This window comes from Ochotona princeps, chromosome 1 (genome assembly GCF_030435755.1).
Source record: "Ochotona princeps isolate mOchPri1 chromosome 1, mOchPri1.hap1, whole genome shotgun sequence".
In the NCBI taxonomy this organism is placed as follows: domain Eukaryota; kingdom Metazoa; phylum Chordata; class Mammalia; order Lagomorpha; family Ochotonidae; genus Ochotona; species Ochotona princeps.
Window position 1 is genome coordinate 149,075,468 of NC_080832.1, and position 144,179 is coordinate 149,219,646.

Sequence of the window (144,179 nt, forward strand, 5' to 3'; positions counted from 1 at the left end):
CACATACCATCAGCTGTCCTGGCAGCTATCTAGGAAACCCTGTTGGGTCACTTCCGGTCCCATGCCCATTGAGCCCAGTGGGATGGAATCAAGCAGCTTGAGCACCCACACAAAACGAACATGGAGCTCCTCACTCAAGGCGCTAAAAATTCCACGGCCAAAGACAAGTTCAGTGCCTAAGCCATTTCCCACTGCCATGGAAACCAAGTGCTCTGGCAGCACCTATGTCCGAAAGTGGATATGACACCTAGGGAAGGGAGTGTGGTGATGAATGGCAACTGCCCGAAGCAGCAGCACAGCTCTTCCACTGCCAAAACAACTCCACCTGCCTCATGAACTTCACATACCATCAGCTGTCCTGGCAGCTATCTAGGAAACCCTGTTGGGTCACTTCCGGTCCCATGCCCATTGAGCCCAGTGGGATGGAATCAAGCAGCTTCAGCACCCACACAAAACGAACATGGAGCTCCTCACTCAAGGCGCTCAAAGCTACACGGCCAAAGACAAGTTCAGTGTCCAAGCCATTTCCCGCTGCCATGGAAACCAAGTGCTCTGGCAGCACATATGTCTGAAAGTGGATATGACACCTAGGGAAGGGAGTGTGCTGGTGAATGGCAACTGCCAGAAGCAGCAGCACAGCTCTTCCACTGCCAAACAACTCCACCTGCCTCATGAACTTCACATACCATTAGCTGTCCTGGCAGCTATCTAGGAAACCCTGTTGGGTCACTTCCGGTCCCATGCCCATTGAGCCCAGTGGGATGGAATCAAGCAGCTTGAGCACCCACACAAAACGAACATGGAGCTCCTCACTCAAGGCGCTCAAAACTACATGGCGAAAGACAAGTTCAGTGCCCAAGCCATTTCCCTCTGCCATGGAAACCAAGTGCTCTGGCAGCACATATGTCTGAAAGTGGATATGAAACCTAGGGAAGGGAGTGTGCTGGTGAATGGCAACTGCCCTAAGCAGCAGCACAGCTCTTCCACTGCCAAAACAACTCCACCTGCCTCATGAACTTCACATACCATCAGCTGTCCTGGCAGCTATCTAGGAAAACCTGTTGGGTCACTTCCGGTCCCATGCCCATTGAGCCCAGTGGGATGGAATCAAGCAGCTTCAGCACCCACACAAAACGAACATGGAGCTCCTCACTCAAGGCGCTCAAAACTCCACAGCCAAAGACAAGTTCAGTGCCCAAGCCATTTCCCGCTGCCATGGAAACCAAGTGGTCTGGCAGCACATATGTCTGAAAGTGGATGTGACACCTAGGGAAGGGAGTGTGCTGATGAATGGCAAGTGCCCAAAGCAGCAGCACAGCTCTTCCAGTGCCAAAACAACTCCACCTGCCTCATGAACTTCACATACCATCAGCTGTCCTGGCAGCTATCTAGGAAACCCTGTTGGCTCACTTCCGGTCCCATGCCCATTGAGCCCAGTGGGATGGAATCAAGCAGCTTGAGCACCCACACAAAACGAACATGGAGCTCCTCACTCAAGGCGCTCAAAACTACATGGCCAAAGACAAGTTCAGTGCCCAAGCCATTTCCCGCTGCCATGGAAACCAAGTGCTCTGGCAGCACATAGGTCTGAAAGTGGATATGACACCTAGGGAAGGGAGCGTGCTGATGAATGGCAACTGCCCGAAGCAGCAGCCCAGCTTTTCCACTGTCAAAACAACTCCACCTGCCTCATGAACTTCACATACCATCAGCTGTCCTGGCAGCTATCTAGGAAACCCTGTTGGGTCACTTCCGGTCCCATGCCCATTGAGCCCAGTGGGATGGAATCAAGCAGCTTGAGCACCCACACAAAACGAACATGGAGCTCCTCACTTAAGGAGCTAAAAACTCCACAGCCAAAGACAAGTTCAGTGCCAAAGCCATTTCCCGCTGCCATGGAAACCAAGTGCTCTGGCAGCACATATGTCTGAAAGTGGATATGACACCTAGGGAAGGGAGTGTGGTGATGAATGGCAACTGCCCAAAGCAGCAACACAGCTCTTCCACTGCCAAAACAACTCACCTGCCTCATGAACTTCACATACCATCAGCTGTCCTGGCAGCTATCTAGGAAAGGCTGTTGGGTCACTTCCGGTCCCATGCCCATTGAGCCCAGTGGGATGGAATCAAGCAGCTTCAGCACCCACACAAAACGAACATGGAGCTCCTCACTCAAGGCGCTCAAAACTACATGGCGAAAGACAAGTTCAGTGCCCAAGCCATTTCCCGCTGCCATGGAAACCAAGTGCTCTGGCAGCACATATGTCTGAAAGTGGATATGACACCTAGCGAAGGGAGTGTGCTGGTGAATGGCAACTGCCCAAAGCAGCAGCCCAGCTCTTCCACTGCCAAAACAACACCACCTGCCTCATGAACTTCACATACCATCAGCTGTCCTGGCAGCTATCTAGGAAACCCTGTTGGGTCACTTCCGGTCCCATGCTCATTGAGCCCAGTGGGATGGAATCAAGCAGCTTGAGCACCCACACAAAACGAACATGGAGCTCCTCACTCAAGGCGCTCAAAATTACATGGCGAAAGACAAGTTCAGTGCCCAAGCCATTTCCTGCTGCCATGGAAACCAAGTGCTCTGGCAGCACATATGTCTGAAAGTGGATATGACACCTAGGGAAGGGAGTGTGCTGGTGAATGGCAACTGCCCGAAGCAGCAGCACAGCTCTTCCACTGCCAAAACAACTCCACCTGCCTCATGAACTTCACATACCATCAGCTGTCCTGGCAGCTATCTAGGAAACCCTGTTGGGTCACTTCCTGTCCAATGCCCATTGAGCCCTGTGGGATGGAATCAAGCAGCTTCAGCACCCACACAAAACGAACATGGAGCTCCTCACTCAAGGCGCTCAAAACTCCACATCAAAGACAAGTTCAGTGCCCAAGCCATTTCCCGCTGCCATGGAAACCAAGTGCTCTGGCAGCACATATGTCTGAAAGTGGATATGACACCTAGGGAAGGGAGTGTGGTGGTGAATGGCAACTGACAGAAGCAGCAGCCCAGCTCTTCCACTGCCAAAACAACTCCACCTGCCTCATGAACTTCACATACCATCAGCTGTCCTGGCAGCTATCTAGGAAACCCTGTTGGGTCACTTCCGGTCCCATGCCCATTGAGCCCAGTGGGATGGAATCAAGCAGCTTCAGCACCCACACAAAACGAACATGGAGCTCCTCACTCAAGGCGCTCAAAATTACATGGCGAAAGACAAGTTCAGTGACGAAGCCATTTCCCGCTGCCATGGAAACCAAGTGCTCTGGCAACACATATGTGTGAAAGTGGATATGACACCTAGGGAAGGGAGTGTGCTGGTGAATGGCAACTGCCCGAAGCAGCAGCACAGCTCTTCCAGTGCCAAAACAACTCCCACTGCCTCATGAATTTCACATACCATCAGCTGTCCTGGCAGCTATCTAGGAAACCCTGTTGGGTCACTTCCGGTCCCATGCCCATTGAGCCCAGTGGGATGGAATCAAGCAGCTTGAGCACCCACACAAAACGAACATGGAGCTCCTCACTCAAGGCGCTCAAAACTCCATGGCCAAAGACAAGTTCAGTGCCCAAGCCATTTCCCGCTGCCATGGAAACCAAGTGCTCTGGCAGCACATATGTCTGAAAGTGGATATGACACCTAGGGAAGGGAGTGTGCTGGTGAATGGCAACTGCCCGAAGCAGCAGCACAGCTCTTCCACTGCCAAAACAACTCCACCTGCCTCATGAACTTCACATACCATCAGCTGTCCTGGCAGCTATCTAGGAAACCCTGTTGGGTCACTTCCGGTCCCATGCCCATTGAGCCCAGTGGGATGGAATCAAGCAGCTTCAGCACCCACACAAAACGAACATGGAGCTCCTCACTCAAGGCGCTCAAAACTCCATGGCCAAAGACAAGTTCAGTGCCCAAGCCATTTCCCGCTGCCATGGAAACCAAGTGCTCTGGCAGCACATATGTCTGAAAGTGGATATGACACCTAGGGAAGGGAGTGTGCTGGTGAATGGCAACTGCCCGAAGCAGCAGCACAGCTCTTCCACTGCCAAAACAACTCCACCTGCCTCATGAACTTCACATGCCATCAGCTGTCCTGGCAGCTATCTAGGAAACCCTGTTGGGTCACTTCCGGTCCCATGCCCATTGAGCCCAGTGGGATGGAATCAAGCAGCTTGAGCACCCACACAAAACGAACATGGAGCTCCTCACTCAAGGCGCTCAAAATTACATGGCGAAAGACAAGTTCAGTGCCCAAGCCATTTCCCGCTGCCATGGAAACCAAGTGCTCTGGCAGCACATATGTCTGAAAGTGGATATGACACCTAGGGAAGGGAGTTTGGTGGTGAATGGCAACTGCCCGAAGCAGCAGCACAGCTCTTCCACTGCCAAAACAACTCCACCTGCCTCATGACCTACAGATACCATCAGCTGTCCTGGCAGCTATCTAGGAAACCCTGTTGGGTCACTTCCGGTCCCATGCCCATTGAGACCAGGGGGATGGAATCAAGCAGCTTCAGCACCCACACAAATCGAACATGGAGCTCCTCACTCAAGGTGCTCAAAACTTCACAGCCAAAGACAAGTTCAGTGCCCAAGCCATTTCCCGCTCCCATTGAAACCAAGTGCTCTGGCAGCACATATGTCTGAAAGTGGATATGACACCTAGGGAAGGGAGTGTGCTGGTGAATGGCAACTGCCCGAAGCAGCAGCACAGCTCTGCCAGTGCCAAAACAACTCCACCTGCCTCATGAACTTCACATACCATTAGCTGTCCTGGCAGCTATCTAGGAAACCCTGTTGGGTCACTTCCGGTCCCATGCCCATTGAGCCCAGTGGGATGGAATCAAGCAGCTTCAGCACCCACACAAATCTAACATGGAGCTCCTCACTCAAGGCGCTCAAAACTCCACAGCCAAAGACAAGTTCAGTGCCCAAGCCATTTCCCGCTGCCATGGAAACCAAGTGCTCTGGCAGCACATATGTCTGAAAGTGGATATGACACCTAGGGAAGGGAGTGTGCTGGTGAATGGCAACTGCCCGAAGCAGCAGCACAGCTCTTCCACTGCCAAAACAACTCCCACTGCCTCATGAATTTCACATACCATCAGCTGTCCTGGCAGCTATCTAGGAAACCCTGTTGGCTCACTTCCGGTCCCATGCCCATTGAGCCCAGTGGGATGGAATCAAGCAGCTTGAGCACCCACACAAAACGAACATGGAGCTCCTCACTCAAGGCGCTCAAAACTCCATGGCCAAAGACAAGTTCAGTGCCTAAGCCATTTCCCGCTGCCATGAAAACCAAGTGCTCTGGCAGCACATATGTCTGAAAGTGGATATGACACCTAGGGAAGGGAGTGTGCTGGTGAATGGCAACTGCCCGAAGCAGCAGCACAGCTCTTCCACTGCCAAAACAACTCCACCTGCCTCATGAACTTCACATACCATCAGCTGTCCTGGCAGCTATCTAGGAAACCCTGTTGGGTCACTTCCGGTGCCAGGCCCATTGAGCCCAGTGGGATGGAATCAAGCAGCTTCAGCACCCACACAAAACGAACATGGAGCTCCTCACTCAAGACGCTAAAAATTCCACGGCCAAAGACAAGTTCAGTGCCTAAGCCATTTCCCACTGCCATGGAAACCAAGTGCTCTGGCAGCACCTATGTCTGAAAGTGGATATGACACCTAGGGAAGGGAGTGTGCTGGTGAATGGCAACTGCCCGAAGCAGCAGCACAGCTCTTCCACTGCCAAAACAACTCCACCTGCCTCATGAACTTCACATACCATCAGCTGTCTTGGCAGCTATCTAGGAAACCCTGTTGGGTCACTTCCGGTCCCATGCCCATTGAGCCCAGTGGGATGGAATCAAGCAGCTTCAGCAAACACAGAAAACGAACATGGAGCTCCTCACTCAAGGCGCACAAAATTGCATGGCGAAAGACAAGTTCAGTGCCCAAGCCATTTCCCACTGCCATGGAAACCAAGTGCTCTGGCAGCACATATGTCTGAAAGTGGATATGACACCTAGGGAAGGGAGTGTGCTGGTGAATGGCAACTGCCCGAAGCAGCAGCACAGCTCTTCCACTGCCAAAACAACTCCACCTGCCTCATGAACTTCACATACAATCAGCTGTCCTGGCAGCTATGTAGGAAACCCTGTTGGGTCACTTCCGGTCCCATGCCCATTGAGCCCAGTGGGATGGAATCAAGCAGCTTCAGCACCCACACAAAACGAACATGGAGCTCCTCACTCAAGGCGCTCAAAGCTACACGGCCAAAGACAAGTTCAGTGCCCAAGCCATTTCCCGCTGCCATGGAAACCAAGTGCTCTGGCAGCACATATGTCTGAAAGTGGATATGAAACCTAGGGAAGGGAGTGTGCTGGTGAATGGCAACTGCCCGAAGCAGCAGCACAGCTCTTCCAGTGCCAAAACAACTCCTCCTGCCTCATGAACTTCACATACCATCAGCTGTCCTGGCAGCTATCTAGGAAACCCTGTTGGGTCACTTCCGGTCCCATGCACATTGAGCTCAGTGGGATGGAAACAAGCAGCTTCAGCACCCACACAAAACGAACATGGAGCTCCTCACTCAAGGCGCTCAAAGCTACACGGCCAAAGACAAGTTCAGTGCCCAAGCCATTTCCCGCTGCCATGGAAACCAAGTGCTCTGGCAGCACATATGTCTCAAAGTGGATATGACACCTAGGGAAGGGAGTGTGCTGGTGAATGGCAACTGCCCGAAGCAGCAGCACAGCTCTTCCACTGCCAAAACAACTCCACCTGCCTCATGAACTTCACATACCATCAGCTGTCCTGGCAGCTATCTAGGAAACCCTGTTGGGTGACTTCCGTTCCCATGCCCATTGAACCCAGTGGGATGGAATCAAGCAGCTTCAGCACCCACACAAAACGAACATGAAGCTCCTCACTCAAGGCGCTCAAAGCTCCACAGCCAAAGACAAGTTCAGAGCCCAAGCCATTTCCCGCTGCCATGGAAACCAAGTGCTCTGGAAGCACATATGTCTGAAAGTAGATATGAAATTTAGGGTGTGTGCTGGTGAATGGCAACTGCCCGAAGCAGCAGCACAGCTCTGCCACTGCCAAAACAACTCCACCTACCTCATGAACTTCACATACCATCAGCTGTCCTGGCAGCTATCTAGGAAACCCTGTTGGGTCACTTCCGGTCCCATGCCCATTGAGCCCAGTGGGATGGAATCAAGCAGCTTCAGCACCCACACAAAACGAACATGGAGCTCCTCAATCAAGGCGCTCAAAACTCCACAGCCAAAGACAAGTTCAGTGCCCAAGCCATTTCCCGCTGCCATGGAAACCAAGTGCTCTGGCAGCACATATGTCTGAAAGTGGATATGACACCTAGGGAAGGGAGTGTGCTGGTGAATGGCAACTGCCCGAAGCAGCAGCACAGCTCTTCCACTGCCAAAACAACTCCACCTGCCTCATGAACTTCACATACCATTAGCTGTCCTGGCAGCTACGTAGAAAACCCTGTTGGCTCACTTCCGGTCCCATGCTCATTGAGCCCAGTGGGATGGAATCAAGCAGCTTCAGCACCCACACAAATCTAACATGGAGCTCCTCACTCAAGGCGATCAAAACTCCACAGCCAAAGACAAGTTCAGTGCCCAAGCCATTTCCCGCTGCCATGGAAACCAAGTGCTCTGGCAGCACATATGTCTGAAAGTAGATATGAAACCTAGGGAAGGGAGTGTGCTGGTGAATGGCAACTGCCCGAAGCAGCAGCACAGCTCTTCCACTGCCAAAACAACTCCTCCTGCCTCATGAACTTCACATACCATCAGCTGTCCTGGCAGCTATCTAGGAAACCCTGTTGGGTCACTTCCGGTCCCATGCACATTGAGCTCAGTGGGATGGAATCAAGCAGCTTCAGCACCCACACAAAACGAACATGGAGCTCCTCACTAAAGGCGCTCAAAGCTACACGGCCAAAGACAAGTTCAGTGCCCAAGCCATTTCCCGCTGCCATGGAAACCAAGTGCTCTGGCAGCACATATGTCTGAAAGTGGATATGACACCTAGGGAAGGGAGTGTGCTGGTGAATGGCAACTGCCCTAAGCAGCAGCACAGCTCTTCCACTGCCAAAACAACTCCACCTGCCTCATGAACTTCACATACCATCAGCTGTCCTGGCAGCTATCTAGGAAACCCTGTTGGGTGACTTCCGTTCCCATGCCCATTGAACCCAGTGGGATGGAATCAAGCAGCTTCAGCACCCACACAAATCTAACATGGAGCTCCTCACTCAAGGCGCTCAAAGCTCCACATAAAAAGACAAATTCAGTGCCCAAGCCATTTCCCGCTGCCATGGAAACCAAGTGCTCTGGCAGCACATATGTCTCAAAGTGGATATGACACCTAGGGAAGGGAGTGTGCTGGTGAATGGCAACTGCCCGAAGCAGCAGCACAGCTCTTCCACTGCCAAAACAACTCCACCTGCCTCATGAACTTCACATACCATCAGCTGTCCTGGCAGCTATCTAGGAAACCCTGTTGGGTCACTTCCGGTCCCATGCCCATTGAGCCCAGTGGGATGGAATCAAGCAGCTTCAGCACCCACACAAATCTAACATGGAGCTCCTCACTCAAGGCGCTCAAAACTCCACAGCCAAAGACAAGTTCAGTGCCCAAGCCATTTCCCGCTGCCATGGAAACCAAGTGCTCTGGCAGCACATATGTCTGAAAGTGGATATGACACCTAGGGAAGGGAGTGTGCTGGTGAATGGCAACTGCCCGAAGCAGCAGCACAGCTCTTCCACTGCCAAAACAACTCCACCTGCCTCATGAACTTCACATACCATCAGCTGTCCTGGCAGCTATCTAGGAAACTCTGTTGGGTGACTTCCGGTCGCATGCCCATTGAGCCCAGTGGGATGGAATCAAGCAGCTTCAGCACCCACACAAAACGAACATGGAGCTCCTCATTCAAGGCGCTCAAAACTCCACAGCCAAAGACAAGTTCAGTGCCCAAGCCATTTCCCGCTGCCATGGAAACCAAGGTCTCTGGCAGCACATATGTCTGAAAGTAGATATGAAATTTAGGGAGTTTGCTGGTGAATGGCAACTGCCCGAAGCAGCAGCACAGCTCTGCCACTGCCAAAACAACTCCACCTACCTCATGAACTTCACATACCATCAGCTGTCCTGGCAGCTATCTAGGAAACCCTGTTGGCTCACTTCCGGTCCCATGCCCATTGAGCCCAGTGGGATGGAATCAAGCAGCTTCAGCACCCACACAAAACGAACATGGAGCTCCTCACTCAAGGCGCTCAAAACTCCACAGCCAAAGACAAGTTCAGTGCCCAAGCCATTTCCCGCTGCCATGGAAACCAAGTGCTCTGGCAGCACATATGTCTGAAAGTGGATATGACACCTAGGGGTGGGAGTGTGCTGGTGAATGGCAACTGCCCGAAGCAGCAGCACAGCTCTTCCACTGCCAAAACAACTCCTCCTGCCTCATGAACTTCACATACCATCAGCTGTCCTGGCAGCTATCTAGGAAACCCTGTTGGGTCACTTCCGGTCCCATGCCCATTGAGCCCAGTGGGATGGAATCAAGCAGCTTCAGCACCCACACAAAACGAACATGGAGCTCCTCACTCAAGGCGCTCAAAACTCCACAGCCAAAGACAAGTTCAGTGCCCAAGCCATTTCCCGCTGCCATGGAAACCAAGTGCTCTGGCAGCACATATGTCTGAAAGTGGATATGACACCTAGGGGTGGGAGTGTGCTGGTGAATGGCAACTGCCCGAAGCAGCAGCACAGCTCTTCCACTGCCAAAACAACTCCACCTGCCTCATGAACTTCACATACCATTAGCTGTCCTGGCAGCTATCTAGGAAACCCTGTTGGGTCACTTCCGGTCCCATGCCCATTGAGCCCAATGGGATGGAATCAAGCAGCTTCAGCACCCACACAAAACGAACATGGAGCTCCTCACTCAAGGCGCTCAAAGCTCCACAGCCAAAGACAAGTTCAGTGCCCAAGCCATTTCCCGCTGCCATGGAAACCAAGTGCTCTGGCAGCACATATGTCTGAAAGTAGATATGAAATTTAGGGTGTGTGCTGGTGAATGGCAACTGCCCGAAGCAGCAGCACAGCTCTGCCACTGCCAAAACAAATCCACCTACCTCATGAACTTCACATACCATCAGCTGTCCTGGCAGCTATCTAGGAAACCCTGTTGGCTCACTTCCGGTCCCATGCCCATTGAGCCCAGTGGGATGGAATCAAGCAGCTTCAGCACCCACACAAAACGAACATGGAGCTCCTCAATCAAGGCGCTCAAAGCTCCACAGCCAAAGACAAGTTCAGTGCCCAAGCCATTTCCCGCTGCCATGGAAACCAAGTGCTCTGGCAGCACATATGTCTGAAAGTAGATATGAAATTTAGGGAGTGTGCTGGTGAATGGCAACTGCCCGAAGCAGCAGCACAGCTCTGCCACTGCCAAAACAACTCCACCTACCTCATGAACTTCACATACCATCAGCTGTCCTGGCAGCTATCTAGGAAACCCTGTTGGCTCACTTCCGGTCCCATGCCCATTGAGCCCAGTGGGATGGAATCAAGCAGCTTCAGCACCCACACAAATCTAACATGGAGCTCCTCACTCAAGGCGCTCAAAACTCCACAGCCAAAGACAAGTTCAGTGCCCAAGCCATTTCCCGCTGCCATGGAAACCAAGTGCTCTGGCAGCACATATGTCTCAAAGTGGATATGACACCTAGGGGTGGGAGTGTGCTGGTGAATGGCAACTGCCCGAAGCAGCAGCACAGCTCTTCCACTGCCAAAACAACTCCACCTGCCTCATGAACTTCACATACCATTAGCTGTCCTGGCAGCTATGTAGAAAACCCTGTTGGGTCACTTGCGGTCCCATGCCCATTGAGCTCAGTGGGATGAAATCAAGCAGCTTCAGCACCCACACAAAACCAACATGGAGCTCCTCACTCAAGGCGCTCAAAACTCCACAGCCAAAGACAAGTTCAGTGCCCAAGCCATTTCCCGCTGCCATGGAAACCAAGTGCTCTGGCAGCACATATGTGTGAAAGTGGATATGACACCTAGGGGTGGGAGTGTGCTGGTGAATGGCAACTGCCCGAAGCAGCAGCACAGCTCTTCCACTGCCAAAACAACTCCACCTGCCTCATGAACTTCACATACCATTAGCTGTCCTGGCAGCTATCTAGGAAACCCTGTTGGGTCACTTCCGGTCCCATGCCCATTGAGCCCAATGGGATGGAATCAATCAGCTTCAGCACCCACACAAAACGAACATGGAGCTCCTCACTCAAGGCGCTCAAAGGTCCACAGCCAAAGACAAGTTCAGTGCACAAGCCATTTCCCGCTGCCATGGAAACCAAGTGCTCTGGCAGCACATATGTCTGAAAGTAGATATGAAATTTAGGGAGTGTGCTGGTGAATGGCAACTGCCCGAAGCAGCAGCACAGCTCTGCCACTGCCAAAACAACTCCACCTACCTCATGAACTTCACATACCATCAGCTGTCCTGGCAGCTATCTAGGAAACCCTGTTGGCTCACTTCCGGTCCCATGCACATTGAGCCCAGTGGGATGGAATCAAGCAGCTTCAGCACCCACACAAAACGAACATGGAGCTCCTCAACCAAGGCGCTCAAAACTCCACAGCCAAAGACAAGTTCAGTGCCCAAGCCATTTCCCGCTGCCATGGAAACCAAGTGCTCTGGCAGCACATATGTCTCAAAGTGGATATGACACCTAGGGGTGGGAGTGTGCTGGTGAATGGCAACTGCCCGAAGCAGCAGCACAGCTCTGCCACTGCCAAAACAACTCCACCTACCTCATGAACTTCACATACCATCAGCTGTCCTGGCAGCTATCTAGGAAACCCTGTTGGGTCACTTCCGGTCCCATGCCCATTGAGCCCAGTGGGATGGAATCAAGCAGCTTCAGCACCCACACAAAACGAACATGGAGCTCCTCACTCAAGGCGCTCAAAACTCCACAGCCAAAGACAAGTTCAGTGCCCAAGCCATTTCCTGCTGCCATGGAAACCAAGTGCTCTGGCAGCACATATGTCTGAAAGTGGATATGACACCTAGGGGTGGGAGTGTGGTGGTGAATGGCAACTGCCCGAAGCAGCAGCACAGCTCTGCCAGTGCCAAAACAACTCCACCTGCCTCATGAACTTCACATACCATTAGCTGTCCTGGCAGCTATGTAGAAAACCCTGTTGGGTCACTTCCGGTCCCATGCCCATTGAGCCCAGTGGGATGGAATCAAGCAGCTTCAGCACCCACACAAATCTAACATGGAGCTCCTCACTCAAGGCGCTCAAAACTCCACAGCCAAAGACAAGTTCAGTGCCCAAGCCATTTCCCGCTGCCATGGAAACCAAGTGCTCTGGCAGCACATATGTCTGAAAGTGGATATGACACCTAGGGAAGGGAGTGTGCTGGTGAATGGCAACTGCCCGAAGCAGCAGCACAGCTCTTCCACTGCAAAAACAACTCCACCTGCCTCATGAACTTCACATACCATCAGCTGTCCTGGCAGCTATCTAGGAAACCCTGTTGGGTCACTTCCGGTCCCATGCCCATTGAACCCAGTGGGATGGAATCAAGCAGCTTCAGCACCCACACAAAACGAACATGGAGCTCCTCACTCAAGGCGCTCAAAGCTCCACATCCAAAGACAAGTTCAGTGCCCAAGCCATTTCCCGCTGCCATGGAAACCAAGTGCTCAGGCAGCACATATGTTTGAAAGTGGATATGACACCTAGGGAAGGGAGTGTGCTGGTGAATGGCAACTGCCCGAAGCAGCAACGCAGCTCTTCCACTGCCAAAACAACTCCACCTGCCTCATCAACTTCACATACCATCAGCTGTCCTGGCAGCTATGTAGAAAACCCTGTTGGGTCACTTCCGGTCCCATGCCCATTGAGCCCAGTGGGATGGAATCAAGCAGCTTCAGCACCCACACAAATCTAACATGGAGCTCCTCACTCAAGGCGCTCAAAACTCCACAGCCAAAGACAAGTTTTGTGCCCAAGCCATTTCCCGCTGCCATGGAAACCAAGTGCTCTGGCAGCACATATGTCTCAAAGTGGATATGACACCTAGGGAAGGGAGTGTGCTGGTGAATGGCAACTGCCCGAAGCAGCAGCACAGCTCTTCCACTGCCAAAACAACTCCACCTGCCTCATGAACTTCACATACCATCAGCTGTCCTGGCAGCTATCTAGGAAACTCTGTTGGGTGACTTCCGGTCCCATGCCCATTGAGCCCAGTGGGATGGAATCAAGCAGCTTCAGCACCCACACAAAACGAACATGGAGCTCCTCACTCAAGGCGCTCAAAGCTCCACAGCCAAAGACAAGTTCAGTGCCCAAGCCATTTCCCGCTGCCATGGAAACCAAGTGCTCTGGCAGCACATATGTCTGAAAGTAGATATGAAATTTAGGGAGTGTGCTGGTGAATGGCAACTGCCCGAAGCAGCAGCACAGCTCTTCCACTGCCAAAACAACTCCACCTACCTCATGAACTTCACATACCATCAGCTGTCCTGGCAGCTATCTAGGAAACCCTGTTGGCTCACTTCCGGTCCCATGCCCATTGAGCCCAGTGGGATGGAATCAAGCAGCTTGAGCACCCACACAAAACGAACATGGAGCTCCTCACTCAAGGCGCTCAAAACTCCACAGCCAAAGACAAGTTCAGTGCCCAAGCCATTTCCCTCTGCCATGGAAACCAAGTGCTCTGGCAGCACATATGTCTGAAAGTGGATATGACACCTAGGGGTGGGAGTGTGCTGGTGAATGGCAACTGCCCGAAGCAGCAGCACAGCTCTTCCACTGCCAAAACAACTCCACCTGCCTCATGAACTTCACATACCATTAGCTGTCCTGGCAGCTATGTATAAAACCCTGTTGGGTCACTTCCGGTCCCATGCCCATTGAGCCCAGTGGGATGGAATCAAGCAGCTTCAGCACCCACACAAAACGAACATGGAGCTCCTCACTCAAGGCGCTCAAAACTACATGGCAAAAGACAAGTTCAGTGCCCAAGCCATTTCCCGCTGCCATGGAAACCAAGTGCTCTGGCAGCACATATGTCTGAAAGTGGATATGGCACCTAGGGAAGGGAGTGTGCTGGTGAATGGCAACTGCCCGAAGCAGCAGCACAGCTCTTCCACTGCCAAAACAACTCCACCTGCCTCATGAACTTCACATACCATCAGCTGTCCTGGCAGCTATCTAGGAAACCCTGTTGGCTCACTTCCGGTCCCATGCCCATTGAGCCCAGTGGGATGGAATCAAGCAGCTTCAGCACCCACACAAAACGAACATGGAGCTCCTCACTCAAGGCGCTCAAAGCTCCACAGCCAAAGACAAGTTCAGTGCCCAAGCCATTTCCCGCTGCCATGGAAACCAAGTGCTCTGGCAGCACATATGTCTGAAAGTGGATATGACACCTAGGGAAGGGAGTGTGCTGGTGAATGGCAACTGCCCGAAGCAGCAGCACAGCTCTTCCACTGCCAAAACAACTCCACCTGCCTCATGAACTTCACATACCATCAGCTGTCCTGGCAGCTATCTAGGAAACTCTGTTGGGTGACTTCCGGTCCCATGCCCATTGAACCCAGTGGGATGGAATCAAGCAGCTTCAGCACCCACACAAAACGAACATGGAGCTCCTCATTCAAGGCGCTCAAAACTCCACAGCCAAAGACAAGTTCAGTGCCCAAGCCATTTCCCGCTGCCATGGAAACCAAGTGCTCTGGCAGCACATATGTCTGAAAGTGGATATGACACCTAGGGGTGGGAGTTTGCTGGTGAATGGCAACTGCCCGAAGCAGCAGCACAGCTCTTCCACTGCCAAAACAACTCCACCTGCCTCATGAACTTCACATACCATCAGCTGTCCTGGCAGCTCTCTAGGAAACCCTGTTGGCTCACTTCCGGTCCCATGCCCATTGAACCCAGTGGGATGGAATCAAGCAGCTTCAGCACCCACACAAAACGAACATGGAGCTCCTCATTCAAGGCGCTCAAAACTCCACGGCCAAAGACTAGTTCAGTGCCCAAGCCAATTCCCGCTGCCATGGAAACCAAGTGCTCTGGCAGCACATATGTCTGAAAGTGGATATGACACCTAGGGAAGGGAGTGTGCTGGTGAATGGCAACTGCCCGAAGCAGCAGCACAGCTCTTCCACTGCCAAAACAACTCCACCTACCTCATGAACTTCACATACCATCAGCTGTCCTGGCAGCTATCTAGGAAACCCTGTTGGGTCACTTCCGGTCCCATGCCCATTGAGCCCAGTTGGATGGAATCAAGCAGCTTGAGCACCCACACAAAACGAACATGGAGCTCCTCACTCAAGGCGCTCAAAACTCCACAGCCAAAGACAAGTTCAGTGCCCAAGCCATTTCCCGCTGCCATGGAAACCAAGTGTTCTGGCAGCACATTTGTTTGAAAGTGGATAGGACACCTAGGGAAGGGAGTGTGCTGGTGAATGGCAACTGCCCGAAGCAGCAACGCAGCTCTTCCACTGCCAAAACAACTCCACCTGCCTCATGAACTTCACATACCATCAGCTGTCCTGGCAGCTATCTAGGAAACCCTGTTGGGTCACTTCCGGTCCCTTGCCCATTGATCCCAGTGGGATGGAATCAAGCAGCTTGAGCACCCACACAAAACGAACACGCAGCTCCTCACTCAAGGCGCTCAAAGCTCCACAGCCAAAGACAAATTCAGTGCCCAAGCCATTTCCCGCTGCCATGGAAACCAAGTGCTCTGGCAGCACATATGTCTGAAAATGGATATGAAATTTAGGGAGTGTGCTGGTGAATGGCAACTGCCCGAAGCAGCAGCACAGCTCTTCCACTGCCAAAACAACTCCACGTACCTCATGAACTTCACATACCATCAGCTGTCCTGGCAGCTATCTAGGAAACCCTGTTGGTTCACTTCCGGTCCCATGCCCATTGAGCCCAGTGGGATGGAATCAAGCAGCTTCAGCACCCACACAAAACGAACATGGAGCTCCTCACTCAAGGCGCTCAAAACTCCACAGCCAAAGACAAGTTCAGTGCCCAAGCCATTTCCCGCTGCCATGGAAACCAAGTGCTCTGGCAGCACATATGTCTGAAAGTGGATATGACACCTAGGGGTGGGAGTGTGCTGGTGAATGGCAACTGCCCGAAGCAGCAGCACAGCTCTTCCACTGCCAAAACAACTCCACCTGCCTCATGAACTTCACATACCATTAGCTGTCCTGGCAGCTATGTATAAAACCCTGTTGGGTCACTTCCGGTCCCATACCCATTGAGCCCAGTGGGATGGAATCAAGCATCTTCAGCACCCACACAAAACGAACATGGAGCTCCTCACTCAAGGCGCTCAAAACTACATGGCAAAAGACAAGTTCAGTGCCCAAGCCATTTCCCGCTGCCATGGAAACCAAGTGCTCTGGCAGCACATATGTCTGAAAGTGGATATGGCACCTAGGGAAGGGAGTGTGCTGGTGAATGGCAACTGCCCGAAGCAGCAGCACAGCTCTTCCACTGCCAAAACAACTCCACCTGCCTCATGAACTTCACATACCATCAGCTGTCCTGGCAGCTATCTAGGAAACCCTGTTGGCTCACTTCCGGTCCCATGCCCATTGAGCCCAGTGGGATGGAATCAAGCAGCTTCAGCACCCACACAAAACGAACATGGAGCTCCTCACTCAAGGCGCTCAAAGCTCCACAGCCAAAGACAAGTTCAGTGCCCAAGCCATTTCCCGCTGCCATGGAAACCAAGTGCTCTGGCAGCACATATGTCTGAAAGTGGATATGACACCTAGGGAAGGGAGTGTGCTGGTGAATGGCAACTGCCCGAAGCAGCAGCACAGCTCTTCCACTGCCAAAACAACTCCACCTACCTCATGAACTTCACATACCATCAGCTGTCCTGGCAGCTATCTAGGAAACCCTGTTGGGTCACTTCCGGTCCCATGCCCATTGAGCCCAGTGGGATGGAATCAAGCAGCTTCAGCACCCACACAAAACGAACATGGAGCTCCTCACTCAAGGCGCTCAAAACTACATGGCGAAAGACAAGTTCAGTGCCCAAGCCATTTCCCGCTGCCATGGAAACCAAGTGCTCTGGCAGCACATATGTCTCAAAGTGGATATGACACCTAGGGAAGGGAGTGTGCTGGTGAATGGCAACTGCCCGAAGCAGCAGCACAGCTCTTCCACTGCCAAAACAACTCCACCTGCCTCATGAACTTCACATACCATCAGCTGTCCTGGCAGCTATCTAGGAAACTCTGTTGGGTCACTTCCGGTCCCATGCCCATTGAACCCAGTGGGATGGAATCAAGCAGCTTCAGCACCCACACAAAACGAACATGGAGCTCCTCACTCAAGGCGCTCAAAGCTCCACAGCCAAAGACAAGTTCAGTGCCCAAGCCATTTCCCACTGCCATGGAAACCAAGAGCTCTGGCAGCACATATGTCTGAAAGTGGATATGAAACCTAGGCAAAGGAGTGTGCTGGTGAATGGCAACTGCCCGAAGCAGCAGCACAGCTCTTCCACTGCCAAAACAACTCCACCTACCTCATGAACTTCACATACCATCAGCTGTCCTGGCAGCTCTCTAGGAAACCCTGTTGGCTCACTTCCGGTCCCATGCCCATTGAGCCCAGTGGGATGGAATCAAGCAGCTTGAGCACCCACACAAAACGAACATGGAGCTCCTCACTCAAGGCGCTCAAAACTCCACAGCCAAAGACAAGTTCAGTGCCCAAGCCATTTCCCGCTGCCATGGAAACCAAGTGCTCTGGCAGCACATATGTCTGAAAGTGGATATGACACCTAGGGGTGGGAGTGTGCTGGTGAATGGCAACTGCCCGAAGCAGCAGCACAGCTCTTCCACTGCCAAAACAACTCCACCTGCCTCATGAACTTCACATACCATCAGCTGTCCTGGCAGCTATCTAGGAAACCCTGTTGGGTCACTTCCGGTCCCATGCCCATTGAGCTCAGTGGGATGGAATCAAGCAGCTTCAGCACCCACACAAAACGAACATGAAGATCCTCACTCAAGGCGCTCAAAACTCCACGGCCAAAGACAAGTTCAGTGCCCAAGCCATTTCCCGCTGCCATGGAAACCAAGTGCTCTGGCAGCACATATGTCTGAAAGTGGATATGACACCTAGGGAAGGGAGTGTGCTGGTGAATGGCAACTGCCCGAAGCAGCAGCACAGCTCTTCACTGCCAAACAATTCCACCTGCCTCATGAACTTCACATACCATCAGCTGTCCTGGCAGCTATCTAGGAAACCCTGTTGGGTGACTTCCGGTCCCATGCCCATTGAGCCCAGTGGGATGGAATCAAGCAGCTTGAGCACCCACACAAAACGAACATGGAGCTCCTCACTCAAGGCGCTCAAAACTCCACAGCCAAAGACAAGTTCAGTGCCCAAGCCATTTCCCGCTGCCATGGAAACCAAGTGCTCTGGCAGCACATATGTCTGAAAGTGGATATGACACCTAGGGGTGGGATTGTGCTGGTGAATGGCAACTGCCCGAAGCAGCAGCACAGCTCTTCCACCGCCAAAACAACTCCACCTGCCTCATGAACTTCACATACCATTAGCTGTCCTGGCAGCTATCTAGGAAACCCTGTTGGGTGACTTCCGGTCCCATGCCCATTGAGCCCAGTGGGATGGAATCAAGCAGCTTCAGCACCCACACAAAACGAACATGGAGCTCCTCACTCAAGGCGCTCAAAGCTCCACAGCCAAAGACAAGTTCAGTGCCCAAGCCATTTCCCGCTGCCATGGAAACCAAGAGCTCTGGCAGCACATATGTCTGAAAGTGGATATGACACCTAGGGGTGGGAGTGTGCTGGTGAATGGCAACTGCCCGAAGCAGCAGCACAGCTCTTCCACTGCCAAAACAACTCCACCTACCTCATGAACTTCACATACCATCAGCTGTCCTGGCAGCTATCTAGGAAACCCTGTTGGGTCACTTCCGGTCCCATGCCCATTGAGCCCAGTGGGATGGAATCAAGCAGCTTCAGCACCCACACAAAACGAACATGGAGCTCCTCACTCAAGGCGCTCAAAACTCCACAGCCAAAGACAAGTTCAGTGCCCAAGCCATTTCCCGCTGCCATGGAAACCAAGTGCTCTGGCAGCACATATGTCTGAAAGTGGATATGACACCTAGGGAAGGGAGTGTAGTGGTGAATGGCAACTGCCCGAAGCAGCAGCACAGCTCTTCCACTGCCAAAACAACTCCACCTACCTCATGAACTTCACATAATATCAGCTGTCCTGGCAGCTATCTAGGAAACCCTGTTGGGTCACTTCCGGTCCCATGCTCATTGAGCCCAGTGGGATGGAATCAAGCAGCTTCAGCACCCACACAAAACGAACATGGAGCTCCTCACTCAAGGCGCTCAAAACTCCACAGCCAAAGACAAGTTCAGTGCCCAAGCCATTTCCCGCTGCCATGGAAACCAAGTGCTCTGGCAGCACATATGTCTGAAAGAGGATATGAAACCTAGGGAAAGGAGTGTGCTGGTGAATGGCAACTGCCCGAAGCAGCAGCACAGCTCTTCCACTGCCAAAACAACTCCACCTACCTCATGAACTTCACATACCATCAGCTGTCCTGGCAGCTATCTAGGAAACCCTGTTGGGTCACTTCCGGTCCCATGCCCATTGAGCCCAGTGGGATGGAATCAAGCAGCTTCAGCACCCACACAAAACGAACATGGAGCTCCTCACTCAAGGCGCTCAAAACTCCACAGCCAAAGACAAGTTCAGTGCCCAAGCCATTTCCCGCTGCCATGGAAACCAAGTGCTCTGGCAGCACATATGTCTGAAAGTGGATATGACACCTAGGGAAGGGAGTGTGCTGGTGAATGGCAACTGCCCGAAGCAGCAGCACAGCTCTTCCACTGCCGAAACAACTCCACCTACCTCATGAACTTCACATAACATCAGCTGTCCTGGCAGCTATGTATAAAACCCTGTTGGGTCACTTCCGGTCCCATGCCCATTGAGCCCAGTGGGATGGAATCAAGCAGCTTCAGCACCCACACAAAACGAACATGGAGCTCCTCTCTCAAGGCGCTCAAAACTACATGGCAAAAGACAAGTTCAGTGCCCAAGCCATTTCCCGCTGCCATGGAAACCAAGTGCTCTGGCAGCACATATGTCTGAAAGTGGATATGGCACCTAGGGAAGGGAGTGTGCTGGTGAATGGCAACTGCCCGAAGCAGCAGCACAGCTCTTCCACTGCCAAAACAACTCCACCTGCCTCATGAACTTCACATACCATCAGCTGTCCTGGCAGCTATCTAGGAAACCCTGTTGGCTCACTTCCGGTCCCATGCCCATTGAGCCCAGTGGGATGGAATCAAGCAGCTTCAGCACCCACACAAAACGAACATGGAGCTCCTCACTCAAGGCGCTCAAAACTCCACAGCCAAAGACAAGTTCATTGCCCAAGCCATTTCCCGCTGCCATGGAAACCAAGTGCTCTGGCAGCACATATGTCTGAAAGTGGATATGACACCTAGGGAAGGGAGTGTGCTGGTGAATGGCAACTGTCAGAAGCAGCAGCACAGCTCTTCCAATGCCAAAACAACTCCACCTACCTCATGAACTTCACATACCATCAGCTGTCCTGGCAGCTATATAGGAAACCCTGTTAGGCCACTTCCGGTCCCATGCCCATTGAGCCCAGTGGGATGGAATCAAGCAGCTTCAGCACCCACACAAAACGAACATGAAGCTCCTCACTCAAGGCACTCAAAGCTCCACATCCAAAGACAAGTTCAGTGCCCAAGCCATTTCCCGCTGCCATGGAAACCAAGTGCTCTGGCAGCACATAGGTCTCAAAGTGGATATGACACCTAGGGGTAGGAGTGTGCTGGTGAATGGCAACTGCCCGAAGCAGCAGCACAGCTCTTCCACTGCCAAAACAACTCCACCTACCTCATGAACTTCACATACCATCAGCTGTCCTGGCAGCTATCTAGGAAACCCTGTTGGTTCACTTCCGGTCCCATGCCCATTGAGCCCAGTGGGATGGAATCAAGCAGCTTCAGCACCCACACAAAACGAACATGGAGCTCCTCACTCAAGGCGCTCAAAACTCCACAGCCAAAGACAAGTTCAGTGCCCAAGCCATTTCCCGCTGCCATGGAAACCAAGTGCTCTGGCAGCACATATGTCTGAAAGTGGATATGACACCTAGGGGTGGGAGTGTGCTGGTGAATGGCAACTGCCCGAAGCAGCAGCACAGCTCTTCCACTGCCAAAACAACTCCACCTGCCTCATGAACTTCACATACCATCAGCTGTCCTGGCAGCTATCTAGGAAACCCTGTTGGCTCACTTCCGGTCCCATGCCCATTGAGCTCAGTGGGATGGAATCAAGCAGCTTCAGCACCCACACAAAACGAACATGAAGCTCCTCACTCAAGGCGCTCAAAACTCCACGGCCAAAGACAAGTTCAGTGCCCAAGCCATTTCCCGCTGCCATGGAAACCAAGTGCTCTGGCAGCACATATGTCTGAAAGTGGATATGACACCTAGGGAAGGGAGTGTGCTGGTGAATGGCAACTGCCCGAAGCAGCAGCACAGCTCTTCACTGCCAAACAATTCCACCTGCCTCATGAACTTCACATACCATCAGCTGTCCTGGCAGCTATCTAGGAAACCCTGTTGGGTGACTTCCGGTCCCATGCCCATTGAGCCCAGTGGGATGGAATCAAGCAGCTTGAGCACCCACACAAAACGAACATGGAGCTCCTCACTCAAGGCGCTCAAAACTCCACAGCCAAAGACAAGTTCAGTGCCCAAGCCATTTCCCGCTGCCATGGAAACCAAGTGCTCTGGCAGCACATATGTCTGAAAGTGGATATGACACCTAGGGGTGGGAGTGTGCTGGTGAATGGCAACTGCCCGAAGCAGCAGCACAGCTCTTCCACCGCCAAAACAACTCCACCTGCCTCATGAACTTCACATACCATTAGCTGTCCTGGCAGCTATCTAGGAAACCCTGTTGGGTGACTTCCGGTCCCATGCCCATTGAGCCCAGTGGGATGGAATCAAGCAGCTTCAGCACCCACACAAAACGAACATGGAGCTCCTCACTCAAGGCGCTCAAAGCTCCACAGCCAAAGACAAGTTCAGTGCCCAAGCCATTTCCCGCTGCCATGGAAACCAAGAGCTCTGGCAGCACATATGTCTGAAAGTGGATATGACACCTAGGGGTGGGAGTGTGCTGGTGAATGGCAACTGCCCGAAGCAGCAGCACAGCTCTTCCACTGCCAAAACAACTCCACCTACCTCATGAACTTCACATACCATCAGCTGTCCTGGCAGCTATCTAGGAAACCCTGTTGGGTCACTTCCGGTCCCATGCCCATTGAGCCCAGTGGGATGGAATCAAGCAGCTTCAGCACCCACACAAAACGAACATGGAGCTCCTCACTCAAGGCGCTCAAAACTCCACAGCCAAAGACAAGTTCAGTGCCCAAGCCATTTCCCGCTGCCATGGAAACCAAGTGCTCTGGCAGCACATATGTCTGAAAGTGGATATGACACCTAGGGAAGGGAGTGTAGTGGTGAATGGCAACTGCCCAAAGCAGCAGCACAGCTCTTCCACTGCCAAAACAACTCCACCTACCTCATGAACTTCACATAATATCAGCTGTCCTGGCAGCTATCTAGGAAACCCTGTTGGGTCACTTCCGGTCCCATGCTCATTGAGCCCAGTGGGATGGAATCAAGCAGCTTCAGCACCCACACAAAACGAACATGGAGCTCCTCACTCAAGGCGCTCAAAACTCCACAGCCAAAGACAAGTTCAGTGCCCAAGCCATTTCCCGCTGCCATGGAAACCAAGTGCTCTGGCAGCACATATGTCTGAAAGTGGATATGAAACCTAGGGAAAGGAGTGTGCTGGTGAATGGCAACTGCCCGAAGCAGCAGCACAGCTCATCCACTGCCAAAACAACTCCACCTACCTCATGAACTTCACATACCATCAGCTGTCCTGGCAGCTATCTAGGAAACCCTGTTGGGTCACTTCCGGTCCCATGCCCATTGAGCCCAGTGGGATGGAATCAAGCAGCTTCAGCACCCACACAAATCTAACATGGAGCTCCTCACTCAAGGCGCTCAAAACTCCACAGCCAAAGACAAGTTCAGTGCCCAAGCCATTTCCCGCTGCCATGGAAACCAAGTGCTCTGGCAGCACATATGTCTGAAAGTGGATATGACACCTAGGGAAGGGAGTGTGCTGGTGAATGGCAACTGCCCGAAGCAGCAGCACAGCTCTTCCACTGCCAAAACAACTCCACCTACCTCATGAACTTCACATAACATCAGCTGTCCTGGCAGCTATGTATAAAACCCTGTTGGGTCACTTCCGGTCCCATGCCCATTGAGCCCAGTGGGATGGAATCAAGCAGCTTCAGCACCCACACAAAACGAACATGGAGCTCCTCTCTCAAGGCGCTCAAAACTACATGGCAAAAGACAAGTTCAGTGCCCAAGCCATTTCCCGCTGCCATGGAAACCAAGTGCTCTGGCAGCACATATGTCTGAAAGTGGATATGGCACCTAGGGAAGGGAGTGTGCTGGTGAATGGCAACTGCCCGAAGCAGCAGCACAGCTCTTCCACTGCCAAAACAACTCCACCTGCCTCATGAACTTCACATACCATCAGCTGTCCTGGCAGCTATCTAGGAAACCCTGTTGGCTCACTTCCGGTCCCATGCCCATTGAGCCCAGTGGGATGGAATCAAGCAGCTTCAGCACCCACACAAAACGAACATGGAGCTCCTCACTCAAGGCGCTCAAAACTCCACAGCCAAAGACAAGTTCAGTGCCCAAGCCATTTCCCGCTGCCATGGAAACCAAGTGCTCTGGCAGCACATATGTCTGAAAGTGGATATGACACCTAGGGAAGGGAGTGTGCTGGTGAATGGCAACTGTCAGAAGCAGCAGCACAGCTCTTCCAATGCCAAAACAACTCCACCTACCTCATGAACTTCACATACCATCAGCTGTCCTGGCAGCTATCTAGGAAACCCTGTTAGGCCACTTCCGGTCCCATGCCCATTGAGCCCAGTGGGATGGAATCAAGCAGCTTCAGCACCCACACAAAACGAACAAAAAGCTCCTCACTCAAGGCACTCAAAGCTCCACATCCAAAGACAAGTTCAGTGCCCAAGCCATTTCCCGCTGCCATGGAAACCAAGTGCTCTGGCAGCACATATGTCTCAAAGTGGATATGACACCTAGGGAAGGGAGTGTGCTGGTGAATGGCAACTGCCCGAAGCAGCAACGCAGCTCTTCCACTGCCAAAACAACTCCACCTGCCTCATGAACTTCACATACCATCAGCTGTCCTGGCAGCTATCTAGGAAACCCTGTTGGCTCACTTCCGGTCCCATGCCCATTGAGCCCAGTGGGATGGAATCAAGCAGCTTCAGCACCCACACAAAACGAACATGGAGCTCCTCACTCAAGGCGCTCAAAGCTCCACAGCCAAAGACAAGTTCAGTGCCCAAGCCATTTCCCGCTGCCATGGAAACCAAGTACTCTGGCAGCACATAGGTCTCAAAGTGGATATGACACCTAGGGGTAGGAGTGTGCTGGTGAATGGCAACTGCCCGAAGCAGCAGCACAGCTCTTCCACTGCCAAAACAACTCCACCTACCTCATGAACTTCACATACCATCAGCTGTCCTGGCAGCTATCTAGGAAACCCTGTTGGCTCACTTCCGGTCCCATGCCCATTGAGCCCAGTGGGATGGAATCAAGCAGCTTCAGCACCCACACAAAACGAACATGGAGCTCCTCACTCAAGGCGCTCAAAACTCCACAGCCAAAGACAAGTTCAGTGCCCAAGCCATTTCCCGCTGCCATGGAAACCAAGTGCTCTGGCAGCACATATGTCTGAAAGTGGATATGACACCTAGGGAAGGGAGTGTGCTGGTGAATGGCAACTGCCCGAAGCAGCAGCACAGCTCTTCCACTGCCAAAACAACTCCACCTGCCTCATGAACTTCACATACCATCAGCTGTCCTGGCAGCTATCTAGGAAACCCTGTTGGCTCACTTCCGGTCCCATGCCCATTGAGCCCAGTGGGATGGAATCAAGCAGCTTCAGCACCCACACAAAACGAACATGGAGCTCCTCACTCAAGGAACTCAAAACTACATGGCAAAAGACAAGTTCAGGGTCCAAGCCATTTCCCGCTGCCATGGAAACCAAGTGCTCTGGCAGCACATATGTCTGAAGGTGGATATGACACCTAGGGAAGGGAGTGTGCTGGTGAATGGCAACTGCCCGAAGCAGCAGCACAGCTCTTCCAGTGCCAAAACAACTCCACCTGCCTCATGAACTTCACATACCATCAGCTGTCCTGGCAGCTATCTAGGAAACCCTGTTGGCTCACTTCCGGTCCCATGCCCATTGAGCCCAGTTTGATGGAATCAAGCAGCTTGAGCACCCACACAAAACGAACATGGAGCTCCTCACTCAAGGCGCTCAAAACTCCACAGCCAAAGACAAGTTCAGTGCCCAAGCCATTTCCCGCTGCCATGGAAACCAAGTGCTCTGGCAGCACATATGTCTGAAAGTGGATATGACACCTAGGGAAGGGAGTGTGCTGGTGAATGGCAACTGTCAGAAGCAGCAGCACAGCTCTTCCAATGCCAAAACAACTCCACCTACCTCATGAACTTCACATACCATCAGCTGTCCTGGCAGCTATCTAGGAAACCCTGTTAGGCCACTTCCGGTCCCATGCCCATTGAGCCCAGTGGGATGGAATCAAGCAGCTTCAGCACCCACACAAAACGAACATGAAGCTCCTCACTCAAGGCACTCAAAGCTCCACATCCAAAGACAAGTTCAGTGCCCAAGCCATTTCCCGCTGCCATGGAAACCAAGTGCTCTGGCAGCACATATGTCTCAAAGTGGATATGACACCTAGGGAAGGGAGTGTGCTGGTGAATGGCAACTGCCCGAAGCAGCAACGCAGCTCTTCCACTGCCAAAACAACTCCACCTGCCTCATGAACTTCACATACCATCAGCTGTCCTGGCAGCTATCTAGGAAACCCTGTTGGCTCACTTCCGGTCCCATGCCCATTGAGCCCAGTGGGATGGAATCAAGCAGCTTCAGCACCCACACAAAACGAACATGGAGCTCCTCACTCAAGGCGCTCAAAGCTCCACAGCCAAAGACAAGTTCAGTGCCCAAGCCATTTCCCGCTGCCATGGAAACCAAGTACTCTGGCAGCACATAGGTCTCAAAGTGGATATGACACCTAGGGGTAGGAGTGTGCTGGTGAATGGCAACTGCCCGAAGCAGCAGCACAGCTCTTCCACTGCCAAAACAACTCCACCTACCTCATGAACTTCACATACCATCAGCTGTCCTGGCAGCTATCTAGGAAACCCTGTTGGCTCACTTCCGGTCCCATGCCCATTGAGCTCAGTCGGATGGAATCAAGCAGCTTCAGCACCCACACAAAACGAACATGGAGCTCCTCACTCAAGGCGCTCAAAACTCCACAGCCAAAGACAAGTTCAGTGCCCAAGCCATTTCCCGCTGCCATGGAAACCAAGTGCTCTGGCAGCACATATGTCTGAAAGTGGATATGACACCTAGGGGTGGGAGTGTGCTGGTGAATGGCAACTGCCCGAAGCAGCAGCACAGCTCTTCCACTGCCAAAACAACTCCACCTGCCTCATGAACTTCACATACCATCAGCTGTCCTGGCAGCTATCTAGGAAACCCTGTTGGCTCACTTCCGGTCCCATGCCCAATGAGCCCAGTGGGATGGAATCAAGCAGCTTCAGCACCCACACAAAACGAACATGGAGCTCCTCACTCAAGGCACTCAAAACTACATGGCGAAAGACAAGTTCAGGGTCCAAGCCATTTCCCGCTGCCATGGAAACCAAGTGCTCTGGCAGCACATATGTCTGAAGGTGGATATGACACCTAGGGAAGGGAGTGTGCTGGTGAATGGCAACTGCCCGAAGCAGCAGCACAGCTCTTCCAGTGCCAAAACAACTCCACCTGCCTCATGAACTTCACATACCATCAGCTGTCCTGGCAGCTATCTAGGAAACCCTGTTGGCTCACTTCCGGTCCCTTGCCCATTGAGCCCAGTGGAATGGAATCAAGCAGCTTGAGCACCCACACAAAACGAACATGGAGCTCCTCACTCAAGGCCCTAAAAACTCCACAGCCAAAGACAAGTTCAGTGCCCAAGCCATTTCCCGCTGCCATGGAAACCAAGTGCTCTGGCAGCACATATGTCTGAAAGTGGATATGACACCTAGGGAAGGGAGTGTGCTGGTGAATGGCAACTGCCCGAAGCAGCAGCACAGCTCTTCCAGTGCCAAAACAACTCCACCTACCTCATGAACTTCACATACCATCAGCTGTCCTGGCAGCTATCTAGGAAACCCTGTTGGGTCACTTCCGGTCCCATGCCCATTGAGCTCAGTGGGATGGAATCAAGCAGCTTGAGCACCCACACAAAACGAACATGGAGCTCCTCACTCAAGGCCCTAAAACCTCCACAGCCAAAGACAAGTTCAGTGCCCAAGCCATTTCCCGCTGCCATGGAAACCAAGTGCTCTGGCAGCACATATGTCTGAAAGTGGATATGACACCTAGGGAAGGGAGTGTGGTGGTGAATGGCAACTGCCCGAAGCAGCAGCACAGCTCTTCCACTGCCAAAACAACTCCACCTACCTCATGAACTTCACATACCATCAGCTGTCCTGGCAGCTATCTAGGAAACCCTGTTGGGTCACTTCCGGTCCCATGCCCATTGAGCCCAGTGGGATGGAATCAAGCAGCTTGAGCACCCACACAAATCTAACATGGAGCTCCTCACTCAAGGCGCTCAAAACTATATGACGAAAACAAGTTCAGTGAACAAGCCATTTCCCACTGCCATGGAAACCAAGTGCTCTGGCAGCACATATGTGTGAAAGTGGATATGACACCTAGGGAAGGGAGTGTGCTGGTGAATGGCAACTGCCCGAAGCAGCAGCACAGCTCTTCCACTGCCAAAACAACTCCACCTACCTCATGAACTTCACATACCATCAGCTGTCCTGGCAGCTATCTAGGAAACCCTGTTGGGTCACTTCCGGTCCCATGCCCATTGAACTCAGTGGGATGCAATCAATCAGCTTGAGCACCCACACAAAACGAACATGGAGCTCCTCACTCAAGGCGCTCAAAACTCCACGGCCAAGGACAAGTTCAGTGCCCAAGCCATTTCCCGCTGCCATGGAAACCAAGTGCTCTGGCAGCACATATGTCTGAAAGTGGATATGACACCTAGGGAAGGGAGTGTGCTGGTGAATGGCAACTGCCCGAAGCAGCAGCACAGCTCTTCCACTGCCAAAACAACTCCACCTGCCTCATGAACTTCACATACCATCAGCTGTCCTGGCAGCTATCTAGGAAACCCTGTTGGCTCACTTCCGGTCCCATGCCCATTGAGCCCAGTGGGATGGAATCAAGCAGCTTGAGCACCCACACAAAACGAACATGGAGCTCCTCACTCAAGGCGCTCAAAACTACATGGCAAAAACAAGTTCAGTGCCCAAGCCATTTCCCGCTGCCATGGAAACCAAGTGCTCTGGCAGCACATATGTCTGAAAGTGGATATGACACCTAGGGAAGGGAGTGTGCTGGTGAATGGCAACTGCCCGAAGCAGCAGCACAGCTCTTCCACTGCCAAAACAACTCCACCTACCTCATGAACTTCACATACCATCAGCTGTCCTGGCAGCTATCTAGGAAACCCTGTTTGGTGACTTTCGGTCCCATGCCCATTGAGCCCAGTGGGATGCAATCAAGCAGCTTGAGCACCCACACAAATCTAACATGGAGCTCCTCACTCAAGGTGCTCAAAACTACATGGCGAAAGACAAGTTCAGTGCCGAATCCATTTCCCGCTGCCATGGAAACCAAGTGCTCTGGCAGCACATATGTCTGAAAGTGGATATGGCACCTAGGGAAGGGAGTGTGCTGGTGAATGGCAACTGCCCGAAGCAGCAGCACAGCTCTTCCACTGCCAAAACAACTCCACCTGCCTCATGAACTTCACATACCATCAGCTGTCCTGGCAGCTATCTAGGAAACCCTGTTGGGTCACTTCCGGTCCCATGCCCATTGAGCCCAGTGGGACGGAATCAAGCAGCTTCAGCACCCACACAAATCTAACATGGAGCTCCTCACTCAAGGCGCTCAAAACTCCACAGCCAAAGACAAGTTCAGTGCCCAAGCCATTTCCCGCTGCCATGGAAACCAAGTGCTCTGGCAGCACATATGTCTGAAAGTGGATATGACACCTAGGGAAGGGAGTGTGCTGGTGAATGGCAACTGCCCGAAGCAGCAGCACAGCTCTTCCAGTGCCAAAACAACTCCACCTACCTCATGAACTTCACATACCATCAGCTGTCCTGGCAGCTATCTAGGAAACTCTGTTGGGTCACTTCCGGTCCCATGCCCATTGAGCCCAGTGGGATGGAATCAAGCAGCTTGAGCACCCACACAAAACGAACATGGAGCTCCTCACTCAAGGCGCTCAAAACTCCACAGCCAAAGACAAGTTCAGTGCCGAAGCCATTTCCCGCTGCCATGGAAACCAAGTGCTCTGGCAGCACATATGTCTGAAAGTGGATATGACACCTAGGGAAGGGAGTGTGCTGGTGAATGGCAACTGCCCGAAGCAGCAGCACAGCTCTTCCACTGCCAAAACAACTCCACCTACCTCATGAACTTCACATACCATCAGCTGTCCTGGCAGCTATCTAGGAAAACCTGTTGTGTCACTTCCGGTCCCATGCCCATTGAGCCCAGTGGGATGGAATCAAGCAGCTTCAGCACCCACACAAAACGAACATGGAGCTCCTCACTCAAGGCGCTCAAAACACCACAGCCAAAGACAAGTTCAGTGCCCAAGCCATTTCCCGCTGCCATGGAAACCAAGTGCTCTGGCAGCACATATGTCTGAAAGTGGATATGACACCTAGGGAAGGGAGTGTGCTGGTGAATGGCAACTGCCCGAAGCAGCAGCCCAGCTCTTCCAGTGCCAAAACAACTCCACCTACCTCATGAACTTCACATACCATCAGCTGTCCTGGCAGCTATCTAGGAAACTCTGTTGGGTCACTTCCGGTCCCATGCCCATTGAGCCCAGTGGGATGGAAACAAGCAGCTTGAGCACCCACACAAAACGAACATGGAGCTCCTCACTCAAGGCGCTCAAAACTCCACAGCCAAAGACAAGTTCAGTGCCCAAGCCATTTCCCGCTGCCATGGAAACCAAGTGCTCTGGCAGCACATATGTCTGAAAGTGGATATGACACCTAGGGAAGGGAGTGTGCTGGTGAATGGCAACTGCCCGAAGCAGCAGCACAGCTCTTCCAGTGCCAAAACAACTCCACCTGCCTCATGAACTTCACATACCATCAGCTGTCCTGGCAGCTATCTAGGAAACCCTGTTGGGTCACTTCCGGTCCCATGCACATTGAGCCCAGTGGGATGGAATCAAGCAGCTTGAGCACCCACACAAAACGAACATGGAGCTCCTCACTCAAGGCGCTCAAAACTCCACGGCCAAGGACAAGTTCAGTGCCCAAGCCATTTCCCGCTGCCATGGAAACCAAGTGCTCTGGCAGCACATATGTGTGAAAGTGGATATGACACCTAGGGAAGGGAGTGTGCTGGTGAATGGCAACTGCCCGAAGCAGCAGCACAGCTCTTCCACTGCCAAAACAACTCCACCTACCTCATGAACTTCACATACCATCAGCTGTCCTGGCAGCTATCTAGGAAACCCTGTTGGGTCACTTCCAGTCCCATGCCCATTGAGCCCAGTGGGATGGAATCAAGCAGCTTGAGTACCCACACAAATCTAACATGGAGCCAATCACTCAAGGTGCTCAAAACTCCACGGCCAAAGACAAGTTTAGTGCCGAAATCATTTCCCGCTGCCATGGAAACCAAGTGCTCTGGCAGCACATATGTCTGAAAGTGGATATGGCACCTAGGGAAGTGAGTGTGCTGGTGAATGGCAACTGCCCGAAGCAGCAGCACAGCTCTTCCACTGCCAAAACAACTCCACCTGCCTCATGAACTTCACATAGCATCAGCTGTCCTGGCAGCTATCTAGGAAACCCTGTTGGCTCACTTCCGGTCCCATGCCCATTGAGCCCAGTGGGATGGAATCAAGCAGCTTCAGCACCCACACAAAACGAACATGGAGCTTCTCACTCAAGGCCCTAAAAACTCCACAGCCAAAGACAAGTTCAGTGCCCAAGCCATTTCCCGCTGCCATGGAAACCAAGTGCTCTGGCAGCACATATGTCTGAAAGTGGATATGACACCTAGGGAAGGGAGTGTGGTGGTGAATGGCAACTGCCCGAAGCAGCAGCACAGCTCTTCCAGTGCCAAAACAATTCCACCTACCTCTTGAACTTCACATACCATCAGCTGTCCTGGCAGCTATCTAGGAAACCCTGTTGGGTCACTTCCGGTCCCATGCCCATTGAGCCCAGTGGGACGGAATCATGCAGCTTCAGCACCCACACAAATCTAACATGGAGCCAATGACTCAAGGTGCTCAAAACTCCACGGCCAAAGACAAGTTTAGTGCCGAATCCATTTCCCGCTGCCATGGAAACCAAGTGCTCTGGCAGCACATATGTCTGAAAGTGGATATGGCACCTAGAGAAGGGAGTGTGCTGGTGAATGGCAACTGCCCGAAGCAGCAGCACAGCTCTTCCACTGCCAAAACAACTCCACCTGCCTCATGAACTTCACATACCATCAGCTGTCCTGGCAGCTATCTAGGAAACCCTGTTGGCTCACTTCCGGTCCCATGCCCATTGAGCCCAGTGGGATGGAATCAAGCAGCTTCAGCACCCACACAAAACGAACATGGAGCTCCTCACTCCAGGCGCAAAAAACTCCACGGCCAAAGACAACTTCAGTGCCCAAGCCATTTCCCGCTGCCATGGAAACCAAGTGCTCTGGCAGCACATATGTCTGAAAGTGGATATGACACCTAGGGAAGGGAGTGTGGTGGTGAATGGCAACTGCCCGAAGCAGCAGCACAGCTCTTCCAGTGCCAAAACAACTCCACCTACCTCATGAACTTCACATACCATCAGCTGTCCTGGCAGCTATCTAGGAAACCCTGTTGGGTCACTTCCGGTCCCATGCCCATTGAGCCCAGTGGGATGGAATCAAGCAGCTTCAGCACCCACACAAAACGAACATGGAGCTTCTCACTCAAGGCCCTAAAAACTCCACAGCCAAAGACAAGTTCAGTGCCCAAGCCATTTCCCGCTGCCATGGAAACCAAGTGCTCTGGCAGCACATATGTCTGAAAGTGGATATGACACCTAGGGAAGGGAGTGTGGTGGTGAATGGCAACTGCCCGAAGCAGCAGCACAGCTCTTCCAGTGCCAAAACAACTCCACCTACCTCATGAACTTCACATACCATCAGCTGTCCTGGCAGCTATCTAGGAAACCCTGTTGGGTCACTTCCGGTCCCATGCCCATTGAGCCCAGTGGGACGGAATCATGCAGCTTCAGCACCCACACAAAACGAACATGGAGCTCCTCACTCAAGGCGCTCAAAACTACATGGTGAAAGACAAGTTCAGTTCACAAGCCATTTCCCGCTGCCATGGAAACCAAGTGCTCTGGCAGCACATATGTCTGAAAGTGGATATGACACCTAGGGAAGGGAGTGTGCTGGTGAATGGCAACTGCCCGAAGCAGCAGCACAGCTCTTCCAGTGCCAAAACAACTCCACCTGCCTCATGAACTTCACATACCATCAGCTGTCCTGGCAGCTATCTAGGAAACCCTGTTTGGTGACTTCCGGTCCCATGCCCATTGAGCCCAGTGGGATGGAATCAAGCAGCTTCAGCACCCACACAAAACGAACATGGAGCTCCTCACTCAAGGCGCTCAAAACTCCACAGCCAAAGACAAGTTCAGTCCCAAGCCATTTCCCGCTGCCATGGAAACCAAGTGCTCTGGCAGCACATATGTCTGAAAGTGGATATGGCACCTAGGGAAGGGAGTGTGCTGGTGAATGGCAACTGCCCAAAGCAGCAGCACAGCTCTTCCAGTGCCAAAACAACTCCACCAACCACATGAACTTCACATACCATCAGCTGTCCTGGCAGCTATCTAGGAAACTCTGTTGGGTCACTTCCGGTCCCATGCCCATTGAGCCCAGTGGGATGGAATCAAGCAGCTTGAGCACCCACACAAATCTAACATGGAGCTCCTCACTCAAGGTGCTCAAAACTACATGGCGAAAGACAAGTTCAGTGCCGAATCCATTTCCCGCTGCCATGGAAACCAAGTGCTCTGGCAGCACATATGTCTGAAAGTGGATATGGCACCTAGGGAAGGGAGTGTGCTGGTGAATGGCAACTGCCCGAAGCAGCAGCACAGCTCTTCCACTGCCAAAACAACTCCACCTGCCTCATGAACTTCACATACCATCAGCTGTCCTGGCAGCTATCTAGGAAACCCTGTTGGGTCACTTCCGGTCCCATGCCCATTGAGCCCAGTGGGACGGAATCAAGCAGCTTCAGCACCCACACAAATCTAACATGGAGCTCCTCACTCAAGGCGCTCAAAACTCCACAGCCAAAGACAAGTTCAGTGCCCAAGCCATTTCCCGCTGCCATGGAAACCAAGTGCTCTGGCAGCACATATGTCTGAAAGTGGATATGACACCTAGGGAAGGGAGTGTGCTGGTGAATGGCAACTGCCCGAAGCAGCAGCACAGCTCTTCCACTGCCAAAACAACTCCACCTACCTCATGAACTTCACATACCATCTGCTGTCCTGGCAGCTATCTAGGAAACTCTGTTGGGTCACTTCCGGTCCCATGCCCATTGAGCCCAGTGGGATGGAATCAAGCAGCTTGAGCACCCACACAAAACGAACATGGAGCTCCTCACTCAAGGCGCTCAAAACTCCACTGCCAAAGACAAGTTCAGTGCCGAAGCCATTTCCCGCTGCCATGGAAACCAAGTGCTCTGGCAGCACATATGTCTGAAAGTGGATATGACACCTAGGGAAGGGAGTGTGCTGGTGAATGGCAACTGCCCGAAGCAGCAGCACAGCTCTTCCACTGCCAAAACAACTCCACCTACCTCATGAACTTCACATACCATCAGCTGTCCAGGCAGCTATCTAGGAAAACCTGTTGTGTCACTTCCGGTCCCATGCCCATTGAGCCCAGTGGGATGGAATCAAGCAGCTTCAGCACCCACACAAAACGAACATGGAGCTCCTCACTCAAGGCGCTCAAAACTCCACAGCCAAAGACAAGTTCAGTGCCCAAGCCATTTCCCGCTGCCATGGAAACCAAGTGCTCTGGCAGCACATATGTCTGAAAGTGGATATGACACCTAGGGAAGGGAGTGTGCTGGTGAATGGCAACTGACCGAAGCAGCAGCCCAGCTCTTCCAGTGCCAAAACAACTCCACCTACCTCATGAACTTCACATACCATCAGCTGTCCTGGCAGCTATCTAGGAAACTCTGTTGGGTCACTTCCGGTCCCATGCCCATTGAGCCCAGTGGGATGGAATCAAGCAGCTTGAGCACCCACACAAAACGAACATGGAGCTCCTCACTCAAGGCGCTCAAAACTCCACAGCCAAAGACAAGTTCAGTGCCCAAGCCATTTCCCGCTGCCATGGAAACCAAGTGCTCTGGCAGCACATATGTCTGAAAGTGGATATGACACCTAGGGAAGGGAGTGTGCTGGTGAATGGCAACTGCCCGAAGCAGCAGCACAGCTCTTCCAGTGCCAAAACAACTCCACCTGCCTCATGAACTTCACATACCATCAGCTGTCCTGGCAGCTATCTAGGAAACCCTGTTGGGTCACTTCCGGTCCCATGCACATTGAGCCCAGTGGGATGGAATCAAGCAGCTTGAGCACCCACACAAAACGAACATGGAGCTCCTCACTCAAGGCGCTCAAAACTCCACGGCCAAGGACAAGTTCAGTGCCCAAGCCATTTCCCGCTGCCATGGAAACCAAGTGCTCTGGCAGCACATATGTGTGAAAGTGGATATGACACCTAGGGAAGGGAGTGTGCTGGTGAATGGCAACTGCCCGAAGCAGCAGCACAGCTCTTCCACTGCCAAAACAACTCCACCTACCTCATGAACTTCACATACCATCAGCTGTCCTGGCAGCTATCTAGGAAACCCTGTTGGGTCACTTCCAGTCCCATGCCCATTGAGCCCAGTGGGATGGAATCAAGCAGCTTGAGCACCCACACAAATCTAACATGGAGCCAATCACTCAAGGTGCTCAAAACTCCACGGCCAAAGACAAGTTTAGTGCCGAAACCATTTCCCGCTGCCATGGAAACCAAGTGCTCTGGCAGCACATATGTCTGAAAGTGGATATGGCACCTAGGGAAGTGAGTGTGCTGGTGAATGGCAACTGCCCGAAGCAGCAGCACAGCTCTTCCACTGCCAAAACAACTCCACCTGCCTCATGAACTTCACATAGCATCAGCTGTCCTGGCAGCTATCTAGGAAACCCTGTTGGCTCACTTCCGGTCCCATGCCCATTGAGCCCAGTGGGATGGAATCAAGCAGCTTCAGCACCCACACAAAACGAAGATGGAGCTTCTCACTCAAGGCCCTAAAAACTCCACAGCCAAAGACAAGTTCAGTGCCCAAGCCATTTCCCGCTGCCATGGAAACCAAGTGCTCTGGCAGCACATATGTCTGAAAGTGGATATGACACCTAGGGAAGGGAGTGTGGTGGTGAATGGCAACTGCCCGAAGCAGCAGCACAGCTCTTCCAGTGCCAAAACAATTCCACCTACCTCTTGAACTTCACATACCATCAGCTGTCCTGGCAGCTATCTAGAAAACCCTGTTGTGTCACTTCCGGTCCCATGCCCATTGAGCCCAGTGGGACGGAATCATGCAGCTTCAGCACCCACACAAATCTAACATGGAGCCAATGACTCAAGGTGCTCAAAACTCCACGGCCAAAGACAAGTTTAGTGCCGAAACCATTTCCCGCTGCCATGGAAACCAAGTGCTCTGGCAGCACATATGTCTGAAAGTGGATATGGCACCTAGAGAAGGGAGTGTGCTGGTGAATGGCAACTGCCCGAAGCAGCAGCACAGCTCTTCCACTGCCAAAACAACTCCACCTGCCTCATGAACTTCACATACCATCAGCTGTCCTGGCAGCTATCTAGGAAACCCTGTTGGCTCACTTCCGGTCCCATGCCCATTGAGCCCATTGGGATGGAATCAAGCAGCTTGAGCACCCACACAAAACGAACATGGAGCTCCTCACTCCAGGCGCAAAAAACTCCACGGCCAAAGACAACTTCAGTGCCCAAGCCATTTCCCGCTGCCATGGAAACCAAGTGCTCTGGCAGCACATATGTCTGAAAGTGGATATGACACCTAGGGAAGGGAGTGTGGTGGTGAATGGCAACTGCCCGAAGCAGCAGCACAGCTCTTCCAGTGCCAAAACAACTCCGCCTACCTCATGAACTTCACATACCATCAGCTGTCCTGGCAGCTATCTAGGAAACCCTGTTGGGTCACTTCCGGTCCCATGCCCATTGAGCCCAGTGGGATGGAATCAAGCAGCTTCAGCACCCACACAAAACGAACATGGAACTTCTCACTCAAGGCCCTAAAAACTCCACAGCCAAAGACAAGTTCAGTGCCCAAGCCATTTCCCGCTGCCATGGAAACCAAGTGCTCTGGCAGCACATATGTCTGAAAGTGGATATGACACCTAGGGAAGGGAGTGTGGTGGTGAATGGCAACTGCCCGAAGCAGCAGCACAGCTCTTCCAGTGCCAAAACAACTCCACCTACCTCATGAACTTCACATACCATCAGCTGTCCTGGCAGCTATCTAGGAAACCCTGTTGGGTCACTTCCGGTCCCATGCCCATTGAGCCCAGTGGGACGGAATCATGCAGCTTCAGCACCCACACAAAACGAACATGGAGCTCCTCACTCAAGGCGCTCAAAACTACATGGTGAAAGACAAGTTCAGTTCACAAGCCATTTCCCGCTGCCATGGAAACCAAGTGCTCTGGCAGCACATATGTCTGAAAGTGGATATGACACCTAGGGAAGGGAGTGTGCTGGTGAATGGCAACTGCCCGAAGCAGCAGCACAGCTCTTCCAGTGCCAAAACAACTCCACCTGCCTCATGAACTTCACATACCATCAGCTGTCCTGGCAACTATCTAGGAAACCCTGTTTGGTGACTTCCGGTCCCATGCCCATTGAGCCCAGTGGGATGGAATCAAGCAGCTTCAGCACCCACACAAAACGAACATGGAGCTCCTCACTCAAGGCGCTCAAAACTCCACAGCCAAAGACAAGTTCAGTCCCAAGCCATTTCCCGCTGCCATGGAAACCAAGTGCTCTGGCAGCACATATGTCTGAAAGTGGATATGGCACCTAGGGAAGGGAGTGTGCTGGTGAATGGCAACTGCCCGAAGCAGCAGCACAGCTCTTCCAGTGCCAAAACAACTCCACCAACCACATGAACTTCACATACCATCAGCTGTCCTGGCAGCTATCTAGGAAACTCTGTTGGGTCACTTCCGGTCCCATGCCCATTGAGCCCAGTGGGATGGAATCAAGCAGCTTCAGCACCCACACAAAACGAACATGGAGCTCCTCACTCAAGGTGCTCAAAACTCCACAGCCAAAGACAAGTTCAGTGCCCAAGCCATTTCCCGCTGCCATGGAAACCAAGTGCTCTGGCAGCACATATGTGTGAAAGTGGATATGACACCTAGGGAAGGGAGTGTGCTGGTGAATGGCAACTGCCCGAAGCAGCAGCACAGCTCTTCCAGTGCCAAAACAACACCACCTACCTCATGAACTTCACATACCATCAGCTGTCCTGGCAGCTATCTAGGAAACCCTGTTGGGTCACTTCCGGTCCCATGCCCATTGAGCCCAGTGGGATGGAATCAAGCAGCTTCAGCACCCACACAAAACGAACATGGAGCTCCTCACTCAAGGCGTTCCAAACGTCCACGGCCAAAGACAAGTTCAGTGCCCAAGCCATTTCCCGCTGCCATGGAAACCAAGTGCTCTGGCAGCACATATGTCTGAAAGTGGATATGACACCTAGGGAAGGGAGTGTGCTGGTGAATGGCAACTGCCCGAAGCAGCAGCACAGCTCTTCCACTGCCAGTGCCAAAACAACTCCACCTGCCTCATGCACTTCACATACCATCAGCTGTCCTGGCAGCTATCTAGGAAACCCTGTTGGGTCACTTACAGTCCCATGCCCATTGAGCCCAGTGGGATGGAATCAAGCAGCTTCAGCACCCACACAAAACGAACATGGAGCTCCTCACTCAAGGCGCTCAAAACTCCACAGCCAAAGACAAGTTCAGTGCCCAAGCCATTTCCCGCTGCCATGGAAACCAAGTGCTCTGGCAGCACATATGTCTGAAAGTGGATATGACACCTAGGGAAGGGAGTGTGCTGGTGAATGGCAACTGCCCGAAGCAGCAGCACAGCTCTTCCAGTGCCAAAACAACTCCACCTGCCTCATGAACTTCACATACCATCAGCTGTCCTGGCAGCTATCTAGGAAACCCTGTTGGCTCACTTCCGGTCCCATGCCCATTGAGCCCATTGGGATGGAATCAAGCAGCTTCAGCACCCACACAAAACGAACATGGAGCTCCTCACTCAAGGCGCTCAAAACTCCACGGCCAAAGACAAGTTCAGTGAACAAGCCATTTCCCGCTGCCATGGAAACTAAGAGCTCTGGCAGCACATATGTCTGAAAGTGGATATGACACCTAGGGAAGGGAGTGTGTTGGTGAATGGCAACTGCCCGAAGCAGCAGCACAGCTCTTCCAGTGCCAAAACAACTCCACCTGCCTCATGAACTTCACATACCATCAGCTGTCCTGGCAGCTATCTAGGAAACCCTGTTGGGTCAAATCTGGTCCCATGCCCATTGAGCCCAGTGGGATGGAATCAAGCAGCTTGAGCACCCACACATATCTAATATGGAGCTCCTCACTCAAGGCGCTCCAAACTCCATGGCCAAAGACAAGTTCAGTGCCAAAGCCATTTCCCGCTGCCATGGAAACCAAGTGCTATGGCAGCACATATGTCTGAAAGTGGATATGACACCTAGGGAAGGGAGTGTGTTGGTGAATGGCAACTGCCCGAAGCAGCAGCACAGCTCTTCCAGTGCCAAAACAACTCCACCTGCCTCATGAACTTCACATACCATCAGCTGTCCTGGCAGCTATCTAGGAAACCCTGTTGGGTCACTTCCGGTCCCATGCCCATTGAGCCCAGTGGGATAGAATCAAGCAGCTTCAGCACCCACACATATCTAACATGGAGCTCCTCACTCAAGGCGCTCAAAGCTCCACAGCCAAGACAAGTTCAGTGCCCAAGCCATTTCCCGCTGCCATGGAAACCAAGTGCTCTGGCAGCACATATGTCTGAAATTGGATATGACACCTAGGGAAGGGAGTGTGGTGGTGAATGGCAACTGTCCGAAGCAGCAGCACAGCTCTTCCAGTGCCAAAACAACTCCACCAGCCTCATGAACTTCACATACCATCAGCTGTCCTGGCAGCTATCTAGGAAACCCTGTGTGGTCACTTCCGGTCCCATGCCCATTGAGCCCAGTGGGATGGAATCAAGCAGCTTCAGCACCCACACAAAACGAACATGGAGCTCCTCACTCAAGGCGCTCAAAACTCCACAGCCAAAGACAAGTTCAGTGAACAAGCCATTTCCCACAGCCGTGGAAACCAAGTGCTCTGGCAGCACATATGTCTGAAAGTGGATATGACACCTAGGGAAGGGAGTGTGTTGGTGAATGGCAACTGCCCGAAGCAGCAGCACAGCTCTTCCACTGCCAGTGCCAAAACAACTCCACCTGCCTCATGAACTTCACATACCATCAGCTGTCCTGGCAGCTATCTAGGAAACCCTGTTTGGTCACTTCCGATCCCATGCCCATTGAGCCCAGTGGGATAGAATCAAGCAGCTTCAGCACCCACACAAAACGAACATGGAGCTCCTCACTCAAGGCGCTCCAAACTCCACAGCCAAAGACAAGTTCAGTGCCCAAGCCATTTCCCGCTGCCATGGAAACCAAGTGCTCTGGAAGCACATATGTCTGAAAGTGGATATGACACCTAGGGAAGGGATTGTGTTGGTGAATGGCAACTGCCCGAAGCAGCAGCACAGCTCTTCCACTGCCAGTGCCAAAACAACTCCACCTGCCTCATGAACTTCACATACCATCAGCTGTCCTGGCAGCTATGTAGGAAACCTGTTGGGTCACTTCCGGTCCCATGCCCATTGAGCCCAGTGGGATGGAATCAAGCAGCTTCAGCACCCACACAAAACGAACATGGAGCTCCTCACTCAAGGCGCTCCAAACTCCACGGCCAAAGACAAGTTCAGTGCCCAAGCCATTTCCCGCTGCCATGGAAACCCAGTGCTCTGGCAGCACATATGTCTGAAAGTGGATATGACACCTAGGGAAAGGAGTGTGCTGGTGAATGGCAACTGCCCGAAGCACAGCACAGCTCTTCCAGTGCCAAAACAACTCCACCTGCCTCATGAACTTCACATACCATCAGCTGTCCTGGCAGCTATCTAGGAAACCTGTTGGGTCACTTCCGGTCCCATGCCCATTGAGCCCAGTGGGAGGGAATCAAGCAGCTTCAGCACACACACGAAACGAACATGGAGCTCCTCACTCAAGGAGCTCAAAACTTCACGGCCAAAGACAAGTTCAGTGCCCAAGCCATTTCCCGCTGCCATGGAAACCAAGTGCTTTGGCAGCACATATGTCTGAAAGTGGATATGACACCTAGGGAAGGGAGTGTGTTGGTGAATGGCAACTGCCCGAAGCAGCAGCACAGCTCTTCCACTGCCAAAACAACTCCACCTGCCTCATGAACTTCACATACCATCAGCTGTCCTGGCAGCTATCTAGGAAACCCTGTTGGGGCACTTCCGGTCCCATGCCCATTGAGCCCAGTGGGATGGAATCAATCAGCTTGAGCACCCACACATATCTAATATGGAGCTCATCACTCAAGGTGCTCCAAACTCCACGGCCAAGACAAGTTCAGTGCCCAAGCCATTTCCCGCTGCCATGGAAAAAAAGTGCTCTGGCAGCACATATCTCTGAAAGTGGATATGACACCTAGGGAAGGGAGTGTGTTGGTGAATGGCAACTGCCCGAAGCAGCAGCACAGCTCTTCCACTGCCAAAACAACTCCACCTGCCTCATGAACTTCACATACCATCAGCTGTCCTGGCAGCTATCTAGGAAACCCTGTTGGGTCACTTCCGGTCCCATGTCCATTGAGCATAGAGTAGTGGAATCAAGCAGCTTCAGCACCCACACAAAACGAACATGGAGCTCCTCACTCAAGGCGCTCAAAACTCCACGGCCAAAGACAAGTTCAGTGAACAAGCCATTTCCCGCTGCCATGGAAACCAAGTGCTATGGCAGCACATATGTCTGAAAGTGGATATGACACCTAGGGAAGGGAGTGTGGTGGTGAATGGCAACTGCCCGAAGCAGCAGCACAGCTCCTCCACTGCCAAAACAACTCCACCTGCCTCATGAACTTCACATACCATCAGCTGTCCAGGCAGCTATGTAGGAAACCTGTTGGGTCACTTCCGGTCCCATGCACATTGAGCCCGGTAGGATGGAATCAAGCAGCTTGAGCACCCACACAAAACGAACATGGAGCTCCTCACTCAATTCACTCAAAACTCCACAGCCAAAGACAAGTTCAGTGCCCAAGCCATTTCCCGCTGCCATGGAAACCAAGTGCTCTGGCAGCACATATGTCTGAAAGTGGATATGACACCTAGGGAAGGGAGTGTGCTGGTGAATGGCAACTGCCCGAAGCAGCAGCACAGCTCTTCCACTGCCAAAACAACTCCACCTGCCTCATGAACTTCACATACCATCAGCTGTCCTGGCAGCTATCTAGGAAACCCTGTTGGGTCACTTCCGGTCCCATGCCCATTGAGCCCAGTGGGATGGAATCAAGCAGCTTGAGCACCCACACAAATGAACATGGAGCTCCTCACTCAAGGCGCTAAAAACTCCACGGCCAAAGACAAGTTCAGTGCCCAAGCCATTTCCCGCTGCCATGGAAACCAAGTGCTCTGGCAGCACATATCTCTGAGAGTGGATATGACACATAGGGAAGGGAGTGTGGTGGTGAATGGCAACTGCCCGAAGCAGCAGCACAGCTCTTCCACTGCCAGGGTCAAAACAACTCCACCTGCCTCATGAACTTCACATACCATCAGCTGTCCTGGCAGCTATCTAGGAAACCCTGTTGGGTCACTTCCGGTCCCATGCCCATTGAGCCCAGTGGGATGGAATCAAGCAGCTTGAGCACCCACACAAAACGAACATGGAGCTCCTCACTCAAGGCGCTCCAAACTCCATGGCCAAGACAAGTTCAGTGCCCAAGCCATTTCCCGCTGCCATGGAAACCAAGTGCTCTGGCAGCACATATGTCTGAAAGTGGATATGACACCTAGGGAAGGGAGTGTGGTGGTGAATGGCAACTGCCCGAAGCAGCAGCACAGCTCTTCCACTGCCAAAACAACTCCACCTGCCTCATGAACTTCACATACCATCAGCTGTCCTGGCAGCTATCTAGGAAACCCTGTTGGCTCACTTCCGGTCCCATGCCCATTGAGCCCAGTGGGATGGAATCAAGCAGCTTCAGCACCCACACAAAACGAACATGGAGCTCCTCACTCAAGGCGCTCAAAACTCCACGGCCAAAGACAAGTTCAGTGCCCAAGCCATTTCCCGCTGCCATGGAAACCAAATGCTCTGGCAGCACATATGTCTGAAAGTGGATATGACACCTAGGGAAGGGAGTGTGGTTGGTGAATGGCAACTGCCCGAAGCAGCAGCACAGCTCTTCCACTGCCAAAACAACTCCACCTGCCTCATGAACTTCACATACCATCAGCTGTCCTGGAAGCTATCTAGGAAACCTGTTGGGTCACTTCCGGTCCCATGCCCATTGAGCCCAGTGGCATAGAATCAAGCAGCTTCAGCACCCACACAAAACGAACATGGAGCTCCTCACTCAAGGCGCTCAAAACTCCACAGCCAAGACAAGTTCAGTGCCCAAGCCATTTCCCGCTGCCATGGAAACCAAGTGCTCTGGCAGCACATATGTCTGAAAGTGGATATGACACCTAGGGAAGGGAGTGTGCTGGTGAATGGCAACTGCCCAAAGCAGCAGCACAGCTCTTCCACTGCCAAAACAACTCCACCTGCCTCATGAACTTCACATACCATCAGCTGTCCTGGCAGCTATCTAGGAAACCCTGTTGGGTCACTTCCGGTCCCATGCCCATTGAGCCCAGTGGGATGGAATCAAGCAGCTTGAGCACCCACACAGATCTAATATGGAGCTCCTCACTCAAGGCGCTCAAACCTCCACGGCCAAAGACAAGTTCAGTGCCCAACGCATTTCCCGCTGGCATGGAAACCAAGTGCTCTGGCAGCACATATGTCTGAAAGTGGATATGACACCTAGGGAAGGGAGTGTGGTGGTGAATGGCAACTGCCCGAAGCAGCAGCACAGCTCTTCCACTGCCAAAACAACTCCACCTGCCTCATGAACTTCACATACCATCAGCTGTCCTGGCAGCTATCTAGGAAACCCTGTTGGCTCACTTCCGGTCCCATGCCCATTGAGCCCAGTGGGATAGAATCAACCAGCTTCAACACCCACACAAAACGAACATGCAGCTCCTCACTCAAGGTGCTCAAAATTTCACGGCCAAAGACAAGTTCAGTACCTAAGCCATTTCCCGCTGCCATGGAAACCAAATGCTCTGGCAGCACATATGTCTGAAATTGGATATGACACCTAGGGAAGGGAGTGTGCTGGTGAATGGCAACTGCCCGAAGCAGCAGCACAGCTCTTCCACTGCCAAAACAACTCCACCTGCCTCATGAACTTCACATACCATCAGCTGTCCTGGCAGCTATCTAGGAAACCCTGTTGGGTCACTTCCGGTCCCATGCTCATTGAGCCCAGTGCGATGGATTCAAGCAGCTTCAGCACCCACACAAAACGAACAAGGAGTTCCTCACGCAAGGCGCTCAAAACTCAACGGCCAAAGACAAGTTCAGTGCCCAAGCCATTTCCCGCTGCCATGGAAACCAAGTGCTCTGGCAGCACATATGTCTGAAAGTGGCTATGACACCTAGGGAAGGGAGTGTGTTGGTGAATGGCAACTGCCCGAAGCAGCAGCACAGCTCTTCCACTGCCAAAACAACTCCACCTGCCTCATGAACTTCACATACCATCAGCTGTCCTGGCAGCTATCTAGGAAACCCTGTTTGGTCACTTCCGGTCCCATGCCCATTGAGCCCAGTGGGATGGAAACAAGCAGCTTCAGCACCCACACAAAACGAACATGGAGCTCCTCACTCAGGGCACTCAAAACTCCACAGCCAAAGACAAGTTCAGTGCCGAAGCCATTTCCCGCTGCCATGGAAACCAAGTGCTCTGGCAGCACATATGTCTGAAAGTGGATATGACACCTAGGGAAGGGAGTATGCTGGTGAATGGCAACTGCCCGAAGCAGCAGCACAGCTCTTCCACTGCCAAAACAACTCCACCTGCCTCATGAACTTCACATACCATCAGCTGTCCTGGCAGCTATCTAGGAAACCCTGTTGGGTCACTTCCGGTCCCATGCTTATTGAGCCCAGTGGGATGGAATCAAGCAGCTTGAGCACCCACACAAAACGAACAAGGAGTTCCTCACTCAAGGCGCTCAAACTCCATGGCCAAAGACAAGTTCAGTGCCCAAGCCATTTCCCGCTGCCATGGAAACCAAGTGCTCTGGCAGCACATATGTCTGAAAGTGGATATGACACCTAGGGAAGGCAGTGCGTTGGTGAATGGCAACTGCCCAAAGCAGCAGCAGCACAGCTCTTCCAGTGCCAAAACAACTCCACCTGCCTCATGAACTTCACATACCATCAGCTGTCCTGGCAGCTATCTAGGAAACCCTGTTGGGTCACTTCCGGTCCCATGCCAATTGAGCCCAGTGGGAGGGAATCAAGCAGCTTCAGCACCCACACAAAACGAACATGGAGCTCCTCACTCAAGGCGCTCAAAACTCCACGGCCAAAGACAAGTTCAGTGCCCAAGCCATTTCCCGCTGCCATGGAAACCAAGTGCTCTGGCAGCACATATGTCTGAGTGGATATGACACCTAGGGAAGGGAGTGTGGTTGGTGAATGGCAACTGCCCGAAGCAGCAGCACAGCTCTTCCACTGCCAAAACAACTCCACCTGCCTCATGAACTTCACATACCATCAGCTGTCCTGGCAGCTATCTAGGAAACCCTGTTGGGTCACTTCCGGTCCCATGCCCATTGAGCCCAGTGGCATAGAATCAAGCAGCTTCAGCACCCACACAAAACGAACATGCAGCTCATCACTCAAGGCGCTCCAAACTCCACGGCCAAAGACAAGTTCAGTGCCCAAGCCATTTCCGGCTGCATGGAAACCAAGTGCTCTGGCAGCACATATGTCTGAAAGTGGCTATGATACCTAGGGAAGGGAGTGTGCTGGTGAATGGCAACTGCCCGAAGCAGCAGCACAGCTCTTCCACTGCCAGTGCCAAAACAACTCCACCTGCCTCATGAACTTCACATACCATCAGCTGTCCTGGCAGCTATCTAGGAAACCCTGTTGGCTCACTTCCGGTCCCATGCCCATTGAGTCCAGTGGGATGGAATCAAGCAGCTTCAGCACCCACACAAAACGAACATGGAGCTCCTCACTCAAGGCGCTCAAACTCCATGGCCAAAGACAAGTTCAGTGCCCAAGCCATTTCCCACTGCCATGGAAACCAAGTGCTCTGGCAGCACATATGTCTGAAAGTGTATCCACTGATATGACACCTAGGGAAGGGAGTGTGCTGGTGAATGGCAACTGCCCGAAGCAGCAGCACAGCTCTTCCACTGCCAAAACAACTCCACCTGCCTCATGAACTTCACATACCATCAGCTGTCCTGGCAGCTATCTAGGAAACCCTGTTGGCTCACTTCCGGTCCCATGCCCATTGAGCCCAGTGGGATGGAATCAAGCAGCTTGCGCAACCACACAAAAAGAACATGGAGCTCCTCACTCAAGGCACTCAAAACTCCACGGCCAAAGACAAGTTCAGTGCCCAAGCCATTTCCCGCTGCCATGGAAACCAAGTGCTCTGGCAGCACATATGTCTGAAAGTGGATATAAAACCTAGGGAAGGGAGTGTGCTGGTGAATGGCAACTGCCCGAAGCAGCAGCACAGCTCTTCCACTGCCAAAACAACTCCACCTGCCTCATGAACTTCACATACCATCAGCTGTCCTGGCAGCTATCTAGGAAACCTTGTTGGGGCACTTCCGGTCCCATGCCCATTGAGCCCAGTGGGATGGAATCAAGCAGCTTCAGCACCCACACAAAACGAACATGGAGCTCCTCACTCAAGGCACTCAAAACTCAACGGCCAAAGACAAGTTCAGTGCCCAAGCCATTTCCCGCTGCCATGGAAACCAAGTGCTCTGGCAGCACATATGTCTGAAAGTGGATATGACACCTAGGGAAGGGAGTGTGCTGGTGAATGGCAACTGCCCGAAGCAGCAGCACAGCTCTTCCACTGCCAAAACAACTCCACCTGCCTTATGAACTTCACATACCATCAGCTGTCCTGGTAGCTATCTAGGAAACCCTGTTGGGTCACTTCCGGTCCCATGCCCATTGAGCCCAGTGGGTTGGAATCAAGCAGCTTACGCACCCACACAAAAAGAACATGGAGCTCCTCACTCAGGGCACTCAAAACTCCACGGCCAAAGACAAGTTCAGTGCCCAAGCCATTTCCCGCTGCCATGGAAACCAAGTGCTCTGGCAGCACATATGTCTGAAAGTGGATATGACACCTAGGGAAGGGAGTGTGGTGGTGAATGGCAACTGCCCGAAGCAGCAGCACAGCTCTTCCACTGCCAAAACAACTCCACCTGCCTCATGAACTTCACATACCATCAGCTGTCCTGGCAGCTATCTAGGAAACCCTGTTGAGTCACTTCCGGTCCCATGCCCATTGAGCCCAGTGGGATGGAATCAAGCAGCTTGCGCACCCACACAAAAAGAACATGGAGCTCCTCACTCAAGGCACTCAAAACTCCACGGCCAAAGACAAGTTCAGTGCCCAAGCCATTTCCCGCTGCCATGGAAACCAAGTGCTCTGGCAGCACATATGTCTGAAAGTGGATATGACACCTAGGGAAGGGAGTGTGCTGGTGAATGGCAACTGCCCGAAGCAGCAGCACAGCTCTTCCACTGCCAAAACAACTTCACCTGCCTCATAATCTTCACATACCATCAGCTGTCCTGGCAGCTATCTAGGAAACCCTGTTGGGTCACTTCCGGTCCCATGCCCATTGAGCCCAGTGGGATGGAATCAAGCAGCTTCAGCACCCACACATATCTAACATGGAGCTCCTCACTCAAGGCGCTAAAAAGTCCACAGCCAAAGACAAGTTCAGTGCCCAAACCATTTCCCGCTGCCATGGAAACCAAGTGCTCTGGCAGCACATATGTCTGAAAGTGGATATGACACCTAGGGAAGGGAGTGTGCTGGTGAATGGCAACTGCCCAAAGCAGCAGCACAGCTATTCCACTGCTTGTGCCAAAACAACTCCACCTGCCTCATGACCTTCACATACCATCAGCTGTCCTGGCAGCTATCTAGGAAACCCTGTTGGGTCACTTCCGGTCCCATGCCCATTGAGCCCAGTGGGATGGATTCAAGCAGCTTCAGCACCCACACAAAACGAACATGGAGCTCCTCACTCAAGGCGCTCAAAACTCCACGGCCAAAGACAAGTTCAGTGCCCAAGCAATTTCCCGCTGCCATGGAATCCAAGTGCTCTGGCAGCACATATGTCTGAAAGTGGATATGACACCTAGGGAAGGGAGTGTGCTGGTGAATGGCAACTGCCCGAAGCAGCAGCACAGCTCTTCCACTGCCAAAACAACTCCACCTGCCTCATGAACTTCACATACCATCAGCTGTCCTGGCAGCTATCTAGGAAACCTTGTTGGGGCACTTCCGGTCCCATGCCCATTGAGCCCAGTGGGATGGAATCAAGCAGCTTCAGCACCCACACAAAACGAACATGGAGCTCCTCACTCAAGGCGCTAAAAAGTCCACGGCCAAAGACAAGTTCAGTGAACAAGCCATTTCCCGCTGCCATGGAAACCAAGTGCTCTGGCAGCACATATGTCTGAAAGTGGATATGACACCTAGGGAAGGGAGTGTGCTGGTGAATGGCAAGTGCCCGAAGCAGCAGCACAGCTCTTCCAGTGCCAAAGCAACTCCACCTGCCTCATGAACTTCACATACCATCAGCTGTCCTGGCAGCTATCTAGGAAACCCTGTTGGGTCACTTCCGGTCTCATGCCCATTGAGCCCAGTGGGATGGAATCAAGCAGCTTCAGCACCCACACAAAACGAACATGGAGCTCCTCAGTCAAGGCGCTCCAAACTTCACGGCCAAAGACAAGTTCAGTGCCCAAGCCATTTCCCGCTGCCATGGAAACCAAGTGCTCTGGCAGCACATATGTCTGAAAGTGGATATGACACCTAGGGAAGGGAATGTGCTGGTGAATGGCAACTGCCCGAAGCAGCAGCACAGCTCTTCCAGTGCCAAAACAACTCCACCTGCCTCATGACCTTCCCATACCATCAGCTGTCCTGGCAGCTATCTAGGAAACCCTGTTGGGTCACTTCTGCTCCCATGCCCATTGAGCCCAGTGGGATGGAATCAAGCAGCTTGCGCACCCACACAAAAAGAACATGGAGCTCCTCACTCAAGGCGCTCAAAACTCACAGCCAAAGACAAGTTCAGTGCCCAAGCCATTTCCCGCAGCCATGGAAACCAAGTGCTCTGGCAGCACATATGTCTGAAAGTGGATATGACACCTAGGGAAGGGAGTGTGCTGGTGAATGGCAACTGCCCGAAGCAGCAGCACAGCTCTTCCAGTGCCAAAACAACTCCACCTGCCTCATGAACTTCACATACCATCAGCTGTCCTGGCAGCTATCTAGGAAACCCTGTTGGGTCACTTCTGGTCCCATGCCCATTGAGCCCAGTGGGATGGAATCAAGCAGCTTCAGCACCCACACAAAAAGAACATGGAGCTCCTCACTCAAGGTGCTCAAAACTCCTCGGCCAAAGACAAGTTCAGTGCCCAAGCCATTTCCCGCTGCCATGGAAACCAAGTGCTCTGGCAGCACATATGTCTGAAAGTGGATATGACACCTAGGGAAGGGAGTGTGCTGGTGAATGGCAACTGCCCGAAGCAGCAGCACAGCTCTTCCACTGCCAGTGCCAAAACAACTCCACCTGCCTCATGAACTTCACATACCATCAGCTGTCCTGGCAGCTATCTAGGAAACCCTGTTGGGTCACATCCGGTCCCATGCCCATTGAGCCCAGTGGGATGGAATCAAGCAGCTTCAGCACCCACACAAAACGAATATGGAGCTCCTCACTCAAGGCACTCAAAACTTCACGGCCAAAGACAAGTTCAGTGCCCAAGCCATTTCCCGCAGCCATGGAAACCAAGTGCTCTGGCAGCACATATGTCTGAAAGTGGATATGACACCTAGGGAAGGGAGTGTGCTGGTGAATGGCAACTGCCCGAAGCAGCAGCACAGCTCTTCCACTGTCAAAACAACTCCACCTGCCTCATGACCTTCACATACCATCAGCTGTCCTGGCAGCTATCTAGGAAACCCTGTTGGGTCACTTCCGGTCCCATGCCCATTGAGCCCAGTGGGATGGATTCAAGCAGCTTCAGCACCCACACAAAACGAACAAGGAGTTCCTCACTCAAGGCGCTCAAAACTCCATGGCCAAAGACAAGTTCAGTGCCCAAGCCATTTCCCGCTGCCATGGAAACCAAGTGCTCTGGCAGCACATATGTCTGAAAGTGGATATGACACCTAGGCAAGGGAGTGTGCTGGTGAATGGCAACTGCCCGAAGCAGTAGCACAACTCTTCCAGTGCAAAAACAACTCCACCTGCCTCATGAACTTCACATACCATCAGCTGTCCTGGCAGCTATCTAGGAAACCCTGTTGGGTCACTTCCGGTCCCATGCCCATTGAGCATAGAGTAATGGAATCAAGCAGCTTCAGCACCCACACAAAACGAACATGGAGCTCCTCACTCAAGGCGCTCAAATCCCCACAGCCAAAGACAAGTTCAGTGCCCAAGCCATTTCCAGCTGCCATGGAAACCAAGTGCTCTGGCAGCACAAATGTCTGAAAGTGGATATGACACCTAGGGAAGGGAGTGTGTTGGTGAATGGCAACTGCCCGAAGCAGCAGCACAGCTCTTCCACTGCCAAAACAACTCCACCTGCCTCATGAACTTCACATACCATCAGCTGTCCTGGCAGCTATCTAGGAAACCCTGTTGGGTCACTTCCGGTCCCATGCCCATTGAGCTCAGTCGGATGGAATGAAGCAGCTTGCATACCACACAAAAAGAACATGGAGCTCCTCACTCAAGGCGCTCAAAACTTCACAGCCAAAGACAAGTTCAGTGCCCAAGCCATTTCCCGCTGCCATGGAAACCAAGTGCTCTGGCAACACATATGTCTGAAAGTGGTTATGACACCTAGGGAAGGGAGTGTGATGGTGAATGGCAACTGCCCGAAGCAGCAGCACAGCTCTTCCACTGCCAAAACAACTACACCTGCCTCATGAACTTCACATACCATCAGCTGTCCTGGCAGCTATCTAGGAAACCCTGTTGGGTCACTTCCGGTCCCATGCCCATTGAGCCCAGTGGGATGGAATCAAGCAGCTTCAGCACCCACACAAAACGAACATGGAGATCCTCACTCAAGGCGCTCAAAACTCCACAGCCAAAGACAAGTTCAGTGCCCAAGCCATTTCCCGCTGCCATGGAAACCAAGTGATCTGGCAACACATATGTCTGAAAGTGGTTATGACACCTAGGGAAGGGAGTGTGGTGGTGAATGGCAACTGCCCGAAGCAGCAGCACAGGTCTTCCAGTGCCAAAACAACTCCACCTGCCTCATGACCTTCACATACCATCAGCTGTCCTGGCAGCTATCTAGGAAACTCTGTTGGGTCTCTTCCGGTCCCATGCCCATTGAGCCCAGTGGGATGGATTCAAGCAGCTTCAGCACCCACACAAAACGAACATGGAGATCCTCACTCAAGGCGCTCAAAATTCCACAGCCAAAGACAAGTTCAGTGCCCAAGCCATTTCCCGCTGCCATGGAAACCAAGTGCTCTGGCAGCACATATGTCTGAAAGTGGATATGACACCTAGGGAAGGGAGTGTGCTGGTGAATGGCAACTGCCCGAAGCAGCAGCACAACTCTTCCAGTGCAAAAACAACTCCACCTGCCTCATGAACTTCCCATACCATCAGCTGTCCTGGCAGCTATCTAGGAAACCCTGTTGGGTCACTTCCGGTCCCATGCCCATTGAGCCCAGTAGGATGGAAACAAGCAGCTTGAGCACCCACACAAAACGAACATGGAGCTCCTCACTCAAGGCGCTCAAAACTCCATGGCCAAAGACAAGTTTTGTGCCCAAGCCATTTCCCGCTGCCATGGAAACTAAGAGCTCTGGCAGCACATATGTCTGAAAGTGGATATGACACCTAGGGAGGGAGTGTGGTGATGAATGGCAACTGCCCGAAGCAGCAGCACAGCTCTTCCAGTGCCAAAACAACTCCACCTGCCTCATGAACTTCACATACCATCAGCTATCCTGGCAGCTATCTAGGAAACCCTGTTGGGTCACTTCCGGTCCCATGCCCATTGAGCATAGAGTAATGGAATCAAGCAGCTTCAGCACCCACACAAAAAAAACATGGGGCTCCTACTCAAGGCGCTCAAAACTCCACAGCCAAAGACAAGTTCAGTGCCCAAGCAATTTCCCGCTGCCATGGAAACCAAGTGCTCTGGCAGCACATATGTCTGAAAGTGGATATGACACCTAGGGAAGGGAGTGTGCTGGTGAATGGCAACTGCCCGAAGCAGCAGCACAGCTCTTCCAGTGCCAAAACAACTCCACCTGCCTCATGAACTTCACATACCATCAGCTGTCCTGGCAGCTATCTAGGAAACCCTGTTGGGTCACTTCCGGTCCCATGCCCATTGAGCCCAGTGGGATGGAATCAAGCAGCTTCAGCACCCACACAAAACGAACATGGAGATCCTCACTCAAGGCGCTCAAAACTCGACGGCCATAGACAAGTTCAGTGCCCAAGCCATTTCCCGCTGCCATGGAAACCAAGTGCTCTGGCAGCACATATGTCTGAAAGTGGATATGACACCTAGGGAAGGGAGTGTGGTGGTGAATGGCAACTGCCCAAAGCAACAGCACAGCTCTTCCACTGCCAAAACAACTCCACCTGCCTCATGAACTTCACATACCATCAGCTGTCCTGGCAGCTATCTAGGAAACCCTGTTGGGTCACTTCCGGTCCCATGCCCATTGAGCCCAGTGGGATGGAAACAAGCAGCTTGAGCACCCACACAAAACGAACATGGAGCTCCTGACTCAAGGCGCTCAAAATTCCATGGCCAAAGACAAGTTTTGTGCCCAAGCCATTTCCCGCTGCCATGGAAACTAAGAGCTCTGGCAGCACATATGTCTGAAAGTGGATATGACACCTAGGGAAGGGAGTGTGCTGGTGAATGGCAACTGCCCGAAGCAGCAGCACAGCACTTCCACTGCCAAAACAACTCCACCTGCCTCATGAACTTCACATACCATCAGCTGTCCTGGCAGCTATCTAGGAAACCCTGTTGGGTCACTTCCGGTCCCATGCCCATTAAGCATAGAGTAATGGAATCAAGCAGCTTCAGCACCCACACAAAAAAAACATGGAGCTCCTCACTCAAGGTGCTCAAAACTTCACAGCCAAAGACAAGTTCAGTGCCCAAGCCATTTTTCGCTGCCATGGAAACCAAGTGCGCTGGCAGCACATATGTCTGAAAGTGGATATGACACCTAGGGAAGGGAGTGTGCTGGTGAATGGCAACTGCCCGAAGCAGCAGCACAGCACTTCCACTGTCAAAACAACTCCACCTGCCTCATGACCTTCACATACCATCAGCTGTCCTGGCAGCTATCTAGGAAACCCTGTTGGGTCACTTCCGGTCCCATGCCCATTGAGCCCAGTGGGATGGATTCAAGCAGCTTCAGCACCCACACAAAACGAACAAGGAGTTCCTCACTCAAGGCGCTCAAAACTCCATGGCCAAAGACAAGTTCAGTGCCCAAGCCATTTCCCGCTGCCATGGAAACCAAGTGCTCTGGCAGCACATATGTCTGAAAGTGGATATGACACCTAGGGAAGGGAGTGTGGTGGTGAATGGCAACTGCCCGAAGCAGTAGCACAACTCTTCCAGTGCAAAAACAACTCCACCTGCCTCATGAACTTCACATACCATCAGCTGTCCTGGCAGCTATCTAGGAAACCCTGTTGGGTCACTTCCGGTCCCATGCCCATTGAGCATAGAGTAATGGAATCAAGCAGCTTCAGCACCCACACAAAAAAAACATGGAGCTCCTCACTCAAGGCGCTCAAATCCCCACAGCCAAAGACAAGTTCAGTGCCGAAGCCATTTCCCGCTGCCATGGAAACCAAGTGCTCTGGCAGCACATATGTGTGAAAGTGGATATGACACCTAGGGAAGGGAGTGTGCTGGTGAATGGCAACTGCCCGAAGCAGCAGCACAGCTCTTCCACTGCCAAAACAACTCCGCCGGCCTCATGAACTTCACATACCATCAGCTGTCCTGGCAGCTATCTAGGAAACCCTGTTGGGTCACTTCCGGTCCCATGCCCATTGAGCCCAGTGGGATGGAATCAAGCAGCTTCAGCACCCACACAAAACTAACATGGAGCTCCTCACTCAAGGCGCTCAAAACTCCATGGCCAAAGACAAGTTCAGTGCCCAAGCCATTTCCCGCTGCCATGGAAACCAAGTGCTCTGGCAGCACATATGTCTGAAAGTGGATATGACACCTAGGGAAGGGAGTGTGCTGGTGAATGGCAACTGCCCGAAGCAGCAGCACAGCTCTTCCACTGCCAAAACAACTCCACCTGCCTCATGAACTTCACATACCATCAGCTGTCCTGGCAGCTATCTAGGAAACCCTGTTGGGTCACTTCCGGTCCCATGCCCATTGAGCCCAGTGGGATGGAAACAAGCAGCTTCAGCACCCTCACAAAACGAACATGGAGCTCCTCACTCAAGGCGCTCAAAACTCAACGGCCAAAGACAAGTTCAGTGCCCAAGCCATTTCCCGCTGCCATGGAAACTAAGAGCTCTGGCAGCACATATGTCTGAAAGTGGATATGACACCTAGGGAAGGGAGTGTGCTGGTGAATGGCAACTGCCCGAAGCAGCAGCACAGCTCTTCCACTGCCAAAACAACTCCACCTGCCTCATGACCTTCACATAGCATCAGCTGTCCTGGCAGCTATCTAGGAAACCCTGTTGGGTCACTTCCGGTCCCATGCCCATTGAGCCCAGTGGGATGGATTCAAGCAGCTTCAGCACCCACACAATAAAAACATGAAGCTCCTCACTCTTGGCGATAAAAACTTCACAGCCAAAGACAAGTTCAGTGCCCAAGCCATTTCCAGCTGCCATGGAAACCAAGTGCTCTGGCAGCACAAATGTCTGAAAGTGGATATGACACCTAGGGAAGGGAGTGTGTTGGTGAATGGCAACTGCCCGAAGCAGCAGCACAGCTCTTCCAGTGCCAAAACAACTCCACCTGCCTCATGAACTTCACATACCATCAGCTGTCCTGGCAGCTATCTAGGAAACCCTGTTGGGTCACTTCCGGTCCCATGCCCATTGAGCTCAGTCGGATGGAATGAAGCAGCTTGCATACCACACAAAAAGAACATGGAGCTCCTCACTCAAGGCGCTCAAAACTTCACAGCCAAAGACAAGTTCAGTGCCCAAGCCATTTCCCGCTGCCATGGAAACCAAGTGATCTGGCAACACATATGTCTGAAAGTGGTTATGACACCTAGGGAAGGGAGTGTGATGGTGAATGGCAACTGCCCGAAGCAGCAGCACAGCTCTTCCACTGCCAAAACAACTACACCTGCCTCATGAACTTCACATACCATCAGCTGTCCTGGCAGCTATCTAGGAAACCCTGTTGGGTCACTTCCGTTCCCATGCCCATTGAGCCCAGTGGGATGGAATCAAGCAGCTTCAGCACCCACACAAAACGAACATGGAGATCCTCACTCAAGGCGCTCAAAACTCCACAGCCAAAGACAAGTTCAGTGCCCAAGCCATTTCCCGCTGCCATGGAAACCAAGTGATCTGGCAACACATATGTCTGAAAGTGGTTATGACACCTAGGGAAGGGAGTGTGGTGGTGAATGGCAACTGCCCGAAGCAGCAGCACAGCTCTTCCAGTGCCAAAACAACTCCACCTGCCTCATGAACTTCACATACCATCAGCTGTCCTGGCAGCTATCTAGGAAACTCTGTTGGGTCTCTTCCGGTCCCATGCCCATTGAGCCCAGTGGGATGGATTCAAGCAGCATCAGCACCCACACAATACGAACATGGAGCTCCTCACTCAAGGCGCTCAAAATTCCACAGCCAAAGACAAGTTCAGTGCCCAAGCCATTTCCCGCTGCCATGGAAACCAAGTGCTCTGGCAGCACATATGTCTGAAAGTGGATATGACACCTAGGGAAGGGAGTGTGCTGGTGAATGGCAACTGCCCGAAGCAGCAGCACAACTCTTCCAGTGCAAAAACAACTCCACCTGCCTCATGAACTTCACATACCATCAGCTGTCCTGGCAGCTATCTAGGAAACCCTGTTGGGTCACTTCCGGTCCCATGCCCATTGAGCCCAGTAGGATGGAAACAAGCAGCTTGAGCACCCACACAAAACGAACATGGAGCTCCTCACTCAAGGCGCTCAAAACTCCATGGCCAAAGACAAGTTTTGTGCCCAAGCCATTTCCCGCTGCCATGGAAACTAAGAGCTCTGGCAGCACATATGTCTGAAAGTGGATATGACACCTAGGGAAGGGAGTGTGGTGGTGAATGGCAACTGCCCGAAGCAGCAGCACAGCACTTCCACTGCCAAAACAACTCCACCTGCCTCATGAACTTCACATACCATCAGCTGTCCTGGCAGCTATCTAGGAAACCCTGTTGGGTCACTTCCGGTCCCATGCCCATTGAGCCCAGTGGGATGGAATCAAGCAGCTTCAGCACCCACACAAAACGAACATGGAGCTCCTCACTCAAGGCGCTCAAAACTCACAGCCAAAGACAATTTCAGTGCTCAAGCCATTTCCCGCTGCCATGGAAACCAAGTGCTCTGGCAACACATATGTCTGAAAGTGGATATGACACCTAGGGAAGGGAGTGTGCTGGTGAATGGCAACTGCCCGAAGCAGCAGCACAGCTCTTCCACTGCCAAAATAACTCCACCTGCCTCATGAACTTCACATACCATCAGCTGTCCTGGCAGCTATCTAGGAAACCCTGTTGGGTCACTTCTGGTCCCATGCCCATTGAGCCAGTGGGATGGAATCAAGCAGCTTCAGCACCCACACAAAACGAACATGGAGCTCTTCACTCAAGGCGCTCAAAACTCCACGACCAAAGACAAGTTCAGTGAACAAGCCATTCCCGCTGCCATGGAAACCAAGTGCTCTGTCAGCACATATGTCTGAAGGGATATGACACCTAGGGAGGGAGTGTGGTGATGAGTGGCAACTGCCGGAAGCAGCAGCACAGCTCTTCCAGTGCCAAAACAACTCCACCTGCCTCATGAACTTCACATACCATCAGCTATCCTGGCAGCTATCTAGAAACCCTGTTGGGTCACTTCCGGTCCCATGCCATTGAGCATAGAGTAATGGAATCAAGCAGCTTCAGCACCCACACAAAAAAAACATGGGGCTCCTACTCAAGGCGCTCAAACTCCACAGCCAAAGACAAGTTCAGTGCCCAAGCCATTTCCGCTGCCATGGAAACCAAGTGCTCTGGCAGCACATATGTCTGAAAGTGGATATGACACCTAGGGAAGGGAGTGTTGTGGTGAAGGCAACTGCCCGAAGCAGCAGCACAGCTCTTCCACTGCCAAAACAACTCCACCTGCACTCATGAACTTCACATACCATCAGCTGTACTTGTAGCTATCTAGAAACCCTGTTGGGTCACTTCCGGTCCCATGCCCATTGAGTTCAGTCGGATGGAATGAAGCAGCTTGCGTGCCACACAAAAAGAACATGGAGCTCCTCACTCAAGGCGCTAAAAACTTCACAGCCAAAGACAAGTTCAGTGCCCAAGCCATTTCCCGCTGCCATGGAAACCAAGTGCTCTGGCAGCACATATGTCTGAACGTGGATATGACACCTAGGGAAGGGAGTGTGATGGTGAATGGCAACTGCCCGAAGCAGCAGCACAGCTCTTCCACTGCCAAAACAACTCCACCTGCCTCATGAACTTCACATACCATCAGCTGTCCTGGCAGCTATCTAGGAAACCCTGTTGGGTCACTTCCGGTCCCATGCCCATTGAGCCCAGTGGGATGGAATCAAGCAGATTCAGCTCCCACACAAAACGAAGATGGAGCTCCTCACTCAAGGCGCTCCAAACTCCACGGCCCAAGACAAGTTCAGTGTCCAAGCCATTTCCCGCTGCCATGGAAACCAAGTGCTCTGGCAGCACATATGTCTGAAAGTGGATATGACACCTAGGGAAGGGAGTGTGCTGGTGAATGGCAACTGCCCAAAGCAGCAGCACAGCTCTTCCACTGCCAAAACAACTCCACCTGCCTCATGAACTTCACATACCATCAGCTGTCCTGGCAGCTATCTAGGAAACCCTGTTGGGTCTCTTCCGGTCCAATGCCCATTGAGCCCAGTGGGATAGAATCAAGCAGCTTGAGCACCCACACAAAACGAACATGGAGCTCCTCACTCAAGGAACTCAAAACTCCACAGCCAAAGACAAGTTCAGTGCCCAAGCTATTTCCCGCTGCCATGGAAACTAAGAGCTCTGGCAGCACATATGTCTGAAAGTGGATATGACACCTAGTGAAGGGAGTGTGGTGGTGAATGGCAACTGCCCGAAGCAGCAGCACAGCTCTTCCACTGCCAAAACAACTCCACCTGCCTCATGAACTTCACATACCATCAGCTGTCCTGGCAGCTCTGTAGGAAACCCTGTAGGCTCACTTCCGGTCCCATGCCCATTGAGCCCAGTGGGATGGAATCAAGCAGATTCAGCTCCCACAGAAAACGAAGATGGAGCTCCTCACTCAAGGCGCTCAAAACTCCATGGCCAAAGACAAGTTCAGTGTCCAAGCCATTTCCCGCTGCCATGGAAACCAAGTGCTCTGGCAGCACATATGTCTGAAAGTGGATATGACACCTAGGGAAGGGAGTGTGCTGGTGAATGGCAACTGCCCAAAGCAGCAGCACAGCTCTTCCACTGCCAAAACAACTCCACCTGCCTCATGAACTTCACATACCATCAGCTGTCCTGGCAGCTATCTAGGAAACCCTGTTGGGTCTCTTCCGGTCCAATGCCCATTGAGCCCAGTGGGATAGAATCAAGCAGCTTGAGCACCCACACAAAACGAACATGGAGCTCCTCACTCAAGGAACTCAAAACTCCACAGCCAAAGACAAGTTCAGTGCCCAAGCTATTTCCCGCTGCCATGGAAACTAAGAGCTCTGGCAGCACATATGTCTGAAAGTGGATATGACACCAAGGGAAGGGAGTGTGCTGGTGAATGGCAACTGCCCGAAGCAGCAGCACAGCTCTTCCACTGCCAAACAACTCCACCTGCCTCATGAACTTCACATACCATCAGCTGTCCTGGCAGCTCTGTAGGAAACCCTGTAGGCTCACTTACGGTCCCATGCCCATTGAGCCCAATGGGATGGAATCAAGCAGCTTCAGCACCCACACGAAACGAACATGGAGCTCCTCACTCAAGGCGCTCAAAACTCCACAGTCAAACACAAGTTCAGTGCCCAAGCCATTCCCCGCTGCCATGGAAACCAAGTGCTCTGGCAGCACATATGTCTGAAAGTGGATATGACACCTAGGGAAGGGAGTGTGGTGTGTTGGTGAATGGCAACTGCCCGAAGCCGCAGCACAGCTCTTCCACTGCCAAAATAACTCCACCTGCCTCATGACCTTCACATACCATCAGCTGTCCTGGCAGCTATCTAGGAAACCCTGTTGGGTCACTTCTGGTCCCATGCCCTTTGAGCCCAGTGGGATGGAATCAAGCAGCTTCAGCACCCACACAAAACGAACATGGAGCTCCTCACTCAAGGCGCTCAAAACTCCACGACAAAAGACAAGTTCAGTGAACAAGCCATTTCCCACTGCCATGGAAACTAAGAGCTCTGGCAGCACATATGTCTGAAAGTGGATATGACACCTAGGGAAGGGAGTGTGGTGGTGAATGGCAACTGCCCGAAGCAGCAGCACAGCTCTTCCACTGCCAAAACAACCCCACCTGCCTCATGAACTTCACATACCATCAGCTGTCCTGGCAGCTATCTAGGAAACCCTGTTGGGTCACTTCCGGTCCCATGCCCATTGAGCCCAGTGGGATGGAATCAAGCAGCTTCAGCACCCACACAAAACGAACATGGAGCTCCTCACTCAAGGCGCTCAAAACTCCCCACGGCCCAAAGAAAAGTTCAGTGCCCAAGCCATTTCCCGCTGCCATGGAAACAAAGTGCTCTGGCAGCACATATGTCTGAAAGTGGATATGACACCTAGGGAAGGGAGTGTGCTGGTGAATGGCAACTGCCCGAAGCAGCAGCACAGCTCTTCCACTGCCAAAACAACTCCACCTGACTCATGAACTTCACATACCATCAGCTGTCCTGGCAGCTATCTAGGAAACCCTGTTGGGTCACTTCCGGTCCCATGCCCATTGAGCCCAGTGGGATGGAATCATGCAGCTTTAGCACCCACAAAGTAACGAACATGGAGCTCCTCACTCAAGGCGTTTCAAATCCACGGAAAAGACAAGTTCAGTGAACAAGCCATTTCCCGCTGCCATGGAAACTAAGAGCTCTGGCAGCACATATGTCTGAAAGTGGATATGACACCTAGGGAAGGGAGTGTACTGGTGAATGGCAATTGCCCGAAGCAGCAGCACAGCTCTTCCACTGCCAAAACAACTCCACCTGCCTCATGCACTTCACATACCATCAGCTGTCCAGGCAGCTATCTAGGAAACCCTGTTGGGTCACTTCCGGTCCATGCCCATTGAGCCCAGTGGAATGGAATCAAGCAGCTTGAGCACCCACACAAAACGAACATGGAGCTCCTCACTCAAGGCGCTCAAAACTCCACGGCCAAAGACATGTTCAGTGCCCAAGCCATTTCCGGCTGCCATGGAAACCAAGTGCTCTGGCAGCACATATGTCTGAAAGTGGATATGACACCTAGGGAAGGGAGTGTGCTGGTGAATGGCAACTGCCCAAAGCAGCAGCACAGCTCTTCCACTGCCAAAACAACTCCACCTGCCTCATGAACTTCACATACCATCAGCTGTCCTGGCAGCTATCTCGGAAACCTTGTTGGGTCACTTCCGGTCCCATGCCCATTGAGGTCAGTAGGATGAATTCAAGCAGCTTCAGCACCCACACAAAACGAACATCGAGCTCCTCACTCAAGGCGCTCAAAACTCCACGGCCAAAGACAAGTTTTGTGCCCAAGCCATTTCCCGCTGCCATGGAAACCAAGTGCTCTGGCAGCACATATGTCTGAAAGTGGATATGACACCTAGGGAAGGGAGTGTGGTGGTGAATGGCAACTGCCCGAAGCAGCAGCACAGCACTTCCACTGCCAAAACAACTCCACCTGCCTCATGAACTTCACATACCATCAGCTGTCCTGGCAGCTATCTAGGAAACCCTGTTGGGTCACTTCCGGTCCCATGCCCATTGAGCTCAGTCGGATGGAATGAAGCAGCTTGCGTACCACACAAAAAGAACATGGAGCTCCTCACTCAAGGCGCTAAAAACTTCACAGCCAAAGACAAGTTCAGTGCATAAGCCATTTCCCGCTGCCATGGAAATCAAGTGCTCTGGCAGCACATATGTCTGAAAGTGGATATGGCACCTAGGGAAGGGAGTGTGCTGGTGAATGGCAACTGCCCAAAGCAGCAGCACAGCTCTTCCACTGCCAAAACAACTCCACCTGCCTCATGACCTTCACATACCATCAGCTGTCCTGGCAGCTATATAGGAAACCCTGTTGGGTCTCTTCCGGTCCCATGCCCATTGAGCATAGAGTAATGGAATCAAGCAGCTTCAGCATCCACACAAAAAAAAACATCTAGCTCCTCACTCAAGGCGCTCAAAACTTCACAGCCAAAGACAAGTTCAGTGCCCAAGCCATTTCCCGCTGCCATGGAAACCAAGTGCTCTGTCAGCACATATGTCTGAAAGTGGATATGACATCTAGGGAAGGGAGAGTGCTGGTGAATGGCAACTGCCCGAAGCAGCAGCACAGCTCTTCCACTGCCAAAACAACTCCACCTGCCTCATGACCTTCACATACCATCAGCTGTCCTGGCAGCTATCTAGGAAACCCTGTTGGGTCTCTTCCGGTCCCATGCCCATTGAGCCCAGTGGGATAGAATCAAGCAGCTTGAGCACCCACACAAAACGAACATGGAGCTCCTCACTCAAGGAACTCAAAACTCCACAGCCAAAGACAAGTTCAGTGAACAAGCCATTTCCCGCTGCCATGGAAACTAAGAGCTCTGGCAGCACATATGTCTGAAAGTGGATATGACACCTAGGGAAGGGAGTGTGTTGGTGAATGGCAACTGCCCGAAGCAGCAGCACAGCTCTTCCACTGCCAAAACAACTCCACCTGCCTCATGAACTTCACATACCATCAGCTGTCCTGGCAGCTATGTAGGAAACCCTGTAGGCTCACTTACGGTCCCATGCCCATCGAGCTCAATTTGATGGAATCAAGCAGCTTGCGCACCCACACAAAACGAACATGGAGCTCCTCACTCAAGGCGCTCAAAACTCCACAGCCAAACACAAGTTCAGTGCCCAAGCCATTCCCCGCTGCCATGGAAACCAAGTGCTCTGGCAGCACATATGTCTGAAAGTGGATATAACACCTAGGGAAGGGAGTGTGCTGGTGAATGGCAACTGCCCGAAGCAGCAGCACACCTCTTCCACTGCCAAAACAACTCCACCTGCCTCAGGAACTTCACATACCATCAGCTGTCCTGGCAGCTATCTAGGAAACCCTGTTGGGTCACTTCCGGTCCCATGCCCATTGAGCCCAGTGGGATGGAATCAAGCAGCTTCAGCACCCACACAAAACGAACATGGAGCTCCTCACTCAAGGCGCTTCAAACTCCACAGCCAAAGACAAGTTCAGTGCCCAAGCCATTTCCCACTGCCATGGAAACTAAGAGCTCTGGCAGCACATATGTCTGAAAGTGGATATGACACCTAGGGAAGGGAGTGTGCTGGTGAATGGCAACTGCCCGAAGCAGCAGCACAGCTCTTCCAGGGCCAAAACAACTCCACCTGCCTCATGAAATTCACATACCATCAGCTGTCCTGGCAGCTATCTAGGAAACCCTGTTGGGTCTCTTCTGGTCCCATGCCCATTGAGCCCAGTGGGATGGATTCAAGCAGCTTCAGCACCCACACAAAACGAACATGGAGCTCCTCACTCAAGGCGCTCCAAACTCCACGGCCAAAGACAAGTTCAGTGCCCAAGCCATTTCCCGCTGCCATGGAAACCAAGTGCTCTGGCAGCACATATGTCTGAAAGTTGATATGACACCTTGGGAAGGGAGTATGCTGGTCAATGGCAACTGCCCAAAGCAGCAGCACAGATCTTCCACTGCCAAAACAACTCCACCTGCCTCATGCACTTCACATACCATCAGCTGTCCTGGCAGCTATCTAGGAAACCCTGTTGGGTCACTTCCGGTCCCATGCCCATTGAGCCCAGTGGGATGGAATCAAGCAGCTTGCGCACCCACACAAAACGAACATGGAGCTCCTCACTCAAGGCGCTCAAAACTCCACAGCCAATGACAATTTCAGTGCCCAAGCCATTTCCAGCTGCCATGGAAACCAAGTGCTCTGGCAACACATATGTCTGAAAGTGGATATGACACCTAGGGAAGGGAGTGTGCTGGTGAATGGCAACTGCCCGAAGCAGCAGCACAGCTCTTCCACTGCCAAAACAACTCCACCTGCCTCATGAACTTCACATACCATCAGCTATCCTGGCAGCTATCTAGGAAACCCTGTTGGGTCACTTCAGGTCCCATGCCCTTTGAGCCCAGTGGGATGGAATCAAGCAGCTTCAGCACCCACACAAATCGAACATGGAGCTCCTTACTCAAGGCGCTCAAAATTCCACGGCCAAAACAAGTTCAGTGAACAAGCCATTTCCCACTGCCATGGAAACTAAGAGCTATGGCAGCACATATGTCTGAAAGTGGATATAACACCTAGGGAAGGGAGTGTGCTGGTGAATGGCAACTGCCGAAAGCAGCAGCACAGCTCTTCCACTGCCAAAACAACTCCACCTGCCTCATGACCTTCACATACCATCAGCTGTCCTGGCAGCTATCTAGGAAACCCTGTTGGGTCACTTCCGGTCCCAAGCCCATTGAGCCCAGTGGCATGGAATCAAGCAGCTTCAGCACCCACACAAAACGAACATGGAGCTCCTCACTCAAGGCGCTCCAAACTCCACGGCCAAAGACAAGTTCAGTGCATAAGCCATTTCCCGCTGCCATGGAAACCAAGTGCTCTGGCAGCACATATGTCTGAAAGTGGATATGACACCTAGGGAAGGGAGTCTGGTGGTGAATGGCAACTGCCCGAAGCAGCAGCACAGCTCTTCCACTGCCAAAACAACTCCACCTGCCTCATGACCTTCACATACCATCAGCTGTCCTGGCAGCTATCTAGGAAACCCTGTTGGCTCACTTCCGGTCCCATGCCCATTGAGCCCAGTGGGATGGAATCAAGCAGCTTCAGCACCCACACAAAACGAACATGGAGCTCCTCACTCAAGGCGCTTCAAATCCACGGCCAAAGACAAGTTCAGTGAACAAGCCATTTCCCACTGCCATGGAAACTAAGAGCTCTGGCAGCACATATGTCTGAAAGTGTATATGACACGTAGGGAAGGGAGTGTGCTGGTGAATGGCAACTGCCCAAAGCAGCAGCACAGCTCTTCCAGTGTCAGAACAACTACACCTGCCTCATGAAATTCACATACCATCAGCTGTCCTGGCAGCTATCTAGGAAACCCTGTTGGGTCACTTCCGGTCCCATGCCCATTGAGCCCAGTGGGATGGAATCAAGCAGCTTCAGCACCCACACAAATCGAACATGGAGCTCCTTACTCAAGGCGCTCAAAACTCCACAGCCAAAGACTAGTTCAGTGCCCAAGCCATTTCCCACTGCCATGGAAACTAAGAACTCTGGCAGCACATATGTCTGAAAGTGGATATGACACCTAGGGAAGGGAGTGTGCTGGTTAATGGCAACTGCCCGAAGCAGCAGCACAGCTCTTCCACTGCCAAAACAACTCCACCTGCCTCATGACCTTCACATACCATCAGCTGTCCTGGCAGCTATCTAGGAAACCCTGTTGGGTCACTTCCGGTCCCATGCCCATTGAGCCCAGTGGGATGGAATCAAGTAGCTTGCACACCCACACAAATCGAACATGGAGCTCCTCACTCAAGGCGCTCAAAACTCCACAGCCAAAGACTAGTTCAGTGCCCAAGCCATTTCCCGCTGCCAAGGAAACCAAGTGCTCTGGCAGCACATATGTCTGAAAGTGGATATGACACCTAGGGAAGGGAGTGTGGTGGTGAATGGCAACTGCCGAAAGCAGCAGCACAGCTCTTCCAGTGCCAAAACAACTCCACCTGCCTCATGACCTTCACATACCATCAGCTGTCCTGGCAGCTATCTAGGAAACCCTGTTGGGTCACTTCCGGTCCCATGTCCATTGAGCCCATTTTGATGGAAACAAGCAGCTTCAGCACCCACACAAAACGAACATGGAGCTCCTCACTCAAGGCGCTAAAACTCCACGGCCAAAGACAAGTTCAGTGCCCAAGCCATTTCCCGCTGCCATGGAAACCAAGTGCTCTGGCAGCACATATGTCTGAAAGTGGATATGACACCTAGGGAAGGGAGTGTGGTGGTGAATGGCAACTGCCCGAAGCAGCAGCACAGCTCTTCCACTGCCAGTGCCAAAACAACTCCACCTGCCTCATGACCTTCACATACCATCAGCTGTCCTGGCAGCTATCTAGGAAACCCTGTTGGGTCACTTCCGGTCCAATGCCCATTGAGCCCAGTGGGATGGAATCAAGCAGCTTCAGCACCCACACAAAACGAACATGGAGCTCCTCACTCAAGGAGCTCAAAACTCCACAGCCAAAGACAAGTTCAGTGCCCAAGCCATTTCCCGCTGCCATGGAAACCAAGTGCTCTGGCAGCACATATGTCTGAAAGTGGATATAACACCTAGGGAAGGGAGTGTGCTGGTGAATGGCAATTGCCCGAAGCAGCAGCACAGCTCTTCCACTGCCAAAACAACTCCACCTGCCTCATGCACTTCACATACCATCAGCTGTCCTGGCAGCTATCTAGGAAACCCTGTTGGGTCACTTCCGGTCCCATGCCCATTGAGGTCAGTGGGATGGAATCAAGCAGCTTCAGCACCCACACAAAACGAACATGGAGCTCCTCACTCAAGGCGCTCAAAACTCCACGACCAAAGACAAGTTCAGTGAACAAGCCATTTCCCGCTGCCATGGAAACAAAGTGCTCTGGCAGCACATATGTCTGAAAGTTGATATGACACCTAGGGAAGGGAGTGTGCTGGTGAATGGCAACTGCCCGAAGCAGCAGCACAGCTCTTCCACTGCCAGTGCCAAAACAACTCCACCTGCCTCATGACCTTCACATACCATCAGCTGTCCTGGCAGCTACCTAGGAAACCCTGTTGGGTCACTTCCGGTCCCATGCCCATTGAGCCCAGTGGCATGGATTCAAGCAGCTTCAGCACCCACACAAAACGAACATGGAGCTCCTCACTCAAGGCGCTCCAAACTACACGGCCAAAGACAAGTTCAGTGCCCAAGCCATTTCCCGCTGCCATGGAAACCAAGTGCTCTGGCAGCACATATGTCTGAAAGTTGATATGACACCTAGGGAAGGGAGTGTGGTGGTGAATGGCAACTGCCCAAAGCAGCAGCACAGCTCTTCCAGTGTCAGAACAACTCCACCTGCCTCATGAACTTCACATACCATCAGCTGTCCTGGCAGCTATCTAGGAAACCCTGTTGGGTCACTTCCGGTCCCATGCCCATTGAGCCCAGTGGGATGGAATCAAGCAGCTTCAGCACCCACACAAAACGACATGGAGCTCCTCACTCAAGGCGCTCAAAACTCCATGGCCAAAGACAAGTTCAGTGCCCAAGCCATTTCCCGCTGCCATGGAAATTAAGAGCTCTGGCAGCACATATGTCTGAAAGTGGATATGACACCTAGGGAAGGGAGTGTGGTGGTGAATGGCAACTGCCGAAAGCAGCAGCACAGCTCTTCCACTGCCAAAACAACTCCACCTGCCTCATGAACTTCACATACCATCAGCTGTCCTGGCAGCTATCTAGGAAACCCTGTTGGGTCACTTCCGGTCCCATGCCCATTGAGCTCAGTCGGATGGAATGAAGCAGCTTGCGTACCACACAAAACGAACATGGAGCTCCTCACTCAAGGAGCTAAAAACTTCACAGCCAAAGACAAGTTCAGTGCCCAAGCCATTTCCCGCTGCCATGGAAACCAAGTGCTCTGGCAGCACATATGTCTGAAAGTGGATATGACACCTAGGGAAGGGAGTGTGGTGGTGAATTGCAACTGCCCGAAGCAGCAACACAGCTCTTCAACTGCCAAAACAACTCCACCGGCCTCATGACCTTCACATACCATCAGCTGTCCTGGCAGCTATCTAGGAAACCCTGTTGGGTCTCTTCCGGTCCCATGCCCATTGAGCATAGAGTAATGGAATCAAGCAGCTTCAGCACCCACACAAAAAAAAACATCTAGCTCCTCACTCAAGGCGCTCAAAACTTCACAGCCAAAGACAAGTTCAGTGCCCAAGCCATTTCCCGCTGCCATGGAAACTAAGAGCTCTGGCAGCACATATGTCTGAAAGTGGATATGACACCTAGGGAAGGGAGTGTGGTGGTGAATTGCAACTGCCCGAAGCAGCAGCACAGCTCTTCCACTGCCAAAACAACTCCACCTGCCTCATGAACTTCACATACCATCAGCTGTCCTGGCAGCTATGTAGGAAACCCTGTAGGCTCACTTACGGTCCCATGCCCATTGAGCCCAATGGGATGGAATCAAGCAGCTTGCGCACCCACACAAAACGAACATGGAGCTCCTCACTCAAGGCGCTTCAAACTCCACAGCCAAAGACTAGTTCAGTGCCCAAGCCATTCCTCGCTGCCATGGAAACCAAGTGCTCTGGCAGCACATATGTCTGAAAGTGGATATGACACCTAGGGAAGGGAGTGTGGTGGTGAATGGCAACTGCCCGAAGCAGCAGCACAGCTCTTCCACTGCCAAAACAACTTCACCTGCCTCATGACCTTCACATACCATCAGCTGTCCTGGCAGCTATCTAGGAAACCCTGTTGGGTTTCTTCCGGTCCCATGCCCATTGAGGATAGAGTAATGGAATCAAGCAGCTTCAGCACCCACACAAAACGAACATGGAGCTCCTCACTCAAGGCGCTCAAAACTCCACAGCCAAAGACAATTTCAGTGCCCAAGCCATTTCCCGCTGCCATGGAAACCAAGTGCTCTGGCAACACATATGTCTGAAAGTGGATATGACACCTAGGGAAGGGAGTGTGCTGGTGAATGGCAACTGCCCGAAGCAGCAGCACAGCTCTTCCACTGCCAAAATAACTCCACCTGCCTCATGACCTTCACATACCATCAGCTGTCCTGGCAGCTATCTAGGAAACCCTGTTGGGTCACTTCTGGTCCCATGCCCATTGAGCCCAGTGGGATGGAATCAAGCAGCTTCAGCACCCACACAAAACGAACATGGAGCTCCTCACTCAAGGCGCCCAAAACTCTACGACCAAAGACAAGTTCAGTGAACAAGCCATTTCCCACTGCCATGGAAACAAAGTGCTCTGTCAGCACATATGTCTGAAAGTGGATATGACACCTAGGGAAGGGAGTGTGCTGGTGAATGGCAACTGCCCGAAGCAGCAGCACAGCTCTTCCACTGCCAAAACAACTCCACCTGCCTCATGAACTTCACATACAATCAGCTATCCTGGCAGCTATCTAGGAAACCCTGTTGGGTCACTTCAGGTCCCATGCCCATTGAGCCCATTGGGATGGAATCAAGCAGCTTCAGCACCCACACAAATCGAACATGGAGCTCCTTACTCAAGGCGCTCAAAATTCCACGGCCAAAACAAGTTCAGTGCCCAAGCCATTTCCCACTGCCATGGAAACTAAGAGCTCTGGCAGCACATATGTCTGAAAGTGGATATGACACCTAGGGAAGGGAGTGTGTTGGTGAATGGCAACTGCCCGAAGCAGCAGCACAGCTCTTCCACTGCCAAAACAACTCCACCTGCCTCATGAACTTCACATACCATCAGCTGTCCTGGCAGCTATCTAGGAAACCCTGTTGGGTCACTTCCGGTCCCATGCCCATTGAGCCCAGTGCGATGGAATCAAATAGCTTTAGCACCCACAAAAAAACGAACATGGAGCTCCTCACTCAAGGCGCTTCAAATCCACGGCCAAAGACAAGTTCAGTGAACAAGCCATTTCCCACTGCCATGGAAACTAAGAGCTCTGGCAGCACATATGTCTGAAAGTGGATATGACACCTAGGGAAGGGAGTGTGCTGGTGAATGGCAACTGCCCAAAGCAGCAGCACAGCTCTTCCAGTGTCAGAACAACTCCACCTGCCTCATGAACCTCACATACCATCAGCTGTCCTGGCAGCTATCTAGGAAACCCTGTTGGGTCACTTCCGGTCCCATGCCCATTGAGGTCAGTGGGGTGGATTCAAGCAGCTTGCGCACCCACACAAAACGAACATGGAGCTCCTCACTCAAGGCGCCCAAAACTCCACGACCAAAGACAAGTTCAGTGAACAAGCCATTTCCCACTGCCATGGAAACAAAGTGCTCTGTCAGCACATATGTCTGAAAGTGGATATGACACCTAGGGAAGGGAGTGTGGTGGTGAATGGCAACTGCCCGAAGCAGCAGCACAGCTCTTCCAGTGCCAAAACAACTCCACCTGCCTCATGAACTTCACATACCATCAGCTATCCTGGCAGCTATCTAGGAAACCCTGTTGGGTCACTTCAGGTCCCATGCCCATTGAGCCCATTGAGATGGAATCAAGCAGCTTCAGCACCCACACAAATCGAACATGGAGCTCCTTACTCAAGGCGCTCAAAATTCCACGGCCAAAACAAGTTCAGTGCCCAAGCCATTTCCCACTGCCATGGAAACTAAGAGCTCTGGCAGCACATATGTCTGAAAGTGGATATGACACCTAGGGAAGGGAGTGTGGTGGTGAATTGCAACTGCCCGAAGCAGCAGCACAGCTCTTCCACTGCCAAAACAACTCCACCTGCCTCATGAACTTCACATACCATCAGCTGTCCTGGCAGCTATGTAGGAAACCCTGTAGGCTCACTTACGGTCCCATGCCCATTGAGCCCAATGGGATGGAATCAAGCAGCTTGCGCACCCACACAAAACGAACATGGAGCTCCTCACTCAAGGCGCTCAAAACTCCACAGCCAAAGACTAGTTCAGTGCCCAAGCCATTCCCCGCTGCCATGGAAACCAAGTGCTCTGGCAGCACATATGTCTGAAAGTGGATATGACACCTAGGGAAGGGAGTCTGTTGGTGAATGGCAACTGCCCGAAGCAGCAGCACAGCTCTTCCACTGCCAAAACAACTTCACCTGCCTCATGACCTTCACATACCATCAGCTCTCCTGGCAGCTATCTAGGAAACCCTGTTGGGTCTCTTCCGGTCCCATGCCCATTGAGCATAGAGTAATGGAATCAAGCAGCTTCAGCACCCACACAAAACGAACATGGAGCTCCTCACTCAAGGCGCTCAAAACTCCACAGCCAAAGACAATTTCAGTGCCCAAGCCATTTCCCGCTGCCATGGAAACCAAGTGCTCTGGCAACACATATGTCTGAAAGTGGATATGACACCTAGGGAAGGGAGTGTGCTGGTGAATGGCAACTGCCCGAAGCAGCAGCACAGCTCTTCCACTGCCAAAATAACTCCACCTGCCTCATGACCTTCACATACCATCAGCTGTCCTGGCAGCTATCTAGGAAACCCTGTTGGGTCACTTCTGGTCCCATGCCCATTGAGCCCAGTGGGATGGAATCAAGCAGCTTCAGCACCCACACAAAACGAACATGGAGCTCCTCACTCAAGGCGCCCAAAACTCCACGACCAAAGACAAGTTCAGTGAACAAGCCATTTCCCACTGCCATGGAAACAAAGTGCTCTGTCAGCACATATATCTGAAAGTGGATATGACACCTAGGGAAGGGAGTGTGTTGGTGAATGGCAACTGCCCGAAGCAGCAGCACAGCTCTTCCACTGCCAAAACAACTCCACCTGCCTCATGAACTTCACATACCATCAGCTGTCCTGGCAGCTATGTAGGAAACCCTGTTGGGTCACTTCTGGTCCCATGCCCATTGAGCCCAGTGGGATGGAATCAAGCAGCTTCAGCACCCACACAAAACGAACATGGAGCTCCTCACTCAAGGCGCTCCAAACTCCACGGCCAAAGACAAGTTCAGTGCCCAAGCCATTTCCCGCTGCCATGGAAACCAAGTGCTCTGGCAGCACATATGTCTGAAAGTGGATATGACACCTAGGGAAGGGAGTCTGGTGGTGAATGGCAACTGCCCGAAGCAGCAGCACAGCTCTTCCACTGCCAAAACAACTCCACCTGCCTCATGAACTTCACATACCATCAGCTGTCCTGGCAGCTATCTAGGAAACCCTGTTGGGTCACTTCCGGTCCCATGCCCATTGAGCCCATTGGGATGGAATCAAATAGCTTTAGCACCCACAAAAAAACGAACATGGAGCTCCTCACTCAAGGCGCTTCAAATCCACGGCCAAAGACAAGTTCAGTGAACAAGCCATTTCCCACTGCCATGGAAACTAAGAGCTCTGGCAGCACATATGTCTGAAAGTGGATATGACACCTAGGGAAGGGAGTGTGCTGGTGAATGGCAACTGCCCAAAGCAGCAGCACAGCTCTTCCAGTGTCAGAACAACTCCACCTGCCTCATGAACCTCACATACCATCAGCTGTCCTGGCAGCTATCTAGGAAACCCTGTTGGGTCACTTCCGGTCCCATGCCCATTGAGGTCAGTGGGGTGGATTCAAGCAGCTTCAGCACCCACACAAAACGAACATGGAGCTCCTCACTCAAGGCGCTCAAAACTCCACAGCCAAAGACTAGTTCAGTGCCCAAGCCATTTCCCGCTGGCATGGAAACCAAGTGCTCTGGCAGCACATATGTCTGAAAGTGGATATGACACCTAGGGAAGGGAGTGTGCTGGTCAATAGCAACTGCCCGAAGCAGCAGCACAGCTCTTCCAGTGCCAAAACAACTCCACCTGCCTCATGACCTTCACATACCATCAGCTGTCCTGGCAGCTATCTAGGAAACCCTGTTGTGTCACTCCCGGTCCCATGCCCATTGAGCCCAGTGGGATGGAATCAAGCAGCTTCAGCACCCACACAAAACGAACATGGAGCTCCTCACTCAAGGCGCTTCAAACTCCACGGCCAAAGACAAGTTCAGTGCCCAAGCCATTTCCCGCTGCCATGGAAACCAAGTGCTCTGGCAGCACATATGTCTGAAAGTTGATATGACACCTTGGAAAGGGAGTATGATGGTCAATGGCAACTGCCCAAAGCAGCAGCACAGATCTTCCACTGCCAAAACAACTCCACCTGCCTCATGAACTTCACATACCATCAGCTGTCCTGGCAGCTATCTAGGAAACCCTGTTGGGTCACTTCCAGTCCCATGCCCATTGAGCCCAGTGGGATAGAATCAAGCAGCTTCAGCACCCACACAAAACGAACATGGAGCTCCTCACTCAAGGCGCTCAAAACTCCACAGCCAATGACAAGTTCAGTGCCCAAGCCATTTCCCGCTGCCATGGAAACCAAGTGCTCTGGCAGCACATATGTCTGAAAGTGGATATGACACCTAGGGAAGGGAGTGTGCTGGTGAACGGCAACTGCCCGAAGCAGCAGCACAGCTCTTCCACTGCCAAAACAACTCCACCTGCCTCATGAACTTCACATACCATCAGCTATCCTGGCAGCTATCTAGGAAACCCTGTTGGGTCACTTCCGGTCCCATGCCCATTGAGGTCAGTGGGATGGAATCAAGCAGCTTCAGCACCCACACAAATCGAACATGGAGCTCCTTACTCAAGGCGCTCAAAATTCCACGGCCAAAACAAGTTCAGTGAACAAGCCATTTCCCACTGCCATGGAAACTAAGAGCTATGGCAGCACATATGTCTGAAAGTGGATATGACACCTAGGGAAGGGAGTGTGCTGGTGAATGGCAACTGCCCGAAGCAGCAGCACAGCTCTTCCACTGCCAAAACAACTCCACCTGCCTCATGAACTTCACATACCATCAGCTGTCCTGGCAGCTATCTAGGAAACACTGTTGGGTCACTTCCGGTCCCATGCCCATTGAGCCCAGTGGGATGGAATCAAGCAGCTTCAGCACCCACACAAAACGAACATGGAGCTCCTCACTCAAGGCGCTCCAAACTCCACGGCCAAAGACAAGTTCAGTGCCCAAGCCATTTCCCGCTGCCATGGAAACCAAGTGCTCTGGCAGCACATATGTCTGAAAGTGGATATGACACCTAGGGAAGGGAGTCTGGTGGTGAATGGCAACTGCCCGAAGCAGCAGCACAGCTCTTCCACTGCAAAACAACTCCACCTGCCTCATGAACTTCACATACCATCAGCTGTCCTGGCAGCTATCTAGGAAACCCTGTTGGGTCACTTCCGGTCCCATGCCCATTGAGCCCAGTGGGATGGAATCAAGCAGCTTCAGCACCCACACAAAACGAACATGGAGCTCCTCACTCAAGGCGCACAAAACTCCACAGCCAAAGACATGTTCAGTGCCCAAGCCATTTCCGCTGCCATGGAAACCAAGTGCTCTGGCAGCACATATGTCTGAAAGTGGATATGACACCTAGGGAAGGGAGTGTGCTGGTGAATGGCAACTGCCCGAAGCAGCAGCACAGCTCTTCCACTGCCAAAACAACTCCACCTGCCTCATGAACGTCACATACCATCAGCTGTCCTGGCAGCTATCTAGGAAACCCTGTTGGGTCACTTCCGGTCCCATGCCCATTGAGCCCAGTGGGATGGAATCAAGCAGCTTCAGCACCCACACAAAACGACATGAAGCTCCTCACTCAAGGCGCTCCAAACTCCACAGCCAAAGACAAGTTCAGTGCCCAAGCCATTTCCCGCTGTCATGGAAACTAAGAGCTCTGTCAGCACATATGTCTGAAAGTGGATATGACACCTAGGGAAGGGAGTGTGTTGGTGAATGGCAACTGCCCGAAGCAGCAGCACAGCTCTTCCACTGCCAAAACAACTCCACCTGCCTCATGAACTTCACATACCATCAGCTGTCCTGGCAGCTATGTAGGAAACCCTGTTGGGTCACTTCTGGTCCCATGCCCATTGAGCCCAGTGGGATGGAATCAAGCAGCTTCAGCACCCACAAAAAAACGAACATGGAGCTCCTCACTCAAGGCGCTCAAAACTCCACGGCCAAAGACAAGTTCAGTGCCCAAGCCATTTCCCGCTGCCATGGAAACCAAGTGCTCTGTCAGCACATATGTCTGAAAGTGGATATGACACCTAGGGAAGGGAGTCTGGTGGTGAATGGCAACTGCCCGAAGCAGCAGCACAGCTCTTCCACTGCCAAAACAACTCCACCTGCCTCATGAACTTCACATACCATCAGCTGTCCTGGCAGCTATCTAGGAAACCCTGTTGGGTCACTTCCGGTCCCATGCCCATTGAGCCCAGTGGGATGGAATCAAATAGCTTTAGCACCCACAAAAAAACGAACATGGAGCTCCTCACTCAAGGCGCTTCAAATCCACGGCCAAAGACAAGTTCAGTGAACAAGCCATTTCCCACTGCCATGGAAACTAAGAGCTCTGGCAGCACATATGTCTGAAAGTGGATATGACACCTAGGGAAGGGAGTGTGCTGGTGAACGGCAACTGCCCGAAGCAGCAGCACAGCTCTTCCACTGCCAAAACAACTCCACCTGCCTCATGAACTTCACATACCATCAGCTATCCTGGCAGCTATCTAGGAAACCCTGTTGGGTCACTTCAGGTCCCATGCCCATTGAGCCCAGTGGGATGGAATCAAGCAGCTTCAGCACCCACACAAATCGAACATGGAGCTCCTTACTCAAGGCGCTCAAAATTCCACGGCCAAAACAAGTTCAGTGAACAAGCCATTTCCCACTGCCATGGAAACTAAGAGCTATGGCAGCACATATGTCTGAAAGTGGATATGACACCTAGGGAAGGGAGTGTGCTGGTGAATGGCAACTGCCCGAAGCAGCAGCACAGCTCTTCCACTGCCAAAACAACTCCACCTGCCTCATGAACTTCACATACCATCAGCTGTCCTGGCAGCTATCTAGGAAACACTGTTGGGTCACTTCCGGTCCCATGCCCATTGAGCCCAGTGGGATGGAATCAAGCAGCTTCAGCACCCACACAAAACGAACATGGAGCTCCTCACTCAAGGCGCTCCAAACTCCACGGCCAAAGACAAGTTCAGTGCATAAGCCATTTCCCGCTGCCATGGAAACCAAGTGCTCTGGCAGCACATATGTCTGAAAGTGGATATGACACCTAGGGAAGGGAGTGTGGTGGTGAATGGCAACTGCCCGAAGCAGCAGCACAGCTCTTCCACTGCAAAACAACTCCACCTGCCTCATGAACGTCACATACCATCAGCTGTCCTGGCAGCTATCTAGGAAACCCTGTTGGGTCACTTCCGGTCCCATGCCCATTGAGCCCAGTGGGATGGAATCAAGCAGCTTCAGCACCCACACAAAACGAACATGGAGCTCCTCACTCAAGGCGCACAAAACTCCACAGCCAAAGACATGTTCAGGGCCAAGCCATTTCCGCTGCCATGGAAACCAAGTGCTCTGGCAGCACATATGTCTGAAAGTGGATATGACACCTAGGGAAGGGAGTGTGCTGGTGAATGGCAACTGCCCGAAGCAGCAGCACAGCTCTTCCACTGCCAAAACAACTCCACCTGCCTCATGAACGTCACATACCATCAGCTGTCCTGGCAGCTATCTAGGAAACCCTGTTGGGTCACTTCCGGTCCCATGCCCATTGAGCCCAGTGGGATGGAATCAAGCAGCTTCAGCACCCACACAAAACGACATGAAGCTCCTCACTCAAGGTGCTCCAAACTCCACAGCCAAAGACAAGTTCAGTGCCCAAGCCATTTCCCGCTGTCATGGAAGCTAAGAGCTCTGTCAGCACATATGTCTGAAAGTGGATATGACACCTAGGGAAGGGAGTGTGGTGGTGAATGGCACCTGCCTGAAGCAGCAGCACAGCTCTTCCACTGCCAGTGCCAAAACAACTCCACCTGCCTCATGAACTTCACATACCATCAGCTATCCTGGCAGGTATCTAGGAAACCCTGTTGGCTCACTTCCGGTCCCATGCCCATTGAGCCCATTGGGATGGAATCAAGCAGCTTCAGCACCCACACAAATCGAACATGGAGCTCCTTACTCAAGGCGCTCAAAATTCCACGGCCAAAACAAGTTCAGTGCCCAAGCCATTTCCCACTGCCATGGAAACTAAGAGCTCTGGCAGCACATATGTCTGAAAGTGGATATGACACCTAGGGAAGGGAGTGTGGTGGTGAATGGCAACTGCCCGAAGCAGCAGCACAGCTCTTCCACTGCCAAAACAACTCCACCTGCCTCATGAACTTCACATACCATCAGCTGTCCTGGCAGCTATGTAGGAAACCCTGTTGGGTCACTTCTGGTCCCATGCCCATTGAGCCCAGTGGGATGGAATCAAGCAGCTTCAGCACCCACAAAAAAACGAACATGGAGCTCCTCACTCAAGGCGCTCAAAACTCCACGGCCAAAGACAAGTTCAGTGCCCAAGCCATTTCCCGCTGCCATGGAAACCAAGTGCTCTGGCAGCACATATGTCTGAAAGTGGATATGACACCTAGGGAAGGGAGTGTGTTGGTGAATGGCAACTGCCCGAAGCAGCAGCACAGCTCTTCCACTGCCAAAACAACTCCACCTGCCTCATGAACTTCACATACCATCAGCTGTCCTGGCAGCAATCTAGGAAACCCTGTTGGGTCACTTCCGGTCCCATGCCCATTGAGCCCAGTGGGATGGAATCAAGCAGCTTTAGCACCCACACAAAACGAACATGGAGCTCCTCACTCAAGGCGCTTCAAATCCACGGCCAAAGACAAGTTCAGTGAACAAGCCATTTCCCACTGCCATGGAAACTAAGAGCTCTGGCAGCACATATGTCTGAAAGTGGATATGACACCTAGGGAAGGGAGTGTGCTGCTGAATGGCAACTGCCCGAAGCAGCAGCACAGCTCTTCCACTGCCAAAACAACTCCACCTGCCTCATGAACTTCCCATACCATCAGCTGTCCTGGCAGCTATCTAGGAAACCCTGTTGGGTCACTTCCGGTCCCATGCCCATTGAGCCCATTGGGATGGAATCAAATAGCTTTAGCACCCACAAAAAAACGAACATGGAGCTCCTCACTCAAGGCGCTTCAAATCCACGGCCAAAGACAAGTTCAGTGAACAAGCCATTTCCCACTGCCATGGAAACTAAGAGCTCTGGCAGCACATATGTCTGAAAGTGGATATGACACCTAGGGAAGGGAGTGTGCTGGTGAATGGCAACTGCCCAAAGCAGCAGCACAGCTCTTCCAGTGTCAGAACAACTCCACCTGCCTCATGAACGTCACATACCATCAGCTGTCCTGGCAGCTATCTAGGAAACCCTGTTGGGTCACTTCCGGTCCCATGCCCATTGAGGTCAGTGGGGTGGATTCAAGCAGCTTCAGCACCCACACAAAACGAACATGGAGCTCCTCACTCAAGGCGCTCAAAACTCCACAGCCAAAGACTAGTTCAGTGCCCAAGCCATTTCCCGCTGGCATGGAAACCAAGTGCTCTGGCAGCACATATGTCTGAAAGTGGATATGACACCTAGGGAAGGGAGTGTGCTGGTCAATAGCAACTGCCCGAAGCAGCAGCACAGCTCTTCCAGTGCCAAAACAACTCCACCTGCCTCATGACCTTCACATACCATCAGCTGTCCTGGCAGCTATCTAGGAAACCCTGTTGTGTCACTTCCGGTCCCATGCCCATTGAGCCCAGTGGGATGGAATCAAGCAGCTTCAGCACCCACACAAAACGAACATGGAGCTCCTCACTCAAGGCGCTTCAAACTCCACGGCCAAAGACAAGTTCAGTGCCCAAGCCATTTCCCGCTGCCATGGAAACCAAGTGCTCTGGCAGCACATATGTCTGAAAGTTGATATGACACCTTGGGAAGGGAGTATGATGGTCAATGGCAACTGCCCAAAGCAGCAGCACAGATCTTCCACTGCCAAAACAACTCCACCTGCCTCATGAACTTCACATACCATCAGCTGTCCTGGCAGCTATCTAGGAAACCCTGTTGGGTCACTTCCAGTCCCATGCCCATTGAGCCCAGTGGGATAGAATCAAGCAGCTTCAGCACCCACACAAAACGAACATGGAGCTCCTCACTCAAGGCGCTCAAAACTCCACAGCCAATGACAAGTTCAGTGCCCAAGCCATTTCCCGCTGCCATGGAAACCAAGTGCTCTGGCAGCACATATGTCTGAAAGTGGATATGACACCTAGGGAAGGGAGTGTGCTGGTGAACGGCAACTGCCCGAAGCAGCAGCACAGCTCTTCCACTGCCAAAACAACTCCACCTGCCTCATGAACTTCACATACCATCAGCTGTCCTGGCAGCTATCTAGGAAACACTGTTGGGTCACTTCCGGTCCCATGCCCATTGAGCCCAGTGGGATGGAATCAAGCAGCTTCAGCACCCACACAAAACGAACATGGAGCTCCTCACTCAAGGCGCTCCAAACTCCACGGCCAAAGACAAGTTCAGTGCCCAAGCCATTTCCCGCTGCCATGGAAACCAAGTGCTCTGGCAGCACATATGTCTGAAAGTGGATATGACACCTAGGGAAGGGAGTCTGGTGGTGAATGGCAACTGCCCGAAGCAGCAGCACAGCTCTTCCACTGCAAAACAACTCCACCTGCCTCATGCACTTCACATACCATCAGCTGTCCTGGCAGCTATCTAGGAAACCCTGTTGGGTCACTTCCGGTCCCATGCCCATTGAGCCCAGTGGGATGGAATCAAGCAGCTTCAGCACCCACACAAAACGAACATGGAGCTCCTCACTCAAGGCGCTCAAAACTCCACAGCCAAAGACATGTTCAGTGCCCAAGCCATTTCCGCTGCCATGGAAACCAAGTGCTCTGGCAGCACATATGTCTGAAAGTGGATATGACACCTAGGGAAGGGAGTATGCTGGTGAATGGCAACTGCCCGAAGCAGCAGCACAGCTCTTCCACTGCCAAAACAACTCCACCTGCCTCATGAACTTCACATACCATCAGCTGTCCTGGCAGCTATCTAGGAAACCCTGTTGGGTCACTTCCGGTCCCATGCCCATTGAGCCCAGTGGGATGGAATCAAGCAGCTTCAGCACCCACACAAAACGACATGAAGCTCCTCACTCAAGGCGCTCCAAACTCCACAGCCAAAGACAAGTTCAGTGCCCAAGCCATTTCCCGCTGTCATGGAAACTAAGAGCTCTGTCAGCACATGTGTCTGAAAGTGGATATGACACCTAGGAAAGGGAGTGTGTTGGTGAATGGCAACTGCCCGAAGCAGCAGCACAGCTCTTCCACTGCCAAAACAACTCCACCTGCCTCATGAACTTCACATACCATCAGCTGTCCTGGCAGCTATGTAGGAAACCCTGTTGGGTCACTTCTGGTCCCATGCCCATTGAGCCCAGTGGGATGGAATCAAGCAGCTTCAGCACCCACAAAAAAACGAACATGGAGCTCCTCACTCAAGGCGCTCAAAACTCCACGGCCAAAGACAAGTTCAGTGCCCAAGCCATTTCCCGCTGCCATGGAAACCAAGTGCTCTGTCAGCACATATGTCTGAAAGTGGATATGACACCTAGGGAAGGGAGTCTGGTGGTGAATGGCAACTGCCCGAAGCAGCAGCACAGCTCTTCCACTGCCAAAACAACTCCACCTGCCTCATGAACTTCACATACCATCAGCTGTCCTGGCAGCTATCTAGGAAACCCTGTTGGGTCACTTCCGGTCCCATGCCCATTGAGCCCAGTGGGATGGAATCAAATAGCTTTAGCACCCACAAAAAAACGAACATGGAGCTCCTCACTCAAGGCGCTTCAAATCCACGGCCAAAGACAAGTTCAGTGAACAAGCCATTTCCCACTGCCATGGAAACTAAGAGCTCTGGCAGCACATATGTCTGAAAGTGGATATGACACCTAGGGAAGGGAGTGTGCTGGTGAACGGCAACTGCCCGAAGCAGCAGCACAGCTCTTCCACTGCCAAAACAACTCCACCTGCCTCATGAACTTCACATACCATCAGCTGTCCTGGCAGCTATCTAGGAAACCCTGTTGGGTCACTTCAGGTCCCATGCCCATTGAGCCCAGTGGGATGGAATCAAGCAGCTTCAGCACCCACACAAATCGAACATGGAGCTCCTTACTCAAGGCGCTCAAAATTCCACGGCCAAAACAAGTTCAGTGAACAAGCCATTTCCCACTGCCATGGAAACTAAGAGCTATGGCAGCACATATGTCTGAAAGTGGATATGACACCTAGGGAAGGGAGTGTGCTGGTGAATGGCAACTGCCCGAAGCAGCAGCACAGCTCTTCCACTGCCAAAACAACTCCACCTGCCTCATGAACTTCACATACCATCAGCTGTCCTGGCAGCTATCTAGGAAACACTGTTGGGTCACTTCCGGTCCCATGCCCATTGAGCCCAGTGGGATGGAATCAAGCAGCTTCAGCACCCACACAAAACGAACATGGAGCTCCTCACTCAAGGCGCTCCAAACTCCACGGCCAAAGACAAGTTCAGTGCATAAGCCATTTCCCGCTGCCATGGAAACCAAGTGCTCTGGCAGCACATATGTCTGAAAGTGGATATGACACCTAGGGAAGGGAGTCTGGTGGTGAATGGCAACTGCCCGAAGCAGCAGCACAGCTCTTCCACTGCAAAACAACTCCACCTGCCTCATGAACTTCACATACCATCAGCTGTCCTGGCAGCTATCTAGGAAACCCTGTTGGGTCACTTCCGGTCCCATGCCCATTGAGCCCAGTGGGATGGAATCAAGCAGCTTCAGCACCCACACAAAACGAACATGGAGCTCCTCACTCAAGGCGCACAAAACTCCACAGCCAAAGACATGTTCAGGGCCAAGCCATTTCCGCTGCCATGGAAACCAAGTGCTCTGGCAGCACATATGTCTGAAAGTGGATATGACACCTAGGGAAGGGAGTGTGCTGGTGAATGGCAACTGCCCGAAGCAGCAGCACAGCTCTTCCACTGCCAAAACAACTCCACCTGCCTCATGAACGTCACATACCATCAGCTGTCCTGGCAGCTATCTAGGAAACCCTGTTGGGTCACTTCCGGTCCCATGCCCATTGAGCCCAGTGGGATGGAATCAAGCAGCTTCAGCACCCACACAAAACGACATGAAGCTCCTCACTCAAGGTGCTCCAAACTCCACAGCCAAAGACAAGTTCAGTGCCCAAGCCATTTCCCGCTGTCATGGAAGCTAAGAGCTCTGTCAGCACATATGTCTGAAAGTGGATATGACACCTAGGGAAGGGAGTGTGGTGGTGAATGGCAACTGCCTGAAGCAGCAGCACAGCTCTTCCACTGCCAGTGCCAAAACAACTCCACCTGCCTCATGAACTTCACATACCATCAGCTATCCTGGCAGCTATCTAGGAAACCCTGTTGGGTCACTTCCGGTCCCATGCCCATTGAGCCCATTGGGATGGAATCAAGCAGCTTCAGCACCCACACAAAACGAACATGGAGCTCCTCACTCAAGGCGCTCAAAATTCCACGGCCAAAACAAGTTCAGTGCCCAAGCCATTTCCCACTGCCATGGAAACTAAGAGCTCTGGCAGCACATATGTCTGAAAGTGGATATGACACCTAGGGAAGGGAGTGTGGTGGTGAATGGCAACTGCCCGAAGCAGCAGCACAGCTCTTCCACTGCCAAAACAACTCCACCTGCCTCATGAACTTCACATACCATCAGCTGTCCTGGCAGCTATGTAGGAAACCCTGTTGGGTCACTTCTGGTCCCATGCCCATTGAGCCCAGTGGGATGGAATCAAGCAGCTTCAGCACCCACAAAAAAACGAACATGGAGCTCCTCACTCAAGGCGCTCAAAACTCCACGGCCAAAGACAAGTTCAGTGCCCAAGCCATTTCCCGCTGCCATGGAAACCAAGTGCTCTGGCAGCACATATGTCTGAAAGTGGATATGACACCTAGGGAAGGGAGTGTGTTGGTGAATGGCAACTGCCCGAAGCAGCAGCACAGCTCTTCCACTGCCAAAACAACTCCACCTGCCTCATGAACTTCACATACCATCAGCTGTCCTGGCAGCAATCTAGGAAACCCTGTTGGGTCACTTCCGGTCCCATGCCCATTGAGCCCAGTGGGATGGAATCAAGCAGCTTTAGCACCCACAAAAAAACGAACATGGAGCTCCTCACTCAAGGCGCTTCAAATCCACGGCCAAAGACAAGTTCAGTGAACAAGCCATTTCCCACTGCCATGGAAACTAAGAGCTCTGGCAGCACATATGTCTGAAAGTGGATATGACACCTAGGGAAGGGAGTGTGCTGCTGAATGGCAACTGCCCGAAGCAGCAGCACAGCTCTTCCACTGCCAAAACAACTCCACCTGCCTCATGAACTTCACATACCATCAGCTGTCCTGGCAGCTATCTAGGAAACCCTGTTGGGTCACTTCCGGTCCCATGCCCATTGAGCCCAGTGGGATGGAATCAAGCAGCTTTAGCACCCACACAAAACGAACATGGAGCTCCTCACTCAAGGCGCTCAAAACTCCACGAACAAAGACAAGTTCAGTGAACAAGCCATTTCCCGCTGCCATGGAAACAAAGTGCTCTGGCAGCACATATGTCTGAAAGTGGATATGACACCTAGGGAAGGGAGTGTGGTGGTGAATGGCAACTGCCCGAAGCAGCAGCACAGCTCTTCCAGTGCCAAAACAACTCCACCTGCCTCATGAACTTCACATACCATCAGCTGCCCTGGCAGCTATCTAGGAAACCCTGTTGGGTCACTTCCGGTCCCATGCCCATTGAGCCCAGTGGGATGGATTCAAGCAGCTTCAGCACCCACACAAAACGAACATGGAGCTCCTCACTCAAGGCGCTCCAAACTCCACGGCCAAAGACAAGTTCAGTGCCCAAGCCATTTCCCGCTGCCATGGAAACCAAGTGCTCTGGCAGCACATATGTCTGAAAGTTGATATGACACCTAGGGAAGGGAGTGTGCTGGTGAATGGCAACTGCCCAAAGCAGCAGCACAGCTCTTCCAGTGTCAGAACAACTACACCTGCCTCATGACCTTCACATACCATCAGCTGTCCTGGCAGCTATCTAGGAAACCCTGTTGGGTCACTTCCGGTCCCATGCCCATTGAGCCCAGTGGGATGGAATCAAGCAGCTTCAGCACCCACACAAAACGACATGGAGCTCCTCACTCAAGGCGCTCAAAACTCCACGGCCAAAGACAAGTTCAGTGCCCAAGCCATTTCCCGCTGCCATGGAAATTAAGAGCTCTGGCAGCACATATGTCTGAAAGTGGATATGACACCTAGGGAATGGAGTGTGCTGCTGAATGGCAACTGCCCGAAGCAGCAGCACAGATCTTCCACTGCCAAAACAACTCCACCTGCCTCATGAACTTCACATACCATCAGCTATCCTGGCAGCTATCTAGGAAACCCTGTTGGGTCACTTCCGGTCCCATGCCCATTGAGCCCAGTGGGATGGAATCAAGCAGATTGCGCACCCACACAAAACGAACATGGAGCTCCTCACTCAAGGCGCTCCAAACTCCACAGCCAAAGACAAGTTCAGTGCCCAAGCCATTTCCCGCTGCCATGGAAACCAAGTGCTCTGGCAGCACATATGTCTGAAAGTGGATATAACACCTAGGGAAGGGAGTGTGCTGGTGAATGGCAACTGCCCGAAGCAGCAGCACAGCTCTTCCACTGCCAGTGCCAAAACAACTCCACCTGCCTCATGAACTTCACATACCATCAGCTGTCCTGGCAGCTATCTAGGAAACCCTGTTGGGTCACTTCCGGTCCCATGCCCATTGAGCCCAGTGGGATGGAATCAAGCAGCTTGCGCATCCACACAAAACGAACATGGAGCTCCTCAGTCAAGGTGCTCAAAACTCCACGGCCAAACACAAGTTCAGTGCCCAAGCCATTTCCCGCTGCCATGGAAACCAAGTGCTCTGGCAGCACATATGTCTGAAAGTGGATATGACACCTAGGGAAGGGATTGTGCTGGTGAATGGCAACTGCCCGAAGCAGCAGCACAGCTCTTCCACTGCCAAAACAACTCCACCTGCCTCAGGAACTTCACATACCATCAGCTGTCCTGGCAGCTATCTAGGAAACCCTGTTGGGTCACTTCTGGTCCCATGCCCATTGAGCCCAGTGGGATGGAATCAAGCAGCTTCAGCACCCACACAAAAAGAACATGGAGCTCCTCACTCAAGGCGCTCAAAACTCATGGCCAAAGACAAGATCAGTGCCCAAGCCATTTCCCGCTGCCATGGAAACCAAGTGTTCTGGCAGCACATATGTCTGAAAGTGGATATGACACCTAGGGAAGGGAGTGTGTTGGTGAATGGCAACTGCCCGAAGCAGCAGCACAGCTCTTCCACTGCCAAAACAACTCCACCTGCCTCATGACCTTCACATACCATCAGCTGTCCTGGCAGCTATCTAGGAAACCCTGTTGGGTCACTTCCGGTCCCATGCCCATTGAGCCCAGTGGGATGGATTCAAGCAGCTTGAGCACCCACACAAAACGAACATGGAGCTCCTCACTCAATGCGCTCAAAACTCCACGGCCAAAGACAAGTTCAGTGCCCAAGCCATTTCCCGCTGCCATGGAAACCAAGTGCTCTGGCAGCACATATGTCTGAAAGTGGATATGACACCTAGGGAAGGGAGTATGCTGGTCAATGGCAACTGCCGAAAGCAGCAGCACAGATCTTCCACTGCCAAAACAACTCCACCTGCCTCATGAACTTCACATACCATCAGCTGTCCTGGCAGCTATCTAGGAAACCCTGTTGGGTCACTTCCGGTCCCATGCCCATTGAGCCCAGTGGGATGGAATCAAGCAGCTTCAGCACCCACACAAAACGACATGGAGCTCCTCACTCAAGGCGCTCAAAACTCCATGGCCAAAGACAAGTTCAGTGCCCAAGCCATTTCCCGCTGCCATGGAAATTAAGAGCTCTGGCAGCACATATGTCTGAAAGTGGATATGACACCTAGGGAATGGAGTGTGCTGCTGAATGGCAACTGCCCGAAGCAGCAGCACAGATCTTCCACTGCCAAAACAACTCCACCTGCCTCATGAACTTCACATACCATCAGCTATCCTGGCAGCTATCTAGGAAACCCTGTTGGGTCACTTCCGGTCCCATGCCCATTGAGCCCAGTGGGATGGAATCAAGCAGATTGCGCACCCACACAAAACGAACATGGAGCTCCTCACTCAAGGCGCTCCAAACTCCACAGCCAAAGACAAGTTCAGTGCCCAAGCCATTTCCCGCTGCCATGGAAACCAAGTGCTCTGGCAGCACATATGTCTGAAAGTGGATATAACACCTAGGGAAGGGAGTGTGCTGGTGAATGGCAACTGCCCGAAGCAGCAGCACAGCTCTTCCACTGCCAGTGCCAAAACAACTCCAACTGCCTCATGAACTTCACATACCATCAGCTGTCCTGGCAGCTATCTAGGAAACCCTGTTTGGTCACTTCCGGTCCCATGCCCATTGAGCCCAGTGGGATGGAATCAAGCAGCTTGCGCATCCACACAAAACGAACATGGAGCTCCTCAGTCAAGGTGCTCAAAACTCCACGGCCAAACACAAGTTCAGTGCCCAAGCCATTTCCCGCTGCCATGGAAACCAAGTGCTCTGGCAGCACATATGTCTGAAAGTGGATATGACACCTAGGGAAGGGATTGTGCTGGTGAATGGCAACTGCCCGAAGCAGCAGCACAGCTCTTCCACTGCCAAAACAACTCCACCTGCCTCAGGAACTTCACATACCATCAGCTGTCCTGGCAGCTATCTAGGAAACCCTGTTGGGTCACTTCTGGTCCCATGCCCATTGAGCCCAGTGGGATGGAATCAAGCAGCTTCAGCACCCACACAAAAAGAACATGGAGCTCCTCACTCAAGGCGCTCAAAACTCATGGCCAAAGACAAGATCAGTGCCCAAGCCATTTCCCGCTGCCATGGAAACCAAGTGTTCTGGCAGCACATATGTCTGAAAGTGGATATGACACCTAGGGAAGGGAGTGTGTTGGTGAATGGCAACTGCCCGAAGCAGCAGCACAGCTCTTCCAGTGCCAAAACAACTCCACCTGCCTCATGACCTTCACATACCATCAGCTGTCCTGGCAGCTATCTAGGAAACCCTGTTGGGTCACTTCCGGTCCCATGCCCATTGAGCCCAGTGGGATGGATTCAAGCAGCTTGAGCACCCACACAAAACGAACATGGAGCTCCTCACTCAAGGCGCTCAAAACTCCACGGCCAAAGACAAGTTCAGTGCCCAAGCCATTTCCCGCTGCCATGGAAACCAAGTGCTCTGGCAGCACATATGTCTGAAAGTGGATATGACACCTAGGGAAGGGAGTATGCTGGTCAATGGCAACTGCCGAAAGCAGCAGCACAGATCTTCCACTGCCAAAACAACTCCACCTGCCTCATGAACTTCACATACCATCAGCTGTCCTGGCAGCTATCTAGGAAACCCTGTTGGGTCACTTCCGGTCCCATGCCCATTGAGCCCAGTGGGATGGAATCAAGCAGCATTAGCACCCACAAAAAAACGAACATGGAGCTCCTCACTCAAGGCGCTTCAAATCCACGGCCAAAGACAAGTTCAGTGAACAAGCCATTTCCCACTGCCATGGAAACTAAGAGCTCTGGCAGCACATATGTCTGAAAGTGGATATGACACCTAGGGAAGGGTGTGTGCTGCTGAATGGCAACTGCCCGAAGCAGCAGCACAGCTCTTCCACTGCCAAAACAACTCCACCTGCCTCATGAACTTCCCATACCATCAGCTGTCCTGGCAGCTATCTAGGAAACCCTGTTGGGTCACTTCCGGTCCCATGCCCATTGAGCCCAGTGGGATGGAATCAAGCAGCTTCAGCACCCACACAAAACGAACATGGAGCTCCTCACTCAAGGCGCTCAAAACTCCACAGCCAATGACAATTTCAGTGCCCAAGCCATTTCCAGCTGCCATGGAAACCAAGTGCTCTGGCAACACATATGTCTGAAAGTGGATATGACACCTAGGGAAGGGAGTGTGGTGGTGAACGGCAACTGCCCGAAGCTGCAGCACAGCTCTTCCACTGCCAAAACAACTCCACCTGCCTCATGACCTTCACATACCATCAGCTATCCTGGCAGCTATCTAGGAAACCCTGTTGGGTCACTTCAGGTCCCATGCCCATTGAGCCCAGTGGGATGGAATCAAGCAGCTTCAGCACCCACACAAATCGAACATGGAGCTCCTTACTCAAGGCGCTCAAAATTACACGGCCAAAACAAGTTCAGTGAACAAGCCATTTCCCGCTGCCATGGAAATTAAGAGCTCTGGCAGCACATATGTCTGAAAGTGGATATGACACCTAGGGAAGGGAGTGTGCTGCTGAATGGCAACTGCCCGAAGCAGCAGCACAGCTCTTCCACTGCCAAAACAACTCCACCTGCCTCATGCACTTCACATACCATCAGCTGTCCAGGCAGCTATCTAGGAAACCCTGTTGGGTCACTTCCGGTCCCATGCCCATTGAGGTCAGTGGGATGGATTCAAGCAGCTTCAGCACCCACACAAAACGAACATGGAGCTCCTCACTCAAGGCGCTCAAAACTCCATGGCCAAAGACATGTTCAGTGCCCAAGCCATTTCCACTGCCATGGAAACCAAGTGCTCTGGCAGCACATATGTCTGAAGGTGGATATGACACCTAGGGAAGGGAGTGTGGTGGTGAATGGCAACTGCCCAAAGCAGCAGCACAGCTCTTCCACTGCCAAAACAACTACACCTGCCTCATGAAATTCACATACCATCAGCTGTCCTGGCAGCTATCTAGGAAACCCTGTTGGGTCACTTCCGGTCCCATGCCCATTGAGGTCAGTGGGATGGATTCAAGCAGCTTCAGCACCCACACAAAACGAACATGGAGCTCCTCACTCAAGGCGCTCCAAACTCCACGGCCAAAGACAAGTTCAGTGAACAAGCCATTTCCCGCTGCCATGGAAACCAAGTGCTCTGGCAGCACATATGTCTGAAAGTTGATATGACACCTAGGGAAGGGAGTGTGCTGGTGAATGGCAACTGCCCAAAGCAGCAGCACAGCTCTTCCAGTGTCAGAACAACTACACCTGCCTCATGACCTTCACATACCATCAGCTGTCCTGGCAGCTATCTAGGAAACCCTGTTGGGTCACTTCCGGTCCCATGCCCATTGAGCCCAGTGGGATGGAATCAAGCAGCTTCAGCACCCACACAAAACGACATGGAGCTCCTCACTCAAGGCGCTCAAAACTCCACGGCCAAAGACAAGTTCAGTGCCCAAGCCATTTCCCGCTGCCATGGAAATTAAGAGCTCTGGCAGCACATATGTCTGAAAGTGGATATGACACCTAGGGAAGGGAGTGTGCTGCTGAATGGCAACTGCCCGAAGCAGCAGCACAGATCTTCCACTGCCAAAACAACTCCACCTGCCTCATGAACTTCACATACCATCAGCTATCCTGGCAGCTATCTAGGAAACCCTGTTGGGTCACTTCCGGTCCCATGCCCATTGAGCCCAGTGGGATGGAATCAAGCAGATTGCGCACCCACACAAAACGAACATGGAGCTCCTCACTCAAGGCGCTCCAAACTCCACAGCCAAAGACAAGTTCAGTGCCCAAGCCATTTCCCGCTGCCATGGAAACCAAGTGCTCTGGCAGCACATATGTCTGAAAGTGGATATAACACCTAGGGAAGGGAGTGTGCTGGTGAATGGCAACTGCCCGAAGCAGCAGCACAGCTCTTCCACTGCCAGTGCCAAAACAACTCCACCTGCCTCATGAACTTCACATACCATCAGCTGTCCTGGCAGCTATCTAGGAAACCCTGTTTGGTCACTTCCGGTCCCATGCCCATTGAGCCCAGTGGGATGGAATCAAGCAGCTTGCGCATCCACACAAAACGAACATGGAGCTCCTCAGTCAAGGTGCTCAAAACTCCACGGCCAAACACAAGTTCAGTGCCCAAGCCATTTCCCGCTGCCATGGAAACCAAGTGCTCTGGCAGCACATATGTCTGAAAGTTGATATGACACCTAGGGAAGGGATTGTGCTGGTGAATGGCAACTGCCCGAAGCAGCAGCACAGCTCTTCCACTGCCAAAACAACTCCACCTGCCTCAGGAACTTCACATACCATCAGCTGTCCTGGCAGCTATCTAGGAAACCCTGTTGGGTCACTTCTGGTCCCATGCCCATTGAGCCCAGTGGGATGGAATCAAGCAGCTTCAGCACCCACACAAAAAGAACATGGAGCTCCTCACTCAGGGCGCTCAAAACTCATGGCCAAAGACAAGATCAGTGCCCAAGCCATTTCCCGCTGCCATGGAAACCAAGTGTTCTGGCAGCACATATGTCTGAAAGTGGATATGACACCTAGGGAAGGGAGTGTGTTGGTGAATGGCAACTGCCCGAAGCAGCAGCACAGCTCTTCCACTGCCAAAACAACTCCACCTGCCTCATGAACTTCACATACCATCAGCTGTCCTGGCAGCTATCTAGGAAACCCTGTTGGGTCACTTCCGGTCCCATGCCCATTGAGCCCAGTGGGATGGATTCAAGCAGCTTGAGCACCCACACAAAACGAACATGGAGCTCCTCACTCAAGGCGCTCAAAACTCCACGGCCAAAGACAAGTTCAGTGCCCAAGCCATTTCCCGCTGCCATGGAAACCAAGTGCTCTGGCAGCACATATGTCTGAAAGTGGATATGACACCTAGGGAAGGGAGTATGCTGGTCAATGGCAACTGCCGAAAGCAGCAGCACAGCTCTTCCACTGCCAAAACAACTCCACCTGCCTCATGAACTTCACATACCATCAGCTGTCCTGGCAGCTATCTAGGAAACCCTGTTGGGTCACTTCCGGTCCCATGCCCTTTGAGCCCAGTGGGATGGAATCAAGCAACTTCAGCACCCACACAAAACGACATGGAGCTCCTCACTCAAGGCGCTCAAAACTCCACAGCCAAAGACAAGTTCAGTGAACAAGCCATTTCCCGCTGCCATGGAAACTAAGAGCTCTGGCAGCACATATGTCTGAAAGTGGATATGAGACCTAGGGAAGGGAGTGTGGTGATGAATGGCAACTGCCCGAAGCAGCAGCACAGCTCTTCCACTGCCAAAACAACTCCACCTGCCTCATGAACTTCACATACCATCAGTTGTTCTGGCAGCTATCTAGGAAACCCTGTTGGGTCACTTCCGGTCCCATGCCCATTGAGCCCAGTGGGATGGAATCAAGCAGCTTCAGCACCCACACAAATCGAACATGGAGCTCCTTTCTCAAGGCGCTCAAAACTCCACGGCCAAAACAAGTTCAGTGAACAAGCCATTTCCCACTGCCATGGAAACTAAGAGCTCTGGCAGCACCTATGTCTGAAAGTGGATATGACACCTAGGGAAGGGAGTCTGGTGGTGAATGGCAACTGCCCGAAGCAGCAGCACAGCTCTTCCAGTGCCAAAACAACTCCACCTGCCTCATGAACTTCACATACCATCAGCTGTCCTGGCAGCTATCTAGGAAACCCTGTTGGGTCACTTCCGGTCCCATGCCCATTGAGCCCAGTGGGATGGAATCAAGCAGCTTCAGCACCCACACAAAAAGAACATGGAGCTCCTCACTCAAGGCGCTCAAAACTCCACGGCCAAAGACAAGTTCAGTGCCCAAGCCATTTCCCGCTGCCATGGAAACCAAGTGCTCTGGCAGCACATATGTCTGAAAGTGGATATGACACCTAGGGAAGGGAGTCTGGTGGTGAATGGCAACTGCCCGAAGCAGCAGCACAGCTCTTCCAGTGCCAAAACAACTCCATCTGCCTCATGAACTTCACATACCATCAGATTTCCTGGCAGCTATCTAGGAAACCCTGTTGGGTCACTTCCGGTCCCATGCCCATTGAGCCCAGTGGGATGGAATCAAGCAGCTTCAGCACCCACACAAAACGACATGAAGCTCCTCACTCAAGGCGCTCCAAACTCCACAGCCAAAGACAAGTTCAGTGCCCAAGCCATTTCCCGCTGTCATGGAAACTAAGAGCTCTGTCAGCACATATGTCTGAAAGTGGATATGACACCTAGGGAAGGGAGTGTGCTGGTGAATGGCAACTGCCTGAAGCAGCAGCACAGCTCTTCCACTGCCAGTGCCAAAACAACTCCACCTGCCTCATGAACTTCACATACCATCAGCTGTCCTGGCAGCTATCTAGGAAACCCTGTTGGGTCACTTCCGGTCCCATGCCCATTGAGCCCATTGGGATGGAATCAAGCAGCTTCAGCACCCACACAAATCGAACATGGAGCTCCTTACTCAAGGCGCTCAAAATTCCACGGCCAAAACAAGTTCAGTGCCCAAGCCATTTCCCACTGCCATGGAAACTAAGAGCTCTGGCAGCACATATGTCTGAAAGTGGATATGACACCTAGGGAAGGGAGTGTGTTGGTGAATGGCAACTGCCCGAAGCAGCAGCACAGCTCTTCCACTGCCAAAACAACTCCACCTGCCTCATGAACGTCACATACCATCAGCTGTCCTGGCAGCTATGTAGGAAACCCTGTTGGGTCACTTCCGGTCCCATGCCCATTGAGCCCAGTGGGATGGAATCAAGCAGCTTCAGCACCCACAAAAAAACGAACATGGAGCTCCTCACTCAAGGCGCTCAAAACTCCACGGCCAAAGACAAGTTCAGTGCCCAAGCCATTTCCCGCTGCCATGGAAACCAAGTGCTCTGGCAGCACATATGTCTGAAAGTGGATATGACACCTAGGGAAGGGAGTCTGGTGGTGAATGGCAACTGCCCGAAGCAGCAGCACAGCTCTTCCACTGCCAAAACAACTCCACCTGCCTCATGAACTTCACATACCATCAGCTGTCCTGGCAGCTATCTAGGAAACCCTGTTGGGTCACTTCCGGTCCCATGCCCATTGAGCCCAGTGGGATGGAATCAAGCAGCTTTAGCACCCACAAAAAAACGAACATGGAGCTCCTCACTCAAGGCGCTTCAAATCCACGGCCAAAGACAAGTTCAGTGAACAAGCCATTTCCCACTGCCATGGAAACTAAGAGCTATGGCAGCACATATGTCTGAAAGTGGATATGACACCTAGGGAAGGGAGTGTGCTGCTGAATGGCAACTGCCCGAAGCAGCAGCACAGCTCTTCCACTGCCAAAACAACTCCACCTGCCTCATGAACTTCACATACCATCAGCTGTCCTGGCAGCTATCTAGGAAACCCTGTTGGGTCACTTCCGGTCCCATGCCCATTGAGCCCAATGGGATGGAATCAAGCAGCTTCAGCACCCACACAAAACGAACATGGAGCTCCTCACTCAAGGCGCTTCAAACACCACGGCCAAAGACAAGTTCAGTGCCCAAGCCATTTCCCACTGCCATGGAAACTAAGAGCTCTGGCAGCACATATGTCTGAAAGTGGATATGACACCTAGGGAAGGGAGTGTGGTGGTGAATGGCAACTGCCCGAAGCAGCAGCACAGCTCTTCCACTGCCAAAACAACTCCACCTGCCTCATGAACTTCACATACCATCAGCTGTCCTGGCAGCTATGTAGGAAACCCTGTTGGGTCTCTTCTGGTCCCATGCCCATTGAGCCCAGTGGGATGGATTCAAGCAGCTTCAGCACCCACACAAAACGAACATGGAGCTCCTCACTCAAGGCGCTCAAATCCCCACAGCCAAAGACAAGTTCAGTGCATAAGCCATTTCCCGCTGCCATGGAAACCAAGTGCTCTGGCAGCACATATGTCTGAAAGTGGATATGACACCTTGGGAAGGGAGTATGCTGGTGAATGGCAACTGCTCAAAGCAGCAGCACAGATCTTCCACTGCCAAAACAACTCCACCTGCCTCATGAACTTCCCATACCATCAGCTGTCCTGGTAGCTATCTAGGAAACCCTGTTGGGTCACTTCCGGTCCCATGCCCATTGAGCCCAGTGGGATGGAATCAAGCAGCTTCAGCACCCACACAAAACGAACATGGAGCTCCTCACTCAAGGTGCTCAAAACTCCACAGCCAATGACAATTTCAGTGCCCAAGCCATTTCCAGCTGCCATGGAAACCAAGTGCTCTGGCAACACGTATGTCTGAAAGTGGATATGACACCTAGGGAAGGGAGTGTGGTGGTGAACGGCAACTGCCCGAAGCAGCAGCACAGCTCTTCCAGTGCCAAAACAACTCCACCTGCCTCATGAACTTCACATACCATCAGCTGTCCTGGCAGCTATCTAGGAAACTCTGTTGGGTCACTTCCGGTCCCATGCCCATTGAGCCCAGTGGGATGGAATCAAGCAGCTTGAGCACCCACACAAAACGAACATGGAGCTCCTCACTCAAGGCGCTCAAAACTCCACTGCCAAAGACAAGTTCAGTGCCGAAGCCATTTCCCGCTGCCATGGAAACCAAGTGCTCTGGCAGCACATATGTCTGAAAGTGGATATGACACCTAGGGAAGGGAGTGTGCTGGTGAATGGCAACTGCCCGAAGCAGCAGCACAGCTCTTCCACTGCCAAAACAACTCCACCTACCTCATGAACTTCACATACCATCAGCTGTCCTGGCAGCTATCTAGGAAAACCTGTTGTGTCACTTCCGGTCCCATGCCCATTGAGCCCAGTGGGATGGAATCAAGCAGCTTCAGCACCCACACAAAACGAACATGGAGATCCTCACTCAAGGCGCTCAAAACACCACAGCCAAAGACAAGTTCAGTGCCCAAGCCATTTCCCGCTGCCATGGAAACCAAGTGCTCTGGCAGCACATATGTCTGAAAGTGGATATGACACCTAGGGAAGGGAGTGTGCTGGTGAATGGCAACTGACCGAAGCAGCAGCCCAGCTCTTCCAGTGCCAAAACAACTCCACCTACCTCATGAACTTCACATACCATCAGCTGTCCTGGCAGCTATCTAGGAAACTCTGTTGGGTCACTTCCGGTCCCATGCCCATTGAGCCCAGTGGGATGGAATCAAGCAGCTTGAGCACCCACACAAAACGAACATGGAGCTCCTCACTCAAGGCGCTCAAAACTCCACAGCCAAAGACAAGTTCAGTGCCCAAGCCATTTCCCGCTGCCATGGAAACCAAGTGCTCTGGCAGCACATATGTCTGAAAGTGGATATGACACCTAGGGAAGGGAGTGTGCTGGTGAATGGCAACTGCCCGAAGCAGCAGCACAGCTCTTCCAGTGCCAAAACAACTCCACCTGCCTCATGAACTTCACATACCATCAGCTGTCCTGGCAGCTATCTAGGAAACCCTGTTGGGTCACTTCCGGTCCCATGCACATTGAGCCCAGTGGGATGGAATCAAGCAGCTTGAGCACCCACACAAAACGAACATGGAGCTCCTCACTCAAGGCGCTCAAAACTCCACGGCCAAGGACAAGTTCAGTGCCCAAGCCATTTCCCGCTGCCATGGAAACCAAGTGCTCTGGCAGCACATATGTGTGAAAGTGGATATGACACCTAGGGAAGGGAGTGTGCTGGTGAATGGCAACTGCCCGAAGCAGCAGCACAGCTCTTCCACTGCCAAAACAACTCCACCTACCTCATGAACTTCACATACCATCAGCTGTCCTGGCAGCTATCTAGGAAACCCTGTTGGGTCACTTCCAGTCCCATGCCCATTGAGCCCAGTGGGATGGAATCAAGCAGCTTGAGCACCCACACAAATCTAACATGGAGCCAATCACTCAAGGTGCTCAAAACTCCACGGCCAAAGACAAGTTTAGTGCCGAAACCATTTCCCGCTGCCATGGAAACCAAGTGCTCTGGCAGCACATATGTCTGAAAGTGGATATGGCACCTAGGGAAGTGAGTGTGCTGGTGAATGGCAACTGCCCGAAGCAGCAGCACAGCTCTTCCACTGCCAAAACAACTCCACCTGCCTCATGAACTTCACATAGCATCAGCTGTCCTGGCAGCTATCTAGGAAACCCTGTTGGCTCACTTCCGGTCCCATGCCCATTGAGCCCAGTGGGATGGAATCAAGCAGCTTCAGCACCCACACAAAACGAACATGGAGCTTCTCACTCAAGGCCCTAAAAACTCCACAGCCAAAGACAAGTTCAGTGCCCAAGCCATTTCCCGCTGCCATGGAAACCAAGTGCTCTGGCAGCACATATGTCTGAAAGTGGATATGACACCTAGGGAAGGGAGTGTGGTGGTGAATGGCAACTGCCCGAAGCAGCAGCACAGCTCTTCCAGTGCCAAAACAATTCCACCTACCTCTTGAACTTCACATACCATCAGCTGTCCTGGCAGCTATCTAGAAAACCCTGTTGTGTCACTTCCGGTCCCATGCCCATTGAGCCCAGTGGGACGGAATCATGCAGCTTCAGCACCCACACAAATCTAACATGGAGCCAATGACTCAAGGTGCTCAAAACTCCACGGCCAAAGACAAGTTTAGTGCCGAATCCATTTCCCGCTGCCATGGAAACCAAGTGCTCTGGCAGCACATATGTCTGAAAGTGGATATGGCACCTAGAGAAGGGAGTGTGCTGGTGAATGGCAACTGCCCGAAGCAGCAGCACAGCTCTTCCACTGCCAAAACAACTCCACCTGCCTCATGAACTTCACATACCATCAGCTGTCCTGGCAGCTATCTAGGAAACCCTGTTGGCTCACTTCCGGTCCCATGCCCATTGAGCCCATTGGGATGGAATCAAGCAGCTTGCGCACCCACACAAAACGAACATGGAGCTCCTCACTCCAGGCGCAAAAAACTCCACGGCCAAAGACAACTTCAGTGCCCAAGCCATTTCCCGCTGCCATGGAAACCAAGTGCTCTGGCAGCACATATGTCTGAAAGTGGATATGACACCTAGGGAAGGGAGTGTGGTGGTGAATGGCAACTGCCCGAAGCAGCAGCACAGCTCTTCCAGTGCCAAAACAACTCCACCTACCTCATGAACTTCACATACCATCAGCTGTCCTGGCAGCTATCTAGGAAACCCTGTTGGGTCACTTCCGGTCCCATGCCCATTGAGCCCAGTGGGATGGAATCAAGCAGCTTCAGCACCCACACAAAACGAACATGGAGCTCCTCACTCAAGGCCCTAAAAACTCCACAGCCAAAGACAAGTTCAGTGCCCAAGCCATTTCCCGCTGCCATGGAAACCAAGTGCTCTGGCAGCACATATGTCTGAAAGTGGATATGACACCTAGGGAAGGGAGTGTGGTGGTGAATGGCAACTGCCCGAAGCAGCAGCACAGCTCTTCCAGTGCCAAAACAACTCCACCTACCTCATGAACTTCACATACCATCAGCTGTCCTGGCAGCTATCTAGGAAACCCTGTTGGGTCACTTCCGGTCCCATGCCCATTGAGCCCAGTGGGACGGAATCATGCAGCTTCAGCACCCACACAAAACGAACATGGAGCTCCTCACTCAAGGCGCTCAAAACTACATGGTGAAAGACAAGTTCAGTTCACAAGCCATTTCCCGCTGCCATGGAAACCAAGTGCTCTGGCAGCACATATGTCTGAAAGTGGATATGACACCTAGGGAAGGGAGTGTGCTGGTGAATGGCAACTGCCCGAAGCAGCAGCACAGCTCTTCCAGTGCCAAAACAACTCCACCTGCCTCATGAACTTCACATACCATCAGCTGTCCTGGCAGCTATCTAGGAAACCCTGTTTGGTGACTTCCGGTCCCATGCCCATTGAGCCCAGTGGGATGGAATCAAGCAGCTTCAGCACCCACACAAAACGAACATGGAGCTCCTCACTCAAGGCGCTCAAAACTCCACAGCCAAAGACAAGTTCAGTCCCAAGCCATTTCCCGCTGCCATGGAAACCAAGTGCTCTGGCAGCACATATGTCTGAAAGTGGATATGGCACCTAGGGAAGGGAGTGTGCTGGTGAATGGCAACTGCCCGAAGCAGCAGCACAGCTCTTCCAGTGCCAAAACAACTCCACCAACCACATGAACTTCACATACCATCAGCTGTCCTGGCAGCTATCTAGGAAACTCTGTTGGGTCACTTCCGGTCCCATGCCCATTGAGCCCAGTGGGATGGAATCAAGCAGCTTCAGCACCCACACAAAACGAACATGGAGCTCCTCACTCAAGGTGCTCAAAACACCACAGCCAAAGACAAGTTCAGTGCCCAAGCCATTTCCCGCTGCCATGGAAACCAAGTGCTCTGGCAGCACATATGTGTGAAAGTGGATATGACACCTAGGGAAGGGAGTGTGCTGGTGAATGGCAACTGCCCGAAGCAGCAGCACAGCTCTTCCAGTGCCAAAACAACACCACCTACCTCATGAACTTCACATACCATCAGCTGTCCTGGCAGCTATCTAGGAAACCCTGTTGGGTCACTTCCGGTCCCATGCCCATTGAGCCCAGTGGGATGGAATCAAGCAGCTTCAGCACCCACACAAAACGAACATGGAGCTCCTCACTCAAGGCGTTCCAAACGTCCACGGCCAAAGACAAGTTCAGTGCCCAAGCCATTTCCCGCTGCCATGGAAACCAAGTGCTCTGGCAGCACATATGTCTGAAAGTGGATATGACACCTAGGGAAGGGAGTGTGCTGGTGAATGGCAACTGCCCGAAGCAGCAGCACAGCTCTTCCACTGCCAGTGCCAAAACAACTCCACCTGCCTCATGCACTTCACATACCATCAGCTGTCCTGGCAGCTATCTAGGAAACCCTGTTGGGTCACTTACAGTCCCATGCCCATTGAGCCCAGTGGGATGGAATCAAGCAGCTTCAGCACCCACACAAAACCAACATGGAGCTCCTCACTCAAGGCGCTCAAAACTCCACAGCCAAAGACAAGTTCAGTGCCCAAGCCATTTCCCGCTGCCATGGAAACCAAGTGCTCTGGCAGCACATATGTCTGAAAGTGGATATGACACCTAGGGAAGGGAGTGTGCTGGTGAATGGCAACTGCCCGAAGCAGCAGCACAGCTCTTCCACTGCCAAAACAACTCCACCTGCCTCATGAACTTCACATACCATCAGCTGTCCTGGCAGCTATCTAGGAAACCCTGTTGGCTCACTTCCGGTCCCATGCCCATTGAGCCCATTGGGATGGAATCAAGCAGCTTCAGCACCCACACAAAACGAACATGGAGCTCCTCACTCAAGGCGCTCAAAACTCCACGGCCAAAGACAAGTTCAGTGAACAAGCCATTTCCCGCTGCCATGGAAACTAAGAGCTCTGGCAGCACATATGTCTGAAAGTGGATATGACACCTAGGGAAGGGAGTGTGTTGGTGAATGGCAACTGCCCGAAGCAGCAGCACAGCTCTTCCAGTGCCAAAACAACTCCACCTGCCTCATGAACTTCACATACCATCAGCTGTCCTGGCAGCTATCTAGGAAACCCTGTTGGGTCAAATCTGGTCCCATGCCCATTGAGCCCAGTGGGATGGAATCAAGCAGCTTCAGCACCCACACATATCTAATATGGAGCTCCTCACTCAAGGCGCTCCAAACTCCATGGCCAAAGACAAGTTCAGTGCCAAAGCCATTTCCCGCTGCCATGGAAACCAAGTGCTATGGCAGCACATATGTCTGAAAGTGGATATGACACCTAGGGAAGGGAGTGTGTTGGTGAATGGCAACTGCCCGAAGCAGCAGCACAGCTCTTCCAGTGCCAAAACAACTCCACCTGCCTCATGAACTTCACATACCATCAGCTGTCCTGGCAGCTATCTAGGAAACCCTGTTGGGTCACTTCCGGTCCCATGCCCATTGAGCCCAGTGGGATAGAATCAAGCAGCTTCAGCACCCACACATATCTAACATGGAGCTCCTCACTCAAGGCGCTCAAAGCTCCACAGCCAAGACAAGTTCAGTGCCCAAGCCATTTCCCGCTGCCATGGAAACCAAGTGCTCTGGCAGCACATATGTCTGAAATTGGATATGACACCTAGGGAAGGGAGTGTGGTGGTGAATGGCAACTGTCCGAAGCAGCAGCACAGCTCTTCCAGTGCCAAAACAACTCCACCAGCCTCATGAACTTCACATACCATCAGCTGTCCTGGCAGCTATCTAGGAAACCCTGTGTGGTCACTTCCGGTCCCATGCCCATTGAGCCCAGTGGGATGGAATCAAGCAGCTTCAGCACCCACACAAAACGAACATGGAGCTCCTCACTCAAGGCGCTCAAAACTCCACAGCCAAAGACAAGTTCAGTGAACAAGCCATTTCCCACAGCCGTGGAAACCAAGTGCTCTGGCAGCACATATGTCTGAAAGTGGATATGACACCTAGGGAAGGGAGTGTGTTGGTGAATGGCAACTGCCCGAAGCAGCAGCACAGCTCTTCCACTGCCAGTGCCAAAACAACTCCACCTGCCTCATGAACTTCACATACCATCAGCTGTCCTGGCAGCTATCTAGGAAACCCTGTTTGGTCACTTCCGATCCCATGCCCATTGAGCCCAGTGGGATAGAATCAAGCAGCTTCAGCACCCACACAAAACGAACATGGAGCTCCTCACTCAAGGCGCTCCAAACTCCACAGCCAAAGACAAGTTCAGTGCCCAAGCCATTTCCCGCTGCCATGGAAACCAAGTGCTCTGGAAGCACATATGTCTGAAAGTGGATATGACACCTAGGGAAGGGATGGTGTTGGTGAATGGCAACTGCCCGAAGCAGCAGCACAGCTCTTCCACTGCCAGTGCCAAAACAACTCCACCTGCCTCATGAACTTCACATACCATCAGCTGTCCTGGCAGCTATGTAGGAAACCTGTTGGGTCACTTCCGGTCCCATGCCCATTGAGCCCAGTGGGATGGAATCAAGCAGCTTCAGCACCCACACAAAACGAACATGGAGCTCCTCACTCAAGGCGCTCCAAACTCCACGGCCAAAGACAAGTTCAGTGCCCAAGCCATTTCCCGCTGCCATGGAAACCCAGTGCTCTGGCAGCACATATGTCTGAAAGTGGATATGACACCTAGGGAAAGGAGTGTGCTGGTGAATGGCAACTGCCCGAAGCACAGCACAGCTCTTCCAGTGCCAAAACAACTCCACCTGCCTCATGAACTTCACATACCATCAGCTGTCCTGGCAGCTATCTAGGAAACCTGTTGGGTCACTTCCGGTCCCATGCCCATTGAGCCCAGTGGGAGGGAATCAAGCAGCTTCAGCACACACACAAAACGAACATGGAGCTCCTCACTCAAGGAGCTCAAAACTTCACGGCCAAAGACAAGTTCAGTGCCCAAGCCATTTCCCGCTGCCATGGAAACCAAGTGCTTTGGCAGCACATATGTCTGAAAGTGGATATGACACCTAGGGAAGGGAGTGTGTTGGTGAATGGCAACTGCCCGAAGCAGCAGCACAGCTCTTCCACTGCCAAAACAACTCCACCTGCCTCATGAACTTCACATACCATCAGCTGTCCTGGCAGCTATCTAGGAAACCCTGTTGGGGCACTTCCGGTCCCATGCCCATTGAGCCCAGTGGGATGGAATCAATCAGCTTGAGCACCCACACATATCTAATATGGAGCTCATCACTCAAGGTGCTCCAAACTCCACGGCCAAGAGAAGTTCAGTGCCCAAGCCATTTCCCGCTGCCATGGAAACCAAGTGCTCTGGCAGCACATATCTCTGAAAGTGGATATGACACATAGGGAAGGGAGTGTGGTGGTGAATGGCAACTGCCCGAAGCAGCAGCACAGCTCTTCCACTGCCAGGGTCAAAACAACTCCACCTGCCTCATGAACTTCACATACCATCAGCTGTCCTGGCAGCTATCTAGGAAACCCTGTTGGGTCACTTCCGGTCCCATGCCCATTGAGCCCAGTGGGATGGAATCAAGCAGCTTGAGCACCCACACAAAACGAACATGGAGCTCCTCACTCAAGGCGCTCCAAACTCCATGGCCAAGACAAGTTCAGTGCCCAAGCCATTTCCCGCTGCCATGGAAACCAAGTGCTCTGGCAGCACATATGTCTGAAAGTGGATATGACACCTAGGGAAGGGAGTGTGGTGGTGAATGGCAACTGCCCGAAGCAGCAGCACAGCTCTTCCACTGCCAAAACAACTCCACCTGCCTCATGAACTTCACATACCATCAGCTGTCCTGGCAGCTATCTAGGAAACCCTGTTGGCTCACTTCCGGTCCCATGCCCATTGAGCCCAGTGGGATGGAATCAAGCAGCTTCAGCACCCACACAAAACGAACATGGAGCTCCTCACTCAAGGCGCTCAAAACTCCACGGCCAAAGACAAGTTCAGTGCCCAAGCCATTTCCCGCTGCCATGGAAACCAAATGCTCTGGCAGCACATATGTCTGAAAGTGGATATGACACCTAGGGAAGGGAGTGTGGTTGGTGAATGGCAACTGCCCGAAGCAGCAGCACAGCTCTTCCACTGCCAAAACAACTCCACCTGCCTCATGAACTTCACATACCATCAGCTGTCCTGGAAGCTATCTAGGAAACCTGTTGGGTCACTTCCGGTCCCATGCCCATTGAGCCCAGTGGCATAGAATCAAGCAGCTTCAGCACCCACACAAAACGAACATGGAGCTCCTCACTCAAGGCGCTCAAAACTCCACGGCCAAGACAAGTTCAGTGCCCAAGCCATTTCCCGCTGCCATGGAAACCAAGTGCTCTGGCAGCACATATGTCTGAAAGTGGATATGACACCTAGGGAAGGGAGTGTGTTGGTGAATGGCAACTGCCCAAAGCAGCAGCACAGCTCTTCCACTGCCAAAACAACTCCACCTGCCTCATGAACTTCACATACCATCAGCTGTCCTGGCAGCTATCTAGGAAACCCTGTTGGGTCACTTCCGGTCCCATGCCCACTGAGCCCAGTGGGATGGAATCAAGCAGCTTGAGCACCCACACAGATCTAATATGGAGCTCCTCACTCAAGGCGCTCAAACCTCCACGGCCAAAGACAAGTTCAGTGCCCAACGCATTTCCCGCTGGCATGGAAACCAAGTGCTCTGGCAGCACATATGTCTGAAAGTGGATATGACACCTAGGGAAGGGAGTGTGGTGGTGAATGGCAACTGCCCGAAGCAGCAGCACAGCTCTTCCACTGCCAAAACAACTCCACCTGCCTCATGAACTTCACATACCATCAGCTGTCCTGGCAGCTATCTAGGAAACCCTGTTGGCTCACTTCCGGTCCCATGCCCATTGAGCCCAGTGGGATAGAATCAACCAGCTTCAACACCCACACAAAACGAACATGCAGCTCCTCACTCAAGGTGCTCAAAATTTCACGGCCAAAGACAAGTTCAGTACCTAAGCCATTTCCCGCTGCCATGGAAACCAAATGCTCTGGCAGCACATATGTCTGAAATTGGATATGACACCTAGGGAAGGGAGTGTGCTGGTGAATGGCAACTGCCCGAAGCAGCAGCACAGCTCTTCCACTGCCAAAACAACTCCACCTGCCTCATGAACTTCACATACCATCAGCTGTCCTGGCAGCTATCTAGGAAACCCTGTTGGGTCACTTCCGGTCCCATGCTCATTGAGCCCAGTGGGATGGATTCAAGCAGCTTCAGCACCCACACAAAACGAACAAGGAGTTCCTCACGCAAGGCGCTCAAAACTCAACGGCCAAAGACAAGTTCAGTGCCCAAGCCATTTCCCGCTGCCATGGAAACCAAGTGCTCTGGCAGCACATATGTCTGAAAGTGGCTATGACACCTAGGGAAGGGAGTGTGTTGGTGAATGGCAACTGCCCGAAGCAGCAGCACAGCTCTTCCACTGCCAAAACAACTCCACCTGCCTCATGAACTTCACATACCATCAGCTGTCCTGGCAGCTATCTAGGAAACCCTGTTTGGTCACTTCCGGTCCCATGCCCATTGAGCCCAGTGGGATGGAAACAAGCAGCTTCAGCACCCACACAAAACGAACATGGAGCTCCTCACTCAGGGCACTCAAAACTCCACAGCCAAAGACAAGTTCAGTGCCGAAGCCATTTCCCGCTGCCATGGAAACCAAGTGCTCTGGCAGCACATATGTCTGAAAGTGGATATGACACCTAGGGAAGGGAGTATGCTGGTGAATGGCAACTGCCCGAAGCAGCAGCACAGCTCTTCCACTGCCAAAACAACTCCACCTGCCTCATGAACTTCACATACCATCAGCTGTCCTGGCAGCTATCTAGGAAACCCTGTTGGCTCACTTCCGGTCCCATGCCCATTGAGTCCAGTGGGATGGAATCAAGCAGCTTCAGCACCCACACAAAACGAACATGGAGCTCCTCACTCAAGGCGCTCAAACTCCATGGCCAAAGACAAGTTCAGTGCCCAAGCCATTTCCCACTGCCATGGAAACCAAGTGCTCTGGCAGCACATATGTCTGAAAGTGTATCCACTGATATGACACCTAGGGAAGGGAGTGTGCTGGTGAATGGCAACTGCCCGAAGCAGCAGCACAGCTCTTCCACTGCCAAAACAACTCCACCTGCCTCATGAACTTCACATACCATCAGCTGTCCTGGCAGCTATCTAGGAAACCCTGTTGGCTCACTTCCGGTCCCATGCCCATTGAGCCCAGTGGGATGGAATCAAGCAGCTTGCGCAACCACACAAAAAGAACATGGAGCTCCTCACTCAAGGCACTCAAAACTCCACGGCCAAAGACAAGTTCAGTGCCCAAGCCATTTCCCGCTGCCATGGAAACCAAGTGCTCTGGCAGCACATATGTCTGAAAGTGGATATAAAACCTAGGGAAGGGAGTGTGCTGGTGAATGGCAACTGCCCGAAGCAGCAGCACAGCTCTTCCACTGCCAAAACAACTCCACCTGCCTCATGAACTTCACATACCATCAGCTGTCCTGGCAGCTATCTAGGAAACCTTGTTGGGGCACTTCCGGTCCCATGCCCATTGAGCCCAGTGGGATGGAATCAAGCAGCTTCAGCACCCACACAAAACGAACATGGAGCTCCTCACTCAAGGCACTCAAAACTCAACGGCCAAAGACAAGTTCAGTGCCCAAGCCATTTCCCGCTGCCATGGAAACCAAGTGCTCTGGCAGCACATATGTCTGAAAGTGGATATGACACCTAGGGAAGGGAGTGTGCTGGTGAATGGCAACTGCCCGAAGCAGCAGCACAGCTCTTCCACTGCCAAAACAACTCCACCTGCCTTATGAACTTCACATACCATCAGCTGTCCTGGTAGCTATCTAGGAAACCCTGTTGGGTCACTTCCGGTCCCATGCCCATTGAGCCCAGTGGGATGGAATCAAGCAGCTTACGCACCCACACAAAAAGAACATGGAGCTCCTCACTCAGGGCACTCAAAACTCCACGGCCAAAGACAAGTTCAGTGCCCAAGCCATTTCCCGCTGCCATGGAAACCAAGTGCTCTGGCAGCACATATGTCTGAAAGTGGATATGACACCTAGGGAAGGGAGTGTGGTGGTGAATGGCAACTGCCCGAAGCAGCAGCACAGCTCTTCCACTGCCAAAACAACTCCACCTGCCTCATGAACTTCACATACCATCAGCTGTCCTGGCAGCTATCTAGGAAACCCTGTTGAGTCACTTCCGGTCCCATGCCCATTGAGCCCAGTGGGATGGAATCAAGCAGCTTGCGCACCCACACAAAAAGAACATGGAGCTCCTCACTCAAGGCACTCAAAACTCCACGGCCAAAGACAAGTTCAGTGCCCAAGCCATTTCCCGCTGCCATGGAAACCAAGTGCTCTGGCAGCACATATGTCTGAAAGTGGATATAAAACCTAGGGAAGGGAGTGTGCTGGTGAATGGCAACTGCCCGAAGCAGCAGCACAGCTCTTCCAGTGCCAAAACAACTTCACCTGCCTCATAATCTTCACATACCATCAGCTGTCCTGGCAGCTATCTAGGAAACCCTGTTGGGTCACTTCCGGTCCCATGCCCATTGAGCCCAGTGGGATGGAATCAAGCAGCTTCAGCACCCACACATATCTAACATGGAGCTCCTCACTCAAGGCGCTAAAAAGTCCACAGCCAAAGACAAGTTCAGTGCCCAAACCATTTCCCGCTGCCATGGAAACCAAGTGCTCTGGCAGCACATATGTCTGAAAGTGGATATGACACCTAGGGAAGGGAGTGTGCTGGTGAATGGCAACTGCCCAAAGCAGCAGCACAGCTATTCCACTGCTTGTGCCAAAACAACTCCACCTGCCTCATGACCTTCACATACCATCAGCTGTCCTGGCAGCTATCTAGGAAACCCTGTTGGGTCACTTCCGGTCCCATGCCCATTGAGCCCAGTGGGATGGATTCAAGCAGCTTCAGCACACACACAAAACGAACATGGAGCTCCTCACTCAAGGCGCTCAAAACTCCACGGCCAAAGACAAGTTCAGTGCCCAAGCAATTTCCCGCTGCCATGGAAACCAAGTGCTCTGGCAGCACATATGTCTGAAAGTGGATATGACACCTAGGGAAGGGAGTGTGCTGGTGAATGGCAACTGCCCGAAGCAGCAGCACAGCTCTTCCACTGCCAAAACAACTCCACCTGCCTCATGAACTTCACATACCATCAGCTGTCCTGGCAGCTATCTAGGAAACCTTGTTGGGGCACTTCCGGTCCCATGCCCATTGAGCCCAGTGGGATGGAATCAAGCAGCTTCAGCACCCACACAAAACGAACATGGAGCTCCTCACTCAAGGCGCTAAAAAGTCCACGGCCAAAGACAAGTTCAGTGAACAAGCCATTTCCCGCTGCCATGGAAACCAAGTGCTCTGGCAGCACATATGTCTGAAAGTGGATATGACACCTAGGGAAGGGAGTGTGCTGGTGAATGGCAAGTGCCCGAAGCAGCAGCACAGCTCTTCCAGTGCCAAAGCAACTCCACCTGCCTCATGAACTTCACATACCATCAGCTGTCCTGGCAGCTATCTAGGAAACCCTGTTGGGTCACTTCCGGTCTCATGCCCATTGAGCCCAGTGGGATGGAATCAAGCAGCTTCAGCACCCACACAAAACGAACATGGAGCTCCTCAGTCAAGGCGCTCAAAACTCCACAGCCAAAGACAAGTTCAGTGCCCAAGCCATTTCCCGCTGCCATGGAAACCAAGTGCTCTGGCAGCACATATGTCTGAAAGTGGATATGACACCTAGGGAAGGGAGTGTGCTGGTGAATGGCAACTGCCCGAAGCAGCAGCACAGCTCTTCCACTGCCAAAACAACTCCACCTACCTCATGAACTTCACATACCATCAGCTGTCCTGGCAGCTATCTAGGAAACTCTGTTGGGTCACTTCCGGTCCCATGCCCATTGAGCCCAGTGGGATGGAATCAAGCAGCTTGAGCACCCACACAAAACGAACATGGAGCTCCTCACTCAAGGCGCTCAAAACTCCACTGCCAAAGACAAGTTCAGTGCCCAAGCCATTTCCCGCAGCCATGGAAACCAAGTGCTCTGGCAGCACATATGTCTGAAAGTGGATATGACACCTAGGGAAGGGAGTGTGCTGGTGAATGGCAACTGCCCGAAGCAGCAGCACAGCTCTTCCAGTGCCAAAACAACTCCACCTGCCTCATGAACTTCACATACCATCAGCTGTCCTGGCAGCTATCTAGGAAACCCTGTTGGGTCACTTCTGGTCCCATGCCCATTGAGCCCAGTGGGATGGAATCAAGCAGCTTCAGCACCCACACAAAAAGAACATGGAGCTCCTCACTCAAGGTGCTCAAAACTCCTCGGCCAAAGACAAGTTCAGTGCCCAAGCCATTTCCCGCTGCCATGGAAACCAAGTGCTCTGGCAGCACATATGTCTGAAAGTGGATATGACACCTAGGGAAGGGAGTGTGGTGGTGAATGGCAACTGCCCGAAGCAGCAGCACAGCTCTTCCACTGCCAGTGCCAAAACAACTCCACCTGCCTCATGAACTTCACATACCATCAGCTGTCCTGGCAGCTATCTAGGAAACCCTGTTGGGTCACATCCGGTCCCATGCCCATTGAGCCCAGTGGGATGGAATCAAGCAGCTTCAGCACCCACACAAAACGAATATGGAGCTCCTCACTCAAGGCACTCAAAACTTCACGGCCAAAGACAAGTTCAGTGCCCAAGCCATTTCCCGCAGCCATGGAAACCAAGTGCTCTGGCAGCACATATGTCTGAAAGTGGATATGACACCTAGGGAAGGGAGTGTGCTGGTGAATGGCAACTGCCCGAAGCAGCAGCACAGCTCTTCCACTGTCAAAACAACTCCACCTGCCTCATGACCTTCACATACCATCAGCTGTCCTGGCAGCTATCTAGGAAACCCTGTTGGGTCACTTCCGGTCCCATGCCCATTGAGCCCAGTGGGATGGATTCAAGCAGCTTCAGCACCCACACAAAACGAACAAGGAGTTCCTCACTCAAGGCGCTCAAAACTCCATGGCCAAAGACAAGTTCAGTGCCCAAGCCATTTCCCGCTGCCATGGAAACCAAGTGCTCTGGCAGCACATATGTCTGAAAGTGGATATGACACCTAGGGAAGGGAGTGTGGTGGTGAATGGCAACTGCCCGAAGCAGTAGCACAACTCTTCCAGTGCAAAAACAACTCCACCTGCCTCATGAACTTCACATACCATCAGCTGTCCTGGCAGCTATCTAGGAAACCCTGTTGGGTCACTTCCGGTCCCATGCCCATTGAGCATAGAGTAATGGAATCAAGCAGCTTCAGCACCCACACAAAACGAACATGGAGCTCCTCACTCAAGGCGCTCAAATCCCCACAGCCAAAGACAAGTTCAGTGCCCAAGCCATTTCCAGCTGCCATGGAAACCAAGTGCTCTGGCAGCACAAATGTCTGAAAGTGGATATGACACCTAGGGAAGGGAGTGTGTTGGTGAATGGCAACTGCCCGAAGCAGCAGCACAGCTCTTCCACTGCCAAAACAACTCCACCTGCCTCATGAACTTCACATACCATCAGCTGTCCTGGCAGCTATCTAGGAAACCCTGTTGGGTCACTTCCGGTCCCATGCCCATTGAGCTCAGTCGGATGGAATGAAGCAGCTTGCATACCACACAAAAAGAACATGGAGCTCCTCACTCAAGGCGCTCAAAACTTCACAGCCAAAGACAAGTTCAGTGCCCAAGCCATTTCCCGCTGCCATGGAAACCAAGTGCTCTGGCAACACATATGTCTGAAAGTGATTATGACACCTAGGGAAGGGAGTGTGATGGTGAATGGCAACTGCCCGAAGCAGCAGCACAGCTCTTCCACTGCCAAAACAACTACACCTGCCTCATGAACTTCACATACCATCAGCTGTCCTGGCAGCTATCTAGGAAACCCTGTTGGGTCACTTCCGGTCCCATGCCCATTGAGCCCAGTGGGATGGAATCAAGCAGCTTCAGCACCCACACAAAACGAACATGGAGATCCTCACTCAAGGCGCTCAAAACTCCACAGCCAAAGACAAGTTCAGTGCCCAAGCCATTTCCCGCTGCCATGGAAACCAAGTGATCTGGCAACACATATGTCTGAAAGTGGTTATGACACCTAGGGAAGGGAGTGTGGTGGTGAATGGCAACTGCCCGAAGCAGCAGCACAGGTCTTCCAGTGCCAAAACAACTCCACCTGCCTCATGACCTTCACATACCATCAGCTGTCCTGGCAGCTATCTAGGAAACTCTGTTGGGTCTCTTCCGGTCCCATGCCCATTGAGCCCAGTGGGATGGATTCAAGCAGCTTCAGCACCCACACAAAACGAACATGGAGCTCCTCACTCAAGGCGCTCAAAATTCCACAGCCAAAGACAAGTTCAGTGCCCAAGCCATTTCCCGCTGCCATGGAAACCAAGTGCTCTGGCAGCACATATGTCTGAAAGTGGATATGACACCTAGGGAAGGGAGTGTGCTGGTGAATGGCAACTGCCCGAAGCAGCAGCACAACTCTTCCAGTGCAAAAACAACTCCACCTGCCTCATGAACTTCCCATACCATCAGCTGTCCTGGCAGCTATCTAGGAAACCCTGTTGGGTCACTTCCGGTCCCATGCCCATTGAGCCCAGTAGGATGGAAACAAGCAGCTTGAGCACCCACACAAAACGAACATGGAGCTCCTCACTCAAGGCGCTCAAAACTCCATGGCCAAAGACAAGTTTTGTGCCCAAGCCATTTCCCGCTGCCATGGAAACTAAGAGCTCTGGCAGCACATATGTCTGAAAGTGGATATGACACCTAGGGAGGGAGTGTGGTGATGAATGGCAACTGCCCGAAGCAGCAGCACAGCTCTTCCACTGCCAAAACAACTCCACCTGCCTCATGAACTTCACATACCATCAGCTATCCTGGCAGCTATCTAGGAAACCCTGTTGGGTCACTTCCGGTCCCATGCCCATTGAGCATAGAGTAATGGAATCAAGCAGCTTCAGCACCCACACAAAAAAAACATGGGGCTCCTACTCAAGGCGCTCAAAACTCCACAGCCAAAGACAAGTTCAGTGCCCAAGCAATTTCCCGCTGCCATGGAAACCAAGTGCTCTGGCAGCACATATGTCTGAAAGTGGATATGACACCTAGGGAAGGGAGTGTGCTGGTGAATGGCAACTGCCCGAAGCAGCAGCACAGCTCTTCCAGTGCCAAAACAACTCCACCTGCCTCATGAACTTCACATACCATCAGCTGTCCTGGCAGCTATCTAGGAAACCCTGTTGGGTCACTTCCGGTCCCATGCCCATTGAGCCCAGTGGGATGGAATCAAGCAGCTTCAGCACCCACACAAAACGAACATGGAGATCCTCACTCAAGGCGCTCAAAACTCGACGGCCATAGACAAGTTCAGTGCCCAAGCCATTTCCCGCTGCCATGGAAACCAAGTGCTCTGGCAGCACATATGTCTGAAAGTGGATATGACACCTAGGGAAGGGAGTGTGGTGGTGAATGGCAACTGCCCAAAGCAACAGCACAGCTCTTCCACTGCCAAAACAACTCCACCTGCCTCATGAACTTCACATACCATCAGCTGTCCTGGCAGCTATCTAGGAAACCCTGTTGGGTCACTTCCGGTCCCATGCCCATTGAGCCCAGTGGGATGGAAACAAGCAGCTTGAGCACCCACACAAAACGAACATGGAGCTCCTGACTCAAGGCGCTCAAAATTCCATGGCCAAAGACAAGTTTTGTGCCCAAGCCATTTCCCGCTGCCATGGAAACTAAGAGCTCTGGCAGCACATATGTCTGAAAGTGGATATGACACCTAGGGAAGGGAGTGTGCTGGTGAATGGCAACTGCCCGAAGCAGCAGCACAGCACTTCCACTGCCAAAACAACTCCACCTGCCTCATGAACTTCACATACCATCAGCTGTCCTGGCAGCTATCTAGGAAACCCTGTTGGGTCACTTCCGGTCCCATGCCCATTAAGCATAGAGTAATGGAATCAAGCAGCTTCAGCACCCACACAAAAAAAACATGGAGCTCCTCACTCAAGGTGCTCAAAACTTCACAGCCAAAGACAAGTTCAGTGCCCAAGCCATTTTTCGCTGCCATGGAAACCAAGTGCGCTGGCAGCACATATGTCTGAAAGTGGATATGACACCTAGGGAAGGGAGTGTGCTGGTGAATGGCAACTGCCCGAAGCAGCAGCACAGCACTTCCACTGTCAAAACAACTCCACCTGCCTCATGACCTTCACATACCATCAGCTGTCCTGGCAGCTATCTAGGAAACCCTGTTGGGTCACTTCCGGTCCCATGCCCATTGAGCCCAGTGGGATGGATTCAAGCAGCTTCAGCACCCACACAAAACGAACAAGGAGTTCCTCACTCAAGGCGCTCAAAACTCCATGGCCAAAGACAAGTTCAGTGCCCAAGCCATTTCCCGCTGCCATGGAAACCAAGTGCTCTGGCAGCACATATGTCTGAAAGTGGATATGACACCTAGGGAAGGGAGTGTGGTGGTGAATGGCAACTGCCCGAAGCAGTAGCACAACTCTTCCAGTGCAAAAACAACTCCACCTGCCTCATGAACTTCACATACCATCAGCTGTCCTGGCAGCTATCTAGGAAACCCTGTTGGGTCACTTCCGGTCCCATGCCCATTGAGCATAGAGTAATGGAATCAAGCAGCTTCAGCACCCACACAAAAAAAACATGGAGCTCCTCACTCAAGGCGCTCAAATCCCCACAGCCAAAGACAAGTTCAGTGCCGAAGCCATTTCCCGCTGCCATGGAAACCAAGTGCTCTGGCAGCACATATGTGTGAAAGTGGATATGACACCTAGGGAAGGGAGTGTGCTGGTGAATGGCAACTGCCCGAAGCAGCAGCACAGCTCTTCCACTGCCAAAACAACTCCGCCGGCCTCATGAACTTCACATACCATCAGCTGTCCTGGCAGCTATCTAGGAAACCCTGTTGGGTCACTTCCGGTCCCATGCCCATTGAGCCCAGTGGGATGGAATCAAGCAGCTTCAGCACCCACACAAAACTAACATGGAGCTCCTCACTCAAGGCGCTCAAAACTCCATGGCCAAAGACAAGTTCAGTGCCCAAGCCATTTCCCGCTGCCATGGAAACCAAGTGCTCTGGCAGCACATATGTCTGAAAGTGGATATGACACCTAGGGAAGGGAGTGTGGTGGTGAATGGCAACTGCCCGAAGCAGCAGCACAGCTCTTCCACTGCCAAAACAACTCCACCTGCCTCATGAACTTCACATACCATCAGCTGTCCTGGCAGCTATCTAGGAAACCCTGTTGGGTCACTTCCGGTCCCATGCCCATTGAGCCCAGTGGGATGGAAACAAGCAGCTTCAGCACCCTCACAAAACGAACATGGAGCTCCTCACTCAAGGCGCTCAAAACTCAACGGCCAAAGACAAGTTCAGTGCCCAAGCCATTTCCCGCTGCCATGGAAACTAAGAGCTCTGGCAGCACATATGTCTGAAAGTGGATATGACACCTAGGGAAGGGAGTGTGCTGGTGAATGGCAACTGCCCGAAGCAGCAGCACAGCTCTTCCACTGCCAAAACAACTCCACCTGCCTCATGACCTTCACATAGCATCAGCTGTCCTGGCAGCTATCTAGGAAACCCTGTTGGGTCACTTCCGGTCCCATGCCCATTGAGCCCAGTGGGATGGATTCAAGCAGCTTCAGCACCCACACAATAAAAACATGAAGCTCCTCACTCTTGGCGATAAAAACTTCACAGCCAAAGACAAGTTCAGTGCCCAAGCCATTTCCAGCTGCCATGGAAACCAAGTGCTCTGGCAGCACAAATGTCTGAAAGTGGATATGACACCTAGGGAAGGGAGTGTGTTGGTGAATGGCAACTGCCCGAAGCAGCAGCACAGCTCTTCCACTGCCAAAACAACTCCACCTGCCTCATGAACTTCACATACCATCAGCTGTCCTGGCAGCTATCTAGGAAACCCTGTTGGGTCACTTCCGGTCCCATGCCCATTGAGCTCAGTCGGATGGAATGAAGCAGCTTGCATACCACACAAAAAGAACATGGAGCTCCTCACTCAAGGCGCTCAAAACTTCACAGCCAAAGACAAGTTCAGTGCCCAAGCCATTTCCCGCTGCCATGGAAACCAAGTGATCTGGCAACACATATGTCTGAAAGTGGTTATGACACCTAGGGAAGGGAGTGTGATGGTGAATGGCAACTGCCCGAAGCAGCAGCACAGCTCTTCCACTGCCAAAACAACTACACCTGCCTCATGAACTTCACATACCATCAGCTGTCCTGGCAGCTATCTAGGAAACCCTGTTGGGTCACTTCCGTTCCCATGCCCATTGAGCCCAGTGGGATGGAATCAAGCAGCTTCAGCACCCACACAAAACGAACATGGAGATCCTCACTCAAGGCGCTCAAAACTCCACAGCCAAAGACAAGTTCAGTGCCCAAGCCATTTCCCGCTGCCATGGAAACCAAGTGATCTGGCAACACATATGTCTGAAAGTGGTTATGACACCTAGGGAAGGGAGTGTGGTGGTGAATGGCAACTGCCCGAAGCAGCAGCACAGCTCTTCCAGTGCCAAAACAACTCCACCTGCCTCATGAACTTCACATACCATCAGCTGTCCTGGCAGCTATCTAGGAAACTCTGTTGGGTCTCTTCCGGTCCCATGCCCATTGAGCCCAGTGGGATGGATTCAAGCAGCATCAGCACCCACACAATACGAACATGGAGCTCCTCACTCAAGGCGCTCAAAATTCCACAGCCAAAGACAAGTTCAGTGCCCAAGCCATTTCCCGCTGCCATGGAAACCAAGTGCTCTGGCAGCACATATGTCTGAAAGTGGATATGACACCTAGGGAAGGGAGTGTGCTGGTGAATGGCAACTGCCCGAAGCAGCAGCACAACTCTTCCAGTGCAAAAACAACTCCACCTGCCTCATGAACTTCCCATACCATCAGCTGTCCTGGCAGCTATCTAGGAAACCCTGTTGGGTCACTTCCGGTCCCATGCCCATTGAGCCCAGTAGGATGGAAACAAGCAGCTTGAGCACCCACACAAAACGAACATGGAGCTCCTCACTCAAGGCGCTCAAAACTCCATGGCCAAAGACAAGTTTTGTGCCCAAGCCATTTCCCGCTGCCATGGAAACTAAGAGCTCTGGCAGCACATATGTCTGAAAGTGGATATGACACCTAGGGAAGGGAGTGTGGTGGTGAATGGCAACTGCCCGAAGCAGCAGCACAGCACTTCCACTGCCAAAACAACTCCACCTGCCTCATGAACTTCACATACCATCAGCTGTCCTGGCAGCTATCTAGGAAACCCTGTTGGGTCACTTCCGGTCCCATGCCCATTGAGCCCAGTGGGATGGAATCAAGCAGCTTCAGCACCCACACAAAACGAACATGGAGCTCCTCACTCAAGGCGCTCAAAACTCCACAGCCAAAGACAATTTCAGTGCTCAAGCCATTTCCCGCTGCCATGGAAACCAAGTGCTCTGGCAACACATATGTCTGAAAGTGGATATGACACCTAGGGAAGGGAGTGTGCTGGTGAATGGCAACTGCCCGAAGCAGCAGCACAGCTCTTCCACTGCCAAAATAACTCCACCTGCCTCATGACCTTCACATACCATCAGCTGTCCTGGCAGCTATCTAGGAAACCCTGTTGGGTCACTTCTGGTCCCATGCCCATTGAGCCCAGTGGGATGGAATCAAGCAGCTTCAGCACCCACACAAAACGAACATGGAGCTCTTCACTCAAGGCGCTCAAAACTCCACGACCAAAGACAAGTTCAGTGAACAAGCCATTTCCCGCTGCCATGGAAACCAAGTGCTCTGTCAGCACATATGTCTGAAAGTGGATATGACACCTAGGGAGGGAGTGTGGTGATGAGTGGCAACTGCCCGAAGCAGCAGCACAGCTCTTCCAGTGCCAAAACAACTCCACCTGCCTCATGAACTTCACATACCATCAGCTATCCTGGCAGCTATCTAGGAAACCCTGTTGGGTCACTTCCGGTCCCATGCCCATTGAGCATAGAGTAATGGAATCAAGCAGCTTCAGCACCCACACAAAAAAAACATGGGGCTCCTACTCAAGGCGCTCAAAACTCCACAGCCAAAGACAAGTTCAGTGCCCAAGCCATTTCCCGCTGCCATGGAAACCAAGTGCTCTGGCAGCACATATGTCTGAAAGTGGATATGACACCTAGGGAAGGGAGTGTTGTGGTGAATGGCAACTGCCCGAAGCAGCAGCACAGCTCTTCCACTGCCAAAACAACTCCACCTGCCTCATGAACTTCACATACCATCAGCTGTACTTGTAGCTATCTAGGAAACCCTGTTGGGTCACTTCCGGTCCCATGCCCATTGAGTTCAGTCGGATGGAATGAAGCAGCTTGCGTGCCACACAAAAAGAACATGGAGCTCCTCACTCAAGGCGCTAAAAACTTCACAGCCAAAGACAAGTTCAGTGCCCAAGCCATTTCCCGCTGCCATGGAAACCAAGTGCTCTGGCAGCACATATGTCTGAAAGTGGATATGACACCTAGGGAAGGGAGTGTGCTGGTGAATGGCAACTGCCCGAAGCAGCAGCACAGCTCTTCCACTGCCAAAACAACTCCACCTGCCTCATGACCTTCACATACCATCAGCTGTCCTGGCAGCTATCCAGGAAACCCTGTTGGGTCTCTTCCGGTCCCATGCCCATTGAGCATAGAGTAATGGAATCAAGCAGCTTCAGCACCCACACAAAAAAAACATCTAGCTCCTCACTCAAGGCGCTCAAAACTTCACAGCCAAAGACAAGTTCAGTGCCCAAGCCATTTCCCGCTGCCATGGAAACCAAGTGCTCTGGCAGCACATATGTCTGAACGTGGATATGACACCTAGGGAAGGGAGTGTGATGGTGAATGGCAACTGCCCGAAGCAGCAGCACAGCTCTTCCACTGCCAAAACAACTCCACCTGCCTCATGAACTTCACATACCATCAGCTGTCCTGGCAGCTATCTAGGAAACCCTGTTGGGTCACTTCCGGTCCCATGCCCATTGAGCCCAGTGGGATGGAATCAAGCAGATTCAGCTCCCACACAAAACGAAGATGGAGCTCCTCACTCAAGGCGCTCCAAACTCCACGGCCCAAGACAAGTTCAGTGTCCAAGCCATTTCCCGCTGCCATGGAAACCAAGTGCTCTGGCAGCACATATGTCTGAAAGTGGATATGACACCTAGGGAAGGGAGTGTGCTGGTGAATGGCAACTGCCCAAAGCAGCAGCACAGCTCTTCCACTGCCAAAACAACTCCACCTGCCTCATGAACTTCACATACCATCAGCTGTCCTGGCAGCTATCTAGGAAACCCTGTTGGGTCTCTTCCGGTCCAATGCCCATTGAGCCCAGTGGGATAGAATCAAGCAGCTTGAGCACCCACACAAAACGAACATGGAGCTCCTCACTCAAGGAACTCAAAACTCCACAGCCAAAGACAAGTTCAGTGCCCAAGCTATTTCCCGCTGCCATGGAAACTAAGAGCTCTGGCAGCACATATGTCTGAAAGTGGATATGACACCTAGTGAAGGGAGTGTGGTGGTGAATGGCAACTGCCCGAAGCAGCAGCACAGCTCTTCCACTGCCAAAACAACTCCACCTGCCTCATGAACTTCACATACCATCAGCTGTCCTGGCAGCTCTGTAGGAAACCCTGTAGGCTCACTTCCGGTCCCATGCCCATTGAGCCCAGTGGGATGGAATCAAGCAGATTCAGCTCCCACAGAAAACGAAGATGGAGCTCCTCACTCAAGGCGCTCAAAACTCCATGGCCAAAGACAAGTTCAGTGTCCAAGCCATTTCCCGCTGCCATGGAAACCAAGTGCTCTGGCAGCACATATGTCTGAAAGTGGATATGACACCTAGGGAAGGGAGTGTGCTGGTGAATGGCAACTGCCCAAAGCAGCAGCACAGCTCTTCCACTGCCAAAACAACTCCACCTGCCTCATGAACTTCACATACCATCAGCTGTCCTGGCAGCTATCTAGGAAACCCTGTTGGGTCTCTTCCGGTCCAATGCCCATTGAGCCCAGTGGGATAGAATCAAGCAGCTTGAGCACCCACACAAAACGAACATGGAGCTCCTCACTCAAGGAACTCAAAACTCCACAGCCAAAGACAAGTTCAGTGCCCAAGCTATTTCCCGCTGCCATGGAAACTAAGAGCTCTGGCAGCACATATGTCTGAAAGTGGATATGACACCAAGGGAAGGGAGTGTGCTGGTGAATGGCAACTGCCCGAAGCAGCAGCACAGCTCTTCCACTGCCAAAACAACTCCACCTGCCTCATGAACTTCACATACCATCAGCTGTCCTGGCAGCTCTGTAGGAAACCCTGTAGGCTCACTTACGGTCCCATGCCCATTGAGCCCAATGGGATGGAATCAAGCAGCTTCAGCACCCACACGAAACGAACATGGAGCTCCTCACTCAAGGCGCTCAAAACTCCACAGTCAAACACAAGTTCAGTGCCCAAGCCATTCCCCGCTGCCATGGAAACCAAGTGCTCTGGCAGCACATATGTCTGAAAGTGGATATGACACCTAGGGAAGGGAGTGTGGTGTGTTGGTGAATGGCAACTGCCCGAAGCAGCAGCACAGCTCTTCCACTGCCAAAATAACTCCACCTGCCTCATGACCTTCACATACCATCAGCTGTCCTGGCAGCTATCTAGGAAACCCTGTTGGGTCACTTCTGGTCCCATGCCCTTTGAGCCCAGTGGGATGGAATCAAGCAGCTTCAGCACCCACACAAAACGAACATGGAGCTCCTCACTCAAGGCGCTCAAAACTCCACGACAAAAGACAAGTTCAGTGAACAAGCCATTTCCCACTGCCATGGAAACTAAGAGCTCTGGCAGCACATATGTCTGAAAGTGGATATGACACCTAGGGAAGGGAGTGTGGTGGTGAATGGCAACTGCCCGAAGCAGCAGCACAGCTCTTCCACTGCCAAAACAACCCCACCTGCCTCATGAACTTCACATACCATCAGCTGTCCTGGCAGCTATCTAGGAAACCCTGTTGGGTCACTTCCGGTCCCATGCCCATTGAGCCCAGTGGGATGGAATCAAGCAGCTTCAGCACCCACACAAAACGAACATGGAGCTCCTCACTCAAGGCGCTCAAAACTCCACGGCCAAAGAAAAGTTCAGTGCCCAAGCCATTTCCCGCTGCCATGGAAACAAAGTGCTCTGGCAGCACATATGTCTGAAAGTGGATATGACACCTAGGGAAGGAAGTCTGGTGGTGAATGGCAACTGCCCGAAGCAGCAGCACAGCTCTTCCACTGCCAAAACAACTCCACCTGACTCATGAACTTCACATACCATCAGCTGTCCTGGCAGCTATCTAGGAAACCCTGTTGGGTCACTTCCGGTCCCATGCCCATTGAGCCCAGTGGGATGGAATCATGCAGCTTTAGCACCCACAAAGTAACGAACATGGAGCTCCTCACTCAAGGCGTTTCAAATCCACGGCCAAAGACAAGTTCAGTGAACAAGCCATTTCCCGCTGCCATGGAAACTAAGAGCTCTGGCAGCACATATGTCTGAAAGTGGATATGACACCTAGGGAAGGGAGTGTACTGGTGAATGGCAATTGCCCGAAGCAGCAGCACAGCTCTTCCACTGCCAAAACAACTCCACCTGCCTCATGCACTTCACATACCATCAGCTGTCCAGGCAGCTATCTAGGAAACCCTGTTGGGTCACTTCCGGTCCCATGCCCATTGAGCCCAGTGGAATGGAATCAAGCAGCTTGAGCACCCACACAAAACGAACATGGAGCTCCTCACTCAAGGCGCTCAAAACTCCACGGCCAAAGACATGTTCAGTGCCCAAGCCATTTCCGGCTGCCATGGAAACCAAGTGCTCTGGCAGCACATATGTCTGAAAGTGGATATGACACCTAGGGAAGGGAGTGTGCTGGTGAATGGCAACTGCCCAAAGCAGCAGCACAGCTCTTCCACTGCCAAAACAACTCCACCTGCCTCATGAACTTCACATACCATCAGCTGTCCTGGCAGCTATCTCGGAAACCTTGTTGGGTCACTTCCGGTCCCATGCCCATTGAGGTCAGTAGGATGAATTCAAGCAGCTTCAGCACCCACACAAAACGAACATCGAGCTCCTCACTCAAGGCGCTCAAAACTCCACGGCCAAAGACAAGTTTTGTGCCCAAGCCATTTCCCGCTGCCATGGAAACCAAGTGCTCTGGCAGCACATATGTCTGAAAGTGGATATGACACCTAGGGAAGGGAGTGTGGTGGTGAATGGCAACTGCCCGAAGCAGCAGCACAGCACTTCCACTGCCAAAACAACTCCACCTGCCTCATGAACTTCACATACCATCAGCTGTCCTGGCAGCTATCTAGGAAACCCTGTTGGGTCACTTCCGGTCCCATGCCCATTGAGCTCAGTCGGATGGAATGAAGCAGCTTGCGTACCACACAAAAAGAACATGGAGCTCCTCACTCAAGGCGCTAAAAACTTCACAGCCAAAGACAAGTTCAGTGCATAAGCCATTTCCCGCTGCCATGGAAATCAAGTGCTCTGGCAGCACATATGTCTGAAAGTGGATATGGCACCTAGGGAAGGGAGTGTGCTGGTGAATGGCAACTGCCCAAAGCAGCAGCACAGCTCTTCCACTGCCAAAACAACTCCACCTGCCTCATGACCTTCACATACCATCAGCTGTCCTGGCAGCTATCTAGGAAACCCTGTTGGGTCTCTTCCGGTCCCATGCCCATTGAGCATAGAGTAATGGAATCAAGCAGCTTCAGCACCCACACAAAAAAAAACATCTAGCTCCTCACTCAAGGCGCTCAAAACTTCACAGCCAAAGACAAGTTCAGTGCCCAAGCCATTTCCCGCTGCCATGGAAACCAAGTGCTCTGTCAGCACATATGTCTGAAAGTGGATATGACATCTAGGGAAGGGAGAGTGCTCTTGAATGGCAACTGCCCGAAGCAGCAGCACAGCTCTTCCACTGCCAAAACAACTCCACCTGCCTCATGAACTTCACATACCATCAGCTGTCCTGGCAGCTATCTAGGAAACCCTGTTGGGTCTCTTCCGGTCCCATGCCCATTGAGCCCAGTGGGATAGAATCAAGCAGCTTGAGCACCCACACAAAACGAACATGGAGCTCCTCACTCAAGGAACTCAAAACTCCACAGCCAAAGACAAGTTCAGTGAACAAGCCATTTCCCGCTGCCATGGAAACTAAGAGCTCTGGCAGCACATATGTCTGAAAGTGGATATGACACCTAGGGAAGGGAGTGTGTTGGTGAATGGCAACTGCCCGAAGCAGCAGCACAGCTCTTCCACTGCCAAAACAACTCCACCTGCCTCATGAACTTCACATACCATCAGCTGTCCTGGCAGCTATGTAGGAAACCCTGTAGGCTCACTTACGGTCCCATGCCCATCGAGCTCAATTTGATGGAATCAAGCAGCTTGCGCACCCACACAAAACGAACATGGAGCTCCTCACTCAAGGCGCTCAAAACTCCGCAGCCAAACACAAGTTCAGTGCCCAAGCCATTCCCCGCTGCCATGGAAACCAAGTGCTCTGGCAGCACATATGTCTGAAAGTGGATATGACACCTAGGGAAGGGAGTGTGCTGGTGAATGGCAACTGCCCGAAGCAGCAGCACACCTCTTCCACTGCCAAAACAACTCCACCTGCCTCAGGAACTTCACATACCATCAGCTGTCCTGGCAGCTATCTAGGAAACCCTGTTGGGTCACTTCCGGTCCCATGCCCATTGAGCCCAGTGGGATGGAATCAAGCAGCTTCAGCACCCACACAAAACGAACATGGAGCTCCTCACTCAAGGCGCTTCAAACTCCACAGCCAAAGACAAGTTCAGTGCCCAAGCCATTTCCCACTGCCATGGAAACTAAGAGCTCTGGCAGCACATATGTCTGAAAGTGGATATGACACCTAGGGAAGGGAGTGTGGTGGTGAATGGCAACTGCCCGAAGCAGCAGCACAGCTCTTCCAGGGCCAAAACAACTCCACCTGCCTCATGAAATTCACATACCATCAGCTGTCCTGGCAGCTATCTAGGAAACCCTGTTGGGTCTCTTCTGGTCCCATGCCCATTGAGCCCAGTGGGATGGATTCAAGCAGCTTCAGCACCCACACAAAACGAACATGGAGCTCCTCACTCAAGGCGCTCCAAACTCCACGGCCAAAGACAAGTTCAGTGCCCAAGCCATTTCCCGCTGCCATGGAAACCAAGTGCTCTGGCAGCACATATGTCTGAAAGTTGATATGACACCTTGGGAAGGGAGTATGCTGGTCAATGGCAACTGCCCGAAGCAGCAGCACAGATCTTCCACTGCCAAAACAACTCCACCTGCCTCATGCACTTCACATACCATCAGCTGTCCTGGCAGCTATCTAGGAAACCCTGTTGGGTCACTTCCGGTCCCATGCCCATTGAGCCCAGTGGGATGGAATCAAGCAGCTTGCGCACCCACACAAAACGAACATGGAGCTCCTCACTCAAGGCGCTCAAAACTCCACAGCCAATGACAATTTCAGTGCCCAAGCCATTTCCAGCTGCCATGGAAACCAAGTGCTCTGGCAACACATATGTCTGAAAGTGGATATGACACCTAGGGAAGGGAGTGTGCTGGTGAATGGCAACTGCCCGAAGCAGCAGCACAGCTCTTCCACTGCCAAAACAACTCCACCTGCCTCATGAACTTCACATACCATCAGCTATCCTGGCAGCTATCTAGGAAACCCTGTTGGGTCACTTCAGGTCCCATGCCCTTTGAGCCCAGTGGGATGGAATCAAGCAGCTTCAGCACCCACACAAATCGAACATGGAGCTCCTTACTCAAGGCGCTCAAAATTCCACGGCCAAAACAAGTTCAGTGAACAAGCCATTTCCCACTGCCATGGAAACTAAGAGCTATGGCAGCACATATGTCTGAAAGTGGATATAACACCTAGGGAAGGGAGTGTGCTGGTGAATGGCAACTGCCCAAAGCAGCAGCACAGCTCTTCCACTGCCAAAACAACTCCACCTGCCTCATGACCTTCACATACCATCAGCTGTCCTGGCAGCTATCTAGGAAACCCTGTTGGGTCACTTCCGGTCCCAAGCCCATTGAGCCCAGTGGCATGGAATCAAGCAGCTTCAGCACCCACACAAAACGAACATGGAGCTCCTCACTCAAGGCGCTCCAAACTCCACGGCCAAAGACAAGTTCAGTGCATAAGCCATTTCCCGCTGCCATGGAAACCAAGTGCTCTGGCAGCACATATGTCTGAAAGTGGATATGACACCTAGGGAAGGGAGTCTGGTGGTGAATGGCAACTGCCCGAAGCAGCAGCACAGCTCTTCCACTGCCAAAACAACTCCACCTGCCTCATGACCTTCACATACCATCAGCTGTCCTGGCAGCTATCTAGGAAACCCTGTTGGCTCACTTCCGGTCCCATGCCCATTGAGCCCAGTGGGATGGAATCAAGCAGCTTCAGCACCCACACAAAACGAACATGGAGCTCCTCACTCAAGGCGCTTCAAATCCACGGCCAAAGACAAGTTCAGTGAACAAGCCATTTCCCACTGCCATGGAAACTAAGAGCTCTGGCAGCACATATGTCTGAAAGTGTATATGACACGTAGGGAAGGGAGTGTGCTGGTGAATGGCAACTGCCCGAAGCAGCAGCACAGCTCTTCCAGTGTCAGAACAACTACACCTGCCTCATGAAATTCACATACCATCAGCTGTCCTGGCAGCTATCTAGGAAACCCTGTTGGGTCACTTCCGGTCCCATGCCCATTGAGCCCAGTGGGATGGAATCAAGCAGCTTCAGCACCCACACAAATCGAACATGGAGCTCCTTACTCAAGGCGCTCAAAACTCCACAGCCAAAGACTAGTTCAGTGCCCAAGCCATTTCCCACTGCCATGGAAACTAAGAACTCTGGCAGCACATATGTCTGAAAGTGGATATGACACCTAGGGAAGGGAGTGTGCTGGTTAATGGCAACTGCCCGAAGCAGCAGCACAGCTCTTCCACTGCCAAAACAACTCCACCTGCCTCATGACCTTCACATACCATCAGCTGTCCTGGCAGCTATCTAGGAAACCCTGTTGGGTCACTTCCGGTCCCATGCCCATTGAGCCCAGTGGGATGGAATCAAGTAGCTTGCACACCCACACAAATCGAACATGGAGCTCCTCACTCAAGGCGCTCAAAACTCCACAGCCAAAGACTAGTTCAGTGCCCAAGCCATTTCCCGCTGCCAAGGAAACCAAGTGCTCTGGCAGCACATATGTCTGAAAGTGGATATGACACCTAGGGAAGGGAGTGTGGTGGTGAATGGCAACTGCCGAAAGCAGCAGCACAGCTCTTCCAGTGCCAAAACAACTCCACCTGCCTCATGACCTTCACATACCATCAGCTGTCCTGGCAGCTATCTAGGAAACCCTGTTGGGTCACTTCCGGTCCCATGTCCATTGAGCCCATTTTGATGGAAACAAGCAGCTTCAGCACCCACACAAAACGAACATGGAGCTCCTCACTCAAGGCGCTAAAACTCCACGGCCAAAGACAAGTTCAGTGCCCAAGCCATTTCCCGCTGCCATGGAAACCAAGTGCTCTGGCAGCACATATGTCTGAAAGTGGATATGACACCTAGGGAAGGGAGTGTGGTGGTGAATGGCAACTGCCCGAAGCAGCAGCACAGCTCTTCCACTGCCAGTGCCAAAACAACTCCACCTGCCTCATGACCTTCACATACCATCAGCTGTCCTGGCAGCTATCTAGGAAACCCTGTTGGGTCACTTCCGGTCCCATGCCCATTGAGCCCAGTGGGATGGAATCAAGCAGCTTCAGCACCCACACAAAACGAACATGGAGCTCCTCACTCAAGGAGCTCAAAACTCCACAGCCAAAGACAAGTTCAGTGCCCAAGCCATTTCCCGCTGCCATGGAAACCAAGTGCTCTGGCAGCACATATGTCTGAAAGTGGATATAACACCTAGGGAAGGGAGTGTGCTGGTGAATGGCAATTGCCCGAAGCAGCAGCACAGCTCTTCCACTGCCAAAACAACTCCACCTGCCTCATGCACTTCACATACCATCAGCTGTCCTGGCAGCTATCTAGGAAACCCTGTTGGGTCACTTCCGGTCCCATGCCCATTGAGGTCAGTGGGATGGAATCAAGCAGCTTCAGCACCCACACAAAACGAACATGGAGCTCCTCACTCAAGGCGCTCAAAACTCCACGACCAAAGACAAGTTCAGTGAACAAGCCATTTCCCGCTGCCATGGAAACAAAGTGCTCTGGCAGCACATATGTCTGAAAGTTGATATGACACCTAGGGAAGGGAGTGTGCTGGTGAATGGCAACTGCCCGAAGCAGCAGCACAGCTCTTCCACTGCCAGTGCCAAAACAACTCCACCTGCCTCATGACCTTCACATACCATCAGCTGTCCTGGCAGCTACCTAGGAAACCCTGTTGGGTCACTTCCGGTCCCATGCCCATTGAGCCCAGTGGCATGGATTCAAGCAGCTTCAGCACCCACACAAAACGAACATGGAGCTCCTCACTCAAGGCGCTCCAAACTACACGGCCAAAGACAAGTTCAGTGCCCAAGCCATTTCCCGCTGCCATGGAAACCAAGTGCTCTGGCAGCACATATGTCTGAAAGTTGATATGACACCTAGGGAAGGGAGTGTGGTGGTGAATGGCAACTGCCCAAAGCAGCAGCACAGCTCTTCCAGTGTCAGAACAACTCCACCTGCCTCATGAACTTCACATACCATCAGCTGTCCTGGCAGCTATCTAGGAAACCCTGTTGGGTCACTTCCGGTCCCATGCCCATTGAGCCCAGTGGGATGGAATCAAGCAGCTTCAGCACCCACACAAAACGACATGGAGCTCCTCACTCAAGGCGCTCAAAACTCCATGGCCAAAGACAAGTTCAGTGCCCAAGCCATTTCCCGCTGCCATGGAAATTAAGAGCTCTGGCAGCACATATGTCTGAAAGTGGATATGACACCTAGGGAAGGGAGTGTGGTGGTGAATGGCAACTGCCGAAAGCAGCAGCACAGCTCTTCCACTGCCAAAACAACTCCACCTGCCTCATGAACTTCACATACCATCAGCTGTCCTGGCAGCTATCTAGGAAACCCTGTTGGGTCACTTCCGGTCCCATGCCCATTGAGCTCAGTCGGATGGAATGAAGCAGCTTGCGTACCACACAAAACGAACATGGAGCTCCTCACTCAAGGAGCTAAAAACTTCACAGCCAAAGACAAGTTCAGTGCCCAAGCCATTTCCCGCTGCCATGGAAACCAAGTGCTCTGGCAGCACATATGTCTGAAAGTGGATATGACACCTAGGGAAGGGAGTGTGGTGGTGAATTGCAACTGCCCGAAGCAGCAACACAGCTCTTCAACTGCCAAAACAACTCCACCGGCCTCATGACCTTCACATACCATCAGCTGTCCTGGCAGCTATCTAGGAAACCCTGTTGGGTCTCTTCCGGTCCCATGCCCATTGAGCATAGAGTAATGGAATCAAGCAGCTTCAGCACCCACACAAAAAAAAACATCTAGCTCCTCACTCAAGGCGCTCAAAACTTCACAGCCAAAGACAAGTTCAGTGCCCAAGCCATTTCCCGCTGCCATGGAAACTAAGAGCTCTGGCAGCACATATGTCTGAAAGTGGATATGACACCTAGGGAAGGGAGTGTGGTGGTGAATTGCAACTGCCCGAAGCAGCAGCACAGCTCTTCCACTGCCAAAACAACTCCACCTGCCTCATGAACTTCACATACCATCAGCTGTCCTGGCAGCTATGTAGGAAACCCTGTAGGCTCACTTACGGTCCCATGCCCATTGAGCCCAATGGGATGGAATCAAGCAGCTTGCGCACCCACACAAAACGAACATGGAGCTCCTCACTCAAGGCGCTTCAAACTCCACAGCCAAAGACTAGTTCAGTGCCCAAGCCATTCCCCGCTGCCATGGAAACCAAGTGCTCTGGCAGCACATATGTCTGAAAGTGGATATGACACCTAGGGAAGGGAGTGTGGTGGTGAATGGCAACTGCCCGAAGCAGCAGCACAGCTCTTCCACTGCCAAAACAACTTCACCTGCCTCATGACCTTCACATACCATCAGCTGTCCTGGCAGCTATCTAGGAAACCCTGTTGGGTTTCTTCCGGTCCCATGCCCATTGAGGATAGAGTAATGGAATCAAGCAGCTTCAGCACCCACACAAAACGAACATGGAGCTCCTCACTCAAGGCGCTCAAAACTCCACAGCCAAAGACAATTTCAGTGCCCAAGCCATTTCCCGCTGCCATGGAAACCAAGTGCTCTGGCAACACATATGTCTGAAAGTGGATATGACACCTAGGGAAGGGAGTGTGCTGGTGAATGGCAACTGCCCGAAGCAGCAGCACAGCTCTTCCACTGCCAAAATAACTCCACCTGCCTCATGACCTTCACATACCATCAGCTGTCCTGGCAGCTATCTAGGAAACCCTGTTGGGTCACTTCTGGTCCCATGCCCATTGAGCCCAGTGGGATGGAATCAAGCAGCTTCAGCACCCACACAAAACGAACATGGAGCTCCTCACTCAAGGCGCCCAAAACTCCACGACCAAAGACAAGTTCAGTGAACAAGCCATTTCCCACTGCCATGGAAACAAAGTGCTCTGTCAGCACATATGTCTGAAAGTGGATATGACACCTAGGGAAGGGAGTGTGCTGGTGAATGGCAACTGCCCGAAGCAGCAGCACAGCTCTTCCACTGCCAAAACAACTCCACCTGCCTCATGAACTTCACATACAATCAGCTATCCTGGCAGCTATCTAGGAAACCCTGTTGGGTCACTTCAGGTCCCATGCCCATTGAGCCCATTGGGATGGAATCAAGCAGCTTCAGCACCCACACAAATCGAACATGGAGCTCCTTACTCAAGGCGCTCAAAATTCCACGGCCAAAACAAGTTCAGTGCCCAAGCCATTTCCCACTGCCATGGAAACTAAGAGCTCTGGCAGCACATATGTCTGAAAGTGGATATGACACCTAGGGAAGGGAGTGTGTTGGTGAATGGCAACTGCCCGAAGCAGCAGCACAGCTCTTCCACTGCCAAAACAACTCCACCTGCCTCATGAACTTCACATACCATCAGCTGTCCTGGCAGCTATCTAGGAAACCCTGTTGGGTCACTTCCGGTCCCATGCCCATTGAGCCCAGTGCGATGGAATCAAATAGCTTTAGCACCCACAAAAAAACGAACATGGAGCTCCTCACTCAAGGCGCTTCAAATCCACGGCCAAAGACAAGTTCAGTGAACAAGCCATTTCCCACTGCCATGGAAACTAAGAGCTCTGGCAGCACATATGTCTGAAAGTGGATATGACACCTAGGGAAGGGAGTGTGCTGGTGAATGGCAACTGCCCAAAGCAGCAGCACAGCTCTTCCAGTGTCAGAACAACTCCACCTGCCTCATGAACCTCACATACCATCAGCTGTCCTGGCAGCTATCTAGGAAACCCTGTTGGGTCACTTCCGGTCCCATGCCCATTGAGGTCAGTGGGGTGGATTCAAGCAGCTTCAGCACCCACACAAAACGAACATGGAGCTCCTCACTCAAGGCGCCCAAAACTCCACGACCAAAGACAAGTTCAGTGAACAAGCCATTTCCCACTGCCATGGAAACAAAGTGCTCTGTCAGCACATATATCTGAAAGTGGATATGACACCTAGGGAAGGGAGTGTGTTGGTGAATGGCAACTGCCCGAAGCAGCAGCACAGCTCTTCCACTGCCAAAACAACTCCACCTGCCTCATGAACTTCACATACCATCAGCTGTCCTGGCAGCTATGTAGGAAACCCTGTTGGGTCACTTCTGGTCCCATGCCCATTGAGCCCAGTGGGATGGAATCAAGCAGCTTCAGCACCCACACAAAACGAACATGGAGCTCCTCACTCAAGGCGCTCCAAACTCCACGGCCAAAGACAAGTTCAGTGCCCAAGCCATTTCCCGCTGCCATGGAAACCAAGTGCTCTGGCAGCACATATGTCTGAAAGTGGATATGACACCTAGGGAAGGGAGTCTGGTGGTGAATGGCAACTGCCCGAAGCAGCAGCACAGCTCTTCCACTGCCAAAACAACTCCACCTGCCTCATGAACTTCACATACCATCAGCTGTCCTGGCAGCTATCTAGGAAACCCTGTTGGGTCACTTCCGGTCCCATGCCCATTGAGCCCATTGGGATGGAATCAAATAGCTTTAGCACCCACAAAAAAACGAACATGGAGCTCCTCACTCAAGGCGCTTCAAATCCACGGCCAAAGACAAGTTCAGTGAACAAGCCATTTCCCACTGCCATGGAAACTAAGAGCTCTGGCAGCACATATGTCTGAAAGTGGATATGACACCTAGGGAAGGGAGTGTGCTGGTGAATGGCAACTGCCCAAAGCAGCAGCACAGCTCTTCCAGTGTCAGAACAACTCCACCTGCCTCATGAACCTCACATACCATCAGCTGTCCTGGCAGCTATCTAGGAAACCCTGTTGGGTCACTTCCGGTCCCATGCCCATTGAGGTCAGTGGGGTGGATTCAAGCAGCTTCAGCACCCACACAAAACGAACATGGAGCTCCTCACTCAAGGCGCTCAAAACTCCACAGCCAAAGACTAGTTCAGTGCCCAAGCCATTTCCCGCTGGCATGGAAACCAAGTGCTCTGGCAGCACATATGTCTGAAAGTGGATATGACACCTAGGGAAGGGAGTGTGCTGGTCAATAGCAACTGCCCGAAGCAGCAGCACAGCTCTTCCAGTGCCAAAACAACTCCACCTGCCTCATGACCTTCACATACCATCAGCTGTCCTGGCAGCTATCTAGGAAACCCTGTTGTGTCACTCCCGGTCCCATGCCCATTGAGCCCAGTGGGATGGAATCAAGCAGCTTCAGCACCCACACAAAACGAACATGGAGCTCCTCACTCAAGGCGCTTCAAACTCCACGGCCAAAGACAAGTTCAGTGCCCAAGCCATTTCCCGCTGCCATGGAAACCAAGTGCTCTGGCAGCACATATGTCTGAAAGTTGATATGACACCTTGGAAAGGGAGTATGATGGTCAATGGCAACTGCCCAAAGCAGCAGCACAGATCTTCCACTGCCAAAACAACTCCACCTGCCTCATGAACTTCACATACCATCAGCTGTCCTGGCAGCTATCTAGGAAACCCTGTTGGGTCACTTCCAGTCCCATGCCCATTGAGCCCAGTGGGATAGAATCAAGCAGCTTCAGCACCCACACAAAACGAACATGGAGCTCCTCACTCAAGGCGCTCAAAACTCCACAGCCAATGACAAGTTCAGTGCCCAAGCCATTTCCCGCTGCCATGGAAACCAAGTGCTCTGGCAGCACATATGTCTGAAAGTGGATATGACACCTAGGGAAGGGAGTGTGCTGGTGAACGGCAACTGCCCGAAGCAGCAGCACAGCTCTTCCACTGCCAAAACAACTCCACCTGCCTCATGAACTTCACATACCATCAGCTATCCTGGCAGCTATCTAGGAAACCCTGTTGGGTCACTTCCGGTCCCATGCCCATTGAGGTCAGTGGGATGGAATCAAGCAGCTTCAGCACCCACACAAATCGAACATGGAGCTCCTTACTCAAGGCGCTCAAAATTCCACGGCCAAAACAAGTTCAGTGAACAAGCCATTTCCCACTGCCATGGAAACTAAGAGCTATGGCAGCACATATGTCTGAAAGTGGATATGACACCTAGGGAAGGGAGTGTGCTGGTGAATGGCAACTGCCCGAAGCAGCAGCACAGCTCTTCCACTGCCAAAACAACTCCACCTGCCTCATGAACTTCACATACCATCAGCTGTCCTGGCAGCTATCTAGGAAACACTGTTGGGTCACTTCCGGTCCCATGCCCATTGAGCCCAGTGGGATGGAATCAAGCAGCTTCAGCACCCACACAAAACGAACATGGAGCTCCTCACACAAGGCGCTCCAAACTCCACGGCCAAAGACAAGTTCAGTGCCCAAGCCATTTCCCGCTGCCATGGAAACCAAGTGCTCTGGCAGCACATATGTCTGAAAGTGGATATGACACCTAGGGAAGGGAGTGTGCTGGTGAATGGCAACTGCCCGAAGGAGCAGCACAGCTCTTCCACTGCAAAACAACTCCACCTGCCTCATGAACTTCACATACCATCAGCTGTCCTGGCAGCTATCTAGGAAACCCTGTTGGGTCACTTCCGGTCCCATGCCCATTGAGCCCAGTGGGATGGAATCAAGCAGCTTCAGCACCCACACAAAACGAACATGGAGCTCCTCACTCAAGGCGCACAAAACTCCACAGCCAAAGACATGTTCAGTGCCCAAGCCATTTCCGCTGCCATGGAAACCAAGTGCTCTGGCAGCACATATGTCTGAAAGTGGATATGACACCTAGGGAAGGGAGTGTGCTGGTGAATGGCAACTGCCCGAAGCAGCAGCACAGCTCTTCCACTGCCAAAACAACTCCACCTGCCTCATGAACGTCACATACCATCAGCTGTCCTGGCAGCTATCTAGGAAACCCTCTTGGGTCACTTCCGGTCCCATGCCCATTGAGCCCAGTGGGATGGAATCAAGCAGCTTCAGCACCCACACAAAACGACATGAAGCTCCTCACTCAAGGCGCTCCAAACTCCACAGCCAAAGACAAGTTCAGTGCCCAAGCCATTTCCCGCTGCCATGGAAACTAAGAGCTCTGGCAGCACATATGTCTGAAAGTGGATATGACACCTAGGGAAGGGAGTGTGGTGGTGAATGGCAACTGCCCGAAGCAGCAGCACAGCTCTTCCACTGCCAAAACAACTCCACCTGCCTCATGAACTTCACATACCATCAGCTGTCCTGGCAGCTATGTAGGAAACCCTGTTGGGTCACTTCTGGTCCCATGCCCATTGAGCCCAGTGGGATGGAATCAAGCAGCTTCAGCACCCACAAAAAAACGAACATGGAGCTCCTCACTCAAGGCGCTCAAAACTCCACGGCCAAAGACAAGTTCAGTGCCCAAGCCATTTCCCGCTGCCATGGAAACCAAGTGCTCTGGCAGCACATATGTCTGAAAGTGGATATGACACCTAGGGAAGGGAGTGTGTTGGTGAATGGCAACTGCCCGAAGCAGCAGCACAGCTCTTCCACTGCCAAAACAACTCCACCTGCCTCATGAACTTCACATACCATCAGCTGTCCTGGCAGCAATCTAGGAAACCCTGTTGGGTCACTTCCGGTCCCATGCCCATTGAGCCCAGTGGGATGGAATCAAGCAGCTTTAGCACCCACAAAAAAACGAACATGGAGCTCCTCACTCAAGGCGCTTCAAATCCACGGCCAAAGACAAGTTCAGTGAACAAGCCATTTCCCACTGCCATGGAAACTAAGAGCTCTGGCAGCACATATGTCTGAAAGTGGATATGACACCTAGGGAAGGGAGTGTGCTGCTGAATGGCAACTGCCCGAAGCAGCAGCACAGCTCTTCCACTGCCAAAACAACTCCACCTGCCTCATGAACTTCCCATACCATCAGCTGTCCTGGCAGCTATCTAGGAAACCCTGTTGGGTCACTTCCGGTCCCATGCCCATTGAGCCCATTGGGATGGAATCAAATAGCTTTAGCACCCACAAAAAAACGAACATGGAGCTCCTCACTCAAGGCGCTTCAAATCCACGGCCAAAGACAAGTTCAGTGAACAAGCCATTTCCCACTGCCATGGAAACTAAGAGCTCTGGCAGCACATATGTCTGAAAGTGGATATGACACCTAGGGAAGGGAGTGTGCTGGTGAATGGCAACTGCCCAAAGCAGCAGCACAGCTCTTCCAGTGTCAGAACAACTCCACCTGCCTCATGAACGTCACATACCATCAGCTGTCCTGGCAGCTATCTAGGAAACCCTGTTGGGTCACTTCCGGTCCCATGCCCATTGAGGTCAGTGGGGTGGATTCAAGCAGCTTCAGCACCCACACAAAACGAACATGGAGCTCCTCACTCAAGGCGCTCAAAACTCCACAGCCAAAGACTAGTTCAGTGCCCAAGCCATTTCCCGCTGGCATGGAAACCAAGTGCTCTGGCAGCACATATGTCTGAAAGTGGATATGACACCTAGGGAAGGGAGTGTGCTGGTCAATAGCAACTGCCCGAAGCAGCAGCACAGCTCTTCCAGTGCCAAAACAACTCCACCTGCCTCATGACCTTCACATACCATCAGCTGTCCTGGCAGCTATGTAGGAAACCCTGTTGTGTCACTTCCGGTCCCATGCCCATTGAGCCCAGTGGGATGGAATCAAGCAGCTTCAGCACCCACACAAAACGAACATGGAGCTCCTCACTCAAGGCGCTTCAAACTCCACGGCCAAAGACAAGTTCAGTGCCCAAGCCATTTCCCGCTGCCATGGAAACCAAGTGCTCTGGCAGCACATATGTCTGAAAGTTGATATGACACCTTGGGAAGGGAGTATGATGGTCAATGGCAACTGCCCAAAGCAGCAGCACAGATCTTCCACTGCCAAAACAACTCCACCTGCCTCATGAACTTCACATACCATCAGCTGTCCTGGCAGCTATCTAGGAAACCCTGTTGGGTCACTTCCAGTCCCATGCCCATTGAGCCCAGTGGGATAGAATCAAGCAGCTTCAGCACCCACACAAAACGAACATGGAGCTCCTCACTCAAGGCGCTCAAAACTCCACAGCCAATGACAAGTTCAGTGCCCAAGCCATTTCCCGCTGCCATGGAAACCAAGTGCTCTGGCAGCACATATGTCTGAAAGTGGATATGACACCTAGGGAAGGGAGTGTGCTGGTGAACGGCAACTGCCCGAAGCAGCAGCACAGCTCTTCCACTGCCAAAACAACTCCACCTGCCTCATGAACTTCACATACCATCAGCTATCCTGGCAGCTATCTAGGAAACCCTGTTGGGTCACTTCAGGTCCCATGCCCATTGAGCCCAGTGGGATGGAATCAAGCAGCTTCAGCACCCACACAAATCGAACATGGAGCTCCTTACTCAAGGCGCTCAAAATTCCACGGCCAAAACAAGTTCAGTGAACAAGCCATTTCCCACTGCCATGGAAACTAAGAGCTATGGCAGCACATATGTCTGAAAGTGGATATGACACCTAGGGAAGGGAGTGTGCTGGTGAATGGCAACTGCCCGAAGCAGCAGCACAGCTCTTCCACTGCCAAAACAACTCCACCTGCCTCATGAACTTCACATACCATCAGCTGTCCTGGCAGCTATCTAGGAAACACTGTTGGGTCACTTCCGGTCCCATGCCCATTGAGCCCAGTGGGATGGAATCAAGCAGCTTCAGCACCCACACAAAACGAACATGGAGCTCCTCACTCAAGGCGCTCAAAACTCCACGGCCAAAGACAAGTTCAGTGCCCAAGCCATTTCCCGCTGCCATGGAAACCAAGTGCTCTGGCAGCACATATGTCTGAAAGTGGATATGACACCTAGGGAAGGGAGTCTGGTGGTGAATGGCAACTGCCCGAAGCAGCAGCACAGCTCTTCCACTGCAAAACAACTCCACCTGCCTCATGCACTTCACATACCATCAGCTGTCCTGGCAGCTATCTAGGAAACCCTGTTGGGTCACTTCCGGTCCCATGCCCATTGAGCCCAGTGGGATGGAATCAAGCAGCTTCAGCACCCACACAAAACGAACATGGAGCTCCTCACTCAAGGCGCTCAAAACTCCACAGCCAAAGACATGTTCAGTGCCCAAGCCATTTCCGCTGCCATGGAAACCAAGTGCTCTGGCAGCACATATGTCTGAAAGTGGATATGACACCTAGGGAAGGGAGTATGCTGGTGAATGGCAACTGCCCGAAGCAGCAGCACAGCTCTTCCACTGCCAAAACAACTCCACCTGCCTCATGAACTTCACATACCATCAGCTGTCCTGGCAGCTATCTAGGAAACCCTGTTGGGTCACTTCCGGTCCCATGCCCATTGAGCCCAGTGGGATGGAATCAAGCAGCTTCAGCACCCACACAAAACGACATGAAGCTCCTCACTCAAGGCGCTCCAAACTCCACAGCCAAAGACAAGTTCAGTGCCCAAGCCATTTCCCGCTGTCATGGAAACTAAGAGCTCTGTCAGCACATATGTCTGAAAGTGGATATGACACCTAGGGAAGGGAGTGTGTTGGTGAATGGCAACTGCCCGAAGCAGCAGCACAGCTCTTCCACTGCCAAAACAACTCCACCTGCCTCATGAACTTCACATACCATCAGCTGTCCTGGCAGCAATCTAGGAAACCCTGTTGGGTCACTTCCGGTCCCATGCCCATTGAGCCCAGTGGGATGGAATCAAGCAGCTTTAGCACCCACAAAAAAACGAACATGGAGCTCCTCACTCAAGGCGCATCAAATCCACGGCCAAAGACAAGTTCAGTGAACAAGCCATTTCCCACTGCCATGGAAACTAAGAGCTCTGGCAGCACATATGTCTGAAAGTGGATATGACACCTAGGGAAGGGAGTGTGCTGCTGAATGGCAACTGCCCGAAGCAGCAGCACAGCTCTTCCACTGCCAAAACAACTCCACCTGCCTCATGAACTTCCCATACCATCAGCTGTCCTGGCAGCTATCTAGGAAACCCTGTTGGGTCACTTCCGGTCCCATGCCCATTGAGCCCATTGGGATGGAATCAAATAGCTTTAGCACCCACAAAAAAACGAACATGGAGCTCCTCACTCAAGGCGCTTCAAATCCACGGCCAAAGACAAGTTCAGTGAACAAGCCATTTCCCACTGCCATGGAAACTAAGAGCTCTGGCAGCACATATGTCTGAAAGTGGATATGACACCTAGGGAAGGGAGTGTGCTGGTGAATGGCAACTGCCCAAAGCAGCAGCACAGCTCTTCCAGTGTCAGAACAACTCCACCTGCCTCATGAACGTCACATACCATCAGCTGTCCTGGCAGCTATCTAGGAAACCCTGTTGGGTCACTTCCGGTCCCATGCCCATTGAGGTCAGTGGGGTGGATTCAAGCAGCTTCAGCACCCACACAAAACGAACATGGAGCTCCTCACTCAAGGCGCTCAAAACTCCACAGCCAAAGACTAGTTCAGTGCCCAAGCCATTTCCCGCTGGCATGGAAACCAAGTGCTCTGGCAGCACATATGTCTGAAAGTGGATATGACACCTAGGGAAGGGAGTGTGCTGGTCAATAGCAACTGCCCGAAGCAGCAGCACAGCTCTTCCAGTGCCAAAACAACTCCACCTGCCTCATGACCTTCACATACCATCAGCTGTCCTGGCAGCTATCTAGGAAACCCTGTTGTGTCACTTCCGGTCCCATGCCCATTGAGCCCAGTGGGATGGAATCAAGCAGCTTCAGCACCCACACAAAACGAACATGGAGCTCCTCACTCAAGGCGCTTCAAACTCCACGGCCAAAGACAAGTTCAGTGCCCAAGCCATTTCCCGCTGCCATGGAAACCAAGTGCTCTGGCAGCACATATGTCTGAAAGTTGATATGACACCTTGGGAAGGGAGTATGATGGTCAATGGCAACTGCCCAAAGCAGCAGCACAGATCTTCCACTGCCAAAACAACTCCACCTGCCTCATGAACTTCACATACCATCAGCTGTCCTGGCAGCTATCTAGGAAACCCTGTTGGGTCACTTCCAGTCCCATGCCCATTGAGCCCAGTGGGATAGAATCAAGCAGCTTCAGCACCCACACAAAACGAACATGGAGCTCCTCACTCAAGGCGCTCAAAACTCCACAGCCAATGACAAGTTCAGTGCCCAAGCCATTTCCCGCTGCCATGGAAACCAAGTGCTCTGGCAGCACATATGTCTGAAAGTGGATATGACACCTAGGGAAGGGAGTGTGCTGGTGAACGGCAACTGCCCGAAGCAGCAGCACAGCTCTTCCACTGCCAAAACAACTCCACCTGCCTCATGAACTTCACATACCATCAGCTATCCTGGCAGCTATCTAGGAAACCCTGTTGGGTCACTTCAGGTCCCATGCCCATTGAGCCCAGTGGGATGGAATCAAGCAGCTTCAGCACCCACACAAATCGAACATGGAGCTCCTTACTCAAGGCGCTCAAAATTCCACGGCCAAAACAAGTTCAGTGAACAAGCCATTTCCCACTGCCATGGAAACTAAGAGCTATGGCAGCACATATGTCTGAAAGTGGATATGACACCTAGGGAAGGGAGTGTGCTGGTGAATGGCAACTGCCCGAAGCAGCAGCACAGCTCTTCCACTGCCAAAACAACTCCACCTGCCTCATGAACTTCACATACCATCAGCTGTCCTGGCAGCTATCTAGGAAACACTGTTGGGTCACTTCCGGTCCCATGCCCATTGAGCCCAGTGGGATGGAATCAAGCAGCTTCAGCACCCACACAAAACGAACATGGAGCTCCTCACTCAAGGCGCTCCAAACTCCACGGCCAAAGACAAGTTCAGTGCCCAAGCCATTTCCCGCTGCCATGGAAACCAAGTGCTCTGGCAGCACATATGTCTGAAAGTGGATATGACACCTAGGGAAGGGAGTCTGGTGGTGAATGGCAACTGCCCGAAGCAGCAGCACAGCTCTTCCACTGCAAAACAACTCCACCTGCCTCATGCACTTCACATACCATCAGCTGTCCTGGCAGCTATCTAGGAAACCCTGTTGGGTCACTTCCGGTCCCATGCCCATTGAGCCCAGTGGGATGGAATCAAGCAGCTTCAGCACCCACACAAAACGAACATGGAGCTCCTCACTCAAGGCGCTCAAAACTCCACAGCCAAAGACATGTTCAGTGCCCAAGCCATTTCCGCTGCCATGGAAACCAAGTGCTCTGGCAGCACATATGTCTGAAAGTGGATATGACACCTAGGGAAGGGAGTATGCTGGTGAATGGCAACTGCCCGAAGCAGCAGCACAGCTCTTCCACTGCCAAAACAACTCCACCTGCCTCATGAACTTCACATACCATCAGCTGTCCTGGCAGCTATCTAGGAAACCCTGTTGGGTCACTTCCGGTCCCATGCCCATTGAGCCCAGTGGGATGGAATCAAGCAGCTTCAGCACCCACACAAAACGACATGAAGCTCCTCACTCAAGGCGCTCCAAACTCCACAGCCAAAGACAAGTTCAGTGCCCAAGCCATTTCCCGCTGTCATGGAAACTAAGAGCTCTGTCAGCACATATGTCTGAAAGTGGATATGACACCTAGGGAAGGGAGTGTGTTGGTGAATGGCAACTGCCCGAAGCAGCAGCACAGCTCTTCCACTGCCAAAACAACTCCACCTGCCTCATGAACTTCACATACCATCAGCTGTCCTGGCAGCTATGTAGGAAACCCTGTTGGGTCACTTCTGGTCCCATGCCCATTGAGCCCAGTGGGATGGAATCAAGCAGCTTCAGCACCCACAAAAAAACGAACATGGAGCTCCTCACTCAAGGCGCTCAAAACTCCACGGCCAAAGACAAGTTCAGTGCCCAAGCCATTTCCCGCTGCCATGGAAACCAAGTGCTCTGTCAGCACATATGTCTGAAAGTGGATATGACACCTAGGGAAGGGAGTCTGGTGGTGAATGGCAACTGCCCGAAGCAGCAGCACAGCTCTTCCACTGCCAAAACAACTCCACCTGCCTCATGAACTTCACATACCATCAGCTGTCCTGGCAGCTATCTAGGAAACCCTGTTGGGTCACTTCCGGTCCCATGCCCATTGAGCCCAGTGGGATGGAATCAAATAGCTTTAGCACCCACAAAAAAACGAACATGGAGCTCCTCACTCAAGGCGCTTCAAATCCACGGCCAAAGACAAGTTCAGTGAACAAGCCATTTCCCACTGCCATGGAAACTAAGAGCTCTGGCAGCACATATGTCTGAAAGTGGATATGACACCTAGGGAAGGGAGTGTGCTGGTGAACGGCAACTGCCCGAAGCAGCAGCACAGCTCTTCCACTGCCAAAACAACTCCACCTGCCTCATGAACTTCACATACCATCAGCTATCCTGGCAGCTATCTAGGAAACCCTGTTGGGTCACTTCAGGTCCCATGCCCATTGAGCCCAGTGGGATGGAATCAAGCAGCTTCAGCACCCACACAAATCGAACATGGAGCTCCTTACTCAAGGCGCTCAAAATTCCACGGCCAAAACAAGTTCAGTGAACAAGCCATTTCCCACTGCCATGGAAACTAAGAGCTATGGCAGCACATATGTCTGAAAGTGGATATGACACCTAGGGAAGGGAGTGTGCTGGTGAATGGCAACTGCCCGAAGCAGCAGCACAGCTCTTCCACTGCCAAAACAACTCCACCTGCCTCATGAAGTTCCCATACCATCAGCTGTCCTGGCAGCTATCTAGGAAACACTGTTGGGTCACTTCCGGTCCCATGCCCATTGAGCCCAGTGGGATGGAATCAAGCAGCTTCAGCACCCACACAAAACGAACATGGAGCTCCTCACTCAAGGCGCTCCAAACTCCACGGCCAAAGACAAGTTCAGTGCATAAGCCATTTCCCGCTGCCATGGAAACCAAGTGCTCTGGCAGCACATATGTCTGAAAGTGGATATGACACCTAGGGAAGGGAGTCTGGTGGTGAATGGCAACTGCCCGAAGCAGCAGCACAGCTCTTCCACTGCAAAACAACTCCACCTGCCTCATGAACTTCACATACCATCAGCTGTCCTGGCAGCTATCTAGGAAACCCTGTTGGGTCACTTCCGGTCCCATGCCCATTGAGCCCAGTGGGATGGAATCAAGCAGCTTCAGCACCCACACAAAACGAACATGGAGCTCCTCACTCAAGGCGCACAAAACTCCACAGCCAAAGACATGTTCAGGGCCAAGCCATTTCCGCTGCCATGGAAACCAAGTGCTCTGGCAGCACATATGTCTGAAAGTGGATATGACACCTAGGGAAGGGAGTGTGCTGGTGAATGGCAACTGCCCGAAGCAGCAGCACAGCTCTTCCACTGCCAAAACAACTCCACCTGCCTCATGAACGTCACATACCATCAGCTGTCCTGGCAGCTATCTAGGAAACCCTGTTGGGTCACTTCCGGTCCCATGCCCATTGAGCCCAGTGGGATGGAATCAAGCAGCTTCAGCACCCACACAAAACGACATGAAGCTCCTCACTCAAGGTGCTCCAAACTCCACAGCCAAAGACAAGTTCAGTGCCCAAGCCATTTCCCGCTGTCATGGAAGCTAAGAGCTCTGTCAGCACATATGTCTGAAAGTGGATATGACACCTAGGGAAGGGAGTGTGGTGGTGAATGGCAACTGCCTGAAGCAGCAGCACAGCTCTTCCACTGCCAGTGCCAAAACAACTCCACCTGCCTCATGAACTTCACATACCATCAGCTATCCTGGCAGCTATCTAGGAAACCCTGTTGGGTCACTTCCGGTCCCATGCCCATTGAGCCCATTGGGATGGAATCAAGCAGCTTCAGCACCCACACAAATCGAACATGGAGCTCCTTACTCAAGGCGCTCAAAATTCCACGGCCAAAACAAGTTCAGTGCCCAAGCCATTTCCCACTGCCATGGAAACTAAGAGCTCTGGCAGCACATATGTCTGAAAGTGGATATGACACCTAGGGAAGGGAGTGTGGTGGTGAATGGCAACTGCCCGAAGCAGCAGCACAGCTCTTCCACTGCCAAAACAACTCCACCTGCCTCATGAACTTCACATACCATCAGCTGTCCTGGCAGCTATGTAGGAAACCCTGTTGGGTCACTTCTGGTCCCATGCCCATTGAGCCCAGTGGGATGGAATCAAGCAGCTTCAGCACCCCCAAAAAAACGAACATGGAGCTCCTCACTCAAGGCGCTCAAAACTCCACGGCCAAAGACAAGTTCAGTGCCCAAGCCATTTCCCGCTGCCATGGAAACCAAGTGCTCTGGCAGCACATATGTCTGAAAGTGGATATGACACCTAGGGAAGGGAGTGTGTTGGTGAATGGCAACTGCCCGAAGCAGCAGCACAGCTCTTCCACTGCCAAAACAACTCCACCTGCCTCATGAACTTCACATACCATCAGCTGTCCTGGCAGCAATCTAGGAAACCCTGTTGGGTCACTTCCGGTCCCATGCCCATTGAGCCCAGTGGGATGGAATCAAGCAGCTTTAGCACCCACAAAAAAACGAACATGGAGCTCCTCACTCAAGGCGCTTCAAATCCACGGCCAAAGACAAGTTCAGTGAACAAGCCATTTCCCACTGCCATGGAAACTAAGAGCTCTGGCAGCACATATGTCTGAAAGTGGATATGACACCTAGGGAAGGGAGTGTGCTGCTGAATGGCAACTGCCCGAAGCAGCAGCACAGCTCTTCCACTGCCAAAACAACTCCACCTGCCTCATGAACTTCCCATACCATCAGCTGTCCTGGCAGCTATCTAGGAAACCCTGTTGGGTCACTTCCGGTCCCATGCCCATTGAGCCCAGTGGGATGGAATCAAGCAGCTTTAGCACCCACACAAAACGAACATGGAGCTCCTCACTCAAGGCGCTCAAAACTCCACGAACAAAGACAAGTTCAGTGAACAAGCCATTTCCCGCTGCCATGGAAACAAAGTGCTCTGGCAGCACATATGTCTGAAAGTGGATATGACACCTAGGGAAGGGAGTGTGGTGGTGAATGGCAACTGCCCGAAGCAGCAGCACAGCTCTTCCAGTGCCAAAACAACTCCACCTGCCTCATGAACTTCACATACCATCAGCTGTCCTGGCAGCTATCTAGGAAACCCTGTTGGGTCACTTCCGGTCCCATGCCCATTGAGCCCAGTGGGATGGATTCAAGCAGCTTCAGCACCCACACAAAACGAACATGGAGCTCCTCACTCAAGGCGCTCCAAACTCCACGGCCAAAGACAAGTTCAGTGCCCAAGCCATTTCCCGCTGCCATGGAAACCAAGTGCTCTGGCAGCACATATGTCTGAAAGTTGATATGACACCTAGGGAAGGGAGTGTGCTGGTGAATGGCAACTGCCCAAAGCAGCAGCACAGCTCTTCCAGTGTCAGAACAACTACACCTGCCTCATGACCTTCACATACCATCAGCTGTCCTGGCAGCTATCTAGGAAACCCTGTTGGGTCACTTCCGGTCCCATGCCCATTGAGCCCAGTGGGATGGAATCAAGCAGCTTCAGCACCCACACAAAACGACATGGAGCTCCTCACTCAAGGCGCTCAAAACTCCACGGCCAAAGACAAGTTCAGTGCCCAAGCCATTTCCCGCTGCCATGGAAATTAAGAGCTCTGGCAGCACATATGTCTGAAAGTGGATATGACACCTAGGGAAGGGAGTGTGCTGCTGAATGGCAACTGCCCGAAGCAGCAGCACAGATCTTCCACTGCCAAAACAACTCCACCTGCCTCATGAACTTCACATACCATCAGCTATCCTGGCAGCTATCTAGGAAACCCTGTTGGGTCACTTCCGGTCCCATGCCCATTGAGCCCAGTGGGATGGAATCAAGCAGCTTCAGCACCCACACAAAAAGAACATGGAGCTCCTCACTCAAGGCGCTCAAAACTCATGGCCAAAGACAAGATCAGTGCCCAAGCCATTTCCCGCTGCCATGGAAACCAAGTGTTCTGGCAGCACATATGTCTGAAAGTGGATATGACACCTAGGGAAGGGAGTGTGTTGGTGAATGGCAACTGCCCGAAGCAGCAGCACAGCTCTTCCACTGCCAAAACAACTCCACCTGCCTCATGACCTTCACATACCATCAGCTGTCCTGGCAGCTATCTAGGAAACCCTGTTGGGTCACTTCCGGTCCCATGCCCATTGAGCCCAGTGGGATGGATTCAAGCAGCTTGAGCACCCACACAAAACGAACATGGAGCTCCTCACTCAAGGCGCTCAAAACTCCACGGCCAAAGACAAGTTCAGTGCCCAAGCCATTTCCCGCTGCCATGGAAACCAAGTGCTCTGGCAGCACATATGTCTGAAAGTGGATATGACACCTAGGGAAGGGAGTATGCTGGTCAATGGCAACTGCCGAAAGCAGCAGCACAGATCTTCCACTGCCAAAACAACTCCACCTGCCTCATGAACTTCACATACCATCAGCTGTCCTGGCAGCTATCTAGGAAACCCTGTTGGGTCACTTCCGGTCCCATGCCCATTGAGCCCAGTGGGATGGAATCAAGCAGCATTAGCACCCACAAAAAAACGAACATGGAGCTCCTCACTCAAGGCGCTTCAAATCCACGGCCAAAGACAAGTTCAGTGAACAAGCCATTTCCCACTGCCATGGAAACTAAGAGCTCTGGCAGCACATATGTCTGAAAGTGGATATGACACCTAGGGAAGGGAGTGTGCTGCTGAATGGCAACTGCCCGAAGCAGCAGCACAGCTCTTCCACTGCCAAAACAACTCCACCTGCCTCATGCACTTCACATACCATCAGCTGTCCAGGCAGCTATCTAGGAAACCCTGTTGGGTCACTTCCGGTCCCATGCCCATTGAGGTCAGTGGGATGGATTCAAGCAGCTTCAGCACCCACACAAAACGAACATGGAGCTCCTCACTCAAGGCGCTCAAAACTCCATGGCCAAAGACATGTTCAGTGCCCAAGCCATTTCCACTGCCATGGAAACCAAGTGCTCTGGCAGCACATATGTCTGAAGGTGGATATGACACCTAGGGAAGGGAGTGTGGTGGTGAATGGCAACTGCCCAAAGCAGCAGCACAGCTCTTCCACTGCCAAAACAACTACACCTGCCTCATGAAATTCACATACCATCAGCTGTCCTGGCAGCTATCTAGGAAACCCTGTTGGGTCACTTCCGGTCCCATGCCCATTGAGGTCAGTGGGATGGATTCAAGCAGCTTCAGCACCCACACAAAACGAACATGGAGCTCCTCACTCAAGGCGCTCAAAACTCCACGAACAAAGACAAGTTCAGTGAACAAGCCATTTCCCGCTGCCATGGAAACCAAGTGCTCTGGCAGCACATATGTCTGAAAGTTGATATGACACCTAGGGAAGGGAGTGTGGTGGTGAATGGCAACTGCCCGAAGCAGCAGCACAGCTCTTCCAGTGCCAAAACAACTCCACCTGCCTCATGAACTTCACATACCATCAGCTGTCCTGGCAGCTATCTAGGAAACCCTGTTGGGTCACTTCCGGTCCCATGCCCATTGAGCCCAGTGGGATGGATTCAAGCAGCTTCAGCAACCACACAAAACGAACATGGAGCTCCTCACTCAAGGCGCTCCAAACTCCACGGCCAAAGACAAGTTCAGTGCCCAAGCCATTTCCCGCTGCCATGGAAACCAAGTGCTCTGGCAGCACATATGTCTGAAAGTTGATATGACACCTAGGGAAGGGAGTGTGCTGGTGAATGGCAACAGCCCAAAGCAGCAGCACAGCTCTTCCAGTGTCAGAACAACTACACCTGCCTCATGACCTTCACATACCATCAGCTGTCCTGGCAGCTATCTAGGAAACCCTGTTGGGTCACTTCCGGTCCCATGCCCATTGAGCCCAGTGGGATGGAATCAAGCAGCTTCAGCACCCACACAAAACGACATGGAGCTCCTCACTCAAGGCGCTCAAAACTCCACGGCCAAAGACAAGTTCAGTGCCCAAGCCATTTCCCGCTGCCATGGAAATTAAGAGCTCTGGCAGCACATATGTCTGAAAGTGGATATGACACCTAGGGAAGGGAGTGTGCTGCTGAATGGCAACTGCCCGAAGCAGCAGCACAGATCTTCCACTGCCAAAACAACTCCACCTGCCTCATGAACTTCACATACCATCAGCTATCCTGGCAGCTATCTAGGAAACCCTGTTGGGTCACTTCCGGTCCCATGCCCATTGAGCCCAGTGGGATGGAATCAAGCAGATTGCGCACCCACACAAAACGAACATGGAGCTCCTCACTCAAGGCGCTCCAAACTCCACAGCCAAAGACAAGTTCAGTGCCCAAGCCATTTCCCGCTGCCATGGAAACCAAGTGCTCTGGCAGCACATATGTCTGAAAGTGGATATAACACCTAGGGAAGGGAGTGTGCTGGTGAATGGCAACTGCCCGAAGCAGCAGCACAGCTCTTCCACTGCCAGTGCCAAAACAACTCCACCTGCCTCATGAACTTCACATACCATCAGCTGTCCTGGCAGCTATCTAGGAAACCCTGTTTGGTCACTTCCGGTCCCATGCCCATTGAGCCCAGTGGGATGGAATCAAGCAGCTTGCGCATCCACACAAAACGAACATGGAGCTCCTCAGTCAAGGTGCTCAAAACTCCACGGCCAAACACAAGTTCAGTGCCCAAGCCATTTCCCGCTGCCATGGAAACCAAGTGCTCTGGCAGCACATATGTCTGAAAGTTGATATGACACCTAGGGAAGGGATTGTGCTGGTGAATGGCAACTGCCCGAAGCAGCAGCACAGCTCTTCCACTGCCAAAACAACTCCACCTG